At 40.0% G+C, this 103,555-nt stretch overlaps 1 protein-coding gene across 9 annotated transcripts; it reads left to right on the top strand.

Annotated features, from left to right (window-relative positions):
- Positions 1-6,698: 6,698 nt before the first annotated feature.
- Positions 6,699-95,706, top strand: RECK (reversion inducing cysteine rich protein with kazal motifs). Of its 9 annotated transcripts, XM_021927382.2 has the most exons (23): positions 6,708-6,887; positions 22,610-22,668; positions 27,488-27,521; positions 28,465-28,539; positions 29,756-29,792; positions 33,975-34,060; positions 35,750-35,797; positions 36,952-37,053; positions 51,133-51,166; positions 53,592-53,789; positions 57,857-58,124; positions 61,339-61,518; positions 70,853-71,065; positions 72,626-72,762; positions 75,962-76,102; positions 78,198-78,386; positions 80,221-80,343; positions 82,387-82,558; positions 86,778-86,970; positions 88,542-88,752; positions 90,746-90,819; positions 91,613-91,768; positions 92,898-94,522. In XM_021927382.2, exons 8-23 carry the CDS (start codon positions 37,033-37,035, stop codon positions 93,117-93,119), a joined length of 2,532 nt encoding a protein of 843 aa, XP_021783074.1. In that variant the 5' UTR covers positions 6,708-6,887; positions 22,610-22,668; positions 27,488-27,521; positions 28,465-28,539; positions 29,756-29,792; positions 33,975-34,060; positions 35,750-35,797; positions 36,952-37,032; the 3' UTR covers positions 93,120-94,522. The 9 variants fall into 9 exon arrangements, with proteins under 9 accessions (XP_009186775.2, XP_021783073.1, XP_021783074.1 ...); XM_021927381.2 differs by lacking the exon at positions 36,952-37,053 and having other exon boundaries at positions 6,700-6,887; XM_017949740.3 differs by lacking the exons at positions 27,488-27,521; positions 36,952-37,053 and adding an exon at positions 95,149-95,706 and having other exon boundaries at positions 6,711-6,887; positions 92,898-93,002.
- The last annotated feature ends 7,849 nt before the right edge of the window (positions 95,707-103,555 follow it).

Here is a 103,555-nt window from a genome sequence, read left to right on the forward strand (position 1 = left end):
CCTTCTGCAACAGAGTAGTACATTTGTTTCCATTGGTTAACCTATATCAACACATCATCACCCCAAATCCCTCATTTGCATTAGGGTTTACTCTCGGTGTTATACATTCTATGGGTTTGGTGTTATACATTCTATGGGTTTTGACAAGTGTATAATGACATATATCTACCATTACAGTATCATGCAGATTAGTTTCACTGCCCTAAAAATCCTCTGTGTTCTGCCTTTCATCCTTCCCTTCCCCCAACCCCTGGCAACCACTAATCATTTTACCATCTTCACTGTTTTACTTTTTCCAGAATGTCATATAGTTGGAATCATAAAGTATGGAGGCTTTTCAGACTGGCTTCTTTCACATAGTAATATGCATTTAAAGTTCCTTCATGTCTTTTCATGACTTAATAGCTTTTTAGCACTGAATAATATCCCACAGTCTGCATGCACCAAAGTTGTTGTCTTTTTTTCCTCCATTCACCTGCTGAAGGACATCTTGGTGGCTTCTAAATTTTGGCAATTAGGACTAAAGCTGCTATAAACATCTGTGTGCAAGTTTTTATGTGGACATAAGTTTTCATGAACCAATATTTAAACAGAAATTTATCAGCGCTTCATTTTCAAGATACCATCTTAATTTAAATAAAGAGTTGTGTGGGATTGCAAGGTAGGTTATTTCAAAAACTGACCATTTGCAAGGTACTCATCTCTATGAATCAGGATTTTCTCTATAGCAGGCAACCAAAAAGAAAATGCATAAATAAATTGGAAACTGAAACTTGTGTGACTGCAACAGTCATCCATAATTCCAGAATTCAAGTTTTTATATTTATCAAAATCTTACTCATTGTCTTTGAATTCTGATTCATTGTCTTTGAACTGTCATTCACTGTCTTTGAACTAAATAATTGCTATAAATTTGAACTTATAAAATAAGTATAGCAATATAACACAACTTTTTTCTGGTTTATACAGCAGAACTCTAAGATTTTGTTGGGAAAAAATGATTCTATAGTTAAAAAAATAACAAATAATAGTTTTAAGTTCAAAAATTGCTAAAATAAACAGCCAAAGAGAGTAAAGAATGGCAGGGGGTGGGGGGGGCGCGTATTTTATATTCACAGGCTCATGTCTTTAGAGGGCTTATTGGAAGCTGGCAGGATATTGTACCAGCATCATAAGCTGGGGTCTCGATGGTGAATTTCATAACATGTGGGTGTTGGATGCCTAGGGCTTTTCTTCCTCCTCTTAGATCTTACTGTAGGGATCAATGAGGATGTTAGATATGCCAATTCTGCTCCAAGGCACAGGGACCCTTCGTTCTCCAAGGCCTTACTCCCAGTTATTAAATTAACAGTGAACATGACACACTAGCAATTGGACAATGGAAAATGTCTCTGGTTGGTAGTTGCTTTCAAGTAACCACTTCTAGAAGGGGTGATCAAATCTTCAATGGACAGTTAGTTGACTCTGCACATCCCCTTCCTGCCGAATGACTAAAACTAAATCTCAGTAAGTTCAGTGGGATCTCAGTTTAGTCAAGGCCTCTCACAAACCCCTCCCCAGCTTTGAGAGGTCTATATAGAGCCAAAGCCAGCAACTGGGACTGGAGAAGAAGACAGGACATCTGGTCCTCAGTCATTATCATCAATGCCTGTTGACATCTGCATTCTCATCTGGTATCCATTTATACAGACGATTCAAATAACAGATGCAGCCTCCTCATCCCAATCTTGAGGTCGCTTCAGGCTCTCAGCTGTCTCCTACCTTACATTTCTTGAGGGGCACAGAAAACATTTGGCTACTCTTCTGTGTGGAGCATGAAACAGGACACATTTGCAGCGATTTCTACTCTATACCCACATCGTATTAAATGCAGAGGAATTTTATGAGGTCTGTCATTTCCTGAGCTCCACATGGTAAGGAGAATCAGATCCCCTCTTATCTCATAGTCTTAAGACTTTCTGGGGGTTCTATGTCCCACCCCACTGCATCAGAAGAAGGAGACTAGAGACCCCTTCTTCTCCTCCAGTGGCTCTCCTTCTCCCACATCAGAGGGAATCAAATTGCTGGGGACTGAGGGGGTAGGAGGGACTATGTCTGACTAATCATAGTATTCTTCCATGTCTGTTCTTCATACAAATATTTTAAGCTCTCAGCTATAAAATAGACCAGGTTCTGATATTTCAAGGGCTTTTTCTCTTTAAAGCCATTGTCTGCCTGAAATTTTAAGTGTATGTTTTTTAAAACCAAGAGCTAGGAATTGTCCTCTTTGACTATTTTTCTACTCTAACGATCATCTCTGAAGATACGAATGCCTTGCCCTCATGTTTTAGTTCTAATGAAGGAATTACTGGGAACAGAAAATACATTAATATTTCATGAAATTTTCCTATTGTACATATATGGAATCAGATGCCTTAAAGTCTTAGTTAACTAACTCAAAATGGACCTCTTCCTTATTAAGCTAGGTCAATTCATTATGATCAAATATGTTCAGGCTAAGCAAAGTTAGAAAAAGTATTTCCATTAAAGATTGGCTTTAGAAATTTACTATGCACAAGTTCTAAAAAACAATACTCCTATTTAATTAAAATTACTTAAAAATCTGCCATATTCTTAATTTAAGAAGTTTCTCTTTCTGAAACAGATTCAGGCTCTGCTGCAGGAAGCAATTAAGAAATGAGGATAGTTGGCCAGGAACGGTGGCTCACAGCTACAATCCCAGCACTTTGGAAAGCTGAGGCTGGAAGATCTCTTGAGCCCAGGAGTTCGAGACCAGCCTGGGTAACATAGTGACACCTTGTCTCTACAAAAAATTAAAAAAATTAGCCGGGCATGGTGGCACACGCCTGTTGTCCCAGCTACTCAAGAGGCTGAGGCAAGAGGATCACTTAAACCTGGGAGGTTGAGGCTTCAGTGAACCATGATCATGCCATTGCACTCCAGCCTGGGTGACACAGCAAGACCCTATCTCATAAAAAAAAAAGTGTGTGTATGTGTGTGTGTGTGTGTGTGTGTATAAAAGAAATAAGCATAGTCCATAGTCTCAGACAAAAATCTCTGCCCTCATGAAGTAGGGAAACAAATAATAAACGAGCAACACTTTGGGAAAGTAGGTAGTATATTTTATAATATTGTATATTAGAACCTATTAATATATTAGAAGGTAATCATGGCTTTTCAAAATGTAAAGTGTGAAAGGGGAGAAGAAGTTCAGAGGTGGGGTTGAGTTGTGATTTTTAAGAAAGGCAATTAAGGAAGGCCACTTGAGTTAAGACCTAAAAAAGAAAAGGGAGAGTATAAAACTATCTGGGAGAAATTAATTCCAAGCAGGAAGAACTCCAAGCACAGGGGTCCTGAGGCAGGCGTTACATGGAGCAGTTAGGGAAAGGCCCTGAGCAAGATTGGCTGGAGGTGATGGCTGGACAAGGCAGAAAAGTAGGAAATGAAGTCAGAGATATAAAAAGATGAGAAAAGGTGCAAGACCTTGAGAACCATGGTTTTTTGGCTCAAAACAAAATCATTGGTAAGTAACATTTTTTAAATGTCTTACTCATCTCTAAGCATTAACCTTTTTTTAGAATGAAAGATAATTACTCTTACAGTGCCTAAAATTGCATATTTGGGCTGGGCATGGTGGCTCATGCCTGTAGTCCCAACAGCTTGAGCGGCACAGGTTCGAGGATTGCTTGAGTGCAGGAGTTTGACAGGACTGGCAAACATAGCAAGACCACATCTCTACAAAAAATAAAATAAAATAATTAGCTGAGCATGATGGCATGCACGTGTAGTTCCAGCTATTCAGGCAGCTGAGGTGGGAGGATCACTGAAGCCCAGGAGTTTGAGGCTGCAGTGCCCCGTGGTTGTGCCACTGCTCTCCATCCTGGGCAACAGAAGGACACCCTGTCTCAGGAAAAACAAAATTACATTTGTGGTTCACTTTGGGCTCACATATGTAATTTTAAGTTTTCCGATAGCTACATCTTAAAAAGTAAAAAAGAATAAGAGTAGATACATGTTTTTATACCTTTGTCGAAACCCACAGAATGTACAACACCAAGGGTGAATCCTAATGTAAACTATGGACTTTGGTTGATGATGTGTCAATGTGGGCTCATCAGTTGTAATAAATGTACCATTCTGGTGCAGGATGCTGACAGTGGGAGGAGGTTATACATATGTGGGGGCAGGGACTGTCTACCCTCTGTACTTTCCACTCAGTTTTGCTGTCAACTTAAAACTGCTCTAAAAAATAAAGTCTACTTTTTTTTGTTTTTTTTTTTGTGATGGAGTCTCGCTCTGTCACCCAGGCTGCAGTGCAATGGCACGATCTCGGCTCACTGCAACCTCCGCCTCTCAGGTTCAAGTGATTCTCCTGCCTCAGCCTCCTGAGTAGCTGGGATTATAGGTGTGAGCCACTACACCTGGCTAATTTTTGTATTTTTAGTAGAGATGGGGTTTCACCACATTGGCCAGGCTAGTCTTGAACTCCTGACCTCATGATCCACCCGCCTTGGCCTTCCAAAGTGCTGGGATTACAGGCGTGAGCCACCGTGCCCAGCACCTCTCAAGAGTTTTAATGCTTTCCAGCAGCCACACATCAAATGATTGCCATCAGGATTAGACAACTTGAAGAACTTACCCCAACTGCTAGAGCCTACATGCGATTCTACATCTCAATGTAACTATTTACTTATTTTTTTTTCTTTTAATTGAGATGGGGGTCTGACAATGTTGCCTGGGCTGGTCTCAAACTCCTGGGCTCAAGTTATCCTCCCACCTCGGCCTCCCAAAGTGCTAGAATTACAGGCATGAGCAACTGTGCCCAGCCGCAACTGTTAATAATGATAGCATCATGACTCTTTGGCCCAGTGACTGTGTCAATAGTGGTACTATTACTCTCAGAAGGGACTTGTTAAAATAAATTAAAATGAAGACCAAGTCTGCAGAATTCCTGAGCAGATAGTCAATTTAGTCCTCATAAGTGACCTTAAACTTACTTGAGTTAATCTGAGCTATATCTTGTAAATGCATATATTAAAGAAAAACAGAACAAGCTCAACCAATCAGAAGTAGTCCACAAACTTGTATAACTAGAGGCTTTTTAATGGGATAGACCAAATAAGGCAACTTTATAACTGTAACCAATCAAATATTTTCTTTTTATTACTTTCCCATTCACTCTGTAAAAATCTGCTTCTTCAACAGAGCTGAGCCCCAGAACCACTTCTGGTTTGCAACTTCTCAATTCATGAATCACCGTGTGCTGAAATAAACTTTAAAATTTTATTGTGCCTCAGTTTACCTTATACGCGGAAGCAAGAGAGTCATCAGAGCAGATGTTTTAGAGATATTTTAACATATTCATGTTTTCCTTTTGTAAACTCAAAAGAGAGAATAAATGTAAGAGCCCAAAGACATAAAACCTAACTTTAACATATGGATTTTGTTTAGAACTTGAAAAATTATAAAAAGAAATCATGAGACAATAAGAAAAATATAAATAATGACTGGATATTTAATACTATTAAGGAATTTTTTAAAGTGTTTTAAGTAATTTAGCCCCAGGTGTGTTCATGAGAATTTAAAACTGTGGTTATGCTTTTTCAAAAAAGGAGGAAAAAGGGTTTAATTCAGGAACACACAGAGAAAAAAAGAGAGAGACAATGAATTAGCTTTGCTAGCCAGTGGGTCGTCTTATACATTCTTCACAGTAGCTGCTGGGCTGATGGGTGGGGTGGGACCCACTTCCAATTTGTCTCTTGGACAAAGTCTATACTTCTCAGCCGGATATTCAAGGCTCTCCACATCTAGATATACAAGCGTTCTCCTATCCTCTTTTCCTAGCAGGAATAGGTGCTTAAAAGTAACATGAAGGCCAGGCGCAGTAGCTCACGCCTGCAATCCCAGTACTTTGGGAGGAGGAGGCGGGGGGGTTGCTTAAGGCGAGGAGTTCGAGATCAGCTTGAGAAATATGGTAAAACCCCTTTTCTGCAAAAAAATATTAAAATTAGCCAGGCTTGGTGGCCTGCGCCTGTGGTGCCAGCTATTCAGGAGGCTGAGGTGGGAGGATCGCTTGAGCCTGGGAGGTGGAGGTTGCAGTGAGCTGAGATCGCGCCACTGCACCCCAGCCTGGGCGACAGAGCGCCTCTTGTCTAAATAAATAAATACATAATTTTTAAAGTACATCAAAGACACATTGAGGCTATATGTGCCAAAGAGCTTTAGTGGTGAACCCCTGTCAGGGGGCCGAGTCTGCAGGAGGCCGAAGGATCCCGGGTGACACGCCTTCTTTGGGTGCGAGGCAGCGTCTCGGCAGAAAGAATATTGCGAGTATTACTGAGGGTATGTGAAGGAGAGAAGCCCCTTCGGTTCGGCCTTGGACTAAGTCCTCGTTCTCAAGTGAACTTGCAGTGTGGTCTTGAGTAAGGTCAGTCTCCTCTCTCAGCCTCAGTGGCCCCAAACCTCAGGAGCTGGCAGAGGCTTTCTAAGGACTCTCCCAGCTCTGACATCCTCTGACTTCACTCTGGGAGAACGTGGGCTGGTGGACTCCGGGTAAAAGCCGACACACAGCTGGGCCATAACAAAGAGCCCGGGTAAGGGGCACGTTCCCGCCCCCAGGAGGTTTTGGAAACATTGTGAGACGGGGGCGGGGCTTGAGCGCGTCGCAGCCAATCACCAAAGGACCGGGGCGCCGGGGGCGGGGCCTCGCGCGAGCGGCGGCGGCGGCGGCGGCTGCGGCCAAGCTGGGTCCGAGCATCCCGCGGCTCTGGACCCGCCCGGCCCGGACATGGCGACCGTCCGGGTCTCTCTGCGAGGCGCGCTGCTCCTTCTGCTGACCGTGGCGGGGGTCGCAGAGGTGGCAGGGGGCCTGGCCCCGGGCAGTGCGGGTGAGTAACCTCCGGAGCAACGGTTCGAAGCTGTCGGGAGCGGCCGCCTCAGCGCTCCAAGATGGCGCGGGGCAGGGGGCGGGGGTGCGCGCGACCCCCAGACCCGGCCTACGTCCGGTGACCCCGGGACCTGAGGTCTCAGCGCTCCAGAGGCGGGTGCCGAGGCGGGGCGAGTGAGGAACTCTCTCCGCCCCAAGATCTTCTGAGCTGTGACCAGGGTTCGAGGCCTTGGTCTGTCACCCACCGACACGGGCCCCCTATTCGGCACTGACCCCTTCGCTTGCCTCTGGTGCTTGTCAGAAAAGGGTGCGACGCCCCTTCCCAGGATCGTCGCGAGGTTTGGATGGGATTTTGGATACGCAGCCGCCCTACCGCGGCCCCAGTTAGTTATTGTTACTTGTTGCTTGACCCGCACTTGGTTCAGAACGACCTTGCTGGCGGTGAGCAGTGACCGTCCCCACGGCCCGCCTGGTCGGTGTCCTGTCTCTCAGACAGGACTGGACTCGGGCAGGAGACATTAAAAATCAGTAAACCCTGCCCCCCGGGGGCTGGCAGACTTGAGGAGAGGAATTCGTGCTCTACAAGAATTAAACCAAGGATGGATAGGAAACTGTTGGGTGCCTATTGATTGCTTTCCACTTGCTGGCCTTTTGAGTGTACCCCGTCTCCTTCCCTCCAAAAGCTCTCTGGGTAGGAGGTGGGGTGCAGCAGGAGCTTGAAGTAACTCGAATTCAAGGCAGAAATGCCTGGAGGAAATGAAGGGCCATGTATGAGTGCACAGAGGGAGAGAGAGGACATCCACCTAGGATGAGTGAAAAATGGAGTGATTCCCCCTAGCTGTACTAGACATTAAAAGATGGCTAGGATGTGTACATGCAAAAGTGGTGAAGTGCATTGCTTACAGGGAGAGACACCTGAAAAGAAAAAAAAAAAAAAAAAAAAAAAGCAAAGTCAGCCGGGCGCGGTGGCTCACGCCTGTAATCCCAGCACTTTGGGAGGTGGAGGCGGGCGGATCCCTTGAGCCCAGGAGTTCGAGACCAGCCTGCTTAACATAGTGAAACCCCGTTCCGTTTCTACTAAAAATACAAAAATTAGCCGGGCGTGGTGGTCTATGCCTGTCGTTCCAGCTACCCGCGAGGCTGAGATGGGAGGATTGCTTGAGCCCCGGGAAGTTGAGGCTGCTGTGATATGCCACTGCCCTCCAGCCTCGGGAGTGAGACCCTGTCTCAAAAAAACAAAAAAAACAAAAAAAATAAAAACAAAGTCAGTTCCAGCAAGGGTGTTAACTATAACTGGGCTTCAAATTTAGCTGTAAACTATCCCAAAGAAAAAAAGAGAAAATGCTGTGTATTCTTGGCTAAATCAGATTACTTTTCTGGGCCCCATTTTTCTCTCTGTTAAATTAAAAGAGATTGAACTGAAACACTTACAAAATTATGAAATACTAGTTGTCCATTCTCCTCCCACAACCAGCCAGTTCTGCAGGAGGTAGTACAGTGGAGTGGTTAAGAACATTGAGCAAATTACTTAGCTTTAATCTCTTTGTGCTCAAATAGCCACATTTATTATAAATGGTACCTCACAGATTTTATTATGAGAATTAATCGAGTTAATACATGTCCAGCATTTAGCATAGTAAGCACTGAAATGTTAGCTATTAAGTATGTTTGGGAAATACTGCACATGGTACCCTGTCTTATGAATTCACAAAACACATTAGATTCACAATAAAGGGTCCAAGGATTCCTATGGTAAAACAAACAAACAAACAAAACAAGAAACTTTTTTGCCAGGGGAATGGCAGTAATTGCTAATGAGTATGAAGTTTCTTTTGGGAGTAATGAAAATGTTCTAAAATTAGATAGTGGTGATAGCTACACAACTCTGTGAATATACTAAAAACAACTGAATTGTACACATTAAAAGGGTTAATTTCATGGTATACAAATTGTATCTCAATAAAGTTGTTACAGAAAGAAACTTGTTTGCTCATAAAATTCTTTTTTTCTTCATAACACCTAAAGCACACTTCAGAAAACAGTGGGTTAGTTGATTTCTAAAGGCCCTTCTAAGTAAGTTCATGACAACATATAGTTTGCATTGTTTGATAAAAAGAAAAAAAAGATTCCAAGTTTGATCTACAAGTGAGACATGTTCCTTATACTAAATTCTAGGAAGCATATATTGCCTGGTTCCTTACATAAAGGACATTGAGTAATATAATGGACAAAGGTTTCCACTGTGAATTGTAGAAAGCATAGAAAATGCTTTTCAATCCTACACAGAATTAAGAACAGAATATAAAATTTTATTTCAGTGAAGGCTTTGCTTGTATTCCTGCTCAGTCTTCCTACCCCTCTCCTTAACCACATCCAAGACTGGGTACTTCTGGCTCCCGTGGTATAAGGCTTTGCAGGTTATTGACCCTCTCTACTATACAGCTTTGCAAATCTTATCTACCTTGATTATTCCTGCTCCTGGGGGATGGAAAGTGTGAAAGTGAAATGATTTTCTCTTTGGAGGATGAGAAGGGACCCTATCCTGCAGTATCAGCATTGTGTGTCATGGCACCTGATAATGGCTCTATTTTTGTGTAAGTTGCTTTGTAATAGTACAAAAGAGGGAAGGATATAACCTTAAGGGCCAGGTTTCAGTAAGTTGACATTTAAGGAATTGTGTAATAGCAAGCCTAGAATCCAGAAGAAGAATGTAATGAATTTTAAGTTAGAAAAAGCAAACGCCTATCTGGAGCAAAGTAGTAAGAAATAAATTCTCCTACCAAAGAAGTATCTTGGCCCACACTGTAGAAAGAGCTAGAATTGGTGATAGACCAGACATGGCAGTTTATTCTGGTATGCAGCTAAAAGTTTCTGTCTGGCATCCATAAATTTAAGCAATCTTTCATTAATCATACTTTTCACCGTGTGCCACTTACAGAAGAAAGGGGGAAGAGGTCAAGGAGTTTATTTTTACATATTATAAATGTGGTCTTTAAAAGAACAAAAGAGATACTATGGGGTTTGTTTATCCAAAGACTACTATATGAGTACTTATTATGTGTCAGGCACTGTTCCAGGTGCAGAGCTGCTGCTCCAAGGAGCTTACATTCTAGGAGAGAGGTGATAGACCATAAATAGATAAATATATAACAAAATGATTTCTAGGTATGATAAGGATGCTATGAAGGAACTAAACCCAAATGGCTAACAGAGAATTGTGTGAGTGGAGTGGGAGTAGTTCTTTATGTAAAAGAACTTCAAAAGAGTTTGTAAGAGCTGCCTCTTTGAGAAGGTGAAGTTTAGAACTGAGATCTGAAGGCTGAGAAGGTGGTGGATATTCTTATGAAAGACAGGGGTGAGGTCCAGGAAGTGCAGAAGCCTTAAGGCATAAGGAACAGAAGGTTATATGGTTGGAATATAGTGACCAACAGAGTGTGCTAGGGCTAGATGGTGCGGAGCCTTGCAAAAAACCGCATAAGGATTATGGATTTTATTCTGTGCACAGATAGAAACCAATAGAGTTTTAAGTAAAACTGGTATGATTTTATTTCTATTTTAGGTCACTCTTGCTGCTGAATGAGAAAAAATTATCATAGTGAGTAAGAGTATAAGCAGGATGTCTGGAAGGCCATTGCACTAGTTCAAGCAGGAGTTAAGGGTTGACTCAAGAGTAGAGTGGTGTGGAGATAGGAGAGGGGATATTTAAAATATATTGCTGATGGATTGGATGTGGGAAGTGAGGGAAGAAGGAATTAAGGATTACTCATAGGTTTTCTTTGTCGTAATTTAATAAAAGTTGATGCCATTTACTGAAGTAGGGAAGATGGAGGAAAAGCATTTTGGAGGAGGGTCTGAAGGTAAGGAAAGGAGAGAATAAAAAGTTCTATTTTGTACATTTAGGGTGAATATTAGTAATAATTACACTAGGTCCATTGCTTATTAAGCCAAGTTCCATACCTGTGAGTAATCCATTCAGCAAATATTTATTAAGTTATTAATACTGACAGACACTGTGATAGGAAGAGCTATAAAGTGGTAAGCAAAAATAAGGGCTTAAGTTTAGTGGGAAATTCAGACAGGAAATATCACCCCAAAATGTGTAATACCTACATTGCTAATATGTGGTTATATTAGTACATACCTATTTATATCCTAAATCTGAAGAATATATTTGAGGAAAAGGCATGTGGTTTCATCAGGTATATAGCACATAGTATGATGGATGCTGTAAAGCACATAGATAACTCGAACAATACTGTAAGTGGAGTATTAAGAGATGTGTTCTGACCATGAGATAATTGAGAGCTACACTTTTAGATCCTTTGTTTAGAGATGGGAGCCCTGCCGCAGAGTGGGGAAGAGAATTATCTAAGAGTACTGACTGTTAGCGTCTGGGAAGAGGACTTCAGAAGAGTCATTTGCTTTAGTTGTTTCATAATGATGAATGTCTAGGTTACGGCTCTTTTGACTCTAAGGAACAAAACCCCAAATAAGTCAGGGTTAGGAAGCTGGTTATATAGCATTTAACAGGAAATCACATGGAAAGCCAAGGGTAGGAAATTCAGCACATCTCTACCTCAGGGACTGCTACAGGAACTAGAAAGTTGACAGGAACCAAGACTGAGAGGAAATTAGACTTCCTGTGTGTTTTTTTAGAGACAGTCTGTATCTCACATGGCTTCTCTCTGTGCATCTCTTCCAGTTTCCTCTCTCCCTCAATCAGCTTCCTTTTTTTTTTTTTTTTTTTTTGCACATGGTTTCCACACTCTCATAAAATGTCAGCTTCCCAGCCCCAGCTCTTCTTCTTGACCTTGTAGCTGCAGAGCCCACCACCAACTGGCTGCCTGCCTCTTACCTGAGTGTATGATTTAGTCCAATTTATCTTTTGATTTAAAAATCATATGATGTTTTCTAAATTATAGGTGAGTTACCATATGAAATATGGTACTGAAGTAGTATTAATATAGTGAGAGAAAATTTTTTGTACTTTTTTCCTGTTAAAAAGACATTGTATAACTATAGGATATTACTACTTTTTTAAAATAGGTTTTGGGGGAACAGGTGTTGTTTGGTTACATGAATAAGTTCTTTAGTGGTGATTTCTGAGATTTTGGTGCACCCATCACTAAAATGTACCCAGTGTGTAGTCTTATCCCTCACCCCCCACTCACTCTTTCCCTGCCGCCACCGAGTCCCCAAAGTCCATTTTATTGTTCTTATGCCTTTGTGTCCTCATAGCTTAGCTGCCATTTATAAGTAAGAACATACAATGTTTGGTTTTTCATTCGTGGGTTACTTCACTTAGAATAATGGTCTCCAACTCCATACAGGTTGCTGCAAATGCCATTATTTCATTCATTTTTATGGCTGAGTAGTATTCCATGGTGTGTGTCTCTGTGTGTGTGCGTGCGTGTGTGTGTGTGTACACACATAAACTACATTTTCTTTATCCAGTGGGCATTTGGGCTGATTCCATATTTTTGCAGTTGCTAATTGTGCTGCTACACACATGTACCACATTTTCTTTATCCACTTGTTGATCTGTGGGCATTTGGGCTGGTTCCATATTTTTGCAGTTGCTAATTGTGCTGCTATAAGCATGAATGTGCAAGTGTCTTTTTCATATGACTTCTTTTCCTCTGGATAAATAGCTAGTAGTGGGATTGCTGGGTCCAATGGTAGATCTATTTTTAGTTCTTTAAGGAATCTCCCTACTGTTTTCCATAGTGGTTGTACTGGTTTACATTCCTACCAGCAATGTAAAAGTGTTCCCTTTTCACCACATCCACTCCAACATCTGTTATTTTTTAATTTTTTAATTATGACCATTCTTGCAGGAGTAAGGTTTTGATTTGCATTTCCTTGGTAATTAGTGATGTTGAGCATTTTTTCATATGTTTGTTGGCCATTTGTATCTCTTCTTTTGAGACTGCCTATTCATGTCCTTAGCCCACTTTTTAATGGATTTTTTTTTCTTGCTGATTTGTCTGAGTTCCTTGTAGATTCTGGATGTTAGTCCTTTGTCAGATGCATAGTTTGCAAAGATTTTCTCCCACTTTGTGGGTTGTCTGTTTTTTCTGCTGATTATTTCTTTTGCTGTGCAGAAGCTTTTTAGTTTAATTAAGTCCCATGTATTTATCTTTGATTTTGTTGCTTTTGCTTTAGGGTTCTCGGTCATAAAGTCTTTACCTAATTCAATGTCTAGATGGGTTTTGCCGATGTTATCTTCTAGAATTTTTATGGTTTCATGTCTTAGAATTAAGTCTTTGATCAATCTTGAGTTGATTTTTGTATGAGGTGAGAGACGAGAATCCAGTTTCATTCTTCTATATAGAGTTTGCCAATTATCCCAGCACTATTTGTTGAGTAGGATACCCTTTCCCCACTTTACGTTTTTGTTTGTTTTATCAAAGATCAGTTGGCTGTAAGTATTTGGCTTTATTTCTGGGTTCTCTATTCTGTTCCTGTGTGCCTATTTTTATACCAGTACCATACTGTTTTGGTGACTACAGCCTTATAGTATAATTTGAAGCTTCCATATGAATTTTAGGATTGAAATTGAAATTTTAGGAACTAGAATTGTTTTTTCTAGTTCTGTGAAGAATGATGATGGTATTTTGATGGGAATTGCATTGAATTTGTCTATTGCTTGTGGCAGTATGGTCATTTTGAGAATATTGATTCTACCCATCCATGAGCATGGGATATGTTTCCATTTGTTTGTGTTGTCTGTGATTTCTTTCAGCAGTGTTTTGTAGTTTTCCTTTTTTTTTTTTGAGACGGAGTCTGGCTCTGTCGCCCAGGCTGGAGTGCAGTGGCCGGATCTCAGCTCACTGCAAGCTCCGCCTCCTGGGTTTACGCCATTCTCCTGCCTCTTTTTTAGTAGAGACGGGGTTTCACCGGGTTAGCCAGGATGGTCTCGATCTCCTGACCTCGTGATCCGCCCGTCTCGGCCTCCCAAAGTGCTGGGATTACAGGCTTGAGCCACCGCGCCCGGCCTTGTAGTTTTCCTTGTAGAAGTCTTTCACCTCCTTGGTTAGGTATATTCCTAAGTATTTTGTTTTATTTTTTGCAGCTATTATAAAAGAGGTTGAGTTCTTGATTTGATTCTCAGAGTGGTCACTGTTGGTGTATAGCAGTGCTACTGATTTTATACCTTGATTTTGTATCCTAAAACTATTGAATTCATTTATCAGATCTAGGAGCTTTTTGGATGAGTCTTTAGGGTTTTCTAGGTATACGAACATATAGTCAGCAAACAGCAACAGCTTGACTTCCTCTTTACCAATTTGGATGCCCTTGATTTCTTTCTCTTGTCTATTTGCTCTGGCTGGGACTTCCATTATTCCTTATTAATCAATGAATCTAATTTTTGAGCTGAGCACTGTGCTAATTGTACCAAGAAGCTTACAGTCAATCTGGGGATACCAAGAGAACCCACATGAAATGATTAGAGAAGAGTTAAGTGTTAAAGTTTCCAACTCTCACTAGAATAGTAGGATCTTAAATAACAAAAAACATCAACAAGGCCTAGAGTTGTTGGAGAAGAAAGGCTTACTAAGAATTAAGATGGTAGTTAAGCCTTGCAATATGTTTGGAGTCAGCAGGAAGTGGGCATCAAGCATTTCAGTCAGAGGACTGTGTTCTAGGTAAGTGTAGATTTTCTTTGCTAAAAGTAATAGAAGTTTAGGGAAGGGAAGGCTAGAGAAAGACTTTGAAATTTTAGAATTGGAATAGCAGGAAGCCATTGTAGGCCCTTGATTAGAAGAGTGATGTCATGAAAGATCGGTTAAAAAAAGTAATCTGGCAGTCATATTGGTACTACAATTGACTTAATATAATTGGCTGATGCAGGCCGGGCGCGGTGGCTCAAGCCTGTAATCCCAGCACTTTGGGAGGCCGAGACGGGCGGATCACGAGGTCAGGAGATCGAGACCATCCTGGCTAACACGGTGAAACCCCGTCTCTATTAAGAAAATACAAAAACGAAGCCGGGCGTAGGGCGGCGCCTCTGTAGTCCCAGCTACTCGGGAGGCTGAGGCTGAGAATGCATGCTAAACTCCGGAGGCGGAGCTTGCAGTGAGCTGGAGATCCCGCCACTGCACTCCAGCCCAGGAGGTAGAGCCGACTCCGCCCGTGCACTGGCTGATGCAGCAGTGCAATATGAGGCAAGCAGTGGAGAAGGATATCTGTAACTTGCACATGATTCGGGAAAAAAACAAAATATGTATTTTTCCATCCATACATACAGATAGATACGGCAGTATGACAAGAAGTTAGCAATGTTGAATCGAGGTGATGGGTATGTGGGTAATCCTCTCACTATTTGGCTCTTCCTCGGCTGACTGTATACTTTATCTGTCATGCAGTATATCTGACATGCAGATATACCCACATGTATATTTTTAAAGGGTTAAATGTGACAATTGCATGAGTGTATTTATAAGTTAAAGTTGCAGTTCTCATTTAAATGTTTTTTAAGTGATTGTCATTTTCCAAGTTGTTTTGAAAATAAATATTTGATTAAAAATAAGATTTTACATTAAAAAACAGATTTTTAAATTAATTTTTAAAATTCAGAATGACCTTTTTCCAGTATCAACTCAGATTTAGTTTTTTCTCCTGAAGTGTGTAATACACAATGCATGTGCACGCACACACATCTATGTATGTATATGTGTGTGTATATATATATTTATACACATACACACTGTTTTAGTTGTTCTTTAGGAAGACATTAATTAGAGGGAATCTTTTTTTTTTTTTTTTTTTTTTTAAGGAAACACGAATGGCTTTTCATTAGCCAACTGAATTATAGCTTTTGTGAGACATCTGTGGCAAAATCCCTTTTAACTTCAAAAATCTTATAATTCTATGGATGTTTCTTAGTTTTGGATTAGGGTGTATATTTGTTTTTTTAAAGCTAGTTGGCTTTAGAAGCTGCGTTTTTCTGCATGTGGCTGGAGCATGTGCTTCCTGCTTACTTGCCTGTCTTTAGTATACACATGGCCAAAACCAGCAGCTGAAACTTGATATTTCTAATTATTGGATAATTCTGCTTGCTTATTTTCAGGCTACACTAATACCTTTTTAAGCCCAAAAAATGCCTTTAGTAATCAATTTTTAATTTTTATTAATTTTATAATCACAGACTCTTGGAATAAGAATGCAAGATACGACACTCATACTGATGTCTTTAATGAGGATAACACTGTGTTTTTTATTTTCATCATAGCAGTGTCACATTTTATTTTGAACTGTTCCATCTTTATCTTTTCAATTCCATTTTACGAGAATAAGCAGAGTTTTAAACTATTATTCTTGAAGAATATATTAGGATCAAATTATAAACCCAGAATATATCTAGAATTCATTATCTTCTCTTATAGAAAGCATTAGGCCTGGCAGAGTTTTGTTTTGTTTTGTTTTTTTGTACTGTAATGTTGAATGACCCAATTAATCGCTTTTAGTTGCTCTGAAAAAGATAGACCCTTAATTGCCACATTAATTGCATTTGAATTCTTCTCCCATTCATAACAAAATCATATGAATGGATGCCTATTTGTAGACATTTATTTCTTGAAAAATATGCAGTGTTAAATATTCTAATAAGCTTTTACTATTTCAAAGGAAGAAAAATGTGTGCTGATACAATAATGGCTAAAGGTAAGAAGAGAGTGTAGAAAATGTGATGGAGCAGAGGTCCCCTGTCCTGTTCGTGGAGAGTGGCAATCCTCTCAAGGGAAGACATACGCTGTTATAGAAGAACGTTTGGTTGGGAGAGGAAGAGGAGTTACTACCAGAAGACTTTAGGCTGCCCCCTTTCATCGCATTTTGTCAGAAGTATCAAAAAGTCTTTTGGAAAGACTAGAAGGAATATATGCCAAAATGTCAACAAATGTTTTAGCAGGACAGTGGAAATATAATTTTTCTTTTTCTTCTTGTTTTCCAAATTTTTCAGGTTTTTTAAATGAAAAAAAAAATTGTTTTAAAAATTTAACTTTAAGGGATACTCCCCTATAAATTTGACCTTCACCATTAAATAGGAAAAAAGGCTTTTATAGTTATATTTTAGTAAAACTTCTGCTATAAAAAAAACTGCTAGTTGCGTTTTAATTATAACACATTTTGTGTTTCTGTTCTAAATAGACCTTTGCTCTGAGAAACTGTTTTTCAAAAATCCCTAGGCCCAAATCAGACTCCTCTCTGCCTGATTGTTTACTTTTTGCTGAGCCTTTTTCTGTTTATTGGGACCATATGTTATCCTGAATTATCTTTGCTTACCACCAGCAGGATTTTCTGCCCTCATATGACCTTTGTGTTAGAGGCTAGTGGTAGAAAGTGCGAACTTCTAGAGCTCTTCAAAAGAGCGCATCAATATCACTCAGGAGAGCCTTTTTTCCTGACTATCCTCCCAATCTAATGAGGGTAGGGACGTAGCAGAGTCTTAGGAGATGGATGTAGTTTGGTGTGGCATTGCAGAGGAGTTGCTATAAGAAAGCTTCGGCCAGGTGTGGTGGCTCATGCCTGTAATCCCAGCACTTTGGGAGGCCAAGGCGGGCGGATCACTTGAGGCCGGAAGTTCAAGACCAGCCCAGACAACATGGCAAAACCCCATCTCTACTAAAAATACAACAGTTAGCCAGGCACGGTGGTGCACTCCTGTAATCCCAGCGATTAATACTTGGGAGGCTGAGGCACAAGAATCACTCGAAGGTGGAGGTTGTAGTGAGCCAAGATGGCACCACTCCAGCCTGGGTGACAGCACGAGACTCTCAAAAAAAAAAGAAAAGAAAAGAAAACAAACCCTCATGAGTGCTTCGGTCCTCCCTTGTGTTAGCCCTTCATAGAAAGTAACTATAGACTTACTGCAATCAAGTTACATTTTTTTCCTTCTGAAATGTAGTGAAATTTTTATGTGTTCTTCAGAATTTTGTAAACCAAATGTTTAGAACTTCAAGACACGTTTTGACATAGAAATAGTGTTAGAAAGCCAGTCTCAAAAAAAAAAAAAAAAAAAAAAGCCAGCCCCACAACAGTCTTTTATGAAACTAAACTATAGTAATATGGCAGTAACATCCTAGACCCTGTCATTGTTTTATGGAAAAATGATTTCCAATTTCAAACTTAGAAACCTGGTTGGTAAGATCTGAAGAGGACTTCTTTTATTCATTTGTTTATTCATTCATTTCTCCTCAATACCAATTACTTTTATCTAATATGTGTACTGAAGTTGTATAGATTTCATTTGAAGAGAGGATTATGTTGCATACACACCACAGACACACAGGTTAAATATATATAAATGTAAAAACAGGTGTTTTAAACCATTGTACCAGATCTACCTGCCTGAAATGTAGTATTTTTCTCTCCTGTGTCTTTTGACTTGCCAATTCTAGACAGCTGCTGACCATTCCAACTCTATCCTCTTTTCAGTCTTCTGCGCTCTACAATAGTTACATGCCTCTGATGATTATCGCTATAGCCAATTTATGAATTCCTCTGGAGCCATAATGCTGCTTGGCAACCTTTTTCCTTTTCTCTAATTTGACATTTCTTTCTCTAAGTTGATGAAGCAGTGTTGTTTTGAACACAGGTTTGAGAAACGTATTTATAGTTGTTTCCTTTCTCTATTTTCCAAAGTGACTGTTTCAGATCTCTATAATTTCAACCCAAGCCCCCAACCTTATCTCAGCCCTATTTATTTTCAGATCTAATCACTATTTCACTGAGAAAATGAGATGCTGTCAATTTCCCTGTTAATTTATCGGTGTCCTTGAATTCTTTACTCTTGTCTAGATTTTGTCCTACTACCAAATGGTAACCTGGGTGAAGTTAGCATAACTTTTGTTCACTATTGTATCCCTATTCCTAAACACAATGCCTCTTTTTAAAATCCACATACCCTTCTAGGAACCACCTCGTTTCTCTATATTCTGTTTTACTTCCAACTGGATATAATATAATATAATTCAGTTCTGCCACCCAGAATCAGCATCTACCCCTCAAGTTAAAGGACATGGTCCCCAACAAGATTGCCCTTACTCCAGACACTAGTTTCAGTTCAAGGGTCCCCAGGCCACCCACACTTTTGACCAACTGGCTATAAATCCAGGGTTCCCATGACCCCCTCAGGTTCAATAATTTGCTAGACCAACTCGCAGAACCCTGGGAAGCACTATACTTTATATAATGGTTTTAATATAAAGGGTACGATTCAGGAGGACCAGCCAAATAAAGAGCGTCATAGGGTAAGATCTAGGAGGGAATGCAGAGCTTCTGTGTCCTCTTGTGGAATCAGATGCATCATCCTCCCAGTACATCAATGTGTTCAACCAGAAAAGCTCCACTGAGCTTCTATGTCCAGAGTTTTGATTGGGGTTTCATTACATAGGCATACTTGATTGAATTATTGGTCATATGGTTGAGATCAATCTGCAGTCCCCCTTCAATCCCTGGAAGTTGGGAGGTCAGATTGATACCATGTGGCTAAAAGCCCCACCAGCTCTTTAAACATATGGCTGTTCTTTCTAGTGTTGCCAGCCATCCTGAAACTATTTAGGTCAGGGGTGTCTAATCTTTTGGCTTCCCTGAGCCACATTGGAAGAATTGTCTTATGCCACACATAAAACACACTAACACTAATGATAGCTAATGAGCTGCAAAAAAAAAAAAAAGTTTTAAGAAAGTTTACCAATTTGTGTTGAACCACATTCAAAGCTGGGCCTGGGCTACATGGGCCACCGTTTGGGCAAGCTTGATAGGTGAGACCGTGGGTCACCTTATTAGCATGACAAAGGCACTCCTATTACTCAGGAAATTCCGATGATTTAGAGTCTCCCTCCCAGGAACCAGGGAGAAAGGCCAGTCAGATTATTGATTATACAATGTTCTACAACTGCTCAAAAGTAGAATTCGTCAAAAGAATTGTCTGTATTTTCTTTTCTTGAATTCTCTCTTGAACTCACTTCAGTCAGGCTTTTGCCCTTTATTTCTCATTGATGACACTTATTTAAGGTCATCATCAATATCTTTCACATTGCCAAATACTGTGATCAGTTTGAAATCCTCTTTACTTGATAGCAGTATCTAACATGGTTAACATCTTCTTGAAACATTTATTTGGCTTTTTGGATACCATTCTTTCTCTTAATTATCTTCACATACATTGATCGCTGTCACCTGTCTCTGAAGGATGGAATGCAGTGCTCAGTTCTCAGATCCCGTCGCTCCCAGATGCCATCATGGCTTTAAATATCATCTACATAGTGTGACTCCCAAATTCCCATCTCCAGTTTGGAGTCTTCCCGAACTCATATATTCAACTCCCTACTCAGTATATTCTTTTAGATATATAATAGGCATCTCAAAATTATATCTAAAACTGAATTTCTAATCATCTCTCTGTCTCTCTGAGATCTCCTCCCTTAGTCTTTTCCATTTCAGTTAATGGTATTTCTAGATATTTGTGTTTTCCCACTTTCTTGGACCAAAAACCTTAGAGTCGTTCTTAATTCTTTTTCTTCCATGTTTCACTTCCAATCCATTAGCATATCCTGTCAGCTTTATAGTCATAATATATCCAGATTCGGACTACTTAATACCATCTCCACTGCTTCCACCCTCATTGAAGACACTACAGTCTCTTATCAAGACTACGGCAATAGCTTATTAGTGTTTCCTCCCTTAGTCCTATGTATTATATTTTTAACACAGGAACCAGAGTGGTCTTTTTAAAATGTTATTCTGATTATGACATACTGCTCAGAACCCGTTAGTGGTTTTCCATCCTTCTCAGAGTAAAAGCCAAAGTTCTTAACGATGGCCTATAGAGACCTGTATGATCTGGTCCCCCTCTCTCATTGCATTATGTCCTACTCTACCCTTCAGTCATTCTTTTCTAGCCACACTCTTTGCTCTTCTTTGAACACACCAGAAACTTTGCACTTGCTGTTTCCGCCTTTTGGAAAATTCATTGTGGCTTGTTCCCTTACTTTAAGGTATCTGCTTGAGTGACATCTTTTCAGTGAAGCCTTCCTAGCCTGCCGTATAAAATACCCACTCACTCCCACACACACATCCTCCTTACTCTTTAACCTGCTTTATTATTACCATAACATTTACCACCATTTCACATTCATATTCTCTCTCTCTGTTTCCATATATGTGTGTGTGTGTGTGGATACATATATAGTTTAATATCTGCTCTTTAATGTAATCTTCAAGAGGCCAGAGACTTATGTTTTTTTTTCAATGAATGATCAATGCCTAGTACTTAAGTTGCTCATAAAAATTTTTAAGTTAATAAATATCTTCGAAGAAGAAATATTCCCTGTTTCTTTCCAGGGATAGTGCCTTCTCATATACACTTGGTTTTATCCCCTTTGGAGTCCTCTTGAGACTTGTTCTGTCAGAGGAACATTAGCTCTCTACTGCTCTTTTCTGTCTGTAAAGAAGGTAAAGTCTTTTCCACTCTGAAAAAGGGGGAAAACTTGTAACCTTGCATCTTTGTATAATTACTACTCTTTTTCCTTCCCATCGCCGCTAGACTTCTTATGACTCTATTTTTGATGTCTGTACTTCCTCACCTGTGGTTTACACCTTAATATCATTCACTTCTACCAGTTCCATAGAAAGTGCCTGTAAAGCTAATTAGTAAACCCATTTCCTTTTTTCATTCTTCAGTCTAACTTGACTCTTGTGGTGCATGACACTACTCCTTCTCCTCTGATGCCACTCTCATGGTTAACCTACCTTTCTGACTCTTCCGTCTCAGTCTCTTTCCTTTCTTGCCATATCTCAGATGTTGCTCTTCTTTAGAATCTGGTGCTATATTCTCTTCTCACTAGAAACTCTCCCTAGACAATAGCATTCATTTCCATATACTCCTTTATGTTGATGAGTTCCAAATTTGGATCTTTAGGCTTGGCTTTACCTGAACTCCAGGCCTGAATTTCTGACTTTACTGGAATTTCCACTAGGATATTCTATAGGAACCTCAGATTCACATGCTCAAAACAAAATTCACTATCTTTTTATCAGTTGACTTTTTATTATTGGTTTAATAATAGCTCTAGTCCATATGGTAATTGTAAGGATTAGATAAGAAAAAATGGCTGGGCGCGCTAGCGCGGTAGCCTACGCGTGTGATTCTAGCACTTTGGGAGGCTGAGGCGGGTGGATCACGAGGTCAGGAGATCGAGACCATCCTGGCTAACACGGTCAAACCGTATCTCTACTAAAAATACAAAAAATCAGCCGGGCGTGGTGGTGGGTGCCTGTAGTCCCAGCTACTTGGAAGGCTGAGGCAGGAGAATGGCGTGAATCCGGGAGGCGGAGCTTGCAGTGAGCCAAGATCGTGCTACTGCACTCCAGCCTGGGCAACAGAGCGAGACTCCATCTCAAAAAAAAGAAAAGAAAGAAAATGCATACAACAAACTTATTCAAATTCTGGGACATAGAAAGCACACACTAAATAGTAGCTATTATTATTACATGACAGTCTCCCCTGTTAGACTGCAAGCTTCTTGAGGACAGGGACCATGTCCTCAAACCTAACACTGTCCTTTACTACTTGTAATAGGTGCTCAGTAAAGGTTTGTTGAGTTAAAATGAGTAATGATAATAATAATCTACTGAATAAATGGTTTGTGTAACCATCTGAATTAGCTTAGTCATCTTGTTTAACAGTGGAACATTTGATGTTTATTTTTTTCTCCCTAGGTGCATTGTGTTGTAATCATTCAAAGGATAACCAAATGTGCCGTGACGTATGTGAACAGGTAAGATTGCATAATAATTACAGAGGCAACCAGACACAGTGGTTCATGCCTGTAATCCCAGCACTTTGGGAGACCAGGGTGGGAAGATTGCTTAAGGCCACGGGTTCAGGACCAGCCAGGACAACATAGCAAGACTCCTGTCTCTAAAAAAATAAAAATAAATAAATAAAATTATAGAGGCTACTAGTTATACAACTATTTATTAAGTATAATTGTTTTTGGAGAAGTCTGTTGGATAGTACCTTAACTAATTGTCCAGGGTTCACATCACCAATAATGGGGCAAAGTAACTGTCTCCTGACATGATACACTGAGAAGGAAAATATTATAGAATTCCTGCCAAAAATGTGTAATTTGAATTATGAAGAAATAATTGGGCAAACCCAGTTTGAGGAATATTCCTCAAAACATCAATGTGTACTCTTTAAAAATGTCAGTGTTATAAAAACAAAGAATGACTAGTTAATGGGTGCAGCACACCAACATGACACATGTATACATATGTAACAAACCTACACATTGTGCACATGTACCCTAGAACTTAAAGCATAATAAAAAGAAATGCAAAATAAAATAAAATAAAATGCTAAAAAAAATAAAGGCTAAGAAGCTGTTACAGATTAAAGGAAACTAAAGAGATGTGACAACAAAATGCAATATGCGATCCTGGATTGGATCCTGGAATGAAAGAAAATTGCTATAAAGGACATTATCAGGATAAATTGGTAAAATATGAATATAGATTGGATATTAAATAATAGTATTATACCAATACTGTGGTTCTGAATTTGGTGATTATATTGTGGTTGGGTATGACGGTGTCCTTGTTCTTAGGAGATACATGCTAGGATTTAGAAATGAATGAACATAATGTCTATAACAAATTCTAACATAGTCCTTCAAAATAATACTGTGTAATAATAATTTGTGTATATATAGAGAGAATTAAAGCAAATGTTGCAAAGTGTTAAGGATGGGTGCATCTTGATGAAGACCATGTAGGTATTCATTGTACTATTCTTAAAAGTTGTCTGTAGGTTTGAATTTTTCTGGTTCAACGTGTTTATGAAAGTTCCACTGAAGCACTACCCATTCATAAAGTCCTACCTTTCTTTCAGTCTTGGTCATGTATGTCTAGCCTTAGCACTCCAGAAATAATAGTCTCAATCATCTTTTAGAGGAGTCTTCAAGTAATAACCTGGATCTTGTTATTTTTAAAACTGAGAGAACTACTTAACTGGGACTATAACTTCTCATAAACAATAATAATGTAGACGTAGAAAGATTTTGCAAGATATGGTCTGCTTATAAGACATGACACTGATTCAGTTCATCTAAATGGCTACTAGAGAATTCAGTGACATGTCAAATCACTGTTGCAAATTAAGTTTGCTGCACATTTACTGCCAGAAGAATAGCTTTTTAAAGCAAAAATGGCCCCTTGATGATATCATAAGGAACCTTTTAAAGTAGCTCTGCTACTTTGGGAAACATGGCTTACCTGACTTTTCACTTTGTTTCTTGCTTTTTCTACTGATGTTCTATAGGGTGAATTATTTTTAGGAGGTATCTTGTAATGAGGCACCAGCAGCAGGCAAGGTCTAATTTCTTAAAATCTGGAATATTAGAAATTCTATAACTTAGCAAATTAATTGAATACTATAATCACCCTAATAAAGAACATTCTTCCCCAACCAAGTTCGTAACTAATTGAGAAATAAGGGAGATAGATCCAAAAATATTACTTTTATTACTAGTTACATAGATGTCGAATGTGACTTTTATCTCTAGGCACACATTAAGTGACAGAATTATACTTACTCCCAGAGAGGAGAGGTAAGGGCTGTGTTACATATGTTTACTTTCTTCTACCAAATTCAGTGGTCAGCTGAGTCAACCATCCTGATCATGGGAGAAGTGTTATCAGGGGTGTGGAGAGAGACCAGGGCTGTTAAAACTCATAGAGCTCACTTCAAAGAGAAGGAAATACTGTGAGTGAGGAATCATTATTTCTTCAACCAGTAGGGAATGCAGACAGGATGGAGTCTTCATGACATTTTGATTTTGAACTGAGTAAACAGCATTCTTAATGACTCTAGGAGGTTAGGGAAAAGATTTGGTTTGAGGAGAAGGTGATCTGTTGAATTATCATGAAAACCACTATGTGAAGATAGGGATTTGGAATTAAAACTTTTGGAATTTGAATTTAGATAAGAAGTCAGGGCTGGTGGCTTATAATATTCAGCAAAATACATGTGATGGTTTATAGTCAACAAGTGTCAGATGCCAAAGAAAAGTCAAGGAGTTTGAGATCTGAGAAAAGACCCTTAGTTTTTGTTTGTTTGTTTGTTTGTTTTTTAAAAAGCCAGTTAGTGGAGATTCTAAAAACATCTCCCTGCAACAGGGATTTTTGTTTGCTTTGTTTATGATGAATTACTTGGTGCCTAGAACAGTTAGAATAGTATCTAACACTCAAAACTCTCAATAAATATTTCTAGATCGACTGGAGCAGCGGAGCTAAAAGTCACACTGTAATCATTAAAAATTTTTTAATAAAAATATTTATAGTTATGTAATTTTTCAGACTTACAAAAATATATTCAGTTTTTGCATATGTCTTACCTGTATATATTATGAATTCCTTGAATATAGGGTCGTGTCTTATTTGCCTATGTTGTACTCATGTCCCTGCTCATGCAAACTGATTAGTTAATATTTTTGAGTTGATTGGTGAAGAAATGGATACAATGAAAGGAAAAAGCTGTTAAAGTCAGTAAGTGCAGGAAGTAATGATTTGTTTCAAGATGAAACATTTTTACTTGTTTGAAGACAAAGGAAAAATGAGTTATGACAGAGAAAGGAGATAAGTATGGGTAAAAAACTTCTCAAAATTCAAGATTGTAAACCCTAGGATCTGATAACTTCTGCCTTGAGTGGCATACAAGTTTGGTTATTAAATTTTTTGCTCGGAGATGATTTGTATAATTATAGTATGTATTCTAGTATGTATTCTGAATAAGGATTCATCTTTCTTTTTAAGTGTGATTACTAGTTGTTTAGCAAGAAAAGTGACTATATTCAAGTCTACCTTATTATCTGAAAGTTTACATAGTACGTGTTGGTTTCTTTAAGCTAAATGTATTCCTAATAAGTATATGTTTATCAGTTTAATTCATTTGACTTTATAGAATCATAATTTTAGAGACAGAAGGGACCCAATAAATTATCTAACTTTTAAATTTTACTTATTAGCTATTCAGGAAACCAGAAACTGTGACCTAAATTTTATTTTATACTTTTCCCTAAGTGTCATGCCCTTTACTATATTTGTTTACATGCATTATTTCATTTAATTCTTACACCCAGCCCTTGAAAGAGGTATTGTCATTATTTGTATATTATAAGTAAAGAAATTGAAATATAGAAGACTTAAATAACTTACCAAGGCCCTAGCCAATAACTTAGGGAACAGGGACTCAGACTCAAATGTGTCTGATTACAAAGCCATACCCTTAGCCACCAGGATATAACTACCTTCTGTGAGGCCAAGTAGTTTGCCCAACAGTATTCAGAGTATATTTCCAACTCTCAGTTCCATATTCTTTTCATTGTTCTAACCTGTTTCAAGTGCTTGTAGTTTTTTTGCGTTTTGTTGTTGTTGTTGTTGTTGTTGTTGAGGGGAGATGGAATTGCAGAAAGAAGGTACGAGTGAGAGAGCGTAGCCTTCCCTGTGCTTTTTCCTAGTCTGCTACCAATGTCATATCTTTCATTTTTTCTTCCTCTTTCTCTTTTTCATTCTTTATCTTTCATTTTTGTCTTTTTCAATCGATTTTTCTTTTCTTTCACTCTTCCTTTTATCTTTTTATAATAGAAAACTTTAAGTATATACAAAGGTAGAGAGAAAAGTGTAATAAACCCCCATATTCAGCTTCAACATTATTAAGTCATGACCAGTTGTGTTTCATTTAATTCTCTCTTTTTACTTTCCCCACTATATTGAGGCAAATTTATGTAGCAGCAAAATCTCAATTGTCATATTATTTGATACATAAATTTTCCGTTTGGAGCTACAAATGATAAGTCATTTAAAAAAGAGATAACCACAATACTGTTTTTACTTCTTTGAAAAGGTAATATTCAAAAATCTAGTTATTCAGATTTCTTAATTATTTTATAAAGTTTTTTTAGTTTGGATCAGAATTCAAGTGATATATATATATTGAAGTTGGTTATATGTTTTTTAAATATCTTTTGATCTGTAGATTTCTCCTTGCAATGTATTTGATGAATTAATTTGGTCATTTGTCCTATAGGGTTTCCCATAGTCCAAACTTTGCTACTCACATCCCCCTGGTGTCATTTAACGTTTTCCTCTTTCCTCTGTGTTTCCACAGTTAGATTTAGAGCAGAGCTATCCAATGGCTCTTTCTACAATGATGAAAATATTCTAGACCTATATGGTAGCCACTAGCCACATGTGCCAGGTGAACACTTGAAATGTGCTTAAAGATACTGAGGAACTTTAATTTTTAATTTTATTTAATTTTACGTGATTTAAGTTTAAATACCCACACGTGGCTAACACCTACCTTAGGAGACAGATCCAGAGGCTTAGTTTTGTTTAAGTCTTCCCCCCAAAATGTCTCTTTTTGTGATGCTAACAGTCTTTGTGATAAGTGTCTAAATGCATTAATTCACTAGGGGTTGCAAAATAGTGATATTCTATCTCTTTTCACTTCTTAAATGTAGTTGGTAGTTTTGGAGGAAAATGGCTAATAAATAAGCTAACTGGAGATAAATCCTTTTTCATTGTCCATAGCATTCATGGATTTTACCGTCTCAGCTATTTGCAGGTAATCATGAAGGTCTGTCTGATATGGTTAATGATTTATTGTTTACTGAAACACCATATTGTAATTGCATAACATCCTGTTTGGAAGTGAGCCATTTAGCTTGGTGAGTGAACCTTTGTCAGCTCATCAGCATCAATTAAAAAAAAAAAATTTTGTTTCTATCTTACAGCATTTTATGGAGAACTTATGTGCCATAATGCTGTTTACAAAGTTTATCTTCACCAGTATCACGGGTTTGATGACAGTCTGTTTTTCATTGTTACCAGTTGACTAAAAGCAATTTACAGAACAGTTTAGAATAAACTTATCTTTTTTTACTTCCTTGTCTCACTCTCTAACCCCCAGCCTCTAAACAGGTTGGTAGCCTGGGTTTCTCCACTTTTTTTGGTCAATAGAAAAGGGTCTCGACTTGCTGTATTTGGACTTTTCTTGCTTATTTGCGAAACAAATCAACACTTTTAAAGAAATGTTACCTAACTTAGATCATTCTAAAGGTTTTCCACTTATAAAAGGAGCCGGGCATGGTGGCTCATGCGTATGGTCCCAGCACTTTGGGAGGCTGAGGCAGGCAGATCACTTTGAGCTCAGGAGTTCGAGACCAGCCCAGGCAACATGGTGAAACCCTGTCTCTACAAAAAAATACAGAAATTAGCCAGGCGTTGGTGGCTCATGCCCGAGGTCCCAGCTACTTGGGAGGCTGAGGCTGGAGAATCGCTTCAGCCTGTGAAGTGGAGGTTTCAGTGAGCTGAGATCACACCACTGCACCCCAGCCTGGGCAATAGAATGGGACTCTGTCTTAAAAAAATAAATAAAATAAATAAAAAGGAAGTTGGAAAATATTTTAGACAACTAATAAATCTAGAGGATAATAAGTTTTACCTCTTCTTATTTCTTATAGAAAAATGCCACAAAACCTTTTTTTTTTTTTTTTTTTGTCAAATAGATTTTCTCCTCAAAAAGTGAATCCCGACTAAAACATCTGTTGCAGCGAGCCCCAGATTATTGCCCAGAGACAATGGTAAGCCTTATTGTAACTTAACTGTAGAAGCTTCTGTCTAAATGAAACTATCCAATGAATTACTTTCAGAGTTAGCAAATTTTTTAATGTGATTGGAATTTGTGGTCAAAATGTTAGGTTTAACTTAAGTACTTCAAAAAAAATCTTCATGTAAATTGCTAGATAGAATATTGTTTTTCATCTTTTATTATCCTATGATATAGATCTAAAAACAATCTTAAATATAAACGTGTTCCTGTCTTTAAATTTCATTATAGTATTTTATCTGGGGTCGGGCGCAGTGGCTCACGCCTGTAATCCCAGCACTTTGGGAGGCTGAGGCGGGTGGATCACCTGAAGTCAGGAGATTGAGACCAGCCTGGCCAGCATGGTTAAACTCCGTCTCTACTAAAAATACAAAAATAAGCCAGACATGGTGGCACACGCCTGTAGTCCCAGCTACTCCGGAGGCTGAGGCAGGAGAATTGCTTGAACCCAGGAGGCGGAGGTTGCAGTGAGCCAAGATAGCGTCATTTCAGCATCACTGCACTCCAGCCTGGGCGGCAGAGTAAGACTCCATCTCAAAAAAAAAAAAAAAAAAAAAATCTGGAATTTAGAATTTTATTTATTATTATAGTTTGACTAATTTTATGAAAACTATAATAACTAAATATTTATTTTGATTTTGGAAAGTTGAATTTGGGGTAAGGGAAAATATATGACTTACTATCTTTCAATTTTCTGACATACTATAGATATATTGCTTACCTGTCTGAATCAGGTAACTTAAAATGTCTCTAATACTTGGGCTATCCTCAGTGTTTGGGATGCTCATATGCCAGACCAAGAAAGTGTGAGCTTGTTTGCAAGAGCTTCCTTAGATATGGTGGCTTGTATTATGTGAAAGGGAAAATAAGTTGATGATTAAATAGTTCTGATTGACACATTCCCTTTAGTCTTCAGTTTTGTCTATATGCTTGGAAACAGTGATTCTAATAAGTATCCTGAGTAACTAGACTCATCCTTAATGCTCTCAGATGGGAAAAGAACAAGGAATATTTCTGTATCTCACCTTTGTTCCCCCCGAATAGCTGATTGATGTACATATAGTTCTAGAACTTTGACTATGTAGACATAGCCATAATCAAATTGGCTGTACATAATTTCTGTAGAAATTAATTGTCATATTTAGGAACTGGTTATCTACATAAAAGCCTTTTGTTGGTTACACTTTTAGGTTGAAATTTGGAGTTGTATGAATTCATCTTTGCCAGGTAAGCAATAGAAGTGTAAATTTAGGCCGGGCGCAGTGGCTCAAGCCTGTAATCCCAGCACTTTGGGAGGCCGAGACGGGCGAATCACGAGGTCAGGAGATTGAGACCATCCTGGCTAACACGGTGAAACCCCGTCTCTACTAAAAAATACAAGAAACTAGCCGGGCGAGGTGGCGGGCGCCTATAGTCCCAGCTACTCGGGAGGCTGAGGCAGGAGAATGGCGTAAACCCTGGAGGCAGAGCTTGCAGTGAGCTGAGATCCGGCCACTGCACTCCAGCCTGGGTGACAGAGCGAGACTCTGTCTCAAAAAAAAAAAAAAAAAAAAAGAAGTGTAAATTTAGCACTTAATTTTGAAAACTTACTGTGTGAGTGTAAAATTGGTGTCATTGTCCTGGAACCTAATTTATACTCTGGAGTTTCTATCCTCTCCTTCCCTTCAACACCTAATTTTTTTTTTTTTTTTCTTACTGTGTTGCCCAGGCTGGTCTTGAACTCCTGGCCTCAAGTGATCATCCTGCCTTGGCCTCCCAGAATGCTGAGATTACAGGCATGACCCACCATGTCCAGCCCAAATTTTCAAATATGTAATTTATTCTCATTCACTCAATCCTTAACTTTGTTCTCCTGTCTCCACTTCTGCCATTCTACTGAAACTAGTCTTTGAAAGATTACCAGGATCTCTTGGTTCCTAGATCTTAGGGCTCTTTCTCAGTACTACTCTCTTTGACTTTCTTGAAACACTTGATATTATTGGTTACTACCTCCTTATGATTCCACTTTGGCATCAGAATCTATTCTGCTTTACCTTTTTTTTTTTTTTGCAGATGGAGCCATAAGGACTATGGTTATTTCTGTGTGTGGTCTTCTTCCCTTCTGTCTTCACATTCACCATAGTAATCTTATTCCTTCCCAGAACTGTTAACTAATCAGCTCTGAGAAGGTAACTCTCAAATCTAAATCATTGTTTGTAACTTCTAGATATCTTTGTAGATATCTCTACCTGGATCTCTGCATCCAGGTGCCATCTGAAGCACAAATCCAAGCTCAAACTTATAACTGCACCTGTTGTGAATGATACTAGACTGGAAACCCTCAAGTTATATTTTACTCCTTGTTCTTTCTAGTTCCATTGACTCTCCCCTTGCAAAATTACACTTGTTCTCTCTATTTCTAGTTCAAGTCTTTATTTTTACACTCTTGGGATAGAATATTATAATAACCTTATAACTGATGTTTCAACACATTATATCTTTCTTTCCTATCCTCTTCAAAAATAATTTCTCAGGGGATATTCACTTCCATCAGAATAAAGCCCAAACTCTCTAGCCTGGCACTCATGATCTCCCAGGATTACAGCCCATTTTCTAGCCCTGGATAGAGCCAAATTCTTGAAAAAAAAAAAGTATACCTTATGTATCTCTGAATTCTAGAGGCTATCACACTGTTTAAAGTTGGTATTTCAAACAGGTTGCCTTCCTGAAATTGCCCACCTCCTTGCCTGTCTCCTAGTTATCCCTGTACCCAGCATCCTACACACACACACACACACACACACACACACACACACAAGCTAACAAACTGTGATCTCCATAATAGAATAAATCATATATTTTATTTATTTCATAATTTCATAGCCCACATAACACCTAACAGAGTACCTTGTACATAGTAAGAGCTCAGTAAATATAAATGCTTGCTGAATGTTAATATTTTCTTTTTTTTTTTTTTTTGAGTCGGAGTTTCCTTGTCACAAGATGGAGGCAGTATGCCATCTCGCTCACTGCAGCTCTGCCTCCCGGATCACGCCTATTCTCCTGCCTCCCTCATGTTCTGCTGGAGCACAGGTCACCACCTGCCCAGCTAGTTTTTGTATTTTTAGTAGAGATGGGGTTTCCACCGCAGCTAGCCAGGATGGTCTCGATTCTGATCTCGGATTCTCCCAGCCTGGCTCTGCCTCCCAAAGTGCTGGGATTACAGGCTTGACAATCGCTACCGCCAAGTTAATATTTTCTAAGAGGCCACTGGATACCTGGATACAGCAGCATACTTCATTATGATATAACATCACAGAGCTTATGACCTTACTTGATTCCATTTAAAATTCTTTCCAACGGTGAGGAAACCTGAATAAAGCAGCAAGATTTAAAAGAAACTATATAATGAGGCTAGATGCGGTCACGTCATTTTGTACCTTTGAGACATAGATAACAAGTTTTATAATATGCAGTATTTTTAGTCAATTTCTTATAATTGGGGTAGTTAATATATTTTGAGAGCTTTGTCTGTGAACCATTTATATTTGCTTTTGTATTTTCAGAATGTTTCTATTTGTTTGTGAAGTCTTTAGTTTCATTTGCAGAACTATAGTTACTTATTGCCTTGAATCCCTGACATTTTTTTCAAATATAAATAATAATCTAACTTATCGATATAGATTCCAAATTTATGTATTACATAGAAGCAGCATAAATTTTAAAAGAAATAAGGAGGAATTTGCAGCATTCCTACAAGTATAAGACTTTTCTTTTTCATAATTATATTTCTTTTTTGTATCTCCTCTACTGCTTTTTTTTTTTTTTTTTTTTTTGAGATGGAGGTTTGCTCTTGTTGCCCAGGCTGGAGTACAGTGGTACAATCTCAGCTCACTGCAACCTCTGCCTCCCGGGTTCAAGCACTTCTCCTGCCTCAGCCTCCCAAGTAGCTGTGATTACAGGCATGCACCACCACGTCTGGCTAATTTTGTATTTTTAGTGGAGACGAGGTTTCACTATGTTGGTCAGGCTGATCTCGAACTCCTGACCTCAAGTGGTCCACCCACCTCAGCTTCCCAAAGTGCTGGGATTACAGGTGTAAGCCACCACACCCAGCCTTTTGTTGTTGTTGTTTTGGTTTTTTGTTTTTTTGAGACAGTCTTGGTGTTGCCCAGGCTGGAGTGCAGTGGTGCAATCTCGGCTCGCTGCAGCCTCCACCTCCTGGGTTCAAGCAGTTCTCCCACCTCAACCTCCCGAGTAGTTTGGACTACAAGAATGCACTACCATGCCCCCCTAATTTTTGAATTTTTAGTAGAGATAGGGTTTCACCATGTTGGCCAGGCTGGTCTTGATCTCCTGACCTCAAGTGATCTGCCCGCTTTGGCCTCCCAAAGTGCTGGGATTGCAGGCAGGAGCCACTGAGCCCGGCTGTATCTCCTACTTTTACCTTAGGAATAATTCATTGACATTTATGATTGCAAAAGCAAATTAGAAGCCCGGGCATGGTCGCTTACACCTGTAATCCTAGCAGTTTGGGAGGTCAAGGCAAGCACATTATCTGAGGTCAGGAGTTCAAGACCAGCCTGGTCAACGTGGTGAAACCCCATCTCTACTAAAAATACAAAAATTAGCTGGGCATGGTGGCAGACGCCTGTAGTCCCAGCTACTCGGGAGGCTGAAGCAGAAGAATTGCTTGAACCTGGGAGGCGGAGGTTACAGTGAGCCAAGGTCGCGCCACTGCACTCCAGCCTGGGCGACAGAGCGAGACTCTGTCTCAAAAAAAATTAGAACACTTTTTATGATTTTATCATCTTTTAGTTTCACAATAATTTGGTTGGAAGAGTCACTGCTGAACATAAATTGAACCAGAATAATACATAGTCATTTTGCCCCATGATTAAATGTGCCCATCAAAGCCGGATATACCTGACTCACAAAAATTGCCCCATTTACTAAGTATCAGTTTTTAAACAGGATCATGAATTTTATGCTATTCTAGGTATTTACTGTTTTGAATACAGTAATACTTGTGCCCTTTCTTGTTAGTTTGCTTAAGTTAAATTAAAACCTTTGCCTCTTATCAACAGTCTAACAGTAAGAAAGCCCTCTTCCTTGCTTTTCTTCCCTTGTATGTCCTCTGATAAAGATGTTACCTACCCAAGAGTGAGAATGACTTAAAGAGCATTTAGGGTGGGAGGGAAAAGAGAAAAAACAAAGGACCTGATAATTATGCTGTGAGGGACTTTGAAAGAGACTGATAGTAGAAGTAAGGGTAAAGGGAGGTCCTTAATAATTTTGAGGCCCTGCTGTCTGAACCAGTTTTCTTATGGATACCTGCTTTGACTTTTAGTAGTAGCCGTGAAACATCTGGCATGCTATTTGTTTTTATTGCTACTTATGACCAAAACATTTAAACATTTTGTTTTTAAGGTGTGTTTAAGAAGTCTGATGGCTGGGTTGGCTTAGGCTGCTGTGAACTGGCTATTGCCTTGGAGTGTCGACAGGCATGCAAGCAGGTAACACTGGGCAGTGAGGCTCTCAAGCATCATGGAGTGCAGTTTGGTTTTAGCTGTGCATATGTCTTGGGCCTTGCCCACCTCCTAGCTTTGCAGAGGTAACCCACAAAAACTGCAAATTTAGCATTTGTTGTATAGACCATTTCCTTTTAGACTTGCTGTTTTATTTATGACTGCTGCATGTGGCCTCATCCTTCTTTTATTCTTTCTTATCTTTCCTTGTCTCTGCCGTGCAAAAAACAATATTATATGATTTTTAAGTCTTCCATACTTTGCCTGCAATCATGCTGAGTCAATCTGAGTGACTCTAAATGGCTGGGTAAATTTAGGGTATGCTTGAATGAGAACATTTGACACAGTTGGCTTATTTTTTCATCTTCTTTTCTCTGTTTCATCATGGCTTTACCCTAAGTGTGTTCTTATATCCCTTCTCTGCTCCTAAGATGAATGTGACTCCTACAATGAGTTATTGCTTATTTTTGATTTGATATAGTTCTGCCCCAATTCAGCTTATGTGCCTGAGTTTGTCCTCACTTCGCATATTTTAGTAGTGGTTTCTCAGAGAGGAAATACTAGCCTCCTGTTTCCTCTACTGCAAGTGGCAGGAATAAACTTAATTGGGAAACTAGAAATGATTAGATAGAACTGAAACCACAGTTGGAAAGCCTTCTCTTATTTTCTTCTTCTAGGGTCTTATCTCTGGACAAGAGTATATGAGATATGGTATCACCTTCACTTTCACAGAGATGACTATCCTATAGCCTGACCAACAGTCTGGGCAGCACATGACCTAGCTGTCTGCTGCTGTCCTCCAGGCATTGAGGTGAAGCTGAGTTGCAGAGGATTTGAAGAATGATGGGTTTAGTGAGTTGTAAAACGGTTGCTCGCCCATTCTTCTTGCTCTCCCTGTCCTCATCAGCTGGCCTATTCTAAATTGCATGGGCCTAGGTGATAGAACAGGAAGAATGGAGCAAGGAACCAGAGCCCATAGCTCTGGAATAGAGACTGACTCATGTGGAAAAACAACCACCCCTCAGCAGAATTTTTTTTTTTTGGCTTCTTTTATATAGAAAGTATATACTTAAATATGGTAAATAACTTCCTACTTCTCTAAGCACCAGTTTCCTCATCTGTAGAGGGGTTAGTATCTTCTTTATAAACTTGTTAAGAGACTTACACAAAAATAACTTGTTAAATGCCTGGCATAATACCTCTTCCCTATTTAGTTGCCCCCTCCATCATATACTCAGCGAGTTCAGATTGAAAGTTTAGAATGTGAAGAGTTAAAGAAAAAGCAAAATGTAGGTGCCCTGGCAGAACTTCACAAGAAAATTTGCTACAGAGTGGAATTCAGCTAAAAAAAAAAAAAAAGTCCTGATTTACAATTTCCTTCAAAGACATCTAGTTTCTGAAATAACAAAAGGACTATGTTATTATGTGAGATTAAAGCCATAAAAGTTAGAGCAAAGCTCTAGAATATTGAGTAGTCCTAGGGATGATGTTCATTTTAAGAAATTGCATGAAATTTGTTTATTGTATTTTAGGGACTTTAAAATATTCAAACAAAGGTTTTCCTTGATGAAATAAAGGATACTATATCAGTAATTAACATATGCTAATTTGTGTTCTTTTTGTCCTGTGCTGAATAGCGTGTATAATAAATTAATGGAGAAATTTGTTGGTTTTTAGGCATCTTCAAAGAATGATATTTCCAAAGTTTGCAGAAAAGAATATGAGGTATGCATTTTATTTAACAAATGTAGATAGCCTATTCAGATGTTATCAGAATTAACAAAATTACTTAAATTTTTTAAATGAATTTATTTTTATACAACTTCCCTTTTACCTTACAGAAAATTTAGCATTGACAAAAATGTCATTTACTGTTTTTGGAAATGTTTTGGTTTTAGTTGATTTTTGTTGAAATGAAGTATTAATTTTAAAGAAATGCCTAAATCTCACATACAAAGGATTTAACCTATAATATTTTTATAACAAAGCAACTAGTTGTATCCAAGCTTGTGAAATAGTTTTTCTCAGGTTTCATGTTCTCTTTTGTCCCATCTCCTATCTCTTAACCCATCCAGGTGGTATTCATTTCTATAAACTACCTCTAATCATAAAGAAAAGTAATGAAAGAAAATCACAGGGCTAGTGTGAATAGCTCAGACTTCCTAGAATCTTGCATTTGGGGAAAAAAATACTAAGTTACAAAAGCTATATTAAACCTGAAGGACTCTCCTCTCAATGGTGGGATTTCTAACACTAGTATCTAGATGGGGTAGATATTAAGGCAGGGGTATAGCGGAAGTATTTTACACCATACAAATATGTGCAGAAGATTGTCCCTGATATGAAAAAACCTCCTCATTGGGGCTACTTTGTTCATTTTCTAGAACTCTGTTCTTAAATGTGACAATATTACTGTTTTTCATAGTGTAAGGCTGTGTAATTAAGGATACTTAAGTGCATATATCTCATGCACCATTTTTATATACAAACATTGGGATTCCTATTGCTGTGTTTTCTTGAAGAAGATAGAATAACTCTCTTAACTACTAGGTTATAGTTTTTTGTTTTTGTTTTTGTTTTTGTTTTTTATTTTCTCAAAGCCTGTCTCTCTTATTTTTAAACTGGACAGTCTTATTTATCTTTTGTCCCTTTGTACTGTTTGCTAAGTTATATCTATTCATCTGAAGACAAATTTCCAAATTATAGCTTTCCTCTGTTCTTATTGAAAGGAGCCCTGCTACAGAGAAGTAAATGATCTTTATTTTCTTATCTCTCTATCTTTGAAATAACCAGTTTTAGTTTCTCTTGAACAAAGTGGCTAACTGTGATAATTCCTTCTTTTCTCCTACATGATGTCTGACACTGTCCATCTTCCATAGCCTGTCCTCCATTATTTTAGTGTGCTTCCTTCTCTTGTCTGGATTTCTGCATTGCCCTAGGAAGTCTGCCAGTATGTGTTGATGAAGGACGAGACAGGAAAGGTAAGAGAGACAAACTGTCCTATGATAGAAATACTAAGAATAGTTTACTTTTCTCTATCTTCCCTAATTTGGCCTAGAATTAAGCAACCATTTTCCAAAAATCTGTATGGCAGAAGGGTTCTTTTGTTTTTATATTAAGAGTTGATCCCACAAATTCTTCAATATAAGACTCAATTTGATTTCTTACACGTTATTTAGAAACAAAAATAGAGATAAGAGTACTTTAATGCAGAAAGGGTTCTGCATTATAAACCTCATATAACAGTTACTGTCATGATTGTTGAAGTCTAGTCTAGACATAAAAGCTATTTGTTACAAAGTGAATTGGGTAAATTTGGTGTAATATAGCCTATTTTAACTGGACTGGTTGTTTATCAACATCAGAATAATTTATAAACTAGGCTTTTAATATCTTTTCCTTAACACTGGAATGGTCCCTGAGATGAACTTGTAGATGTATAAGCCATTTCCATAGGCTTGCAATTTTAAGGGTAGCATTTACCCCAGAGAGTGGTTTTATGTATAGTTTGATTTGAGTTTCAGAGAATGAGTAATTACATTTGTAGGAGCTAATGTTTTTCTTTTTTTTCGGTAAGCTGTTTTAGAGTTCCTTTTGAGGGGATTTGCTAAGAAATTTACTTAAATAAAGCTTTAAAATTTTAATGCCATTTAAGATTTTGTCTTGTTCTAGCTAATCTAAGATAAACCAGTTTAATGTAAAGCATTGTTACATCTGATTTTATAGTCTATGTTTTTCTTATGCAAATTAACAAGTACCTGTGGAATACCAAGAGTTTTATATATTAGAGCATTAACTGGAATCAGACTTAGTTTAGAATTCTGATTAAGCAACTTTTAGCATAACTCCAAATAGTAAAGAATTATATCTAATTGAGTCAGGCTAATTAAAATATATACTGCACACACAAGGGCTCTGGGAAATAAGAAAGCAGAGCAAGAATGTTTGGAGTTATCAGGAAAAAAATTACAAATGAGAGAGGCCTGAAAGGATTGGTATAATTTGAGTAAAGACCTAAAGACCTGGCCGGGCGTGGTGGCTCACGCCTGTAATCCCAGCACTTTGGGAGGCTGAGGCGGGCGGATCATGAGGTCAGGAGATCGAGACCATCCTGGCTAACACAGTGAAACCCCGTCTCTAGTAAAAAATATAAAAAATTTAGCCGGGCTTGGTGGCAGGTGCCTGTAGTCCCAGCTACTCCAGAGATGGAGGCAGGAGCATGGCCTGAACCCGGGAGGCAAAGCTTGCAATGAGCCGAGTTCGTGCCACTGCACTCCAGCCTGGGAGACAGAGCGAGACTCCGTTTCAAAAAAAAAAAAAGACCTAAAGACCTAAGACTGTGGATCAAAGGTATGTTGTCAGAAATGCACATGGCTTATGCGGGAGGAAAAGAGAAGACAGACCTATTTTGGTCTGCAAATCTGTGCTCGGACAGGTAAAGTGGGACCAAATCCTGAAAAGATGGCATTTTGAGGCTCAACTCATTATTAATGAGAGGGTGATGATGAAGGTTCTTAAAAGGAGACCAATATATAACAAATAACAAAGCCAATATTTTAGAAAACTTAAACTCATAATCCTGTGCAGGCTAGGTTTTAGATCCCACAAACCCCTCTAGCTTAGCTAAAAAGAGACAATAAATCCCAGACTAGGATAATAGTAATAGAGTCAAATATTCAAGAATAAATCAGAGATTCAAAGGCAGAATCCATCAGCAAGATTTGTTATGATGAATTGAATATAGATAATATTCAGGGACATAATCTAATCTTTTAAGCTTAGTTTCCTGGCATTCATTTACTATTCTTCTATACTTAAAGGTACTAGTTAAAACTTCTCTTTCTGGCAATAGGGCAGACTTGGTACCTGGACCAATCCTCCAGGTGAAAATAACTTAAAATGCTAGATGAATTTGCTGGAAAGAAAATACGGAATGCTCAAGCCAAAAACTAAATGAAGGCAGGAATCCAGAGAAGTAAGAGCAGTAAAGAAGGCATTAGCTTTGAGGGCATTTGCTGAATCAATTTTTATAGCTTTGTAGCTTCATGAGGCTCAGAAGTCAGGAGACAAATCCTGGGTTCTGATTGAAGGTGGAAAATCTGATTGAAATCCCCTCCCCTTCCCACCAATAAATTTGGGATTCCAAAGGGACTATACACTTAGTATTAGGGTGACCAGGAAATATGCTCATCTCCCTTTCCAGGGGGGTCTGCAAGGAAAACTGTTTCTCTCCAACATTAATCTTACCTCCATTGAAAATTCATAACTCTAAGCTGGCCTTCACATGAGTTTGCAGCCCAAATTTATATCAAGTGAGTGTTTATAAAACCTCAAGCTGAGAATTTTATTTCAAGTGGTTCTGAAATGGTAGTGGCCCTTAGATGCTTGAGAAAAGGTAACACAGATTCTCTCTGGAGGAAATGATCTTGTATTTCAGACCTCTTGGGATTTCCACAGATAAAGTCCTAAGGAAAACAAGCAGTTCACAATAAAAAAGTCACAGAACTCACCAGAAAACATGATTCGTCAAATAAAAGCCAACAGGAACAATGGTGAACAGAATCAGACCTAAAGATACTTCAGATATAGAAATTATCAGATGCAGACTAAAATAATATGTTTAAGAAATAAAATAGGTTTACAAATATGAAGAGCAGGCAGGGTACGGTAGCTCACACGTGTAATCCCAGCACTTTGGGAGGCTAAGGCGGGTGGATCACCTCACGTTAGGCGTTTGAGACCAGCTTGGCTAACATAATGAAACCCTGTCTCTACTAAAAATGCAAAAATTAGCCAGGTGTGGTGGTGCACACCTGTAATTCCAGGTACTCGGGAGGCTGAAGCAGGAGAATCACTTGAACCTGGGAGGTGGAGGTTGCAAAAAAAAAAAAAAGAAGAAGAAGAGCAAGCATACTTGAAAAAGAATCAAAGAGAATTTCCAGAACAGTATAATTGAAATACAAACACAATGGATGGGTGTTGTAATAGTTTAGGTACAGCAAAGAAAGTTAGTAAATTGGAAGATAGAGCTAAAGAAATTATATGGAAAAGAAAGAGGGACATGAGGCTGAAAAATAGTTTAGGACACAGGAAGGATAGAGTGAGAAAATCCTCTCTAATTGGAGTACTAGGAGAAAAATAAATAGGATGGGCAGGAGCAGGGTTTAAAGAAGCCCTACAAATACCCAGCAGAATCAAAAGGGAAAAAAATCCACATATTATAGACAGACATCATAGCCAAAGATTTTAAAAGTAGTCAGAAAAAAAGGCATTGTCTTCAAAGAAGACCAGCGACTGATTGCCCAGTAGCAACAGAGGAAGCCAGAAGACAGTAGAATGATTCCTAAATGGTTCCGAAAGAAAGTAACTATCAATCTAGCATTCTATATCCAGCAAAAATATATTTCAAGAAAGAGGCAAAATTAAGCTATTTCAATTCTATTCTAGAATTGCCATTAGTGGACCCTTTCTAGAAGTTCTCTGTAGAGGAAGTTCTGAAATATCTACTTCAGACAGAAAATTATTTGAGATGCAAAAGAGAATGTGAAAATAGAAAGTGGGTAAATTAGGACACAGATTTTTAAAACAATAGTAATGTATCACTGGATTTTAAAGAAAGAAAACATAGCAGCAGTAGCATTTATGTTGTGAAAGGAATTTGAAGAAATTGAAGCATATGGTGTGTTAGGGTCTTTTAATGTAAAGACCCATATCTCAGAGGTGATTAGGAATCCAGACTAAAGATGAGGAGAATTATCATGCCCACAGTCAACCTTGAAGTAACCCTTGAACCTTGGAGTGAGTGAGAGCTCCATAGAAGAGAAAGTATAAAAAGAATAGAAAGCTGGGTTTTGAAAGAGAATAGAATCTTTTAGAATCTAATAGAATCTAAAATAATCTATTCTTTTGAAAAAAGTAGAGAGCTGAGTTTCTTTAGGGAACTAGAAAAGAAGGAGCCAGATACTGATCTGAAATTGATCAAAATGGAATGAGATATTCCAGAAACAGAGAACTTCCTCTCACTGGAAATGTTCAAGTAAAGACTTACCTGGATTCATCATATTTTGCAACAGATAGGAGATTTGATGATCTCTCTTCCAACTCCATAGCTCTCTTATTCTGATGAATACCTAAGAAATAATACATCGTTCGCTACTTAAGAGTACTTCTTTTGAGAATCACATTTGTTTTGATTGTGAGGTCACCAAACCCTGGCCTGTAGGAGCTACCCAAATCAACCATTAGCTTGATAACTCCTTTATGGGCATGTTCAAGTCTTGTGGACATGCTCAGTTCTATGTTCTCTGCATTTTCACAGGCTTTGTCCTTTAACCCACCTAAAAGTATTGGTTAGGCCACATGGAGTTCGTGAATGTGTTGTGAAGATAGAACCAGAGATGATATTCAAAGTATTCAGCAACTGTAGTTACATAGGCACCAGTAGTCAGAACAGATGCTGGCTGTAAACCATAGGAATAGCCATACTTGTGCACACTGGCTGATTAGAACTAAAGTAAAAACGAATTCGTGTTTTTCAGGGGGTGTGAAATACAGTGTAGATTCTTTTTGCATAGTCTTCGTTCACATGTTGGCTGTGAACATTTTCTTCTAGCTACCAAAATTATGATTTAAAAATTTTTTTGGTTGTTGATGGTTATTTTCTTCCTTGAATGTCAGAATAAGCTTCATTAAGGTAATATGAGGCTGATAAATTCCCAGAGACTGGCAATGGCTATAAACTGATGAGATAAATTTTAGTTTGAGGTTTGTAAATCCATTTTATACCTTTAATGGCAGACCTTGCCTGCCATTCTCTTAACATGATGGCCATAAATATAAATGCTTTCCATTTGCTGTGTGAGCCACTGAAGTACAGTGCTACAAATATGCCATCATACTTTTTATATTTTTTACTTGTTTCTTCCTTCTTTCTCAGATTCTTCTCTAGGCTTTTCTTTGTATTTTCAGAAATGTCATTTTCTTGTCTCTCTTTTCTTTGCTAGCTTTCTTCAATACACTTTTTTGATGTTATTTCATTAAGGAAGGTGAGAAACTATGAAGGAAAGTTAGTAGCGGGTATTTTTGTGAGGACTAACTTTTTTTTCAATCTTAAGGCAGTTAAGTTTTAAACTAAACAGTTGCCAATACAGCTAAAATATTGTTCTGCCGTGGGGCTCTGATTCTGTGAGAATGCTAAAATTAAGACTCTGAGGATTCTGTCTTCTGTTAGCCCCACCTATCAGTACACAGCTAAATGTATAGAATGGTGCAGGTATGTGTTAAATTTTATTTTGGGAATGTTCACATTGTTCAAAATTCAAAATGGTATATAATGAACTATCTTTCCCACAGCCATCCAGTTCCTAAAGTTACTAGAGATATTTTCTGCATATAAAAGTAAATATATATATGTATAGTCATCCTCTACCCTCCTTTACCACAAATGGTAGTTTACTATACACTTTGTTCTGCCCCTGGATGCCAGTGTTTGGTGTATATTTATGTATGCCTACCCAGACTGTATGCTGTTTCCTCAGGAAATGTCACAGTAAAATGTTCTGCTTAAAGATTTCTGTGTATCTATTAATTTTATTTTGTTTCTTTTTCTTTCAAATTAACTTTGATTCTAGATTTACTACCAGAAGCATAAAGGAAAAGGGATGAAAAAACAGCCCAAATTAGAGATAAGAGGAGCAGGGATGTCAGGACCAACAGGATTCTCTGGACAGCTAGAAGCCTTCTAAGCTTCAGTATGATTGGATCTGTGCTGCAGTGGTTCTAAGAATAGAGGAGACCATCTGGTTGTGGCAGACGACAGCCTAGGCTATGGACAGTTTTGTTCCTTGCCCAGTCAGCTTTTAGGAATTTTAACAAAAGGAATCGTGTGGTACTTTGCCCCAGCAAAGCCCTCAGGACCTAAAAGTAAAGCATCTTTTAGTTTATGCTGAGGCAACTTCAAAGATTGCCAGGATATAGTAAATAGAAGACTGTGAATGAGAGGCTTTATAAATGGTAAAATGCTATACAGGTATACTGTATCAGAGTAGATTTAAGCCGTTACCTGCAGCTGATGAGCTCCAAAAAGAGCGAAACCTATTAGGTCCTGCAGTACTGGCTTAAGATAGTATAAAACTTTGTATGTTGTTTTGGTTTGTCATATTTGTTTTGTAGTTTGGGGAGGGGAGTAACTCCTAGTTAGTCTCCTTGCTGCTAGTGTATTTCCTTTTCCAGTTCATTCTTTTCAGAAGTCACCTGAGTGAGATCATTCCAAAAGGGAAATTTGATCAAATCAGATTAGATTGTGACCCGGTCTCATCTTAAGTGGCCAAGGTTTTCCCCTATGGGAGTCTCATCTCCTATAGATTTAATTGCTCCTATATGCTGACAACTTCAGAATTTTCATTGCTAACTCGTTTTTCTGAGCTCCTGAACACTATTGGATACATGTACTTTTGATGTTCCCTTGGAACAACAATCAAACCAAAATTGATTGATTTCAAATCAACCAAATTGATTATTACTTCCTCCACCTTTTCTGCCTTCACTTCCCTCTCTTCCATCCCTAAGCAGCAACACACACACACACAGACACACACACACACATACACACATATACCAAAATAAAACTTATGATTTTTCTTGCATTTCTTGTTTGGTTGTACCAATACGATCCTTCCAAGCACATCAACTTAAATGCCTAAGAGGTATTATCTACTGTTTCCTCTTTCTCATCACCTCCTACCAATTACTGTCTCTCAAGCCTAAAGAGTTGCCTTCTAAATATACCTTAAATCAGTCTCCCTTCCAGATCCTCAGGTATTGCCTTAGCTCAGGTTTTTCTGCCACTTTTCTGGATGCCTATAATAGCTGCCAAACTAGTTTTCCTGTGTCTTAATTTCTCCTCTTATCTACTATATCCACTTCTAGATTCATCTCTTTAAAGACCAAATTTGATCCATGTCACTACCTTCTTTAAACCCTTCAGTTGCTTCCCTGTAGAACACAGTGCATGCTCCTCAGCCCAGTATCCCAAGCTTTTCTCAGTCTAGCTCCTGATTCTTCTCTCTGTTACACTTAAGCAGCATGCTGCTTATAGATTCCCAGATTGACCCTGTTGTTTTATTTGATAGTTGTAGTTGTACGAATTGTTTGTTCTACCTGGAATTCCTTCTTCTGAATCTTGGAACAAAAAGTGTAGTATATTGGAGCTGGCAATACCAGCTCCCTACCTGCTAGGGAGTACTGCTTGTTAAATATTCAGGGATTTTGCAAGCTAGCTTGTAACTTAAAATCAGCCGTGGGTGGAGGTATTTGCACCGTGAACATCAGCAAATACTACAAATACAGATTTTTCTCCACAACTACCCCCCACAAAAAAAAAGCTGGTCCCAGAACATCACTACCTCTATTGAACTAGAGTAACCTTTGCCTTAAATCCTGGTTTAAATGACACCGCTTTAAAGCCTTTCCTGCCCATTCTTCTCTCCACACACAAAACCGATCACTACTTCTAAGCCCTTTGCATGCTTTATTATAGCATTTGTCGCTCTATAGCATAACTATATTTACATGTCTCTTTTTAATACTAACCCCTGAGTTCCTGGGACAGAGTTCATATAATTATCTTTGTCTCTGTCATTCATTCACTTAACATTCATTGAACTGATACACACTGAACCAATATATTTAATATGTATCAGGCATTGTTCTCAGGGTACAAAAATGAAAGGATTTAGTCTGCAAGAAGCTGATAGTTAGTACATGGGAAGAGAGAAATCCAAATAGTCCATTACAATACAGTGAGACAAGTACATTGCTAGAAGTCTGTACAAGATATATTGAAGCCTGGAGGGAAAAAAAAACCCTGCCTAGGGAAATGGGGAAGTCTTCGCAGAGCAGGTAAGACTTAAATGATGAGCAGAAAGCTGTTGCCTGTAACAAAGTGCTGCAGTCACTACTTTTACAGATAGAAAATTTTTATAGACTTTTTCCCACTCTGGAGAACAGAATTATTCAAGGTTCTTTGTAACACAGTATATCAGCTTTATGTGGAAACCCTGTGTGAATGTTTTATACTCTTGGAATGCGTGGAGAAAGTGCTCATTCTCTGCTGTACTGTGGAGAATGTTGTCATTCTGAGTACTATCTATTATCCCAATAATGTTGTATAGTAAGCCATCCCAAAACTCCATGGCTTAAAACAGTAACAATTTATTATTTCTCACAAATCTAAGGGCTTACTAGGCAGTTCTGCTCTGGCCAGGCTTAGCTGATTCCAGCTGGGCGCACTCATCCGTCTGCAATCAGATGGCAGGTCAGCCTGGGGCTGCCTGCTTTAGGATGCCCTTGGCTAAGTCAGCTCAGATCTCCATGTTTTCCCCTCCCTCTAGCAGACTAGCTCAGGCATGTTCCCGTGGTGGTGGCAGGAGTCCAAGAGAGAAAGTGGAAACATGCAAGTGTAGTTCGGGCAACTGCTTGCTTCAAGCTTGCTAGTTTCCACTAGGCCAAAGCAAGGGAAGTCACATGGCTAAGGCCAGAGTTAGTGTACAAGAAATAGATAAAAGGAAACGTGAAAAATTGGGGCCATTACTGCAGTTAGTTCACCACAAGCACATACTCTGTGCTAGGCTCTCTTCTAGACCTTGTGTTTCTCTGCAGATGTTACTTGCCAGTGAATTTGCTTCCAGCTGGTTGGGTGCCCTGTGGTGATAATGAGCAAATTTTTCTGAGCAGTCTAGACCTATAAAGCTCATTTCTGTTTTGGGTGTTCATTGTTATTTGCATATCTATTGAAATGACACATCATTTGGAAGGCTGAAGAAATTTAAGAATCACTTGTTTAGTGATATATCCAAGTCATGACATTAAACTCCTTTACATATTCTAGTCTCCTATACTTTTTGCCAGTCATGGTATCCACAAGGAAAACACACCTTGTAGAGGCTTAAAAACACTTATGTTTTTAAAGATCAGTTATATTTAACCTCTCCTACTTAGCATTTCATGAGCTGGATTTCTTGTATGAAATGCAAAACTTTAAACTGGAAGAAATTTAAACCCATCTGTGAAAAGGAAACAGATTTCTATTTATTGAGGCCTTAGAAACAAAGTAGCCCCTTTACTTTTAACTAGTAACCTAGTTAAGTAGAAAGTACTGGGCATATAAAACATTAACATAACAGTTAATAAAATGTTCTCTGTTTGGTCTTTGTCCAAAAGTAACTAAATCATCCAAAATTCAAATCTGCAATTTTTTTTACAAGATTCATATGATGAGTGTTTTGTTGTCATCATCCTTATCATTGATGAAAATGAGAGACAGCTGGAGTAGCCAGTAGTAAAAGGGCAGTGGACAGAGAAAGGATTGAAACAAGTGGACAAATGGAGGAATGAACCATTTTTTTCAAATCCAAAAGCCAAATCCAACTGGACAGCCAAATGTACATAGCACCAAAGGGCAGAGCCAAGGCTAGAACCCAGACTGCCCTACCAGTGCTCTTCCATGACACTGCATTGTGAGAATAGTCTTGTCTCATTGTATGGTAATGGACTATTTGGAATTCTCTCTTCTGAATGCAGCCAAAGCAAGGTTGAATGTTTGTTCATAGATTAATCTATTTAACCAGTTTCCTATTTTTAAAATCAGTAGAAAAGGGTCACTGAAGAGGCAGAAAATAAATTGCAAAGCGAACTTCTGGGCTAGAGGTTGGACCAGCAGAGTCTACCACCCAGGCGCACCCAAAGGCTCTTCCCCACCAAAAGGAAAACCAGTATGGCATGAAGGATCACATAGGGCTCCCTCAACTTTGATTTACTCTGTTTTTCTGCCAGGTTTGCCCACAGTTCATATGCTCCCAACACTGGATCAAAGGGCTTGTTCTACCTGGAATTCCCTCTTCCTGAATCCATCCTGACACACCCCCATGTAGTAATATATTGGAGCTGACATCTACCAGCTTGGGAGTACTAATTGTCAAATATTCAGGAATTTAATAGAGTAGGGCAGGGAACTAGTTATTGAGAGCAGCTACCACAGGAAAGATTTTAGGAACAAGTTTTTTTTTTTAGGATCAAAATATTTTTAAGGAAAATAATATTAACCTCAAGAAAATGGTGACCTTTTTTGGTTACAATTTAAGGTACTGACTTTAAAAATAGGGGACTGGTTAAATAGATTACTCTGTGAACAAACATTCAACCTTGCATTGGCTGCATTGAGAAAAATAATCCAGACTATTCTCGGTGCAGTGTCATGGAAGAGCACTGGCAGGGCAGTCTGGGTTCCAGTTCTGGCTCTGCCCTTTGCTTGCTGTGCATATCTGGCTCTCTGACTAGATAGTGACAGCTTTTGGATTTGAAGTTCTCTTGAGACCCTGTCAACTCCAGTATGCTGGCATGTTCTTTGCGTCTTTGAGGTTATGGTAGATCCTCACCTCCACACCGCTATAGTTTTGACCTATTCTTGAGTAACATGAGTAGGGGAGGGATCTGTTATATGGGGGCACATTGGGTGTGGCATTGGTATGCAGGTGAAAAGAGACTCCATAGTAGTGAATACGAACCCTCAGTTACCTCCAAAAGTCAGAAAGTTACCTTTCAAAAGTCAGATGGCAGACTTTTGAAAGACTTAAAAATTGACTAGCTAAGACTTCAAGACAGGCTGACTTAAGAAATGAAGAAACTATTAAGTTAATCCTATAACTCATTATGTGTATGTCCTAAGCCCTGTCAGACTAATCAGCAGTAGTTAAAGCGGTAAAAAGGTAGAGTTACATATAGTAAATTTAGGAGTCATTCAGCAAAGAGGGAGATACGATCAGTCTATTAAATCATAGGTGTAACAATTTATTCATCAATTGCTGGATAACTGGAATGAAGGAACATTCTTTTAAACCTTAAAATAGGTGAAGAGGCAAGATGGTATTAACACTAAAATGTTAGTAGTTAATGGTAGTTTTCACATGATGCTGCCATCTGAAAATATACAAGATTTTTAGTTCAACAAATTCAGGTAAACTTAGGCATGAAAGGTCTATTAATGAACATCAAGAGAAATAAGAGATGCTTGAAGAACATCTCTGAACTCTGGATGTGACATCAAGGGAAGCAACTGTGCTGTTTTCCTTTCTCTTCAGGTGTTGGGAGACTTTTTCTGTAAAGGGCCAGATAGCAAATATTTTAGGCTTGGAGATCATTCACTCTCTGTCTATGCAACTTTGCCATAGAAGTGTACTTAACGTGTGAGGTAGCCATATAAAATACGTAAATGAGCTTGGCATGCACCCTTAGTCCCAGGTACTTGGGAGGCAGCAGGGTGGAGGTCAACCTGGGCAACATAGCAAAATCCTGTGTCTTAAAAATTTTTTTATTTAAAAAAGTATGTAAATTAAAAATTACAATTTTAAAAGTATGTAAATGAATGGGCATGTCTGTGTTCCAATAAAAACTTTATTTCCAAAAACAGGTGGCAGGCAAGATTTGGCTTGTGTGCTATAGTTTGCCAGCCCCTGTTTGTAAGTAAAAGCTATTGTCTGTAAGTATTTCCCCTTTCTAGGCCTTGGTCTCTGGCTTCTGTTAAATAAGGAAGTTGTACTAGATGATTTCTGACATTTCGCAGGATTTGCCTCCTTTAGTAGTATCTCTCCCTGAAGCTAAGTGATCCATAGGCTGAGTGACATTTATTTGTAAGGTCAGTTTTTTAAACATCCAGGTTGAACAAACGTGTAAGTCTCTAGAGCAGAGTTTATCAGTCTTGGCACCATTGGCATTTTGGTCTGGATAATGTTTTGGGGGAGGGAGACTGTCCTGTGCAGTGTAGGATGCTTAGCAGTGTCCCTGGCCTCCTGGCACTCCCCACCCCTCAGTTGTGACAACCAAAAATGTCTCCAGGCACTGCCAAATGTACCATGGGAAGGAAAATCACCCCTGGTTGAAAACCACTTCTGTGGAAACTTTAAAAATAACTAGAAAAATGTCAAATACTAGAAAATCAGGCCATGCAACCCAAAACAGCCGCCAAGATATCAAACATATTTATTCAGGTACCAGCTCAAAAAAAGCCAAACCAAAGGGAACAAACATCTTATTAGAAAGAAAAGAGCAATGAGAGTGGTATTCATCCAGTCAAAGAGGGCTAGAAAGTTGATGACTGACTACCTTTTTTTAATTTTTTTATTTTATTTTTTATTTTTTATTTTTTTTTAAATTTTTTTATTTTTATTTTATTTTTTTATTTTTGTTTATTTTTTTTTTGAGACAGAGTTTCGCTGTTGTTGCCCAGGCTGGAGTGCATTGGCCCAATTTTGGCTCACCGCAACCTCCGCCTCCCGGGTTCAAGCGATTCTCCTGCCTCAGCCGCCCGAGTAGCTGGGATTACAGGCATGTACCACCACACCCAGATAATTTTGTATTTTCAGTAAAGACAGGGTTTCTGCATGTTTGTCAGGCTGGTCTCAAACTCCCAACCTCAGGCGACCCACCCGCCTCGGCCTCCCAAAGTGCTGGGATTACAGGTGTGAGCCACCTCGGCCGGCTGGTAGCTGACTACTTTTTAATATTGATTTAGATCATTTTATAAGTGTTCCTGAGTCTGGTGAATCCATTTAAATAGAGAGTTATTGATAATGGATAACTGAAAAGTCACACTAAAACAAGGAAACATGAATGAAGAGAGATATAAACAAGATCATTGTTAATGAACTCTAAGAATATTTACTTTTTCACTCCTGTTATATTGCTTGATGGAGTCTCCAGCAGAAAGAATTCATATTGGGTGAATTCACGAACCCTTATCTATGAGGCCCAGGGTTTTCTGTTTTATTTTGTTTTGCCTTAAATTGTTAAATCAAGTGTGGCATATTCCTACAATGGAGTATTATTTAGCAGAGACAATGAATGAATACAGCTTAACAAAGCTACATAGAGGGATCTTTGAAGCTAGGTTTTAAATGCCAGTAGCTGATCCTTTAACAAATCCCTATCACCTAGACAGCTTGCAATCTGGCTGCAATTAAAAGCCAAAATCGGGAGGCCGAGACGGACGGATCACGAGGTCAGGAGATCGAGACCATCCTGGCTAACACGGTGAAACCCCGTCTCTACTAAAAAATACAAAATACAAAAAAAAAAAAAGCCAAAATCATCTTGTTTCAACAATAAGGGTGTGCTTGATTTTATTCTGCCTGTAATTTATGCCCATATTATTTCTTTTAGGAAGTCATTATCCTCCCATTGTGATTGATATTAATCATAGCTGACAAGCCCTAAATATCCAAATGGCTTTGTATAAGTTTTTCATTTTTGTCTTGTTTTGGATTTTATTTTCTTTACGTTGACTTTAATACTGGGTGTGTCTTCTGAACAATACGCACTCTAGAGACACTAATTATAGTCTCAAACTCTGCTTTTCACTTTTTCTGTTACCTGAGGCGGGTCTCTTTTCCCTGCTGAGGAAACAGTTTCTTCATCTGCAAAATGATAGATTCCCAAACTCTGGTCCCAGGATGGCTATAAAAAAACCATGTTTGAAGTCTTGTTTAAAATTTGGATTTCTGTGCCTCACCCCTAGATTCTGAATCTGTAGTCTAGGGTAAGGTCTAGGAAACGCAGATGATTCCGGTGTACAGCCATGTTTGAGAACAAGTAGAGATAATGTCTAAAGTCCTTTCAAATCTAAAATGCAGTGGTTACATGAAATATATATTTCCCTAGATGTCATTTATTAGATTATTTTCTGGAAAGTTTTTTATATCCTGCAAGGAATAATTAAGATTAATACTTTGTAGCGCCTCCAACCCCACACACACACAGCTTTATACAAACTTGGTTTGCTGTAACTGGTCAGCTTATGGCTCCGAGTAGTCATCTTGATCCTGATATATGTTGGAAGATGGTTTCCCTTTTTACCAGGTTATCATTTCATAAATTCTGTGTTTTCAGTCTTGGATTTAGAGAATAAATAGTTTTAATATTATGATTTCCATGTAACCATAAAGTGGAATTAAATTACAAATTCTGTCTGGTTGTTAATTTCTGTTTATTTGTTTTTCTTTAATTTACAGAATGCTCTTTTCAGTTGCATTAGCAGAAATGAAAGTAAGTATATTTGTCAATGGTTGTACAAGCAGTCCAAAGATATAATTAGCCATCTGAAGCAATGTGCACAGCAAGATTCCGATAGACTGTTTCCCATGGTGTATTTAGGTCATTCATGAGTTCAGAGAGAAGGGATCATATTTTGCAGGGGTACTTAGAGGTGGCTTCATGGAGCTGGTAGCTGATCCAGGCCGTGAAGGATGGGTAAGATGTGAACAGCAGAGAATGGAGGAAATGGAGATTGGAGGAAGGGCTTACAGGTGAAGGGAATAGTGAGCGCAGTTAGAGATGGGAAAACACATGTAAGGAACAAAGAGTTCTTTAGCTCAGCAGGGAAGTATATTGAAGGATAATAAGAAACATTTGCTGTCTGTACTTTATCTTCTGTCCTTTCTGACTGGGGCTTAGTTCAAGATTTTCCAGGTGGTCTCAGGCATATAATCTTATGTCCTCCCACACTGGTGAAAAAGCCAGCCAATTGGAAGAATCAGAAGATAGGCATCTTGTCCTATTCCTGTATGTCTATTCTTACATATCCTCACTATTCCCCACCACCACCCCCAGTGTATCCTCACTGAGGTTTATAGTGATAAATGTGACCATTAATCATTGTTCTTTGGCCAGGCGCTGTGGCTCACGCCTATAACCCCAGCACTTTGGGAGGCAGAGATGGGTGGATCCCTTGAGGCCAGGAGTTCGAGACCAGCCTGGCCAATATGGTGAAAACCCATCTCTACTGAAAATATAAAAATTAGCTGGGTGTAGTGGCATGTGCCTGTAATCCCAGCTACTAGAGAGGCTGAGGCAGAAGAAATCGCTTGAACCCAGGAGGCAGAGGTTACAGTAAGCCAAGATCACAACACTGCACTCCAGCCTGGGCGGCAGAGCGAGACTCTGTCTCAAAAAAGAAAAAAAAAAAAAAAAAAAAAGGTGTTCTTTGTGAAGAAAATGAACTCTTTGGCAATAAACACAATAAGTTTGGTAGTAGTTGCAAGTTTAAAAGAGGTGGTACAGTAGGTATGGAATAGTTTCCTGGTCTGGGAAACTGAGGCTTGTCGTACATCAGTTCAGACCTAGTTCAGTTTCTTCGATTATGACTTTATTATTATCATTATCATTATTTCTGGAAGTCACCTGAACTCCCTACTCATTGGTCTTTGGAATTCACCGGAAACCTGATTCTGGTTCCTCCACATCTATCCCTAATAATTATCAAGAATTTCCTCCCTGCTTTCTCTCTCTCTCTCTCTCTCTCCTTTTTTCTTTTTGAGAAAAGGTTTGGCTGTGTTACTGAGGCTAGAGTGTGGTGGCGAGATCTTGGCTGACTGCAACCTCCGCCTCCTGGGCTCAAACCATCCTTCCACCTTAACCTCCCTAGTAGTTGGGACCACAAGCACATGCCACCGTGCCCAGCTAATTTTTGTATTTTTAGTATAGATGGGGTTTCAACATTTTGCCCAGGCTGGCCTCAAACTCCTGGACTTCCAAAGTACTGGGATTATAGGTGTGAGCCATAGCACCCGACCCCCCTGCTTTCTCTTAACCTCTTCCTGCCATACCTCTACCTCTCCCTTCAGCCTCCCACAGACTCCCTTAGATTCCTGTGAGGGGTTCTTGTTCTTGTCCATTACAGATCCCACATCTGCACCCCCAGGTACTCATCTAGGTCTCCCAAAATACCTTCAATGGCAGCCCATTAATTTTTTTAATACATAAATCCAGAGTAATATTTATTTCAAATGAGTTTTCAGTGTTGAAGCAGGTCATATCAATTGTGAGATGAAGTCTATCTCAATTTAGGCATACTCTTACAGATAGATGTTCAAACTGTATAGAACTTTTGGGATTTTGTTTCAAGATATACAGTTATATAACTGTCAGATTTATTAAATGATCCTTTCATCACTTAGTTTTTACTGGCCCTGTTTTATAAATGTGAGGGATTTGGGGTTTTGTTTTATTTTGGTTTGGTTTGGTTTTGCTTTGCTTTGTGTTTATAAACCTCTACAAATCTAACATGAAAGACACTGCTTCACCGGTTTTCAACATGGGCACTCTTGGCATTTTGAGAGACAGTGTTTGTTGTTTGAGACTGTCCTATGCGTTACAAGACATTTAGCAGCCCTAACCCCCATGTACTAAATGCCAGTCGTAGTCCAACTCCTTGAGGGGTGTGGTACTGTTCCTGTAGAGAACCACTGGACTACAGACTGTAAGTTGATAAATAATGACTTTCTTATACTAGTGAGCACTTGAATGTCCCCATGATTAAACATACAGAAGTGCCGATTTTAAGTGTTCATCTTCTGTGGCATGGTTTTATTTCTCAAATTTAGAAAGACATATTGTTCCATCATTATGAGGATGATTTAACGTTAAGAAAAAGCTGTTTTCATTTCAGTGCCTTCTCTTTTTTTCTCCATAGTGGGCTCGGTTTGTTGCAGTTATGCAGGTCATCACACAAACTGCCGAGAATACTGTCAAGCCATTTTTCGAACAGACTCTTCTCCTGGTCCATCTCAGATCAAAGCAGTGGAAAATTATTGTGCCTCTATTAGTCCACAGTTAATACATTGTGTGAACAATTATACTCAATCTTATCCAATGAGGAACCCAACAGATAGTAAGTAAAAGGGACATATTCTTCTCATTTCAATCTTTGGTAAAAGAGTGTACAAAGAAGTGATATGTTCTTGTAGATATCTGCAGTCTGGGTCATTTGAGAAATATCAGACTTCCTTTGGTATTTAGATTTGGCAGATTGAAGAATATCGTCACAGCCAAAAGGGGCCAAAAAAGATGAGACCGTAGAGGGTATGAGGAAACAGGAATTCTCAATTCTGAGGGTGGGAGAGTTCACTGATACGGGTTTTTTGGAGAGAAGTTAGGTAATGACCATGAGTATTTCAAATTATCATAAGCTTTTGATCTAGCAGTTCCACTTCTCACAATTTATCTCACAAGAAAACTTATGCAAATTTGCAAAAATATATATATATGCATATAAATGATGTTCACTACAATGCTGGTATAATAGAGAAAAATTACAAACAACCCAAATATCCATCAATACAGTATTGATTAAAATTGATTAAATAAATTATGGCATACCTATAGAATAATAAAAACTTGGCATCCAACGAAAAAAGGACTTCTTACATAGAAAGAAGTCCCAGGCTAAGTGTGGTGGCTCACACCTGTAATCCCAACACTTTGGGAGGCCAAGACAGGCAGATCGTTTTGAGCTCAGGAGTTTGAGACCAGCCTGGGCAACATGGTGAAACTCTGTCTCTACAGAAAATGCAAAAATTAGCCAGGTTCACACACTTGTGATCCCAGCTACTTGGGAGGCTGAGGCTGCAGAATCGCATGAATCTGCGAGGCTGAGGTTGCAGTGAGCCAAGATCCTGCCACCGCACTCCAGTCTGGATGACAGAGAGAGACCCTTCTAAAACAAAACAAAACAAAAAGGCCAGGCACGGTGGCTCACGCCTGTAATCCCAGCACTTTGGGAGGCTGAGGTGGGCAGATCACCTGAGGTCAGGAGTTCAAGCACAACCTGACCAATGTGGTGAAACCCTGTCTCTACTAAAAATACAAAAATCAGCCAGGTGTGGTGGCACATGCCTGTAATCCCAGCTACTCAGGAGGCTGAGGCAGGAGAATTGATTGAACCTTGGAGGTGGAGGTTGCATTGAGCCAAGATTGCACCACAGCACTCCAGCCTGGGCAACAGAGTGAGACTCTGTCAGGAAGGAAGGGAGGAAGGGAGGGAGGGAGGGAGGCTGGCCCGAGTTGGCCAGCATAGTGGCTCACACCTGTAACCTCAGCACTGTGGGAGGCCTAAATGGGAGGATTGCCTGAGGCCAAGCGTTCAAGAGTAGCCTGGGTAACATAGTGAGACCCTATGTCTCAAAAAAAATTAAAAAATTAACTGGGCATAGTGGCACATAGCTGTAGTCCTAGCTACTTGAGAGGTAGAGGCAGGAAGATGGCTTGAGCCCAGAAGGTCAAGGCTGCGGTGAATTATTACTGTGCCACTGCACTCCAGCCTGGGTGACAGAGCAAGACCCTGTCTCTAAAAAATAGTGAAGTCCAAGATGTATTAAGCAAAAAAAAGTAAATCACAGAACTAAAAATATAGTGTGATACATTTTTAGTTTATACCTAATTGTTTCACTTTATATATTTTCCATAGTGTTTGAATTTTTGCCAATGAGCAATTATTACTTTTGTAATTAAAAAGTCATAAAAATGGGAAGACAGCCTGATATCTTTTAAAAATCAGGGCCTCCTGATGACACTGCACCTGATATGGCTCTTCAGAGTCTCAGCTTTGTACATCCTGGAATCCGTTTTCTTCACCTAGAGGTGATCAGATTTATAAAAACTGATTGACCAAACTGACCAAAGGCTGATGTATAAGATGTCAATGTTTTGATTTACACTGGGATATTGAAAGAGACTCTGTGGCTTACGTCTGTAATCTCAGTGCTTTGTGATGCTGAGGCAGGAGAATCACTTGAGGCCAAGAGTTTGAGACCAGCCTAGGTAACAAAGAGAGAATCCAGCTCTACAAAAAAAATAGTAATAATTAGCTGGGTATGGTGGCACACCCAGCTCCTCAGGAGGCTGAAGCTGTAGGATTGCTTGAGCCCAGGAGTTCAAGGTTGCAGTGAGCCATCATCGCATCACTGCACTCCAGCCAGAGCAACAAAGCAAGACCCTGCCTCAGGGGGTGGGAAAAAAAAAAGACGAAAAGAAAGAAAGACTTGTTTTTTGTAACTCAAAAGCAGTACTGTGTGCCTTGCTTGGCCACCATCTAAATCAGAACTCTAATGGCTTTTGACATGCTGTGGTGTAGCCGTGTGGTCAAAATCAGAGGATGAAGCATTGCCCCAATAACCTTCATTTGTTTTAAAGGCAGATCTGTGCTCTCTGACATTCAGTCTATACAGAGGTACTGCTGGAGCTAAGGAGATGGCAGCTCAATAAAAAAGCCGAAAGAGGTTTTAAGGGTAGAACAACCATCTCCGTCTTTGCCAATACAGAGGAATCTGGAAAAGAAGGCGCCAAACAGATATGCACAGATTTCTTCCAAAGTCAAAGAAAACTACTTCAAAGAAGCCCTTCTGAATTCTGTAGTATGGTTGAAAGTGTTTTTTCATTTCCGATTCTTTGAGAAAATTAAAGGCAGAGCCAAACTGATACCTTGTCAGAGTTCGCTACTGTATTATTTACATTACAACGTAGATTAATTAGCATAAGATACATAAAAGCTTTATGTGGCCCTGGAATGTGATGAAATATTGTGTCCGGAATTGGTTCCTTCCGGTGGCTTCTTGGTCTCGCTGACTTCAAGAGTGAAGCCACAGACCTTTGCAGTGAGCGTTACAGCTCTGAAAGGTGGCGTCTAGAGTTGCTTGTTCCTCCCAGTGGGTTCGTGGTCTCACTGACTTCAGGAGTGAAGCTGCAGACCTTCACAGTGAGTGTTACAGCTCATAAAGGTAGTGCGGACCCAAAGAATGAGCAGCAGCAAGATTTATTGTGAAGAGCGAAAGAACAAAGATTCCACACCATAGAAGGGGACCCAAGCAGGTTGCTGCTGCTGGCTCAGGTGGCCAGCTTTTATTTCCTTATTTGGCCCTGCCAGGTCCTGCTGCTTGGTCCATTTTACAGAGCGCTGATTGGTGCGTTTACAAACCTTTAGCTAGACAGAAAAGTTCTCCAAGTCCCTACCCAACCCAGAAGCCCAGCTGGCTTCATCTCTCAATATGGTGTTTGTGTTTGCTGCTATAAAAATTAATCATTTCTCTCATGTCAAGAACATAATCCCTTTTAGGTAATTGTTTCTAGCAGGAAATAATTCCAGTTTGATCTACAATACCTTTTCTAAGAATGTCAAATACCTCTCCTGTGAGAACTTCTTAGGTGTAGGATAGCCTTTCATTTTTGTAAGGATGGTGCTAAAGATCCCATGACTGGGGACAGTGGTGAATTCTGGTAATAGATACCTTGTCCACCTTTAGCTCCTCACCTTTTTGCTACACTGCAAAGTAATAGAGAAAGAATTTGGTAGGGCCTGTATTCTGCAAATACTGACATGTAACTAAGAGTAGTAGTAATGGCTTCCACTATACTGCCATGTTTTGTGCTAAGCAGAGCATGACCAAAAAAAAAAAAAAAAACGCACATTTATGTTTGTTGCAGCACTATTCACAGTAGCAAAGACTTAGAACCAACCCAAATGCCCATCAGTGATAGACTGAATAAAGAAAATGTGGCACATATGCATCATGGAATACTATGCAGCCATTAAAAAAAGGATGAGTTCATGTCCTTTGCAGGGACATGGATGAAGCTGGAAACTATCATTCTCAGCAAACTAACACAAGAACAGAAAACCAAATACTGCATGTTCTCACTCATAAGTGGGAGTTGAACTATGAGACCACATGGACACAGGAAGGGGAACATCACACACCAGGGCCTGTCAGGGAGTGGGGGGCTAGGGGAGGGATAGCATTAGGAGAAATACCTAACGTAGATGACGGGTTGATGGATTCAGCAAACCACCATGGCACCTGTATACCTATGTAACAAATCTGCACGTTCTGCACATGTATCCCAGAACTTAAAGTATAATAAAAACAAACAGCTAATTAAGCCACTTATATTCTGAAAATGTAGGTTTATATTGCTGTGACAGAGCTGAAGACCATGCTTGCCAAAATGCCTGCAAGAGAATTCTGATGTCCAAGAAAACGGAAATGGAGATTGTTGATGGTCTCATCGAGGGTTGTAAGACCCAGCCCTTGCCTCAAGATCCTCTTTGGCAGTGTTTTCTTGAAAGCTCACAATCTGTTCACCCTGGAGTCACTGTACACCCTCCTCCCTCTACGGGCCTTGATGGGGCTAAATTGCATTGTTGTTCTAAAGCAAACACTTCAACATGTAGGTTAGTATTTCATTTTCCTTTACTAAAATCAGTAGAAAATGGCATTTTAATTAATGATTTTAAGCCTAGCAAATGTGTTATATTCTTACATGGTATAGGCTTAGCATTTAGAAAATATAAAATATTCTTTCATCCAAGAAATGTGTATTGAGCATTGTGTACCATATACAAAACATTGTTCTGTATATTGAGTGCTTTTAGCACAGCATTTTGGGGTGTGGAGGATTAGCATTGTCAGGGTAATAAATATTTAGGATGATGCAGTAGATGAATTCTATCCTTATAGAGATCATTAAGTAAACTTACAGTTTAGAAGATGTTTTGATCTGACATCTAAGGGACATTCTCTTTATTAAATTATGAAACTTCGAACTTTTTATTATATTGGTGGATAACCTGGGTTAACACTTATAACCAGAGTTAGGTGGTAGCATATTGGCATTCATCTGGGTGATACACTTAGGGATGAAAAATTAACAATACAAATATAGGATGTAGGAATTGCAGTCTAGAGACAAAAACAAATGGAGATAACTAAGATCATGGTCGATCACAGGTATAATAGAAATGTGCTTTATTAGAGATATTTGGGGTAAAAAGGGACCCCATGTTACTAGGATATCCTGAAATGAATATAAAATACCAGGAGTAAAACAATCTTTCCTGTGGTTTCTAAATTGGATGGACTTTTAGCAAAAAATTTTGCCTGGAATAGCTCATCAAACTTTAGTAACTGTCAATCAAACTTTGGCAAATTTTTTTAAAGACATGAAGGTCAGGCGCAGTGGCTCGTGCCTGTAATCCCAACACTTCAGGAGACTGAGGCAGGGGATCACCTGAGGTCAGGAGTTTGAGACCAGCCTGGCCAATATGGTGAAACCCTGTCTCTACTAAAAAATATACAAAAATTAGCGGACGTGGTGGCACATGTCTGTAATTCCAGCTGCTTGAGAGGCTGAGGCAGGAGAATCACTTGAACCTGGGAGGCAGAGGTTGCAGTGAGCTGAGATTGCGCCACTGCACTCCAGCCTGGGCGACGCAGTGAGACTCCATCTCAAAATAAATTAATTAATTATTTAAAGACAGGAAAAAGAGCGAGACTCTGACTCCAAATAAATAAAGACATGAAAAACCTGAAAAATATCCAAAGAAAATTAACAAAAAGGCTTAAAGGGAAATTAAATTAGGCTTGTAATTAAGGAAATTGGGTTACTTATAGAAGTTAATAAATATATTTATGGGAGGGATGCTGAGTATTTCTTTGAATGCCCACAAAAAAGTTTATACCTACATAGAGTCACTAGAGATTGGAATGGCTGTGTTGTCCCAAAAGAGCTTCAGTAAGGAAGGCTTTTCCCTCTCTCTAAACTTGATACAGGGTTTTATGGTTTGCTGAAGGCTTTCATTTTCATCAGATTTCATCTTCATAAAACCTTAGGAGATAATTGGAGAAATTTATGTAATTTTTCTTTTACACTTAAGAAACTAACAATGAGATGTTAAATAACCTGTCCAAGGCAAATGCAGATTGACCACCCTTAATCCAAAAATCTGAAAACCAAAATGCTCCAAAATCTGAAACTTTTTGAGTGCTGACATGACACCACAAGTGGAAAATTCCACACCTGACCTCATGTGATGAGTCGCAGTCAAAATGCAGTCAAAACTTTATATCATGTGCAAAATTATTTAAAATATTGTATAAAATTACCTTCAGGCTATGTGTATAAGGTATATATGAACATAAATTAATGTCATGTTTAGACTTGGGTCATAGCCCCAAAATATCTCATTAGGTATATACAAGTATTCTAAAGTAAAAAAAAAAAAATCCAAAATTTGGGTCCCAAGCATTTCAGATGAGGGATACCTAACCTATAGAAAGTTAAGGACTAGCCAGATGCAGTGACTCATGCCTGTAATTCCAGGGTGAGGCAGGTGGATCACCTGAGGTCAAGAGTTCCAGACCAGCCTGGTCAACATGGCAAAACCCCATCTCTACTAAAAATACACACACACACACACACACACACACACACACAAATTAGCCAGGTGTGGTGACAGATGCCTATAATCCCAGCTACTTGGGAGGCTGAGGCACTAGAGTCACTTGAACCCAGGAGGCAGAGGCTGCAGTCAGCCGAGATCACGCCACTGCACTCCAGACTGGGTGACAGAGTGAGACTCTGTCTCCATAAACAAAACAAAAAAGAAAGAAAGCAAGTTAAGGACTAGAAAAAGGAAAGTTTCCAAATCAAGGTACCTGATGTAACTTGATTGCAGCTTCCTTATTCCCATAATGTGTAAGCCTCCCTGATAGCAGGGACCTTGTCTGTTTTATTCACTGTTGTATTTCCAGTGCTTTGAACAGGCCCTCCCACAAGATAGACACTCAATAAACATTGGTGAGGTGAATGAACAAATGTAAAAGTAAAGATATCTTCATCATAGGGGTAAATATGACAGTCAAATAAAATATAAGGTGAATGAATTTTTACTTACAGTTTTATATATTTCAATAATATGAAAATTATATTGTAAACATGTATTTCATAAATAAAATGAATGAATATCATGTGTGAGAGCACTTTAGAAATGGTACAAATGTTTTAGCTGTATACACATACTTAAGTTGCTTTGTAATCATTGAGTACTAAAAATAAGAATATCGTGTATTAATTACAATAGTATATAGAGGCTTTGGAATATTTTAGGGAATATAAATGGCTTTTGTATAGTTTTTCAAGAAGAAACTAATGTACCCTAAGTCTATCATGCTTCTTAAAAGAAATCAGAGGACCATGTCCTAGTTTTACCTTCTGTGACTGAACATAAATATAAGGGAATATATCTTTGTGGAGGCAAAACCATGTGCTTTAAGTAAAAGTAAAAAAGAAATCAGAAAGATATAGGGGGAAATAATTGTGCCAGCAATTAAGGATGCACAAATACTGTAATTGAACATTAAATTTGGCACTGAGATTTCTAGCAACCTTAACAAAAAGAGAAAAGGTAGACGATAAAAGAAGCCTGTTTTCCATGGAAAGCAATCACTTTTTCTGGCTCTAGTTTCTAGGAAATAGTCATTTGGTTTTTTTAATTTTTTTCTCACATATATTCCAAAGTATATAGTTCATAGAGTTTTAGTTTTATGCAAATCAGATATTTACTTGGTTGGCTCATGTCTGCTTCTGCATTTGTGCTCTTGTTTCAGGGAACTCTGCACTAAACTTTACAGCATGAGCTGGGGAAATACACAGAGTTGGCAAGAGTTTGATCGCTTTTGTGAATATAATCCAGTGGAAGTGTCCATGTTGACCTGTTTAGCAGATGTCCGGGAACCTTGCCAGTTGGGCTGTAGAAACCTTACTTACTGTACTAATTTTAACAACAGGTAGGACAAATTATTATACATGGAATAGAAATATTTTATCACTAATTATAAATAAGTGAAATACCACTTTATTCTGATTTTGTTCCTGTTGGGTTAAAAGAAAGTCATATTTCTTTATGATTTTATCTTTAAATGCAATATTCCATCTGGTAAGTCACCTCTGGGAAAGGAAACACTATTACAAAGTCCCTTCCAATCTAGAGATACCTCAAGCTTCTGGACTTCAAAGAATCTCTTCTGCCGTCAGTCCCCTCTCCCTTCTACTGTACCACCAGTGGAAGTAATTCATTGTAGAATAAATTATTGTGAACGATTTGGTCATCCAAATGTTCACTTTTAAACAATTTACTTTAAAGGACCTTGAGAATGGTTGAGGTTCCTTCTCTGTGAGTCCCCTGTTTCATACAAAAATATTTCTTTACAAAAGCAATTCAAATAGATGTTTTCCTGGGGTATCAAGTATCATTAGAAAAATAAGGGGGCAAGAACTGAACCTTGGAGCATATCAACAGTTAATGGTTGAAGAAACCGAAGAAAACAGAAAAGGGCACCGGAAGCACAAAATGAGAGAACTCCATATAGAAATGAGAGAGAGAGTTACTAAAGAAGAGGTGGCTGGTTTTATAAGTTACAACCCAGAAATAAAGAGGGCAAAAGGGAATAGAGTCATTCAGTTGGGCCAGAAGGAAGTTCTAGATATTTTTGTCAGATGGTGTTTACTTCAAGCTAACACACATCTTATCTTTTGATAGCTTTAAAACTGGTGATAGACTATTTGCCAGTAAATACCTGATTTAGAGATTGAGTACATCTGAAATGTTTGATAGTTAAACTTTGGCACATAGTTCTGGTCTGGTTTCTAGTAATGGTGGAGTAGCTTGTATGAGAATAACAGCCCTACCAATACCAATTATGAAATATAAAAGAACAGTTGTTTTGAAGGTATTGGAGACTGATCAAAAACAGGAGGGTCTACATCTTTCTTTTTTTTTTTTTTTTTTTTGAGACAGAGTCTCACTCTGTCACCCAAGCATGATCACCCAGTGGCGTGATCTTGGCTCACTGCAACCTCTACCTCTGGGTTCAAGTAATTAATTCCCTTGCCTCAGCCTCCCAAGTACCTGGGATTACATGCACCTGCCACCATGCCCAGCTAAATTTTTTTTTTTTTTTTGTATTTTTAGTAGAGATGGGGCTTCACCATGTTGGCCAGGCTGGTTTCGAACCCCTGACCTCAAGCAATCTGCCCACCTTGGCCTCCCAAAGTGCTAGGATTACAGGCGTGAGCCACCACGAGCGGCCAACATCTCTTGAAAGATAGAAACCACACTGAGCAAAAGCCACATTTGTCCTCTTCTTCCTCATAGGCACTTACAGTTTCCTTTCATGGGAAGTAGAGTTCAAGCAGAAAGCAGCAGTCTTGGCCTAAGGAGTGAGATACCAGAGTTTGGTCCTGCCAGAGAGGCTAGATATTGAAGGGAAAAAATCGCACAAGAGAGGGAACCACAAAAAGAAATGTCCCAAAATCCATGAACAGACTCCCTTTAAGTCCTTGGCTGACTCCTAAATGGTACTTTTGCAGGATGAGACTACAAGGAACCCAGGGGAAGGTGAACATAGATTATAGCAGTTAGCATTTGCTGGGCAGACAATTTAGAATTCAGATCATGCCAAGTTAGAAGGGCCTAGTAAACCCCATAAGGGCCAAACCTTGGGAGTACATACAACATCCAAGAGCTAAAGGTAAAGCTGAAAAACCTTAACAAAACCTGAAACTGCCTCCAGAAGGAGGTATTTGTCAGTAATTTAACTGCCTGCTGGTGTGAAAACAGCATTCCTCCAAAGAAGGTAACAAAATCCTAAATCCCACAAAGTATCATGCATAATGTCCATTATACAATCAAAAATTACTAGAAATGAGAAAAATAGGAAATATGACCCATAGTTAAGAGAAAAAACAATCATACCCATTGGTGACCCAACTATTGAAATTAGCAGATAAGAATCTAATTATGATATGTTGAAAGATCTACAGGTAAAGATAGATATAGGTGAGATATGGAAGTGCTAAAAAAAAAAACCACATGGAAACTCTGAAACTGAGAAATGCAATATCTAAAATAAATTTATTGTAGGGAATGGAAAATAGACACAGCAGAAGAAAAAGGTCAGTGACCTCAGAGATCGCTCAATAGAAATTATCTAAACCAAAGCACAGAGAGAATAAGTGATATAACATCTCTGGTAGTAACCCAGAAGGAAAGGAAAGAAAGGAGCAGAAAAATATTTGATTAAACCTTGGCTGAAAGTTTTCCAAATATGATCAAATACATTAACCCACTTTTTGGGAAACGTTAGTAAACCCCAAGCCAGATAAATACAAAGAGAGACACACCTAGCACATCATAGTCAAACTGTTGAAAACCAGAGGCAAAGAGAAATAGATAAAGCAACCAAAGGGAGAAAAAAAGACACTTTACATATGGTGGAATAACAATAAAAATGACAAGTGACTTCCTTTCAGAAACAATGGAGAACCAAAGACCATCAAGTAGTATCCCAAATAGTATCCTTAAAGTACTCAGGAAAAAAAAAAATCTTACATTTAGTGAAAATATTCTTCAAAAATAAAGGTATTTCTAGATATTACCAAAAAACAAACCAAAAAAAAAAAAACTCAGAATTTTCTGCCAGCAGCCTCTCACTACAAGAAATTCTTCAGTCTGAAGGAAAATACCACATGAAAACTCAGACCTATAGGGCACTGGGATTGGTAAATGCTGGTAAACATGAAAAATATTTTTTCTTTATTTTCTTTTTCTTTTTTTCTTTTATATTTTATTTTTCAAAAGTAATTGGTTTATATAGTCCCAGCTACTTTCGGAGGCTGAGGCAAGAGAATGCATTAAACCGAGTGAGGCTTGCAGTGAGCTGAGATCCGAAGCCCTGCACTCCAGACAGCAGAGCCAGACTCCCGTCTCAAAAAATAACACTGTATTGTGGAATTTATACATAGAAGTAAAATATATGATATATGACAGTAGCAAAAAGGATGAGAGAGGTAAATAATTATACCGTTATAAGTTTCTTACATTATTTGTGACATTATGTAGTATTAATTCAAGGAAAACTACAATAAATAATGGACATATATTATGGGTAGAGCAACCACTAATTTAAAACACAACACAAAGAGGTATAGCTTAGAAGCTAATAGGAAATACGAAATGGAACACTAAAATAATACTTGATCCATCCAAAAGAAGACAGAAAGAAAAAGGAGACAAATTGAAAACCACAGCAAAATGATAGAGACTTAAACGCAACTGTATCAATAATTACATAAATGTAAATGAACTAAAAACATCAGTTGAAAGGCAGAGGTTGTTGGAAAGACAAAGAATATTATTGGAGATAAAGAGTATCACCTTATAATGATAAAAGTTCAATTTATCATGAAGATACAATTAACATAAATATATATGCACCGAATGTCAGATAGGTACATATACTCAAAATACTTAAAAACAGAAGTAAACCCTAAAGAGAGAGAAATATTCAATCATATTCAGAAATGTTAACACCTCTCCCTCACTAATAGAACAAATGGAAAAAAATCAGTGAGGATATAGAGGATTTGAACAACATATGCTGGGTTAAAAAGCAAGTGTCAACCACTGTCAGAAGATGAAAATCATAAAAAGTGTATTTTCTGAACACAACAGAATCAAATTGGAAATCAATAAAAATAAACTATATTGAAATCTTCCCAAATATTTGGTAATTAAACATACGCTTCTAAATAATCTGTGCTACAAAGAAGAAATCACAAAGGAAATGCTTGAACCCGGGAGGTGGAGGTTGCAGTAAGCCAAGATCACACCATCACACTTCAGCCTAGGCAACAGAGTGAGACCCTCTCAAAAAAGGAATACTATGAACAACTTTATGCTAGTAAATCCTACAATTTAGATGAAATGGATGCATTCCTTAAAAACCAAAACTAACACAAGAAGAAATACAAATTAGGACTATTCTTATAACTGTTAGAGAAATTGAATTTGTAATTATAAATCTTCACACAAAGAAAACTTCTGGCGTTACTGGTAATGCTTACCAAACACATAAGGAAAAAATTATGCAATAATTTTTCAGGAAACAGATAACATATCCTAACTCCTCTTATGAGGCTAGCGTTACCTTGATACCAAAACTGACATGGACATTAAAAACAAGATAACTATAGTCTTGTGTCACTCAGAGATGCCAAAATCCTCAATAAAAGATTAGGAAATTCAATTCAAGTATAGTAAACTAATTTTCAACAAGAGCAGCAAGGCAATTCAATACAAAAATAAACATCTTTTCAACCAGGCATGGTGGTTCACACCTATAATCCCAGCAGTTTGGGAAGCTGAGGCAGTTGGAATGCCTGAACTCAGGAGTTCGAGACCAGCCTGGGCAACAAGGTTAAACACCATCTCAATCAAAAATACAAAATATTGGCCGGGCACAGTGGCTCACGCCTGTAATCCTAGCACTTTGGGAGGCCGAGGCAGGTGGATCACCTGAGGTCAGGAGTTCGAGACCAGCCTGGCCAACATGGTGAAACCGATCTTTACTAAAAATACAAAAAAAAAAAAATTAGCTAGGCATGGTGGCAGGCCCCTGTAATCCCAGCTACTTGGGAGGCTGAGGCAGGAGAATCGCTTGAACCTGGGAGGCAGAGGTTGCAGTGAGCTGAAATCAATCATTGCACTCCAGTCTGGGCAACAAGACCTAAACTCTGTCTTAAAAAAAAGAAAATTAGCCAGGTGTGGTGGTGCGCACCTGTAGTCCCAGATGCTCAGGAGGCTGAGGTGGGAGGATGGCTTCAGCCTGGGAGGTGGAGGTTGCAGTAGGCCAGGTCATGCGCTTGCATCGCCTAGGTGTGGAGTGGGAACCCTCAACAAAAAGGCTGGGTGTGGTGGCTCACATGGTGGCACTTTGGGAGAAGCAGAGGTGGGTGGATCCACCTGAGGTCAGAGTTCAAGACCAGCCTGGCCAACATGGTGAACCCTCATCTCTACTAAAATACAAAAACTGGCCCCTGGTAGCGGTGGCTCAAGCCTGTAATCCCAGCACTTTGGGAGGCGAGGCAGAGTAGGATCCACGAGGTCAGGAGAATCAGAGACCATCCTAGCTAACAGAACAGAAACCCGTCTCTACTAAAAAATACAAAAACTAGCCGAGGCCCGGGGTGGCGGGAAGCCTGTGGTCACTTCTTTCGGGGAGGCTGAAGTAGGAGAATAAGTGAACCAGAGCAGAGCTTACAGTAGAGCTGATCCAGGCCACTTGCTCCAGCAGGGATTAGGAAACAGACTCAGTCTCAAAAAAAAAAAAAAAATAAATAAATAAAAAATAAAATAAAATAAAAATACAAATACAAAAACTAGCTGGGTGTGGTGTGGACCTGTAATCCCAGCAGCTACTGGAAGAGCTGAGGCAGGAGAATCGCTTGCATCCAGGAGATGGAGGTTGCAGTGAGTCGAGATTGTGCCACTGCACTCCAGCCTGGGCAACAGAGCAAAATCTCCGTCTCAAAAAAAGAAAAAATAACATAAAATAAAAAAATAGAAACATCTTTTCAACAAATAATACTAGAATAATTGAATATCTTTATGGAGGGGGAAAAAAAAGAAGCTCAATGTGTGTTTCACACCCTACACAAAAATTGCTTCCAGATAGATTATAGAACTAAACATAAAAACTAAAAATATAAAGCTTATAGAAGAACATCTTCACAAACTTGGTCAAACGTTTTGTAGACAGGACACAAAATATACAATTTTAAAAGAAAAAAATGAATTAGACTTCAACAGTAAAATCTTTTGTTTGCCAAAGACAACATTTAAAACTTGAAGGGGCAAGTCATAGACTTGAGAGGGAATGTTCAACATATCATGCACAGGTGTGTGCATACACACACACACACACACACACACACATATTTGTCAAAGAACTTGTATCCAGAATATATAAGTAACTCCTATAACCTCATATAAAAAGTAAAACAACTCAATTTTAAAATTGTGCAAAAAGAATGGCGGCTCCATGTGTCCCAACTCCCCTGGGAGGCTAAGAGGCAGGTCCGGATCCTTCAAAGGTCAGGAGTTCAGGGGCAGCCTGACCCAACATGGTGAAACCCCATCTCTACTAAAAAGTATTTTTAAAAGCAAAACTGTAAAGGTGGCAGGCAACAGTAGTCCCAGCTGCATGGGAGGCTGAGACAGAATGCAGCAGACAGGAGATGAAAGTTGCAGTGAGCCAAGGTCGTGCCACTTTCTGTAAACCCTGGTGACAGAGCAAGACTCCATCTCAAAAAAAAAAAAAAAAAAAAAAAAGAAAGAGAAAATTGTGCAAAAAACTTTCACAGACCCTTTACCAAAGAAGAACATCAAAATGGCCATTTAATCAAGTATATGAAAAGATGTTCAACATCACTAATTATCAGGGAAATACAAATTAAAACCACAATGAGCTATCCCTTCACACGTGTTAAAATGGCTATTATCAAAAAGATGGAAGATAACAGTTGTTAGCAAGGATATGGAGAAAAGAGAAGTCTTGGACACTGTTGATGGAAATGTGAGTTAGTACAGCCATTGTGGGAAATGGTATGGAGGGTCCTCAAAAAATTAAAGATAGAAGTTACCATATGATCCAGCAATTCCACTACTAGGTACATATCTAAAGGAAAGGAAATCAGCCTATTGAATAGATATTTCACTCCCACATTCACTGCAACATTATTTACAATAGCCAAGATATGAAATAAACCTGTATTCATCAATGAATGAATGGATAAAGAATATGTGGTATATATACAGTGTGGAATCCTATCCAGCCTTTATAAAAAAGGAAATCCTGTCTTTTGCAACAATATGAATGAACCTGGAGGACATTAAATAAAATAAGCCAGATGCAGAAAGACAAATACTGCACGATCTCACTTATATGTGGAATCTAAAAAAATCGAACTCATGGAAGCAGAGAATAGAATAGTGGTTACCAGAGGGTGGCTGGAGAGGGTGGTGCAGGAAGAGGAGAGGGAAGAGAGAAGAGGGAGGGGAGAGGATTGGGAAAATGTTAGTCAAAGGACACAAAATTTTATTTAGACAAAAGGAGTAAGTTCAAGAGATCTATTATACAACATGGTAACTATAGTTAGCAGTGAGTTGTATACTTGAAAGGTGCCAAGACAGTAGATGTTAAATATTCTCACCACAAAAAAAGAGATAAGTATGTGAGGTAATGCATATTTTAATTAGCTTAATTTAGCCATTCCACATGTGTCATATTTATATATATTATGTTGCACACAATAAATATATAATTTTTGTCCATTAAAAAAAGTTTAAAGGAAATAGCCATCTAGTACATTAAAGGGTTCATTATTATTAGTCATGGCAAAATGCAAATTAAAATAGCAATTCAATGCCTCCTCACCCTCACAAGAATGCCTGAAATTAAAAGACTGGTAAGCATATGAAGCATATTGAAGCAAGGGGAATTCTTATAGTATGTTACTACTGGGAGTAGAAGATAGTTTAAGGACTTTGGAGCTTTTGTTCAGTTTCTTCAAAAGTTAGATCTATGACCTAACTATTTTATCCTGAAGCATTTACCCCAGAGACATGAAAACATATGTCCAAATAAAGACCTGTCTGGTACCCTTATTCATAGTAGCCCGAAAAATGGGGGAGAGGACCCAAAACATCTATCAGGAGAATGAAAGAATATAACATTGTGGTGCATCCAAACAATGGGATAGCAATGGATGAATCTTATGTTGAGAAAAAAAGCCCAACACAAAATACATTCTTGACACATGAGATCCAAGAATAGGCAAATGTAATCTATAGTAATAAAGATCAGAATATCCTTTCCTCTGCTGGAATCAGGGATTGACTAGAGGGGGGCACAAGGGTACTTTATAGAGTGATAAAAATGTTCTAGGCCAGGCACGGTGGCTCACACCTATAATCCCAGCACTCTGAGAGGCCAAGGTGAGCAGATCTCTTGGGCCCAGGAGTTTGAGACCAGCCTGGGCAACATGGCAATAAAGAAAATACAAAAATTAACCAGGTGTGGTGGTGGGTGCCTGTAGTCCCAGCTACTTGGGAGACTGAGGTGGGAGGATCATCTAAGCCCAGGAGGTCAAGGCTGCAGTGAGCTGTGATCATGCCACTGCACTCCAGCCTGGGTGACAAAGTGAGAACCTGTCTCAAAAACAACAACAACAACAAACAAATTTCCAGTGGCTATACAACATGTGATACAGCAACAGATTGAATGCAGAAGCAGGTATGAAAATCCACCTGAGTTCTATTAAGCCAGACATTACAGAGATTTGCAAAGCTGTAAAACAGTCCTATTCTTCTCACTAATGTTTACTTTGGAAAAGAGTTATTTTTCATAAAAATAATACTTATATTAACATGTAATGTGTTTGTTATAATTTTAAATAACTTGATAACTACTTTAAAATTTGCTTAAATTCTTTTCAAGATGGGGTATTGCCATATTGCCCAGGCTGGCCTCGAATTCCTGGGCTCTCCTGCCTCAGCCTCCTGAGTAGCTGGAACTAGAGGCATGCCATCACACCAGCTAATTTTTTTTTTTTTTTAAGTAGAGATGAAATCTTGCTGTGTGGCCCAGACTGATCTCAAACTCCTGAGCTCAACCTATCTTCCTGCCTTGGCCTCGCAAAGTGCTAGGATTGCAGGTGTGAGCCACTGTACCCAGCCTAGAATAGGCAAAATTAATGTATGGTGATATAAGTATAAATAGTTTTGGCCTCTAAGTTACAGTCAACAGGGAGGCATTAAGTCAACAGTGGCACAAGGGAACTGGCTGAAATGTTGGATATGTTCCTTAATTCATTTAGACGTGCTTATGGATGTACACATTTGTCAAAGCACATCAAGCTGTACCCATAAAATCAGTGCATTTAGTTTTTGTAAATTATGTCACCATTTAAAAAAGTTGGCCTCATAATATTTATTTTATGAAATGAAATGGGACAGTCTGGGGATAATAGTCCTCTTTGGAGCATTGTGAAGTTTTAAACTGCCTCACAAGAATCTGTTAAAAAGAAAACATGCAATCAGAGTTTAATGCTAGTATCTACACTGAATCTTCATATGGTCGAAGCTGATATCCCTTCATGGGTTGTATGTGCTTTCTTAAAAACACCAGATTTTTATGATGCTTAAATGAGTAGGATTTTACTCATTGCTTCTCTCTAGAAAATAATTGCCTCTTGATTCTTTCTGGACTTTTTTCTCTTTAGGCCAACGGAACTTTTCAGGAGTTGTAATGCACAGTCAGACCAAGGAGCCATGAATGACATGAAGTTGTGGGAGAAAGGAAGCATCAAGATGCCATTTATCAATATACCTGTTCTCGATATTAAAAAGTGCCAGCCAGAGATGTGGAAAGCAATAGCTTGTTCACTGCAGATTAAACCTTGTCATAGTAAATCCCGGGGAAGTATTATTTGCAAGTAAGTTTCTTTCATCCTAATGATTCTCCAGCTTTAGTTCAGACCCTCCATGATCTCTCGCCAGAGCCTCTCCATAGAATTTTCTCTCTCACCACTTCCTCTGCCTGTCACCCCCATAAGTCAAATGCTTTCCTACTTTTTCCTCCTCTAGTTGAAATACTGCTCCCCTCATCACCACCTGCTGGCTGTCCTTGTCTCCTCTGAAATACCAGACATTCCCATAGAATCTTCCCAGATTTCTCCAGCTGAAAATAATTTATCCTTACTACAGATTCCTATAGACCTTTATTTGTACTTCTCTTATGGAACTTGGTTCATGAAACATTTATTAAATGTCTCTGATGCACAATTCTATTTTTATATGTTAATTTGTGTACTTGTCTTATATTCTGTTAGACTTTGCTCTTTTTTTTTTTTTTTTTTTTTTTTTTGAGATGGAGTCTTACTCTGTCTCTAGGCTGGAGTGCAGTGGCATGATCTCAGCTCACTGCAACCCCCACCTCCCAGGTTCAAGCAATTCTCCTGCCTCAGCCTCCCAAGTAGCTGGGTCTTACACGCCCAGCTAATGTTTGTATTCTTAGTAGAGATGGGGTTTTACCATGCTGGCCAGGATGGTCTCAATCTCTTGACCTCGTGATCCACCCGCCTCGGCCTCCCTAAGTGCTGGGATTACAGGCGTTAGCCACTGTGCCCAGCCAACTTTGCTCTTCTTAAGGAGCTTATTTTGCTTAGGAAATCTAGGATCAAGTAAAGATGGGAGCTGCTATAGTGGGTGAAACCAAAAGCATTTAACACATAGTAATCTGCCCATGGTTCCTCACACATCTTTTTTTCCAAAAGTTTTCCAAAACCAAGTTAATATCCAGTCCCTCAGCTATTGGTATGTGCCTCAGTGCTGCTGGGTACCTCAACAATTTCAACCTTAAACAGAGTCCAGTCTATTCTCTGACTTGGCTTGGGGATAACCTGATGGGGAAATACTGAGGTATAACAATTAGATGACAAGCAAGAGGCAACAAGAGGGCAATATGTAGACTCTTAGCACAGAAAACTTATAGGAGTCAAATCCCTATTGAAGACTAAGAACATTTTAAAGTAAGTGGACTTTCCAGTTGTTATAGGCCAGATGCTAATGTTGATAACTAAAAAGAGACTTAGATAAGGAAAGGAAGGAGAAAAGAGGCAAGCAAGCAAACAAGCAAGCATAAGGGCCTAGAAGTGAGGATATATGATTTTTGCAGGGAGTAAATCAGACTAGCTTCGTTTAATTTCCTTTCAAAGATATTGAAAAGCCACATTGCTTGTAGTAACAGTACAAAGAAGTATACAATTTGAGTAAGGGCTTTGGTCTCAGACAACAGAAAGGCAGGGATGCTTTGAATTTATTATTCAACCTGAGCTCTACTGTGACTCCTGTTCTCTTTTGCCATACTTAACCAATTATGAAACATGTTAAGTTATGACAACTCACTTTCTGGAAAGCTTCAGAAAAAAGTGATGCTGACTAGACAACATGAGGAGGTTCCTCAAGCTCTAAATTTTTGTGCATTTTTTTTCAAGATCAGATTGTGTGGAGATTCTTAAAAAATGTGGAGATCAGAACAAATTCCCTGAAGACCACACAGCTGAAAGTATTTGTGAGCTTCTGTCACCTACAGATGATCTGAAGAATTGTATACCTTTGGATACGTACCTCAGTAAGTACTTTTTTGTATGTGTGTTTTTAGATTTCAAATACTTCTCTCTTCCAACTATTTGTTTTACTATTTATTTTGGATGAGCATTTATCTGTTGAGGACATGGGGTTCAGTGATACCATCTCAATCACAGACTCTTGTTTGCTTGGCCTTTTTGGCCCAGGAAAGAATTGTTGTCTTAAAACATATAAGCAGAAGTGATTCTATCAGTCTAAGGAAGTATGAACTGTTGTCAGTCAGGAATTCTAAGCAGTGACTCAGAGGGCCAGCATTCTCAGATAACCACCTCCATATCATGCTGACTTCTCACCATAATAATGACTAGAAAGTGGAATTTCCCCCCAGAGACTATCAGCTTTTTGTTATCAGAGTATCAGTGGATGAGAGCCAGGAATTGGCTTGGACTTACTCACCCAACAGGGTATAAAAAATGATAGTCTAGGCCAGGCACGGTGGCTCAAGCCTGTAATCCCAGCACTTTGGGAGGCCGAGGCGGGCGGATCACGAGGTCAGAAGATCGAGACCATCCTGGCTAACACGGTGAAACGCCGTCTCTACTGAAAATGCAAAAAAAATTAGCCGGGCATGGTGGTGGGCACCTGTAGTCCCAGCTACTCGGGAGGCTGAGGCAGCAGAATGTCGTGAACCCAGGAGGCAGAGCTTGCAGTGAGCAGAGATCGCACCACTGCACTCCAGCCTGGGTGACAGAGCAAGACTCCGTCTAGAGAAAAAAAAAAAAAAAAAGATAGTTTAGCTTAATACGTAAAAATAGAACTTATCTCACTGCTTCAGTTTTTCTCTGCCAAGTACTCCTGCCAAGAGCTAGAAGAGCGTGTTGCTATCTCATTGAGGGATCCGGGAGCTGGAGCTCAGCTTCTTGGCAGTGAGACAAATACATGGTGGAAACCAGGGGATGACAAGTAGAACTCCTACACACTCAGTAGTTAAGATAAGGGAGGTGTTCAGGCTGCCACTAGGGGGCATCTGTGCCATGAGCTGGCTGCAGAGGCAGACAGTGAAGTCAGCTCCTACTTGCTTTGTTTTCCTGTGTTAGATAGGATTAACAAAAAGCAGAACAAATAGAAGTAAAAGAAAGCCCAGAAACAAATAGTCTAGGGCTTAATCATCAGGAATCCCGGCTCCTTTTATCCTTCTCCACCATCCTTAGCATTTAGCTTCCATCATCAAGATTACTTCATGTACTTCGTCATCACAACATGGCTACTGGAGTTCTGGCCACCATATTCTAGTTCCAGATGGTAAAAAGAAAGGGAGAGAGCAAACAACTTCTCCCTAGTCACACTGTCTACCCCTACTTGTAAGGAAAACTGAGAAAGATTATGTTTTTAGCTGTGGGCCCATTGCCGCCCTAAGTAAAATTGGAGATCTTTTAGTAATTGGGGAGAGAAAAGTATGTGCTAGATTTGTAGCTGGTAGTATTTGCCATATTTTCTCAAGACCAACAAAGTGTGTCCCTTAAACTTCGTGACCAATATAGCAAAAAAGAGAACCTTACAGTGGAATTTAGACCTTTGTGACTTTGAGCAGATCACTTCTTTGAGCCTCAGCTTCCCTATTTATGAAATAATTAGGCAAAATGAGATGAACTCCAAGGGGCCTTATACCTCTGTTAGTCATAGAGTATGAGTCTGGCCTAAAATCAAGTAAGCAACACTTATTATATTTATAATTCTAGATTCTATTACAGCAGGAAAATATTTGTGTAGAAGGAAACTACATCAATGGGAGGAAAATTAAATATCTGTTTAAATATACATAATTTATATCAAGTGAGACTCTTCCTTGGCCATGATTTCTGAAGTTAAATATAATCATGGTTTGGAGTCCATATATATTACCATAATAAATTCTCATTTATGATAAAACACGCTAAATTATCCCTCTTAGACACCTTATTTGACTACCCTATCCAAAATATACCTATCACTTTCTATCGCCTGACACTACTTATTACTTATAATTTTCTGATTTAATTATTTGTTTATATATACACATATACATACATAGCATATGTGTGTGTGTGTGTGTGTGTGTATATATATTTTTTTTTGAGATGGAGTCTGACTCTGTTGCCCAGGCTGTTGTGCATTAGAGCAATCTCAGCTCATTGCAGACTCTGCTTCCTGGGTTCAGGCCATTCTCCTCCCTTAGCCTCCCAACTAGCTGGCACATGCCACCACGCCCAGCTGAATTTGGGTTTTTTGTTTTGTTCTGTTTTTTTGGATTTTTTTTTAAGAGAGTCCCATTCTGCTCCCAAGCGGAGTGCAGTGATGTGATCTCGGCCCACTGCAACGTCTGCCTCCCGGGTTCAAGCAATTCTCCTGCCTCAGCCTCCTGAGTAGCTAGGATTACAGGCACCCGCTACCATGCCCAGCTAATTTTTATATTTTAGTAGAGACGGGGTTTCACCATGTTGGCCAGGCTGGTCTCAAACTCCTGGCCTCCGGTTATCTGCCCGCCTCAGCCCCCAAAGTGCTGGGATTACAGGCGTGAGCCACTGTGCCTGGCTCATACATAGTATATTTATTGTCTGTTTCTCTACTAGATGTAAACTCTGTGTTAGAGACTTGTCTATTTTGTTCATCACTGTATCTCCAGCACCTAGAACCTTGCCTGGAATATTGTAGATCCTAATAAATAAAAAAAAAATGAATGAACGTATGTTTATGCTAAATTTATCATTTCACAAATGAAAGAATCTCGGTGTTTTTTGTTTTGTTTTGTTTTTGGTTTTTTTTGTTTTTTTTTTGAGGTGCAGTCTCACTCTATTTCCCAGGCTGGAGTGCAGTAGTGCCATCTCGGCTCACTGCAGCCTCCGCCTCCCGGGTTCCAGCGATTCTCCCACCTCAGCCTCCAGAGTAACTAGGATTACAGGCGCTTGCCACCACGCCCGGCTAATTTTTTGTATTTTTAGTAGAGATGGGGTTTCATCATGTTAGCCAGGCTGGTCTCGAACTCCTGACCTGAAGTGATCCGCCCACCTCGGCCTCCCAAAGTGCTGGGATTACAGGCATGAGCCACCGCGCCCAGCCGAATCTTGGTGTTTTAATAGCCTGGTAGAATCAGGCCTTTATGCTCATGAGCTCTTCATTTATTCCAGCCATAATTAATTCAGATAATTTACAATTCTCTCTTACTCTTTTAGGTTGGTTAAACTAATCTGTTTTGGTTTTTTCAGGGCCAAGTACTTTAGGTAACATTGTAGAAGAAGTAACTCATCCCTGTAACCCAAATCCTTGCCCTGCCAATGAGCTCTGTGAAGTAAACCGAAAAGGATGTCCATCTGGAGATCCCTGTCTTCCATACTCTTGTGTTCAAGGTAAGAGGTAGGTGGGTGTGAGAAGAGGATGGATAGATGCTGCTAATGTTTTTTTATAGGAGCTATCTTTCTTTTTTTCAATCCTGCTCCTTCTGTAATATAGGGGTTATCTTTGGAGTGAGATTATAAGGGACTTCATGTTCTATATTATGTTTTTCTATAATGTTTGAGATTTTCTCATTAAACATTATTGATGTAAGCAGAAAAAGACACTTGTAATTTTCAGTTGTTATTTAAATTGTAAACTAATAATAACAGTCTAAAACTTCACTCTTATAATGAGTTGCAGGGTTCTAGACTATGAAAGAAAAGAAGCTCAGACCAGCTTTTTGTACTTTCTCTTCTATGTGGTAATGTTTGAAAAAATATACTCTACGTTGTTCATGTTTTTTCTTTTCTTTGTTTTAGTATATAGAGGAATAGCATATTCAATAGAATGTATAGCTATCTCCATAAAGATTAATGTTATGTTGAAATGTTTATAACTTTAAGGCTGAAGGATTTTTATCCCATGGAATTTTGATAGTCTTTATCTTTCTGTCAATCCCTTTAGAATATAGTTCTTGCAACATTTTGCTTCTTTTTATCTATTTCCCAATTGAGAATGTTTCTTTATCATGTTAGAATCAAGATTTTTTTAAAAGTTGTTTTTTTTTTTTTTGGAGACAGAGTTTCACTCTTGTTACCCAGGCTAGAGTGTAATGGCGCTATCTCGGCTCACTGCAACCTCCGCCTCCTGAACTGAAGCAATTCTCCTGCCTCAGCCTCCCAAGTAGCTGGGATTACAGGCACCCACCACCATGTCCAGCTAATTTTTGCATTTTTAGTAGAGACAAGGCTGGTTTTGAACTCCTGACCTCGGGTGATCTACCCACCTCAGCATCCCAAAGTGCTGGGATTACAGGCATGAGCCACCGCACCCGGCCTTAAAATATTTTTAAAGTAAAATAAAGCAAAAGAAGAAATAAGCATGATGTCTCAAAGTATTATCTATAATATATATGTAATACTGTAATATATCGGCTATAGAGTCGTAATAAATCTTGTCAAAATTGGAAATGTTGGACGGTTTTAAATTTCAAGATAGTATTTTCTGTCCATTTACCCTTACATTATAAGTTGATCAGTATTTTCTTTGGCAAGAAAATAAGATATAGTTACTTAAAATGGTGACATCTGTATTTCATATTATTTAAATAGAGAATTCAATTCAGGGGCGGGGCACTGTGAATCCTCTTGTTTCATTAAACTCAGAAAACCCATCATATAATAAGATAGAAAATGGGCTTTCCATAAGCCCACCCAAATATTCAGTTTTTCCTTGAATTTAAGGTGTACTTATTTTCCATCACTAAAAGTTCTTCTGAACAATATTATTGTAAAAATACTGGCCAGGTGCGGTGGCTTACGCCTGTAATCCCAGCACTTTGGGAGGCTGAGGTAGGAGGATCATGAGGTCAGGAGTTTGAGACCAGGCTGGCCAGTATGGTGTAACCCTGTCTCTACTACAAATACAAAAATTATTCGGGTACAAAAATTAGCCGGGTGTGGTGGCGCACGCCTGTATTCCCAGCTGCTCGGGAGGCTGAGGCAGAAGAATCACTTGAACCTGAGAGGCAGAAGTTGCACTGAGCCAAGATCGTGCCACTGCACTCCAGCCTGGGGAAAAAAAAAAAAATCCAACTCAAAAAAAAAAAAAAAAAAAAAAATATATATATATATATATATATATATATATATATATACTGTTAGTTTCCCTATTCCATTTTTTTAAATATCTGTGATTTTAAAATATTTTTTACTAGCCTCCAAAAGTAAAAAGTTACATATCTTACAGCACTTTTATTCTGAATGATAGGTAACTTTGGGGTACAGATCTGTAATCACCACCATCCTCCAGAATATGGAATTTTCATTTGAGAGGTATGCTTTTGGACAATGAACCAAAGCAATTCCTTAATTTGATGAAAGTTCTATTACATAATCTTTAATAGTGATTTAGTACCTATAAGACTTTTGTCAAGTGTATATCTAATGTTATAAAACAATGTCATAAAACAGTACCATCTCTCTCAGCTAATTTTTGTTTGTACAGGTTGCAAACTGGGAGAAGCTTCTGATTTCATTGTCCGTCAAGGGACACTAATCCAGGTGCCATCATCTGCAGGGGAAGTTGGTTGTTATAAAATCTGTTCATGTGGACAAAGTGGACTCTTAGAAAACTGTATGGAAATGCACTGTATAGACCTCCAGAAGTCTTGTATTGTTGGAGGAAAAAGAAAAAGTGAGTCTTAAGCTCTGTTTTGTTTTTAATGTGAGATTAGTTATTTTTACTTTGTAGGAAGAATATTGGATAGATTCTGACCAAAGAGTAAGGTCTGCATATCAGATACTCCAGGGCAGTATTTTTCAAACTATGCAGAGCACTAGGACTTCTAAGGAAGTCTTTAGAAGTCTTTTCAAGAAGGGGCTAATGGCTAATAATAATTAATATTTATTGAATTCTAATCATGTGCTAAACACAAAGCTAAGTCTTGCCTTATATTATCTCATTAAATCCTCCAAGTTACACTTTGATATAGGCAATAATACCTGTATTACCCTTACTGCATAGATGAGGAAACTGATGTTTAAAGAGGTCACCCAGCTAGTAAATGACCAAAGCTGGATTCTGCTCCAGGTCTAGTTGACTCCAGATCCCTTACCCTTCACAGGAAAGGACACAGGTAATCTTCCCCCAACCCTTTCCTCAGGCATACCCCACCCCACCCTCACTTCACCAGAAGTGAAACTCAGATTTTGACATCATGGACAGCAAGCGGGTACAGGCACTACACTGTTACGAGTTTGGGGAAAAAGTACATTAAAAAGTACTTTGACCCCCCTTTCCTTTTGGGAAAAAAGTACATTAAAAAGTACTTTGACCACCTTCCCTAAAAATCTTAGACTCCACTGCTTCCTTAACCATCTTTTGCTTGTAGCCCCAACAGCTGTTCGTGTCAATATATGATTTCAAACAATTGTGAGAAAACACCACTTTTGAGGATCTGTTCCCTCCCCACAAGCTCACTCTGCTACCCCATTTCTACTTCCATCCCCTACCCCTTCAACCATAGTAGTTCAGCTTTTATATGCTATTTGGTTTACTCTTCTGTGTGAGATTTGATTAAAAAGAAGAGTGCTCTTGGCTAAAATTAGCTCTCAAATTTCTGCCTTAGACCAAGTCAGGTATTTATCTCTTAATCCATATTCTTCTCGACTAAACTGTAAAGGTAGGTACTTTGTATAACAGAAAATATCAGGACAGATTCATTCCTTCTGTAACATTTCACTGACTACCTATTCCGTACAAAAGAGCATACTAGTGCCTTATGGAGCTGAAACCGGGATGAGGGATGAGATCATGCTTTACGTGTTAAGATGAGAGAATTTGAGCCAAAAAATGTTGCAGACTAAGTGCCCTTCTGGGAGCTGGGCATTCCTGCTAGGGCATCAGGAGAGTCTTTGATCCAAAGATGGCATCAGGTCTGGCCCTGAAGATACAAGCTTTCAAAGCAGAAGGGGCAGCCAGAAACATTCTTAGAGGATAGGGAGCAGCCTGGTAAGACCAGCACTTCAGGGGCTTGGAGAAATACACTAGGAGGCAAGTATGAAAATATAAATACCACAGATTTTACTCTAGTTGGTACATTCAGAAGTCATCTTTCAAGAATGTTTGACTGGGCACAGTGGCTCAGGCTTGTTATCCCAGAACTTTGGTAGGCCGGGGCAGGCAGATGGCATGAACCTAGGCGTTCAAGACCAGCCTGGACAACATAGTGAAACCCTGTCTCTACAAAAAATACGAAAAATATCCAGATGTGGTGGTGTACACCTATAGTCCCAGCTACTTGGGAAGCTGAGGTGGGAGGATCACCTGAGTCTGGGAAGCAGAGGTTGCAGTGAGCTGGGATCACACCAGTGCACTCCAGCCTGGGCTATAGAATGAGACCCTGTCTCAAAAAAAAAAAAAAAAAAGGAATTTCCATTTTAAAACTTGTTGAACTATTAAAATTGTAGTATGTGCTCTATTTCTCCATGCGTGATATAGATCAACATTTTCTTTCTCTTTCTGTCAGGTCATGGAACATCCTTTAGTATTGACTGCAATGTCTGTTCTTGTTTTGCTGGCAATTTGGTGTGTTCTACCCGTCTTTGCCTCAGTGAGCACAGTTCAGAAGATGACCGTCGTACCTTCACAGGTGACTGTGATCGCCCAGAGTCTGTCCTCAGGGGCCATCATTTCTTTGCACACATTTTTCCCTTCAAGGGGAGCTTCTCCAGTCTTAACTGCAAGTGTACACAATAAAATCAATACAGAATCTAAGGGCAAGATGCTTTTCCTCCCTGGATCTTAGTTTCTTCCTCTATGAATTGAAGGTATTATACTAAATGGTGTCTTAGGGCCCTTAGCACTAATGTTCTGGAATTTCATGAGTCAAAAAGAACAGAGCCAGTGATTGGAATGGGTTTAATTAAACTGAACTTTTCTACCTGATAAAATACCCCATTTACCCCTACCGCTATGATCTAAAATGTCCATGCATGTTCTCAGTTTGTTTCTCAGCACCTTCTTCCTCAGCCTACCTTAGCTTACTTCTTCCTCTAGACTCCCACAAACAATAATATCCCAGAATATTACTTTCTTGACTTTCCTATGCTTTGCTGCTTTTATTATTCTTACACCAACATAAGTAAGTGAAAAGGCTAGTGAGATGGGATGCTTTCCTCTTGTGAAGCTATTGTTGCCAATAGCAACAGCACAGTCTGCTGGTTTATCTTGATATCTGCTTTTTCGTAGATCTAAAATACCTTTGGTTGTGGGTTAAAAGTTACTAGGTAGTTGCCCTTGCCCCCATTTCATGCTGCTGCAGTGGCAACTTGATTCTTCTTTCCCCAGAATTAGTATTACATGCGGAGAGGGGTAGGGGCTGGGTGGAGGAGAAGTGGAGGAGAGGAGAGTAAGGATTTACCAACCTTGTACTTCCAGCCCATTGGAAATAAAAAGGGGATCAGAAATAAGAAGTGAATGGCAGACTGGTAAGGAAGTAGAGGTAGGACGAACTCTACCCCAGCCTTCACTGCTTTATTATCATCATCCTTTATTATTAACCTTTGCCCTGCTCAAGCGAGGACTATTCATTCTGCTTAGAGAAACCATAGAGGGATATGGGGATAAAGAATAAGCAAAGGATTTACAAGGAAGACTTTTTTTATTTTTTTGTTAATGTCTAAATGTTTTTAGAAGTTGAGCTTTACAACTAGCAAGACCCCTGTTTCCTATAGTGTGTGGCCCATGGTGTCCTGGGATAAATTAAGTCAATGACTGTTGATCTAACAGACTAAGGAAATTTTACTGACCCATAACTGTGCCACATTTCTTGGGACCCAGTGTCCCACTCCAAATGTGACTCAGAGAAAGATGTTCATAACAATTTGTAAGTCTTAAAATTACAATAATTTTCTAAGTTACCATCTTGGACATGAGAGTGGAAGGAACGTACAACCTTCACTCTTTCTTTTTTTTTTTTTTTTTCTGAGAAGGAACTTTCCTCTTGTTGCCCAGGCTGGAGTGCAATGGCGTGATCTCGGCTCACTGCAGCCTCCGCCTCCTTAGTTCAAGTGATTCTCCTGCCTCAGCCTCCCAAGTAGCTAGAATTACAGGCATGCACCACCACACCCTTCTAATTTCGTATTTTTAGTAGAGACAGCATTTCTCCATGTGGGTCAGGCTGGTCTCAAACTCCCGACCTCAGGTGATCCACCCACCTCAGCCTCCCAAAGTGCTGGGATTACAGGTGTGAGCCACTGTGCCCAGCCCACTCTTTCTTATGCTTGGTATGAGCCTTTAACATTCAAGAAATACCCACACCAGACTTCAGACATCTAAATTCTAGATTTTATATGCCAAATCGGGAGAAACAGGCTTTACTTTCCCTACCTCTAGCCTTGTTAATAGGGGTCTCTATCTGGGATCAAGGTCTAGAAGCCCTCAACTAGCTGGCCATAAAAAGGACAAAGGAAAGCCATCTTGCAGACAAGCTATTCAGAGCATTGCTGCCTTTAAAAACACTGTCAGAGATATGAGAGGTTTTTCCTGACTTAATTTACAATTCTATTTTAACATGAGACCTTCACATGATTGCTCATGATTTGCCTTAACAAGGAAATACAAGGGGAGGGGAACATATAAGGGGAGGGGAAATATACACATACATATTTTTGAGGCTGTTTCCTCTCCTCAGGCCTGCCCTGTAACTGTGCAGATCAATTTGTCCCCGTATGTGGGCAGAATGGGCGCACTTACCCCAGTGCCTGCATTGCTCGCTGTGTGGGCCTCCAAGACCATCAGTTTGAGTTTGGATCATGCATGTCAAAGGATCCATGTAATCCTAATCCCTGCCAAAAAAACCAAAGGTAAGTCAAATGGCTTCTTATTTTATTCAACTGAAGTCTAGTACTTACAAAGCATCTACCATATACCAGAGAGTGAAAACCCAAAGGTAAATTAAGAAATCGTCTCTGCCCTGAAGAGTTTGGAGTCTGGAGGGAAAGAGAGCCATGTAAAGCTGCTTGATAAGGTGCTGCTCTTGGGAGCCCAGAAGTAGGGCAGTTAATGCAGCCTGGGCAAGGCTCTGGGGGAGCCTCTAGAGATTGTGATACCTAGCTGAATCTAGAAAGATGAGTAAGAGATTGCAGGCAAGGTTTGCAGTAGAGAAAAGGTGGTGGTGGTGAAGGCAGACTAACAAGAGTCGTGGCTGCTGGAAATGTTATCTCCATAACATTGTTATCTCCATGTTATCTCCATAGCATGGTGTCTGTTGGGCACTAAAGCAGTTCTGTAAGACTGAAAAGAAAATGTAACATAAGGAGAGGTAGCAGAAGAGATGAGAGGAAAGGGTGTATTTTTATTAGTAGCTGTCACCTGATAGTCAAGGGAAATTTTCTTCTAGTTATATGCATCCGTTTTAGAAGTTGGACATGAGAAATCTCTGGAAATGCAACTTCACTACTATTTGAAAGTATTTGTTTTGAGCTCCTTTCTCTACTGTTTCCTCACTTGAGCTCAGAAGACAGTTGCCTCAGCCTTAATGATGGATTTCTGCATGTGGCAGCCACCAGGGCAGGAGTCTTGCTGACCCTTAGGTTACAGCCTTCTGGAAGCAGAGTGTTTACTGGCTTACCTGAATGACCTGAACAGTACACATTCCAATGCCACAGTGCTTTCCTAAGCAATTGCTGCTTCTCCATCCTGAAAACCCTGGTGTAATATGGAGGGAGGGGGAGATTTTTTCATGTGTTAAAAGAAATGGCAAAGAATTAGTCATCCATCTGCCAAAGTTTATACAATGAAACTAATCCAAGAAAGTTTATATGGAAAGAAGATAGGATGCAACGCATAGGAAATAAGCTGAAAGAATAATACAGGTTGTGTTGGGAGGTAGAATTGAGGATTGTTTTAATATTTGTTCATTGTTTTCTCCATTGGCTAGCCTTTCTGAATAAGGTTGTCCTGCTTTTATAATAAAACAATAAAAATAAATGTCAAAGTGGGAAGGCCTTCCTGAATATATACAAGATTGAAAAATTAGTTACATGAACCTCAAAATTTTCTGCATGGTAACAGACAAATGACACACTGGAAGGAATATCGCAGAGAAAGCGCTGATGTCCTTGTAATATAAAGAGCCCCTGCAAATCAATTTGAGAAAGATCAACCTAATATCAAAATGGACAGAGATCAATAACCTAATAGAAAAATGGACCAAGGACATAAACATAAAAAAAAGAAATCCAAATGGTTCTTAAACATTTGAAAAGGTACTTTTATTTGTTAGGGTAAGTAATTCTAGCAACTGTATTCAAATTCCAAAATACCAATAATTTCACAGAGTAGATAATTACATAGAGCCCATTTGTTTATTCAGCAGGTGGCTTTCCGTGTGGTCATTCAGAGACATGGGATCCTTCCATATAGTGACTCTGTCTTCTCCTACAGCCTCACAGTCCTCTTCTGGGTCTTCTGCATTTGGGCAGCAGATAAGAGAAGGGGGATAGTGGGGATTGCTCTTAAGAAGCTTTAATAGGCCACATCTAAAAGTAACATTCATCACTACTTCCAGCCACATTCCATTGTCTAGAACTCAGTCTGTTGGCCATAATGAATTCCAGGGAGACTGGGAGATATAATTTAGATACATACCCAGGAAGAAAGTGAAGTGAATCTGATAAATATCTAGCCAATCTGCCACAATGCTTAACCCTCCTCATATTAAGAGAAATGTAAATTAAATTAAAACTACAATTGTATACCACTTTTCATCTGTCAGACTGGCAAAGCTAAAGTTTAGTAACATAATATAGGGAAATAGCTGTTTTCATACAAGAGGGAGCTGGAGGAGGATTGCTACATCCTCTGTGGAGGGTAGTTTGGCCAAATTTGCAGTTTTAAATGCACATACCCTTTGGATCAGCACATATAAATGCTTATCCTTACATGAGATATATCTGTAAGGATAAATAAGAAAGTGATAGCTCACACCTGAAATCCCAGCACTTTGGGAAGCTGAGGCAGGCAGATCGCTTGAGCTCAGGAGTTCGAGACCAGCCCGGGCAATGTGGTGAAACCCTGTCTCTACCAAAAATTAGCTGGACATGGTGGCTCCCCGCTGTAGTCCCAGCTACTCGGGAGGCTGAGGCAGTAGAATCGCTTGAACCCAGGAGACAGCGGCTGCAGTAAGCCAAGATGATGCCACTGTACTCCAGCCTGGGTGACAGAGCAAGACTCCATTTCAAAAAAAAAAAAAAACACTAAAAGAAAGAAATTGGTAATAGTGGTTCCTCTAGGAAGGGGAACTAGGTGTCTGGGACACAAGAGTAGAAGGGAGGCCTATTTTTCACTGTGTACCATTTTGTACTTTTTAAGTTTCACCATGGCCTCGTATTATCTGTTCAAAAAATAATTAATTGTGGCTGGGCACAGTGGCTCACGCCTGTAATCCCAGCACTTTGGGAGGCAGAGGTGGGTGGATCACTTGAGGCCAGAAGTTCAAGACCAGAGGCCAGAAGTTCAAGACCAGCCTGGCCAACATGGTGAAGCACCATCTCTACTAAAAATACAAAAATTAGCCAGACATGGTGGCACACACCTGTAATTCTGGCTACTCAGGAGGCTGAGGCAGGAGAATCACTTGAACCCGGGAGGCAGAGGTTGCAGTGAGCTGAGATCATGCCACTGCCCTCCAGCCCGGGTGACAGAGCAAGACTCTGTCTCAAATAATAATAATAATAATAGTTAAAAAAAGAAAGAATTGTATTCATCCATCAGGTATCTACTGATGTTCCAGGCATTTTTCTAAATATTAGGACATAGCAACAAGTGAAACAGATCAAGTCTCTGTACTGCTCACGTTTACTTTTATTTGCCTCCAGATTCTCAACCTTTTTTTATGATCCTCTTATTTCCATATACTCAAATTGATCAAGCTTTTTCTCTCAAAATTACCAAATTTCTCCTGATAGTCCTGTTTCTCATCCCTTGCATATTAATAGGTAATGAAGTTCTAAATATTATTTTCCATTATTTCTCTTCAAATATTTTAAATTTCCATAAAACCATGACTAAGTGCATTGTAATTTCAAACCATTTCATGCATAGTGGTGGTGGTAGTGATTTTGGTGCAGGAGGTTAGCCCTAAAAAGAGTATAAATCATTTCCTTTGAAATTAAAATAACACTAGCTATTGTATGCTTCCTCTTTTATTTTATAAACTAATATTTATATATCTCAGTACTTAAAATACCCAGTGAAAGCTAAACATTTTCATGGGTCTTATCTTCTTATAGAAAGTTATGTAAACCCTTTATAAAAATTAGGAAAGCAGAAAAAAGCCTAAAGAAGAAAAGAGTCACCATCCCTAGCCCCTCTGAAGGAGCTCAGGAATTGAGAATGAAGCAAGGTCCTCATCTTACTAGGAAAGACCAGCTTCATGGTGGCATTCTCTCAGTCATTTGCAACCAGCCAGTATCAGCTCCTCAGTCTTGTAGGCACAAAAACTTGAATTATTTTAGGACATAGAGTGAGGTCTTTTCTTAAGATTGACTCATATTAGCCAAGCGGGAAGTTAAGTCCCTGGAAGTGTTTCATTTGTTATTGAATGCAAGGCCTCCAGCCTCAGGCTCTAGCCTGTCTGTTGGCCTCATATCATGGCCCTTCTGCTATAGGTCTGTCTGTGCCTCCTTGGCTCCTGCCTTCTGGGTCACCTGCCATTTCTCTAGCACCACATTCCTTGAGCATCACACCTGTGTTCATGGCTGCTGTCTCAGCCTGGCAAGCCCGTGCTGCCCCCTTCACCCCCCAGGCTCCAGCTAGAACACTGCCTCCTCCCCATGCTTTCTTCAGGCTCCCCAGACGAGAATGACTCATCCCCACGAGCTTCGTGCACATCTTTTTTACCTTTTAGCCTGCTTTATATACAGGCTCGACTCTCCCACTTACATGTGCTCTTTGGAGATAGGACTGCCCCAATTCATGTCTTGCTCTCTCTTCAGCCTCCTATGCCTCATCTAGTGCTTTGCTAGCCCCACCACAGTCCCTCCCTACATTGGTTCATGGTGCAGCATTCATCTTTTTCAGGTGCATACCCAAACCACAGGTCTGCCTGACGACTTTTGATAAATTTGGATGTAGCCAATATGAGTGTGTACCAAGACAGCTCGCGTGTGACCAGATCCAAGATCCTGTTTGTGACACAGACCACATGGAGCACAACAATCTCTGCACTTTATACCAAAGAGGAAAAAGCCTCTCTTACAAAGGCCCCTGCCAGGTACAGTGCTTTGGCTGACAAAACAGAGTACACTAGGGATAAAATTGGTTTATGATCTTTGACAGATGAATCAACAGTAAGACCAGCTGAGAGTCTTCTGTGAATCTTGTCAAATCTATAGCACCCAGTCCTCCACTAAAAAGGAGGACTGGCTCCTTCTCCTAACTCCAGAAGCTATCTTGCTAGTGTGTGTACCTTTGCACAACTGGTGTACAATCAAGAACAGAGAATGGCTTCTTGCAGCCCACTCCTAGGAAAAGAACTTAAAAGTTTCACACCCCTGGCATGGTCAGCATCATTCTTCTCATAGTTCTCTGGGCCCTCACTAAGAAACAAAGCAGGAAGAATGTGAGTCAAAAACCAAGAAAAGTTTTCCCACTCTTCCCACATTGGTCCCACCTCCCAAGGTACTGAAAAGTGATTGAAATTTTCTCTAAGACTTAATGTCTTTTTACATCAGCTCATCTCTCAGTCTTTTAGGTTTGTGGAATCTGCATTCATGTTTTAAGGAAAAAAACTGGGCCGGGCGCGGTGGCTCACGCCTGTAATCCCAGCACTTTGGGAGGCTGAGGCAGGCGGATCACAAGGTCAGGAGTTTGACCAACATGGTGAAATGCCATCTCTACTAAAAATACAAAAATTATCTGGGCATGATAGCACACGCCTGTAATCCCAGCTACTCAGGAGGCTGAGGCAGGAGAATTGCTTGAACCCGGGAGGCAGAGGTTGCAGTGAGCCGAGATCATGCCATTGCACTCCAGCCTGGGCAACAGAGCAAGACTCCGTCTAAAAAAAAAAAGAAAAGAAAAAAGGACAATTCCTTTTGAGGTTTCTCACATGTACCACTGATTTTATGCTTGCCCCTCTCCCTGGGGCCCTGCTTTGGGCCCAGCATCTCCTGCCCACAACCAACTAACACTTGAGATGATTGCTTCACGTTCTCTGGTCTTCATGGTTAGAAAAATTCCATCATAATGTCTCCCTGAAACATGCTTGTTTTCTCTCAGAGCCTCTGTGCCGTTTGCATTGATCCCATCTACCCTGAATTCTCAGTCTTCTCCTCCTACTTGTTCCCTCCTCCTGGCTGTGATTTTTCTCTCATCTATTCCTGACCTACCTGTTGGCTCCAGAGTCTGTCTATCCCACTGCTCCCTCTACTCCTCCCTCTCCTTATCCCATACCCAGCATGAAATGATAAGACCTCTGCATTTGCATGAAGATTGATCTGGTTGTCTTCAAAGAGGCACTTCTGGGATACTAATAGAAGTCTGGGTACAGCAGAGAGAGGTGGCAGGAAAGAAGATTTTTATCTCTTATCATTTCACATGAGCACCCAGATCCCAGAGAGGCTGAGAAAAGTAATCTTTGAGTTTATCTGGAGACACCCATATTGCTCCCCACCCCACTGTCCCCGCCCCAGCATTTAGCCCACCTCAGGAGCTTAAGAGGTCCACATAATTTATACCTGTGTCTTTTTTCCTTCCTGAAAATAGGGAAGCATGCTGTGTACTCTTGGTTGGGAAAGGTACACCATAGACATTTCCAGGCTAAATGTGATTTGTTTGCCCCAGCCCTTTTGCAGAGCAACCGAGCCCGTTTGTGGGCACAATGGTGAGACCTACAGCAGCGTATGTGCTGCCTACTCGGATCGCGTGGCGGTCGATTACCATGGGGACTGCCAGGCCGTCGGGGTCCTCTCAGAGCACAGCTCCGTTGCTGAGTGTGCTTCTGTCAAGTGTCCTTCGCTCTCGGCAGCTGGATGCAAGCCCATCATCCCACCGGGTAGGCTGGTAGTATCGGGGTGGACAGGGGAGGACTGGGAAGATTTGCTTATCCGCCTCCAGAGAGTGAGTCATTGAGAAGAGAGCTGACTAGTTCATTTATGTTTTTCAGAAAGTCTTGACGAGATTCTTATGCTGATCATACTCACTACTTTGGGTTGACCTTAAAAAACTAGGGCTTGCCTTAGATATCATCTGGTGTCCTGCTATTTTAAAACAATACAGCAGGCCGGGCGCGGTGGCTCAAGCCTGTAATCCCAGCACTTTGGGAGGCCGAGACGGGCGGATCACGAGGTCAGGAGATCGAGACCATCCTGGCTAGCACGGTGAAACCCCGTCTCTACTAAAAAATACAAAAAACTAGCCGGGCGAGGTGGCGGGCGCCTGTAGTCCCAGCTACTCGGGAGGCTGAGGCAGGAGAATGGCGTAAACCTGGGAGGCGGAGCTTGCAGTGAGCTGAGATCCGGCCACTGCACTCCCGCCTGGGCGACAGAGCGAGACTCCGTCTCAAAAAAAAAAAAAAAAAATACAGCAGCCTTGCCTCAAGCTAAATCTTACACCAAACACCAATATATAAACAGATAAAGCAGTATTCAATTATGAAAATTAGGGTTATTAAATGCATAGTTTACTTATTAATGATAATGAATTACTAATTAATGAATAAAGTAGTTTTGATGAACACAAACTTTTGACAGTGAGAGAAATAGAAGACAGTTGTTGTCTTAGATTGGCCTTAGCATCTAATTTAATTGTTTTAGTTGCATATAATCAGAAAAGTTTCGTTTCGTACAGACTGCTTTTAGCAGTACGTTTTTTAAAACAGCTTACCTTACAATCTCACACTCTTTAGTCAAACAGAAGTAGCAGAAGAGACTTTATTCCAAGTCTGCACAGAACAGGTTAATCTGGAGTCTAACAGCTTCATTCCTCCATCCGTTAATTCATCAAATGTTTACTTAGCTTTCACTATGTGCCAGATGCTCCTCTAAGCACTGGAGACACAGCAGTAAGAAAAAGCCCTTTTCCTCCTGGAGACCATGTTCTGAGGGAGGTGACAGACCAAACACAAGTTGCCATGCAAATCCGCACTAAACCAGATGGCAGCAAGTACGATGACACGAAATGAAGGGGAATTGGAGGGACCCAGGGTAGAGAGGCTGCTAATGGATTGGTTAAATCTCTGTTGTGTTAAAATATGGCATAATATTATATTTGATTATGCCATATACTGTTATGGGTTTTAACAGTTTAAAATAATTTTTAAAATTGAATTTGAATCGGCTGGGCATGGTGGCTCACGCCTGTAATCCCAGCACTTTGGGAGGCTGAGGCTGGCGGATCACGAGGTCAGGAGATTCAAACCATCCTGGCTAACATGGTGAAACCCTGTCTCTACTAAAAATGCAAAAAAAATTAGCCGGGTGTGGTGGCGGGCGCCTGTAGTCCCAGCTACTCCAGAGGCTGAGGCAGGAGAATGCCTTGAACCCAGGAGGCGGAGCTTGCAGTGAGCCGAGATTGCACCACTGCACTCCAGCCTGGGCGACAGAGCAAGACTCTGTCTCAAAAAAAAAATAAAACAAAATTTGAATCAAACACTCATGGAACCCCTGAAACACCATCTCCCTTGTTTTGCAGACAGGGAAGCAAGGCCCGGCAGAAGCATTTGCCCAGAATCACATAGTGAGTTTTGAGGTAGAGCAGGATCAGTCCCCAGGTCTCTTGAAAAGCCAGCTCTCTCTGTGCTATCCGCACCACAACCTTCTTACTCCGAGGAGTGGTGAAGGATGAAAAGCAGGGGTAGAGGAAGGATTTTGGTAAATGTAGAGATGAGAGGACCCCAGGTTGGTCAAGGAACTTATATAAAGGTACAGTCTTTGGGAAGGACACTGTAACTCTCCTCCCCAAAATGAAGGGCTGGACATTTCACTAAGGATTTTCAATTCTATTTGTTTCTAATTCTGAACACACATAAAATGGTTTCTGTTATACAGGTGCTTGTTGCCCATTATGTGCTGGGATGTTAAGAGTTTTATTTGACAAAGAAAAACTGGATACTATTGCCAAGGTAAATTGCTTTATATGCAGATGCTATTGAAATCTTACTGCTAAGCCTCTCAGTAATCCTAGAGAGTAGAATGTGTTGTCCTCATTCATAGATAAAGAAACTAATCTTCAGAAAAGCAACTTTCCCAGGGCCATATAGCCCTTAATCAGTAGGACGAGGGTTTGCACCCAGGCTAGCTGACTCCCAAGCCCATGTTCCTCCCCTCTACACCCTGGCTGTGCACATCACAGTCAACCTGAGCCTTTCTCAGAAAAGGTCCCTGCTGGCACAGTAAGCATAGGTGGGGCTGCAGGCAGAGCCAGGTAGCCAGAGACTGGTGGGTGCCCAGGTGGTTTTGAGGTCGCCTCCCCTCACACCAGTCCCCGTGACTCCTGAGGGGACCTTCTGGAGCCATGCCCATTCCCTGCATAGTTCTGCCCTTTCTCTTTTCTGCACCATCACAGGGCTCCAGAAATGTTGCACCCAACACTTGCCACAACCTAGAGATTTATCCCCATTTTGATTACACCTGTATTTTTAAAAACCCTGTGACCTCTACCTCAGAACAGTCACTTTTTAAAAAAGTGTTTCTGGTGAGAGTATTTATCTTCACTACAGAGCTTCTTGGTCAAGCAAAACCCCATTGTGGTGGACTAGAGAGTCAGAATTTGGCCTAGTGAAGCTGCGGTTGGGCCTTCCGCTGAGGGCTGTGTGGTCAAAAGAGCCTCCTCAGCTGGCAGCCCAAAGCAAGGGAGCTTAGGCAGTCATAGGAATTCTTCTTTTTTTCAGGTAATAGCATGTTTTCTCTTTCCAGGTAACAAATAAAAAGCCAATAACAGTTCTGGAAATACTTCAGAAAATCCGCATGCACGTGTCTGTCCCACAGTGTGATGTGTTTGGATACTTCAGCATTGAATCAGAAATTGTGATCCTGATCGTTCCTGTCGATCACTATCCAAAAGCTCTGCAGGTGGGTTCAGCACACGTTGTGAAGCCATCTTGTCACTTTCAAGTTTGGTGCACCTAGGAGGGGGTGGTTACAAACTAGGACCGAGGAAGGATCATGGGTGAGGGAGTGGAGGCATTTGGGAAGTTCAACGGGGCAGGAGGGAGAAAAGCAAGGCAATCTCTAAAGGACTGAGCACTTTGCCAGTGGCTGAGACCTGGTGCACATTTGACAGTGGGATGCAGAGGCACCAGGGTAGGAGAGGGATTAAGATACTGCGACTGGGAGTGTGCACAGCTGGACAGGGTCCAAGAAATCACTGTCTCTAATCTACCCGTTGTACAGACGAGGCAGCTGAGGCCCAAGCCAGGGAAGTAACTGGCGCAAGTCATGCAGTGATAAAGCCAGAATAGACTCCAGTCTCCTGAGAGCTGTGTGCCCACTGTGGAGGAAGATCCCATCAGAGTTGGTCTTGTGGGCTCCATTGTTTCTTCATCAGTCTAGAGACATGTAGAACCCCACTCACATAGACCCAAGTTTCAACATCAAAGGCAGTGAGGGCTCAAGGGAAGGGAATGAATGCAAGCAGTCTGTGAATCACTAGAAACTCATCTAGTCCAATTGTTTTCCTTTTCATGTTTCAATGGACATTAAAATTGTATTCCCTGTGACCCTAATTAACCATGTAAGGATAAAGTCTAAATGTGGGTAAGAGGTGTGAGTAACAGGTGTGGAAAAATGAAAACAGTTGATTGATTAGGGCAGTGGCATTGTGGGTTATTTCTTGTCTTTCTCTTTTCTTTTTTCTTCTTTTCTTTGAGATGGGGTCTTGCTACATTGCCCAGGCTGGTCTCGAACTCCTAGGCTCAACCTATCCTCCCACTTTGGCCTCCCAAAGTGCTAAGATTACAGGCATGAGCCACCACACACGGCCAATTATTTCTTTTCTGGTTTGATTTCCATTAATGCTGCTACATTTATGTAATAAACTAAAACTATAATAAATGTTACTTAGGATAAGAACAGAAGGACAAAGAGAAAGTAAATGCCATCTGAGGCCACGCTACTTTCAGGATATATGTGGAATTTGTCTGGCTTGACGTTGAAAATGTTCTGTGGTTTTATATTAAAAGAACCTTATTTCTCCTCACAGATCGAAGCCTGCAATAAAGAAGCAGAGAAGATTGAGTCCCTTATCAACTCTGACAGTCCGACTTTGGCGTCCCATGTCCCTCTCTCTGCCCTCATCATTTCCCAGGTACAGGTCTCCAGCAGTGTGCCATCAGCTGGCGTCAGGGCCAGGCCTTCTTACCACTCCTTCCTCCTTCCCCTCAGCCTGGGCCTTGCCTTGTACTTGCTCTGGACATATAACTGACTGCCCACGGAAGGTGCAGAATGTTCCTCCACCTCACTCTCCTGCCTTGAGAAAGACATTCAGGACTGCTGGTTTGTAGTTGAATAGTGGCCAAGGAAAGGCACATGTCACCTCTATTCACCACACAGTATTTTTTTTTTAATTCGCCAATATCAGTAGGATTTTTGTTTTGTTTTTACAAATGTTAAAATGTGTTGTTCCAAATACTAGTGAACAGAGAACGTGTCTTCCTGGTAGGCCACTGCCGCATGATTTCCATTTCCTCATCAGATGGGGCCCCCGACTCAAAAGCAAATTTATCTCTGGAAAATGAGATGACCACTTTTTACAAAGATGACTCACTTTACTATCAGGTTCACAAACCTCATTTCAGAGTTATTTTTGAAGTATTAAGGTTCCCATTACGTTTGTTTTGTTTACAGATAATGACCTACTCTGTCTAGAAGCTAGGGGTCCCAGTGAAGAGCCACTGCCATTAGATAATATGAAATATAGATAAAGCATCTTTGAAATTATTATGTAAATTATCAGGCAAATTTGCATGAAATTACAGAAATTTAATTCAGAACCCCAACTACTGTCTTATGCAAAAGCAAGCTGATTAAATGACACTCATATAATTATGTGTTGTAAGCGACAGGCTCACTGGTCACAGATTTGTGTCTATAACTTTTGTGAAAGGGAGAAGTGACATCGTATCAAAGCATCTTGCATTATGCAATTTTTATATTAACCAGATATATATTCATCGGTATTCATCCGAGTTAAATGTAGAGTTTTTAAACATCAATCTTTAAACCAATTGCTGCTACTTATATAATTGCCAAAAAGTGAAATAATGAGTAGTTCATGTAAATAATACATTATATTTCTATTTTATTATGAAGAAGGTGAATAGCCATATTTGTAAAATGACAATCATGTGTGTTAACCCAGTACTTTCCGTTCGTGAAAACACATTTGCTTTTTGTGATATGCACAATGTAGATAAGTGTTCTGTCTTTCTTTCTTTTTTGATATAGAAGTATAAAGAATTGTGGTTTATATATTTAAAAGTGTCAAGCTGAGTATTAAAATGTCTGCATGTTGTCTAAGAAATTGAATACTTTGAATGTGTTTCACAGTTTGAAATAAGCTATTTGATATAATACTTCTTGTGTGTATGCACATGAACTTAGATTTTACATGAAGTATTTTTTCAGTATTATATGTACCCTCTGCAATACATAGGGATATGCGTATTATACCCAAATGTTGCTGAAAAATGGGCACTTAAAGCTTTCAGAATATGTCAGTGCTGATGTAGCATGTCTGTTGCAATTGCCTTTTTTCTGTATAAATGTCTTTAATGCAATATACTGGAAAGCTTTTCTATTTTAATAAAAATAATTTTTATATGATCATGCATGCTTCTAAGCAATGTCAACATTCAAAAATGAAACCACTGATCACTCTTAGGTGAGCTGTGTCCTTTGTTCTGGGATGAGAAGTCATGGAAATTAGCCGGGTGTGGTGGCACATGTCTGTGGTCCCATGTACTCGGGAGGCTGAGGCTGGAGAATCGCTTGAATCTGGGAGGTGGAGGTTGCAGTGAGCTGAGATCGCACCACTGCACACCAACTTGTCTCATACCTGAGACAGAGTGAGACCCCGTCTCAAAAAAAAAAAAAAAAAGTAATAGAGTGCTATTATCCCAAGCCAAGGGCCCTGGGAGAGCAGGCCAGTTAGGACACAGTTGGTCAGACCAGAGGGCAGGCAGTGACACAAAGTCAAATACAAAGACCCAGGTTTCAGCTTTCAGGACAGAGAGAGCTTCAGGCCTTCCAAGACCCAGGAGCATACTAGGCAGTTCTCCCCACCATGCTGGTCCTGATGTTCCAGTTCCAGGGTACACTTGGGGCAGGGAGACCATGGGAACATGGAGGTGGAGAGCTGCTGATGGGACCAGAGAAATGGTACCAATCGGCTTAGGCTAAGTCCCCAAAACTTCAGTGGCTTACAACAGAGGCTTCTATTTTGTTCCCTTCAGATGTCCATTGTGGGTCAGCTGCCACACCTGATGCTATCTTCACTCCAGACCCATTCCGGTGTCCTCACAAAGGGGAGAAAAGAGACATAGAGGACCACAAGCTGGCCCTGAAGTCTCTGCTTAGAAGTGATGCTGTCATTTCTTCCTATGTTTTACTGGCCAAAGCAAGTCACATGGCCACTCTAGAGCTCAAAGGGTGGGGACGTACAGTCTTCCCATGGTGTTTTGTGTGTGTTGGGGGAGGGACGGTAAGTATTTTGAATAATACAGTCTACCATAGAGGTCTTTTCTCTTCAGGATAGGACAACAGCCAGGACTGACAAGATTTTTTATTAGAGAAGTAGATGTTCCCAGCCTGGTCAACATAGCAAGAACCCATCTCAAGAAAAAATGCAAGGTGTTTACAGGACAGGTTGGAGAAGGTGATTAAATTGTACAGGCAACCTGCCGTGGGAGGTATGAGCTGGGGGAGAGAGCGTCTAACAAGGGGGAAGACGCAAGCCCTCGAAAAGAGGGTTGGTTTGCACCAGGCCTGGAAGAAATCAGGAGGCTTTGCAAGATGGCTTTGAGAAAGGCATTCTAAGTAGGAGGTACAGCTTGAGCAAAGGTGCAGAAACGACAGAGTCCAGGTCCGTTCCAGGGGTAGAACAGCAGGGCTGACGTGCGAGGGGCGTGGTGTGGGGAGGTATAAGGCAGATCCGATGTGCCCAGCTTGAATGCCAGGCCACAGTGGCATCCTAAGGCTCTGCCCTTGCCCTTCCAGCTACACTGACCAGCCCAGATAGCTCTAGCCTGCAAAGGATTGTGTGCCCCAAACTTCAGTGCCACAAGACCTTCAAGACCATCCCCTGATCTCATTATTAGGCAGTGCTTCCCTCCGTCCTGTGAGCATCCTGAACTCTCCTGAGGAAACAATAACTGAGCCAGGCTGGGGGCCAGGGTTCCCCTAGGCCTGGTCCCCACCCTTAGAGTTCAGCCAGGGTCTCTTTCAGGTCCACTGTGGGAAGAAAGTTAAACCCACCAGCAACACTGATCGTCACTGAAGAAACTGCACTTTACTTCATTTGATTCAGTGCTTCTCTTTCAGCCCTGGGCTGATGGGAGTCAGGCCCACACACTCCCACAGAGAGTACTCTTATTCTCAGAGGGACAGGAGGCCCTGCTGCAGGGGCCTTTCCTTCCCTGCCTCCCAGCTGCGGAAGAGGCTTGCGTTGTACACTTTGCCAGCTGAGGGAAAGTGAAGGCAGAGGGGTCATTCCCAGGAACGAGCCAGTCCTTTCGGCAGTCCAGCAATCTTGGGGCTGGAGGGCAGATTTCCACAGCGCACACAGAGGGAAACTGAGAGCACAGGGGCTAAGCTGTGGTCACACAGGGAGTCAAGGTGAAGCCACGGCCAGAGGCCAGGTCTGGGCTTTCCCTGGCACAAGGCAGCCGGGCAGGATTTGTACTTCTCAGAAATGGAACTGGCCGTGCAGGAAGTTGCCATGAAGGTAGACACCAGAAGGTGAGCAGAGTGAAACAGGCCCAAGGCCAGGCGAGCTTGGGTGGGTCTGAGCAAACAGGTCCAAGGAGCACCAGGAATCATAAAAGTAACTGACACAGCTCACCAGCTCACTTTCTAGAACAGTTTAAGGAGTGCTTTTCACCATGTCTCCCGGCCCAAAGCAAAATGCCTCACACAGAGAGCGAATGCCAAGTCTAAGGCTGAGTTTCATTCCAGAGCCCAGCCTCAGGGCATTAGGCTGATGGTGGAGAGGGTAGGGAAGGAAGCCTCACAGGGGGAAGCACGCTAACACTCTGTCCCCTGGCTCCACCCACTCTTCCATTATTCCAAAATGAAGTTCACTCTATTGTTTTTTCCTTGTAAAAGTTACATGCGCACGCTCCCCCAAGTACTTGGAAATATAAAAGGAAAAAAAAATCCCACACCTTCCTCTCCCTGCCTCTACAAATGAGTGCGGAATCCTTCTAGGGCCTTCTCTGTACGTATCTATCTCTCTATGTAATCAGGGCAAGGTCCCTCCGCTGTCTGCAATGGGGAGGAGGTGGTTACCTCACTGCCCTGTGCGGAGAAATTCAGGGAAAGGGTTTCATATTTGGGATGTTGTCTACTGGGCGGTACTTCCTTGCCTAAAGGTTCATAGGTGAAAGCCCTATCTTGGCCAGAACCCGCCAGGTAATCAGGGGTTGGGTCTTTTCCTAAGGACCACCTCCCTATCTTCTCCAGACCAATCTCCCACTGAACTCCACTGCAGATGCAAGCAGTTGCTTTGCCAAACAGAAGTGTAACCACTTAGGCCGGGCGTGATGGCTCATGCCTGTAATCCCAGCACTTTGGGAGGCTGAGGCAGGCAGATCCCTTGAGCTCAGGGGTTCAAGACAAGCCTAAGCAACATGGCGAAACCCCATCTCTACAAAAAATACAAAGGCATGGTGGCATGTGCCTGTGGTCCCAGCTACTTGGGAGGCAGAGGTGGGAGAATCACTTGAGCCTGGTCGAGGCTGCAGTAGCCAAGGTCATGCCGCTGTACTCCAGCCTGGGCAACTGAGTAAGACCGTGTCTCATTTGAAAAAAAAAAAGAGAAGGAGAAGGAGAAGACTAACCATTTATGTTGGTCAGGGTCCCAGCAGGAAAATGAATGGTCCACCCAAATTAGGATTAATTGGAGGAAAGTTTAATAAAGGGGCTATTTATAAAGGTGTGGGCAGGATGTAGGGAAACCACACGGCATAGCACAACACGCCGGGCCTCAAAGTGGAGCTTTTAGCACCTCTAACCCCTAAGCCTAATGGAGAAGCCATTGCTTCTCTCCCTCGGGTCTCCTCCCACAACTCCCACTGGGAACCCAAGTGAAAACCCAAGGACCAGGGAGCCTGTGCTGGTAGTCATACAGGTCAGCCTTCTGGGGCAGAGATCAGGGCAGAGAGTGGAAATAAGGAAGGAAGTGGAGCAAAAAGAAGATACTCAGCACAACAGGCCAGGGTGACACCAAGGAGAGCACTCAGCAGGTTGCATCACCCATGTTGGAGAAAGGGCTCTCGGCTTAACCCTTTGGACCATGTTCTGCTGAAGGCTCCTTCCTGACCTTGCTCAGCCTCAATTCCTCTCCGTCTTCCTCTCACAGCCCTTTATCAAGCCCACATTTGCCAGTGCCTCCACCCAGCTGCCTAAGAATTCCTCAGCCCTGTGCAACCCAAGAAAGCAGTCCAGGCCCCCTGCCCCTTCTTGTCCCCCTTCTTGCTGGCACTCTTCTAGCCAACAGCCTAGAGCAGAACTGCAGTGCACTAGTGCAGGCTATTGTAGAAACTTCCTTCTGCCTGGGATTTGCTGGCTCTGAAGTGGAGGGCTGGGCTCTGACCCCAAAAGGAGGGGGAGTAGGGGGAAGGTGGACGCCTGGATCCGGCTCACCTTCTTCATCATCAGGAAGCTGCCCCAAAGCAGGCACGTGTCGTCATGGCGAGTGCTCATGTTCTTCCTACAATGACCCAGTATGGCCATGTGTGAGCAGAGCAGAGAGTCCTCATGATAAAGTGGATTTGGTCATGTGTTTGTGAAATAAGCCCGTACTGGATGACTTTGAAACCTGCTGTTGTGTTTGCTATTGTAAATGTTTCCCCCATGACATATTCCAACTGGTTATTGATACTATGTAATAAAGCAATTGATTTTTAAAATTTTTTGGACCCCCCTGGCTGTCATTTAAAAATTTATATTAATTTATATTTATTGGATTTTCTGAGGTTTTTCCAGGGAGAAGTCATAATGAAAACTTTGCTTTTTCTTTTTCAAAGAAATAAGATACCTCTTATTTCTTCTTGTTGCTCTAGTTTTGGCTAGAACTCCCAGAACAACATTGAACAGCAGCGGGGACTGCAAGAAACCTTGGTGTGTTCTGGACTTGAATGGGGATGTCTTCATTGTTTTATTGTGAAGCATGACATATGCTTTCAGCATACCATGTTTTACTGTTAGTTTCAAGGGACTTCTCTTTATTCTGCTATGGGAAAATAAGAGTTTTTTTAAAACTCAGTAATAAATACTCAATTGTATCAAATATATTCCAGTATCCATTTACAGTATATTTTTTCTTTGAGTTATTAATATTGTGAATATATTTCTTTTTTTTCCTTCCCCCTGAGACAGTCTCACTCTGTCATCCTGGCTGGAGTGCAGTGGTGCAATCTGGGCTTACTGCAACCTCCAACTCCCGGCTTAAGCAATCCTCCTGCTTCAGCCTTCCAAATAGCTGGGACTATCAGCACATGTCACTATGCCCAGCTAGTTTTTATTTTATTTTATTTTATTTTATTATGTTATTTATTTATTTATTTTTGAGACGTTGTCTCTCTCTGCCACCCAGGCTGGAGTGCAGTGGTGTGATCTCGGCTCACTGCAACCTTCCGCCTTCCGGGTTCAAGTGATTCTCCTGCCTCAGCATCCTGAATAGCTGGGACTACAGGTGTGTGCCCCCAGGCCCGCCTAATTTTTTGTATTTTTGTTTTTGGGCTTTTTCTTTTTTTTTTTTTTGGTTTTGTTTTGTTTTGTTTTTGAGACAGAGTTTTACTCTTGTTGCCCAGGCTGGGTACAATGGCGCGATCTCGGCTCACTGCAATCTCCGCCTCCTGGGTTCAAGCGATTCTTCTGACTCAGCCTGCTGAGTAGCTGGGACTTACAGGTGCATGCCACCATGCCCAGCTATTTTTTGCATTTTTAGTAGAGGCGGGGTTTCACCATATCAGCCAGGGTGGTTCCTCTTCTTAAATATTAATAATTTGTATTTTGTTAGAAAATTGCCCAATTAAGGAAAATTATTAGTGAACAGTTGTTTATATGTTTTTTTCTGAACACTTCTAAAAAAAAAGATTACATCCCCTTTTTATTACTAATGTGGTACATTTGAGTTTTCTTTTAGACTTTTTTATTTATTTGATTTTGTAGTGATATATCTATTTGATATGGCTTCCAGTTCTAGGTTATAGTTCTCAATCATGCTCTTTATCTGTTTTCTACTACATAATTTTTTGTTTTTATCTACATTAACTGCTTTAGTCAATTTTAAACATCTTATAGCAATCTTATTATAGAAACATTTTCCTGTATTTGCTTCTATTTATCCATTTATTCTTCTGTCCATCCATCTTACTTTTTCTGTGTTTCAAAGTAAGTTGAATCCATTTAATTTTTTATGGATTTCAAAGTAAGTTGCAAACATCAATACATTTTACCCCTAAACACTTCAGCATTCATTCAATATTTCTTTATGTTTCTCTCCTTTCATTTATTTTTTGTTGTCTAGCTCCTTTAGTTCAGTGCTTTACTTTTCTCTTTTTAAATAAGTAACATAATAATATTTAAGATTTACTAACTGGCTGGGCGCAGTGGCTCACACCTGTCATCCCAGCACTTTGGGAGGCCGAGGCAGGCGTATTACCTGAGGTCAGGAGTTTGAGACCAGGCTGGCCAACATGGTGAAACCCTGTCTCTACTAAAAATACAAAAATTAGCCAAGCATGATAGCACATGCCTGAAAGGTCTATAATCCCAGCTACTGGAGAGACTGAGGCAGGAGAATCTCTTGAACCTGGGAGGCAGAGGTTGCAGTGAGTTGAGACCATGCCACTGCACTCCAGCCTGGGAGACAGAGAAAGACTCCATCTCAAAAATAAATAAATAAACAAATAAATAATAAAAAAAAAAAGATTAACCATCTCTCATGTTTCAGGCCATTTTAGGGAAATTTTTAAAATCAGACATCAGGGGAGAATCTTCTCCCTCCAGACTCCAAATTAGGTAATAGACTATTTTTGTAAGTCAATGCATATAAGATTCAGAATTCTAAGAAAAAGATGTCAATTAAGAAAAGACTTTTTGACTGGGCCCAGTGGCTCACACCTGTAATCCCAGCACTTTGGGAGGCCAAGGCAGGTAGATCACCTGAGATCAGGAATTTGAGACCAGCTTGACCAATACGGTGAAACTCTGTCTCTACGAAAAATACAAAAATTAGCCCGGGATGGTGGCGAGCACCTGTAATCCCAGCTACTCAGGAGGCTGAGACAGGAGAATAGCTTGAACCAGGGAGGCAGAGGTTGCAATGAGCCAAAATCATGCCACCGCACTCCAGCCTGGGTGACAAAGCAAGACTCCATCTCAAATTAAAAAAAAAAAAAAAGAGAGAGAGAGAGAGAGACTTTTTAAATTTTCTTTTCTTTTTTTTTTTTTTTTTTAGAGACGGGGTCTCACTCCATTACCGAGCCTGGAGTGCAGTAGCATGATCAGAATTCACTGCAGGCTTGAGCTCCTGGGCTCAAGCCATCCTCCCACTTCATCCTCCTGAGTAGCAGGGACTACAGGTGTGTGCACCACACCCAGCTATTTATTTTTAATTTCTTGTAGAGATAAAGGTCTTGCCATGTTGTCCAGGCTGGTCTTGAACTCCTGGCCCCAAGCAATCCTCCCACCTTGGACTCCTATGGCACTGGGATTACAGGCATGAGCCATCCTGCCTGGCCAATAAGAAGGAGTTTTTCATTAAAATCCCTTTATTTTCAAGTCAAGGAAGTATTAAATTATAAGAAGTTACTGTCTATACGTTTTTCTCAGTCCTTTGATAGCGAATCTTATTTCCTTACAGGTTTCAACCCTCTGGGCAGAGTCAGATATTCCCCTCTTAGGAAAGGGGTACAAGGCCGGGTGCAATTGCTCACGCCTGTAATCCCAACACTGAGAGGCCGAGGCGGGCAGATCACTTGAAGTCAGGAGTTCAAGACCAGCCTAGCCAACATGGCAAAAGCCTGTCTCTACTAAAAATACCATATTAAGCCGAGTGTGGTAGCCCATGCCTGTAGTCCTAGCTTACTCAGGAGGCTGAGGCAGGAGAATCGCTTGAACTCAAGGCGCAGAGGTTGCAGTGAGCTGAGATGAGATGACCCCACTGCACTCCAGCCTGGGCGGGCAGAGTAAGGCTCTGTCTCAGGAAAAAAAAAAAAAAAAAGAAGAAGAAGAAGAAGAGGGTACAATCAGAGAATCAGAGGCTCACCTGCAGCAAAAAAAAAAGAAGAAGAGGGTACAATCAGAGAATCAGAGGCTCACCTGCAGCTTAGCTCCATGGACATGACCTAGTCACTGCTTCTCTTCTTTCCACCTATCTTCATCCTGTTTATCCAAGATTGCTAGAGATAACAACTAACTAGCTTTTCTTTCCCATTTGGAGCACTGAGAGGTTAATTTGCTCTATACATTAACAGGACTATAATATTACAAATCAGCAACACGTAAAATCTAGCAAATAGCCCATGCTCTGTTATATCTCACATCTGTTATCTCATGGGATTGAAACAGCTTGAGCCTTGTGTATCACACTCTTATTGACAGCTTCCACTGAAAGAATTATCTTGTGACAAATGACCAAGAATGCCCAAGAATTTTCCTGGACCACTTCCTCAAGACTGTCTAAGGATTTGTCACGTAAGTATAGTACCATGTGCTTTAAATGAAGTATCTCACGGAATTCTCACAACCTGTCTGTGAGGCAAATAGTATTATTAATATTAACACCATTTACAGTTGATGTAACGGAGGCTTCAGAAAATTGAATGACTTCTTCAAGGTCAAACATCTGATTAATAGCGGAGCAGGCCAGGCACAGTGACTCATGCCTGTAATCCCAGCACTTTGGGAGGCCAAGGTGGGTGGATCACTTGAGGTCAGGAGTTCAAGACCAGCCTGGCCAACATAGTGAAACCCCATCTCTACTAAAAATACAAAAATTAGTTGGGCATGGTGGCAAGCACCTGTAATCCCAGCTACTCAGGAGACTGAGGCAGGAGAATCACTTGAACCCAGGAGGTGGAGGTTGCAGTGAGCCCAGATCACACCACTGTACTCCAGTCTGGGCGACAGAGCAGGACTCCATTTAAAAAAAAAAACAAAAAGAAAAAAGCAATGTGTCATTGGGTGATTTCGTTGTGCTAACATCAGAGTGTACTTACACAAACCTAAATGCTGTAGCTTACTGTGCGCCAAGGCTATATAGTGTAGCCTGTTGCTCCTGGGCTACAAACATACACAGTATGTCACTGTACTGAATACTGTAGGCGATTGTAACACAAAGGTAAAAATTTGCGTATATAAACAGATCTAAACATAGAAACATAGTAAAAATATGGTATCATACTCTCTTGGGACTAGCATGGTATATGTGGTCTGGCATTGACTGAAATGTCATTACTCATGACTGTACTAAAATACAGTAGATGTATTTGCCTGACATGGGGAAAGGAATAGAGAGCACAGTGCCCAGCCATTACCCTGCGGGGCATTCGGAAGCCGTTGGTATTACAAATTCTAGCCTTATCATCAGTGGGCCAGTTCACTTCAGTGCCCGTTGATTGAAAAGCCTTAAAA

This window comes from Papio anubis, chromosome 13 (genome assembly GCF_008728515.1).
Source record: "Papio anubis isolate 15944 chromosome 13, Panubis1.0, whole genome shotgun sequence".
In the NCBI taxonomy this organism is placed as follows: domain Eukaryota; kingdom Metazoa; phylum Chordata; class Mammalia; order Primates; family Cercopithecidae; genus Papio; species Papio anubis.

Bases quoted from the DNA above. Each gene is read 5' to 3' on its own strand.
- RECK (XM_009188509.4), top strand. From the start codon at position 6,788: ATGGCGACCGTCCGGGTCTCTCTGCGAGGCGCGCTGCTCCTTCTGCTG. The intron at 80,344-82,386 runs GTGACTGTGATC...TCCTCTCCTCAG, and splicing joins TGACCGTCGTACCTTCACAG to GCCTGCCCTGTAACTGTGCA. The intron at 82,559-86,777 runs GTAAGTCAAATG...CATCTTTTTCAG, and splicing joins CCCTGCCAAAAAAACCAAAG to GTGCATACCCAAACCACAGG.